General features: G+C 46.9%; 2 protein-coding genes, 1 long non-coding RNA gene and 2 pseudogenes across 3 annotated transcripts; 3 read left to right on the top strand and 2 right to left on the bottom strand.

Annotated features, from left to right (window-relative positions):
- Positions 1-9999: 9999 nt before the first annotated feature.
- Positions 10000-17188, bottom strand: ATP6V1B1 (ATPase H+ transporting V1 subunit B1). Its single transcript, XM_030827063.1, has 12 exons — positions 17066-17188; positions 16783-16876; positions 16102-16179; positions 15120-15259; positions 14196-14297; positions 13525-13622; positions 12297-12420; positions 11885-12035; positions 11544-11626; positions 10661-10765; positions 10338-10467; positions 10000-10245 (listed from the first exon to the last, which is right to left on the bottom strand). The coding sequence occupies exons 1-12, from the start codon at positions 17186-17188 to the stop codon at positions 10082-10084; spliced, it is 1392 nt and encodes a 463-aa protein (XP_030682923.1). The 3' UTR covers positions 10000-10081.
- Positions 17189-18901: 1713 nt separating this feature from the next.
- LOC100581469 lies at positions 18902-19240 on the top strand (annotated as a pseudogene).
- Positions 19241-32641: 13401 nt separating this feature from the next.
- LOC105738587 lies at positions 32642-39315 on the top strand. The gene is made up of 3 exons (XR_001114416.2): positions 32642-33038; positions 33589-33726; positions 38897-39315. It is a non-coding gene; the product is annotated as an uncharacterized LOC105738587 (long non-coding RNA).
- Positions 39316-47821: 8506 nt separating this feature from the next.
- On the bottom strand, positions 47822-80537 carry VAX2 (ventral anterior homeobox 2). Its single transcript, XM_003262527.2, has 3 exons — positions 80240-80537; positions 59950-60137; positions 47822-48500 (listed from the first exon to the last, which is right to left on the bottom strand). The coding sequence occupies exons 1-3, from the start codon at positions 80484-80486 to the stop codon at positions 48063-48065; spliced, it is 873 nt and encodes a 290-aa protein (XP_003262575.2). The 5' UTR covers positions 80487-80537; the 3' UTR covers positions 47822-48062.
- On the top strand, positions 50833-50945 carry LOC115838496 (annotated as a pseudogene).
- Positions 80538-131090: the final 50553 nt, after the last annotated feature.

Genomic DNA, 131090 nt, shown 5'->3' with positions numbered 1-131090 from the left:
GCCAGATGCTTCTCATCTGTTCTCTAAACCACCCCAGGATCCTCTTGAAGCTTAAGCTAGTTTAGATTGAGCTTCTGTCACTTTCAACTGAAGCCTGACTAGTAAAAACTCCTAAGGTTAAAGCCTCTATTGGGTAAAAGAATTAAGACCAGTGGGATAGTCCCAGAAAAGAGCTGTGTGGGCTAGGGGCACTGTGAAGACCCAGGGGACATTGGAACCTGGCCCTGTGCTGTCTTCCAGGAGGAGGAGTGGTACACCCCAGAGAAATGGCCAGGTACGTGAAACTAAAGAATTATGCTTGGAGTACTGAGATCCATTTGTTTGAGAAGGGACACACCCTAAGATGGGCCTAGGCTGTGGAAGCTGACACTTTCACTGTGACCAGGCAGCATGCTTGCCCATGGATGGCAGCAGGGTGGGGGAACTTGGCTGTGAGAATTGGGAGTCCTCCAGTGGTGAGTCTGGGTTCTGGCTATGGTGGTAATGGGGTAGGAAACAGGACTTTCAGAACAGCACCCTGGAGTATCCATTTGGAAGGAAGTGGATCATGCTTTTGGGGGAGAAAGAAAAATTTGAAAGACAGGTTCTAACGGGTGGGAGAGGGAATGTCTGCTTCTTGGGACCAGATCTGGAGGAAGGCAGGTATCTGGGTGCCCACTATATTGTAGGGGTGGGGAGGTCTGCTCAGGACAGGAACCCTAAAGAACAAGTCATACCCCTTAAATCAGATTTACATTGAGGGAAAACAGGACTTCACTATGAGAGCCTATCCAAGTCCCTAAACAAACAAGCAAATAACAAAAACAAGCCCGAGAAGGGGGAAGGGAAATCAGAATTCAGAGTTACTACAATATATTTCCTAAAAAGTTTAATTTTCAACAAAAAACCATGAGATATACAAATAAACAGGAAAGTATGACCCATACGTAGGGAAAAAAAGCAGACAACAGAAACTGCCTATGAAAGAAGCCAGATATCAGCTTTAACAGACCAAGACTTCAAAGCAGCCATTTATAACTATGTTTAAAGAACTAAAGGAAACTATGATTTAAAAAAGTAGAAGAAGATATGGTGACAATTTCTCAACAAATAGAGACTATCGATAAGATAAACCATTAAAAAATAATCCAATGAATTCTGGAATTGCAGAGTATAATAATTGAAATGAAAAATTCACTAGAGAGGAACAATGGTGGATTTGAACTTGCAGAAGAAAGGATCAGCAAACTTGAAGATAGGCAGTAGAGATTATGCAATCCAAAGAGCAAAGAGAAAAAAGAATGAAGGAAAACAGAGCCTCAAAAAAAGTCGGGGGGCACCATTAGGCACACCAACATATTCATAATGGGAATTCCAGAAGGAGAGATGAGAGAAAAGAGCAGAGAAAGTAATTGAAGAAGCGATGGCCGAAAATTAGCCAAGTTTGATGAAAAAGATTAATCTACACATTTAAGAAAGCTCAGCAAACTCCAAGTAAGTTAAACATAAATATATCCACACCTAAGCTCATCATACTAAAAATGCTGAGAGACAAAGTTTTCAAAGCAGCAAGAGAAAAAGAACTAATCACATTCAAGGGAACCTCAATAAGATTAATAGCTGAATTCTCATCAGAAACAATGGAGGCCAAAAGACAATGGGTAACATATTCAAAATGCTGAACAAAAAACAACTCTCAAGAATTTTATATCCAGAAAAGCTATCTTTGAACATAAAGGCAAAATAAAGACATTGCCTGACAAACAAAAACTCAGAAAATTTGTTGCTAGCATCCCTGCCTTACGAGAATTACTAACGGAAATTCTTCAGACTAGAAGTAAGTGACCCCACACCATAATCTGAATCTTCACAAAATGAAAACAAAACAAATCCAAAGAGCACTGGTAAAGATGACTATGTAATTATAAAAACAATATAAATGTATATTTCTTCTCCTTCTCTTAACTGACTTAAAAATAAATTGTATAAAACAACGTATATGATTGTATTGTTGGGCCTATAATGTATAGAAGTGTAATCTATTTGACAATAACAACACAAATGAGGTGGGTGGGAGCAAAGCTGTATTGGAGTGAAGACATAACAGCAGATGGTAACTCGTACCCGTGAGAACAAATAACAAGAACCAGAAATAGTATAGAAGATTAATATAATATACTCTATAAATATATATTTACTATCCTTCTCAGCTTCTTTAAATGACATAAAACTATACAAGGCAATATTATAACAATGTATTATTTGCATATTATATATGCGCTATGTATAACCGTAGCACAAAAAGTTAGAAAAGGGAATTGGGTAATAGAAGAATAATGTTTCAGTATCTCACTGGAATTAAGTTAGTCTAAATCTGAAATAGATTCTGATAAGCTAAAATGAATATAGTAAGCTCTAGAGTAACCACTAAGAAAACAACTGAAAAAAATAGAATGGAAAATGATTGAAGGAATTGAAATGTTATATTATAAAATATTCACTTAATGCAAAAGAAAGATTAAAGGAGAAACAGAGGAATGAAAAAGACATGACATATACAGAAAATAAAAAGTAATGAAGTCAGAAATAAATAAATAAAACAAAAAGAAAAGTAAAATGACAGATGTATATACTACCATTTCAGTAATAACACTCAGTCAGACTGGATAAAAATCAATATTCAACTATATGCTGTCTATGGGAGACATTTTATGTTTTATTTATTTATATTTTTTGTAGTGATAAGGTCTTACTATGTTGCCCAGGCTGATCTCAAACTACTAGCTTCAAGTGATTCTCCCACCTTGGCCTCCAAAAGTGTTGAGATTACAGGCATGAGCCACTGCACCCAGCCCAGAAGACACTTTAGATTCAAAGATACAGGTAGGTTGAAAAGGAAATAGATATATTATGCAAAAGTAAACATAAGAAAGATGGAGTGGCTACACTAATGTCAGACAAAATAGACTTGAACATTGAAACAAAATAAAACAAAACCCACAACAAAGCATGTTACTAGAGACAAAGGAGGACATTTTATAATGAAAACAGGGTCAATCCATCGGAAAGATATAACAATTATGAACATATATGCACCTAACACCAGAGTCCAAAAATATAGGAAGTAAAAACTGACATAACTGAAAGAAAAAATAGATAATTCAACAATAATAGTTGAAGACGTCAATATCCCACTTTCAGTAATGGATAGAATAAGTACGCAGAAGTACAACAAGGAAGTAGAAGTCTTGAACAATACTATCAACCAACTAAACCTGAAAGACATCTGTTGTACTCTTCATCCAACAACAGCAGAGTACACATTCCTCTCAAGTGCACATGAAACATTCTTTAGAATAGACAATATGCTGGACCATAAAACAAGACTCAATAAATTTAAAATAATTGAAATGTTCTCTGACCACATGGGAATGAAATTAGAAATGAATAAGAAATTAACTTGAGAAATTCACAAATCCATGGAAATTAAACAATTCACTCCTAGATAACAAATGGTCAAAGAAGAAGCCACAAGGAAAATTAGAGACTGCTTTGAGATTGATGAAAATAATAGGGAAAATTAACTAAACTCAAAGTTGGTTTTTTTTTTTAATTTATTAATTTTTTTGAGACAGGATCTCACTCTGTCGCCCAGGCTGGAGTATAATGGCACAATCTTGGCTCACTGCAGCCTCAACCTCCCAGGCTCAAGTGATCCTCCCACCTCAGCCTCCTGAGTAGCCAGGACTACAGGAATGTACCACCATGCCCAGCTAATTTTGTTTAATTTTTTGTAGAAATAAGGTCTCACTATGTTGCCCAGGCTGGTCTCGAACTCCTGGGCTCAAGTGATCCTTCCACTTTGTCCTCCCAAAGTGATGGGATTACAGACATGAGCCACCATGCCTGGCCTCAAATTTGGTGTTTAAAAAAGGTCAACAAATTTGGCAAACTTGAAGAAATAAGACCTAGTGTTTGATAGATCTGTAGAGTGACTATGGTTTACAACAATCTATTGTACATTTCAAAATATCCAGGAGAGGATAATTTGAGTGTTTCTAGCATAAAGACAAGACAAATATTTAAGGTGATGAATGTCCCAAGTACACTGATTTGATCTTTAAAAAATTATATGAATCTATTAAATTATCACATGTACTCTGAAATTATGTACATCTATTATGCATCAGTAAAATAATTATTTTTTAAAAATTCGCAAACCTTTAGCTAGACTGACCAAAAAAAAAAGACAAGACTAAATTTATTAAAATAAGAGATGAAGGGGGACATTACTCTGTACTTTACAGAAATAAAACGGAGTATAAGGGAATATTATGAACAATTACTTGCCAACAATTTAGATAACTTAGATAACAAGGGAAAAAATCCCATAATAACACAGCCTACCAAAATGGACTCAGGAAGAAATGGAAAATCTGAATAGACATATAATAATTAAAGATAATCAATTATTATTAGTAGTAGTTAGTAGTAAAAACTGCCGACAAAGAAAAGCCCAAGTCCAGATGTTTGGTGAATTTTACCAAACATTTAAAGAAGAATTAATACGGATTATTCACAAAGTCTTCCCAAAATATAAACGAAAAATGAACAATTGCAACTCATTCTATTAGGCTACTATTACCCTGCTACTAAAATCAGACAAAGACATCACAAGAAAAAAAAATTACAGACCAATATCTCTTGTGAATATAGATGCAAAAATCCTCCACAAAACACTAGCAAATCATATCCAATAACCTATTAAAAAAGATTGTGCACCATGACAAAGGGAATTCATCCCAAGAATATAGGTTTGGTTTGATGTCTGAAAATCAATATAATGCACTATATCAATGGAATAAAGGATAAAAAACCATGATCATCTCAGTAGCCAAAAAAAGATCATTTGACAAAATTCTACACCTCTTATTATAAAACACTGAACAAACTTGGAATAGATTGAACTTCCTCAACTTGGTAAAGGAAATCCATGAAAAACCCACAGGTAACATCATGCTTAATGGTGAACAGCTGAATGACTTCCCTTTAAGATCAGGAACAAGACAATGGTGTCCACTCTTGCCACCTCTAGTCAACCTGTGCTAGAGGTTCTAGCCAGGGAAATTAGGTAAGAAAATGAAATGAAAGGCGTCCAGATTCAAAAGGAATAAGTAATACTATCTCTATAGATTACATGATCTTGTATACTGAAAACCCTAAGGAATTCATTTAAAAACGATTCAAAGTAATAAATTAGTTCAGCAAGATTACCGAATACAAGATCAATATAAAAAATCATTTGTATTTCTATACAATGAGCAATCTGAAAATGGAATTATGAAAACAATCCCATTTACAATGGCATCAAAAAGCATAAAATGCTTAGAAATAAATTTAAGAGAAGAACAAAACTTATTCCCTGAAAATTATAAAACTTAGTTGAAAGAAATTAAAGACCGGAATAAATAGAAAGATACTCCCTGTCCATGGATCAGAAGATTTAATATTGCTAAGATGGCAATACTCCCCCAATCAATCTACAGATTTAATGCAGTCCTCCTCGTAATTCAGGCTGGCTTCCTTTTAGAAACTGACAGGTTGATCCTAAAATTCATGTGGAAATTGAAGGGATCCAGAATAGCCAAAACCATCTTGGAAAAGTGGGAGCACATCTGCTTCCCAATCAAAACTTATTACAAATCTACAGTAACTAAGAAAGTGTAGTAATAGCATAATAATAGACATATAGATCAATGGAATAAATTTGGAGTCCAGAAATAACCAGTCACATTAATGGTCAACTGATTTTTGCTAAGACAATTCAATGGGAGAAAGAATAGATTCTCCAAAACATGGGACACTGGAACATCCATATGCAAAAGAATGAAATTGGAACCCTGGCTCACATAATATAAAAGATTACAATGGATGAAAGACTTAAATATAACAGTTAAAATTGTAACACTCAGCCGGGCGCGGTGGCTCAGCATTTTGGGAGGCCGAGGCGGGCGGATCACGAGGTCAGGTGATCCAGACCATCCTGGCTAACACGGTGAAACCCCAACTCTACTAAAAATACAAAAAATTAGTCGGGTGTGGTGGCAGGCACCTGTAGTCCCAGCTACTCGGGAGGCTGAGGCAGGAGAATGGTGTGAACCTGGGAGGCGGAGCTTGCAGTGAGCCGAGATGGCACCACCGCACTCCAGCCTGGGCGACAGAGCAAGACTCCGTCTCGAAACAAAACAAAACAAAACAAAACAAAACTGTAAAACTCGGCTGGGCGTGGTGGCTCACACCTGTAATCCAGCACTTTGGGAGGCCGAGGAGGGCGGATCACTTGAGGGCAGAAGTTTGAGACCAGCCTGGCCAATATGGCAAAACCCCGTGTCTACTGAAAGTGCAAAAATTAGCCCGGTGTGGTGGTGGGTGCCTGTAGTCCCAGCTACTCAGGTAGCTGAGACAGGAGAATCACTTGAACCCGGGAGGTAGAGGTTGCAGTAGCCGAGATCATGCCACTGCATTCCAGCCTGCGTGACAGAGTGAGACTCCGTATCAAAGCAAAAACAAAAACAAAAAACTATAAAACTCTTAGGAGAAAACATAAGCATAAATCATTGTGACCTTGGATTAGGCAATAGGTTCTTAGATACGACACCAAAAGAAAAAATAAACAAGACATCATCAAAATTAAAATTTTTTTGCTTTAAAGGGCATCATCAAGAAAGTGAACAGACAACACACACACAGAATGAGAGAAAATATTTGCAAATCATTGGTAAAGGACTAGAATTGGTATGTCAAATATGTGAACAAGTCTTACAACTCAATAATAGAATGATAACCCAACTTTAAAATGGGCAAAGGACGTGAATAGATATTTCTCCAAAGAAGATATACAAATGATCAATAAACATGGGAAAAGATGGCCAACATCATTCATTGTTAGGAAAATGAAAATCAAACCCACAATGAGATACCACTTTGTACCCACTAATATGGCTATAATAAAAAGGACAGATAATAAGGGTTGCTGAGGATGTGGAGAAATTGGAACCCTCATCCACTGCTGGGGGAAATGGAAAATGGTGCACCCACTTTGGAAAGCAGCTGGCAGTTCTTCAAAACATTAAACTGAGTTACCATCCAACCCAGCAATTCCACTGCCAGTTATCTACCTAAGAGAAATGAAAACATGTCCTCATAACAACTTTCACAGGAATGTTCATAGTAGCATTATGCATAATAGCAAAAAAGTGGAAACAACTCATATGTCCATAAACTGCTGGATAAACGAAAGGTGGTATATCCATTCTGTGAAATATATTATTTGGCAATAAAAAGAAATGAAGTACTGATGCATGCATGGATGAACCTTGAAAATATTTTGCTAAGAAGCCAGTCACAAAAGACCACATATTGTATGTTTCCATTTATATGAAATAAAACAGACAAATCCATACACAGAAAGTAGGTTAGTAGTTGCCTAGGGCTGAGGAGTGAATGGATTGTGGGGAGGTGTTGCGAGGTGAAAGCTAAGAGTGTAGGGTTTCTTTTTGTGGTAATGACGATGTTCTAAAATTGATTGTGGCCATGGATGCACAACTCTGTGACTATACCAAAAACTTCACTCTTACAATTATAAATAAATTGTATAGTATGGGAATTATATTTCAATAAAGCTGTTATTAAATAAAAACAACTCTTTGCCCGGCAGACACCCAAACCTTTCCCCAAGATGGCTATAAATTATCTTGGGATGGGAATGGGGAGGGCCTCCTTTGGTCCTAGCTCTTGATCCAATAATTCTGACGTCATCTACAATGCGTTTACCTAGAAATGAAACTCAGCTCTTTGCTGAAATTCTATCCTCCCAAACCACCCTTATTTCCCTTCCTAGGAAGCATTCATGATTTCACTGTAGATGGGGCAGGGGAGACAGAGGAGGGACTGGTATTACAAAAAAGTTGGCAGCTTTCAAAGGAACATCAGGCAGCCTAATTTATAGAATACTCTTCATCCATTTCTTAACGGGATCTTCAGTCTTCTGCACTCATACCCCCTATGTCCTTCAGGCCCTCTCCCTAGCAGCTCTCCTCCCTTCCTGTCTGGAGCAAACCAAATTCTACCTAGCATCTCTCAGGCAGAGCTGTTTAGAGTCACACACATCTTTTGTGGCCTTGGTTGTCCCTTCCAAGGCTCCTGAGCTCATGTTCCACATGAAATTTATCAAGATATTTGTGTATTTATTTGTTTGTTATTGAGACAGGGGGCGACCCTGTCTCATTCTGCTGCCCAGGCTGGAGTGCAGTGGTGCCATCATGGCTCACTGCAGCCTTGACCTCCCAGGCTCAAGTAATCCTCCCACTTCAGCCTGCTGGGTAGCTGGGACTACAGGTGTGTGCCACCTAGGTGATTTTTAAAAATTATTTTAGTAGATACAGGGGTCTCAGTATGTTGCCCAGGCTGGTCTTGAACTCCTGGGCTCAAGCAATCCTGTCTCAGCCTCCCAAAGTGCTGGGATTACAGGCTTGAACTATCACACCCAGCCTATCAAGCTATTTCTTTCTTTCTTTTTTTTTTGTTTTTTTTAAGACAGAGTCTCACTCTTATTGCCCAGGCTGGAGTGCAATGGTGCGATCTTGGCACGCTGCAACCTCTGCCTCCCAGGTTCAAGCGATCCTCCTGCCTCAGCCTCCCATGTAGCTGGGATTACAGGCATGTGCCACCACACCCGGCTAATTTTTTTTTCTTTTTTTTGTATTTTTAGTGGAGACGCGGTTTCTCCATGTTGGTCAGGCTGGTCTCAAACTCTTGACCTCAAGTGATCCGCCTGCCTCGGCCTCCCAAAGTGCAGGGATTACAGGTGTGAGCCACCGCTCCAGCCCAAGCTATTTCTTAAGGAAGATAATTATCTCCCTAAGAAAAATTCTATTGTCAACTGTTAAGACATTAATGCAGCTTTTTAAAAAATTTATTTATTTATTTATATGACACGGAGTCTCACTCTGTCGCCCAGGCTGGAGTGCAGTGGCACGATCTCAGCTCACTGCAACCTCTGCCCCCCGCGTTCAAGTGATTCTTCTGCCTCAGCCTCCCTAGTAGTTGGGATTACAGGCGTGCAATATTACACCCAGCTAATTTTTTTTGTATTAGTGGAGACGGGGGTTTCGCCACGTTGACCAGGCTGGTCTCGAACTCCTGACCTCAAGTGACCCCCGCCTCGGCCTCCCAAAGTTCTTGGATTACAGGCGTGAGCCACCGCACCAGGCTTAAATTTAATTTTTTTTTTATTTTTTTAAGAGACAGAGTCTCGCTATGTTGCCCAGGCTGGAGTGCAGTGGCTATTCCCAGGCACGATTCCACTATTGATCAGCACTGGAGTTAGGACCTGTTTGGTTTCAGACCTGGACTTGTTCACCCCTCCTTAGGGAACCTGCTGGCCCCCGTCTCCGGGAGGTCAGCATATTGATGCCCAACTTAGTGTGGACACCACATCAGCATAGCGCACGACAGACCAGAACTCCTGAGCTCAAGCGATCCTCCCGTCTCAGCCTCCAGAGTAGCTGGGACAACAGGCTCAGCCTCCGCGCCGGGCTTTTTTTTTTTTTTTAAATAGGGAGAAGAGTTTAATGAACTCCGTGTACTCATAACCCCAGCCCCCAGCTTCAACAATTATCTTTTCCTTTCATTTTTATCTTTCTTTTGCCAATCTTGTTTTTAACGAAGATAAATTCATCTCAGTTACCTTTTATTTTTATTTTGTGGGCTTTTAACATAAAAATACAGATGCTCCCGTCAGAGCAAGGCACCGCAACTTTCGGTTCTTCCGCAGCACCGGGAGTCGAGGGAGAGGCATGGAGAGCGGGAAAAGGAACCGAGCGAGGTAAAGGGATGGAGCGTGCGGCCCCCCCCACCACCTCGGAGCCAGCAGAGGGCGGAGGGCGGAGGGCGGAGGGCGGGGCGGAGGGCGGAGGGCGGAGGGCGGAGGGCGGAGGGCGGAGGGCGGCGCAGAAGCTTCTGGTTGGGGTGGCGAGGGAGGGGAGACCCGGGAGCCGAGGGCAGGTTCCCTGCCGGTGTTGGGGTGCCACGGCGCGCGGGGCTAGAGCGCAGTGTCAGGCGCGAGGTCCTGCAGCGCCCCCTCGCGGGAGTAGAACTCGTCGATCACGGCCTGCGGAATGCGCTTCAGCATCTCCTTGGGGAAGATGCGCAGCAGCTTCCAGCCCAGGTCCAACGACTCGAACACCGAGCGGTTCTCGTAGGGGCCTAGGGACAGAGCGGGAGGGAGTGTTAGGAAAGTGTGTGGGGCGGAAGGAGGGTGAAGAGGTTACTGGCTCCACACCAGCGACGCGCCTTACCCTGGTTGATGAAGTTCTTCTCAAACTTCTGCAGGAATTCCAGGTAGAGCAGGTCCTCAGAGGTGAGCGCCTCCTCCCCAACTACTGCCTTCATGGCCTGCACGTCCTTCCCGATGGCATAGCAGGCGTACTGGGGGAGGGGCAAGGCGTCGGTGGCCGCTGCGGGCTTACCACGGGAGTCCAGTAGCCCCCAACCTGGCCACACTCGGACCCCGTTCGGAAAGGAATTTTGCCAGGACAAAAGCTTGTCCTTCAGGTGGGGCTCAGGCCTTCAGCTTCGGAAACTAGAGGACCTACCAGCCCCCGGACCCTCTCCTTCTTACCAGCTGGCTGGAGACATCTCCATGGTCCTTTCTTGTCATGCCTTCCCCAATGGCTGACTTCATCAGCCGCGACAGGGAAGGGAGCACGTTGATGGGGGGGTAGATCTGAGGGAGAAGAAAAAGGGAGTGGTGGACAGCAGGACTCAAGGTTTGCTCTGCCTGTCCCCAAACTGTTCTCAGGAGAAGCTCCTCACTTATCCTACATTCCGAGGGGTCAACAGCCACACCCACCCTCTCTTATCTCCCACAAATTCTAGGGCTTGGGCATGCAGCTCTCTTATATGTGGCCCTAGACAGAACAGTGGAGGGGGAAGGTGACATGGCATTAGTTAATAAAAGGCTCAGTATTTCAAAACTTTTGATAATGTGGACGAAAACCACTTTGAAGCTTAATGGTTAATAGCTGCAAAAAAAAAAAAAAAAAGCCTGCCAAGCAAAGAGAAAAACCGTCATAGGGGTCACTGTTAACCTACACACAGGACGGATGTGTGTCAGTTAGCCATTGTTTTCTGCCCACCAAAGCAAATAACTGGAAAGGGAAGGCAAATAGTATTTACTATCTGCCAGATGCTTTCTATATGCCAACTTATTTTTATGCTCCACAATGCGTCTGGGTGATATATTTGATTATTCCCATTTTATAGATGAGGAAACCTAGGATCCAAGAGACGAAATTATCTTCTCAAGATCCCAGAGCCAGGTAAGCCAGATTCTGCTCAGGCCTGTCTTCTGTCTGTGAACCATGCAGTTTTCCCTGTGGCTGTCTCCTGTTTGGGGTTCGCTTTGGCTGGCCCTCCTAATTCATGCCTGGGGGCAGTGAATCATCTGTTCCTCAGTGTTTCTCTGGGCTGAGAGAAGGAAGTGGGCAGGGACAGGGCAGTACCTGTCTGTTGTGAAGCTGTCTGTCCACGTAGATCTGTCCCTCTGTGATGAAGCCCGTCAAGTCTGGGATGGGGTGGGTGATATCTACAAGAAAACACACTGGCCTCAGTGTGGGTGGGGCCCAGGTCTCCAACCACTCAGGGCCACCTGGGTTCTGTTTCCCTCATGGGAGTGATAGGGATGTGTGGGGGGCATGGATGGTGGAGGAAAGCGCGGTGTCTATCTCGATGGAGGAAAAGCGCTGCTGCACATCTGTGCAAAGCAACGTGGGCCCTTTAAGTGTCTGGTTGGAAAATGGAGGGCAGGGGAGCTCTGGAGGGTAGTGGGCTGTGAGGAGGCTACCGTCGTTGGGCATGGTGAGGATGGGGATCTGCGTGATGGATCCTCCCCGACCCTCCACGCGGCCCGCCCGCTCGTAGATGGTGGCCAGGTCTGTGTACATATATCCAGGAAACCCTCGGCGCCCAGGCACCTCCTCTCTAGCAGCAGAGACCTGCAATATCCATGGGCACCGGGGTAAGAAAGGGGGTGAGAGGCTGAAGCTAGGAAGGGTGGGTGGGAGGTTCGGTGACCCTGTGAGAAATGGAGTGGGGGGCAGGGGAGGAATGGCCAGGCTGAGACCAAGCCCTGGAACTCATGGGAGTGGGGCAGGCTTGGGTGGACCAGCTCCCCTCTATTTGCTGGGTGACCCTCTGGGGTGTCAGGCTTAGGGAGGGGTAGGGAGGAATCTGACACCCCTTGCTAGCCAGCTCACCTCCCGCAAGGCCTCTGCATAGGAACTCATGTCCGTCAGTAAAACCAGCACATGCTTCTCACACTGGTAGGCAAGGAATTCAGCAGTGGTCAGCGCCAGGCGCGGGGTGATGATCCGCTCGATCCTGGAGGTGTGGCCAGGTGTTTAGAGAGCCTGGAGGCCTGGGCTAATGCACTACATAGCCTGGGGGCTGAGCACAAGGTGAACTGGGAAGCTGGTGTTGTGCATAGTGGCACAGGAATGGATAAGATGAGCCCTTGCCCCCATCCCCTAGACCAGGGCCATGGTTCCTGGGAGTAGGCAGACTCCAACACACACCTCACCTACTGTCCAAGGTAGGAAAGGGGACAGAGGCTGAGGCCAGGAGGCAAGTTGGGTGGGAAAAGCCAGGCAGGGCCAGGAGTGCCTGATGAAGATGAGAGTGGCTTTTGTCCCCTGTGGACTGAAGGGGAAGGACTCTGGCATATCACCCTGTAGATGAGTTGGGGGCACCTGCTTTAGCTCTGTCTTATCCTAGGGCACCCACACTTGGGTCAGCTGGAGCACCCTCACTCTGTGTCCTCTGGATGGTTTCGTCCCTCTCACTGCTCCTCTCACTGTCCCTTTCACTGCTCCAAGCACACCTAACATGCTCGTCCCTACACTTGCCAGCCCTACAAACCCTTCCCACATGGAGTGCTCCTGAATACCGTAGCTCAGCTTCAGACACTGTCAGTTCCCAGCTCTGGTGCTGTGGCTCTTCCCCTTGGGGATGTCACCAAAACCTCCAGAATTCTATTATCTGCTTTCTGGAGTACCCTTCAGAAATACCCAGGATAGTTTATTAGAATTGTTTTCATCTACCTGACCCCCAGATCTAAACTCCCATTTTCTACACTTTTAAAATAGCAGTTTTTCTAAATAAATGTTTAGGGAAATGATCTTCTTGGGGTGACTTTGTGGATGTGACACAGAGATGAGGAGCCCTGAGTTGGAATGGTGGCTGGACATGGGTTGTGGGAAGAGCAGAGGGCACAGGCAGCAGACAGAGTCATGGTCTGGCTCCCTCTGTGAGTTTTCCCTAGCCCTTCCCAGGCCTCAGTTTCCCTAGCTACACAAAGAGGGTTGTTCTGCCAGCTCTGGCCTATGGCTGTAGTTCTGGGATGCCCTGGAGCCCTGGTACTGTAGGTCTTGGAAGGGGACGGGGTCTGCCCACCTGAGGGCAGTTTGGGCATCAGGGAAAGCTCACGTGGGGTCATTGGCCAAGTTCAGAAAGAGGCAGACATTCCCCATGGTTCCATTCTGCTCAAAGTCAGACTTGAAGAATCTAGCTGTCTCCATGTTCACCTGGATACACAGCAGGGTGGGCTGGAGTTAGGGCCCTGTGGCCTGAGGGCAAGGCCTGGCCCCTCCCAGCTGTCCTCAGGAAAGCCTGTGGACTGACCAGCTACCAGTCACTGGGGGTGAAGGCACCATGGCCATGGGGTGACCCCGCGGCTGGAAAGGGCAGGCACTGGGTTTGCTGCCCCAGTCCTCACAGGGCCTTGTCAGATCCCCCCGGAAAGGCTGAGACTTCTCTAAGTCCAGCTCTGCTCAATGCCATCCCTGCCCCTCCTGTAGCCAGCTGCTGCTCTGCCCACCTCCCTGGCCTCCCAGGCCTCCCCTTCCTGAAGCTATCTTTTTTCCCCCAATTCCCTGGCTTCTCCTCCTTCAGGCCACCCAGGGCCCATCCTACCACTGTGATTGCCTTTGGAACACCCTGAGGGACACATGGCCCTGGTCACTGCTCCCATCCTCACCCCTCCTGGCTGGCCGGGACACTGATGGCTTCCCCATCAGATCAGGTCATGCCAGGGGCTGAGGGAGACAGGCTGCCTGCTCACAGCCTCCAGAACTTGCCAGTCTGCTAAGTCTTCTCACCCCCATGGCTGCAAAGACGATGGCAAAGTTGTCGTCATGATAATCCAGCACAGCCTTGGACTTCTTCACCAGCCCCGCCTGGCGGCAGATCTGAGCGGCAATCTAGGGTAGAGTGGATTGGGCAGGAGGACGGCAGAGTCGGAGCTGACCCCCGCCCCACTGAGCACCACTGGCTCATGGCCTTTGGTGGGAGGGATCCAAGCCCAGAGAGGTCAAGGGGCTGCCCCAGGTGCTACAATCTTTCCTGGGGTGGGGTTGGGAGTTATTGTGGGCTGCTAGTGGGCTGGGGGTGCCTGACACGAGAGGCAGGACAGAGTAACAGTCCCAAAGAGCAACTACCTCTTTGGTCTGGGCACCTTGGCATAGGGCAGCCCCATACCCCTCCACAGCCTGCTGGGGGCTATTTGGGCACAGAGTTGCCCTGGGCCTGCAGTCTGTGGGCCTCCAAGACACCATGCCCAGAGCCAGGAAGGAAGGGTCACAGTAGGGTGGGGGCACTTATGCCTTCTGATCACTCAGGCCATTTTGAGTGGTCAGGGTGCTGGGTGGCTGGAGGAGCATCTAGAGACCTTTTCACAGCAGCTGCTCTGAGAGGAAGCGGCTGTTCACTGTTGGTGGTTGAGAGAAGCAGGAGCGGGTGAGTAAAGATGAGTGCAGGGACAGTGGTGGGGGCTGTGAGCTCCCCAAGCAGGACTTTCTACTCTGGGAGCTCCCCATGGGTTCCCTCGTTTGGGGCAGCCTGAAGATTGGACCTGGAGGAAATCTGGTGCAGTCCTGAGTCCCTGAGCTGCCAGTCTCGATGCTGGGACCCTAGCCCTGCCAGCCCCTGCCCGCTTGGCACAGGAGCTGTCCTCACTGGCCCAGCAGCCCCAGCCTCTGCTCTGTCCCTCCCCCAGCCTTGCCTGCTGGCCCTGAAGGCCTCACCTCATTGTGGGGGAGACCGGCTGCTGAGAAGATGGGGATCTTCTGGCCACGGGCAATGCTGTTCATGACGTCAATAGGAGAAATGCCCGTCTGAATCATCTCCTCGGGGTAGATGCGGGAGTGTGGGTTGATGGGCTGGCCTGGGAGAGGGCGATCACAGAGCCATGCTCAGGGGTTCAAACCCTTCCCTGCCCTCCTCAACACTGACCCCAGACTCCAGAGCAGCACTGTTTGACGGAACTTTCTGCGATGATAGAAACATGCTCTGGCCGTGCTGCCTGTGGTAGCCCTAGATACAAATGGCTATTGAGCACATGACATGTGGCTCTGAAATGGGACTTTCCTTCTGTTTGAATTAGTTTAAATTTAAATAGCCACAGGCCCCGTGCTACCTTGGACAGTGCTGCCCTTCTGCTTTGGAAGTGGCAGGCAGGCAGAAACTCAGGCTGAGGCTTTAGGACACAAGAGGGCAGAGCCCTCGTCACCACCTCCAGGTACTAGTGCAGGGTTCAGAGGGCCTGAGGGTGACTCAGCCTCCTGTCTGAGCAGATAAGTCTTCTGTGCTCTGCCACTGACTTTCTGTGTGGTCTAGGGCAAGCCACGGGCTCCCACAGGCCTCCAGCATGTCCTCAGTAAACAGGTGGGATAGGGTTTGAGGCCTGGGGAAGGTGCCCACTTGAATGGACGAGAGCTGGCAGAGCACCACAGCCCATTCTCAGGATTGTGGACAGGAAGCCAAAGGCAGGGGCATGATGGCCTTGGGGCAGGCATGGAACGCTGCCCAACGATGATGGCATTTTACAGGGGATGGACATGGAGTGCTGACGGCAGTGTTGGGGTTCAGTGGAAGATTTGGGGATAGAGAGGCCTTTGCTGCTCTCCCATCACATCTGATCTGCTTGTGAGTCTGGGCAGAACTTCCAAGAGTGGGGAAGGTGTTAGGGCTGGGTCCTGAAGCCATCCAGAGCCTCCAGTCACTCACCATTGATATCCAGAAAGTCCTCTGCCATGACCACGGGCCCCTTGTCAATGGGTTTGCCGGAGCCATTGAAAACCCGACCTGAGGGTGGCGAGGAGTGTTGCAGGGTCCTCAGGCAAGCCCTGTGTCCCTCACTACTGCCCACCCTCCACACCGCCACCAGCTCTCACCCACTCCCCACTGGAGTGCCCTGTGTCCCCCTCCCCTGCAGCCCACAGGTAGCCCAGAGAGCCAGCTACAGTGACTGTCCTGTGAGAGTCTTCCTTCCTCTCCTGGAAACCTTTACAGGCAAGGCCTTGGCCCAGGACAATGACTCTAATGGGGGATTCCAGGACTAGAGAGAGGAGAGGGCCAGGCCAGGTCTTGGGAGAGAATTAGGGAATATTCAAGGCTTAGCAGTCCCTTTAAGCCTGGATCCAAATAGGTGGCTACCTACTGTGTCTCTAGTTTATTGAACCCACCTTCCTCATTTATTGAACACCCGTATGTCAGACCCTGAGCTGGGGTCAGGAATCAGAGAGAAGAAGACACACCTCAGACCTCAAAGAGTCCACCAGGGAGACAGGCAGGAAGTAAACAGGAAGTGACAGTGTAGTGTGCTGAGGGCTTGGTCAGAGAAGCTGGGCTGGGAGGGCAGAGGAGCGCCCCCACCCCTGCCCACCGCTGCCCACCCCTGTTCCTTACCCAGCATGTCCTCCGACACCGGAGTTCGTAGGATGTCCCCTGTAAATTCGCAAGTGGTCTTCCTGGCATCGATCCCTGATGTCCCTTCAAACACCTGTGGGAACAAGAGGGTGTTTCTCCACTAAGGGGCCTGCTGGAGGGAATGGGGCTACCCATTCTGGACCCGCTTTGTGTTCTCAGGGAAATAGACCATTTCCTGCCTTCAGAGTTTGTAAGATAGTGTGGGAACTTTATGGGTTAATTCATTGATTTAACTAGCCAATGTCCCGTTGACCCCACTCACCTGAACAATCGCCTTGGTGCCAGCCACCTCAAGCACCTGCCCGCTCCTCTGAGTCCCATCTGGGAGGGTGAAGTGGACGATCTCCGCATACTGGGCAAACTGACAGGAGGGTAGAGCAGCCATGTGACAGTGAGACCAGAGGCAAAATCCCTTTTACTCCTCTGGCCCTCCCTGACCCAGTCCCAAACTGTTCTCTCCCCTCTAGTGTCCAGACACTTGTGGAAATGAACTCAAGGGGCTGGGAAGTGAAAGTCTGAATTCTGTTTGGGAGGCAGTTGCACCCACTTCAGAGTTGCAAGACCAGGTTAGAATTGAAACTCTGAAGCTTAGTAGCTGCCTGACCTTGTGAAAGTTACTTTACAATTTCAGTAACTCATTAAATACGTAAGTCATAAGTAATGAGCTTGAGTTTCCTCATCTTTAAAATGGGGATAATAATAACACCTACTTCCCATGGCTGCTGCAGGGAGGAAATGAGATAACATATGCAGATCCATTCACATGGTGCCTGGCACTTTGTAAAAGCTCAATAAAGATGTAGTAATGATGGGGCTGCCTTGGGCTCCTGGACAGCGTATCTGTTTCTGCCTCTGTGGACCAGGGGTAAACACATTGGTAAAGTGCTTCCCTCTGCTGAGGCACCAGGAGAAAGACTCTCTGCTCCCAGGCATCCTTCAGTACCAGTGGCATGGGACTAGAATTGACTCACGTAGTCCTTCCAGGGATCAGGAATTTTAAAAATCAGGCTAATATATATATATTGTATTTTCAGTAGAAACGGGGTGGTACATATATATATATATGTATGTATGTATGTTGCCAGGCATGGTGGTGCACACCTGTAGTCCCAGCTACTCGGAAGGATGAGGCAGGAGAATTGCTTGAACCCAGGAGGCAGAGGTTGCAGTGAGCCGACATCGCGCCACTGCACTCTAGCCTGGGTGATAGAGTGAGACTCCATCCAAAAAAAAAAAAAAGAACTTTTAAAACGCAATAATCAAAAGGATTTGATCAAAGGATTTGAAAAAGCATTTCTCCAAAGATGATATACAAATGGCCAATAGCCACAAGATAAGATACTCATCAGTAGTTATTAGGGAAATGAAAATCAAAACCACAATGAGATAGATGTCACTTCACACACCCTAGGATGGCTATAATAAAAAAAGATAGGCCAGGCGAGGTGGTTCATGCCTGTAATCCCAGCACTTTGGGAGGCTGAGGCGCGTGGATCACATGAGGAGTTTGAGATCAGCCTGGGGAACATGGTGAAACCCCGTCTCTACAAAAATATAAAAATTAGCCAGGCATGGTGGCGGGCACCTCTAGTCCCAGCTGCTTGGGAGGCTGAGGCAGGAGAATCCCTTGAGCTGGGGAGGCAGAGGCTGTAGTGAGCCAAGATCACACAACTGTACTCCAGCCTGGGCAACAGAGCGAGACTCTGTCTCAAAAAAATAAAATAATAAAATAATAACAACTGTTGTTGAGGATGTGAAGAAATTTGAATGCTCATACAGTGCTGGGAGGAAAAGAAAATAGTGCAGCCACTTTGGAAAGCAGTCTGGCAATATTCATAATAGTCAAAAGTGAAAATAACTCAATATCCATCAACTGATGAATGGATGAACAAAATATGATGTATTCATACAATAGAATATTATTCAGGATTAAAAAGGAAGGGACTGCCCTGGAACCCATGGGGGCAGGCAGCTGGGTTGGGGGCGGCCCTGGAATGGGGCTATGGTGGTACATGGGGTCCCGGCTATGGTGGCTGCGGGGCTAATGAAGAACTTCTCAAGTTCCTTGGGAAGCAAAGGAGGATTTCATAAGAACAAAATGGATGGAGAGGAGAAAACCTATGGTGGCTGTGAAGGCCCTGATGCCATGTATGTCAAATTGATATCATCCAGTGGTCATGAATGTATTGTAAAAAGAGAACATGCATCAACACCAGGCACAATAAAAGCTATGTTGAATGGCCCAGATCAGTTTGCTGAGAACAAAACCAATGAGGTCAATTTTAGAGAGATTCCTTCACATGTGCTATTAAAAGTATGCTTGTATTTTGCGAACAAGTTTCGCTACGCTAACAGCTCCATCAAGATTCCCGAATTCCCAATAGCACCCGAAATTGTGTTAGAACTGCTGCTGGCTGCCAGCTTCCTAGATTGTTAAAAAAAAAAAAATATATATATATATATATATATATATATTAGACTGTTAACTCTTTTCAGTAGTTAATACCCATAATTCAGTTAGTAACTTTTTTCATATATAGTGTGTTGCCTGTATGCAGTTGAATTATATAAAGTTCATTGCAAAGCAGATTTGTTTTTTTGCCTAGCAATCAGAGTTGAAATTTGTTTGCTACATCAACAAATTAAGGACATTTTTACGAATTGAGAAATAAACAAACATGTCAATTCATAAAAAAAAGAAGCACTGATAGATGCTGCAACATGAATGAAACTTGAAAATATTATGCTAAGTGAAAAAAGTCAGGCACAGCAGGCCACATATTACACAGTTCTATTAATAGAAAATGTCCAGAATAGGCAATTCCATAAAGACAGAAAGTAGATTAGTTGGTGCTCAGGGGCTGGGAGAGGGAGGACTGGAGTGAGGACTAACGGGCATGGGGTTTCTTTTTGAGGTGATGACAATGTTTTGGAATTTGATCATGATGATGCTTGCATAACTCTGTGACTATACTAAAAGCCACTGAATTAACAGTATGCGAGTTATATTTCAATTTTTATAACACATCAGGGTCCCAGATACTCAGGTGGCTGAGAAAGGAAGATCACTTGAGCCCAGGAGGTCGAACTTGCAGTGAGCCATGATCATGCCACTGCGTGCCACTGCGTGATCATGTCCCACTTCAGCCTGGGTGACAGGGTGAAACCCTGTCTCAGAAAACCAAACCAAACCAAACCAAAAACCAAACCAACAAACCATCAGGCTGTTCCTCCAGGACCACAGGCAGCACATGGGCAGGTAGAGCTTTGCCCTGGGGAATCCCTGAGCTCTGCTGTCTGTGCATGCTCTGGGAGCCACCCAGTCCCAGTCTTTACCCACAGCTAGAGGAGGTCACAGACTTGGCCTGGGAAGCTGGGCTAGCAGAGCACACCATCCCCATTGACACTCATCGTCAGCTGTCATCAGCACCAAGAGATCTAAGCCCCGTACCTGCACCTTCTTCCCGGAAAAAGTCCTGGAGCAAACGCACTGCATCCCCTAGGCTCCCTCACCTCACTTCCCAGGTGGCTGATTTACTCCAGGGAGTAAGCCATAATCATAATCCAACTAAAATTAATGGGGCCAGGCACAGTGGCTCACGCCTGTAATCCCAGCACTTTGGGAGGCTGAGGCAAGAGGATCACTTGAACCTAGGAGGTTGAGATCAGCCTGGGCAACACAGAAAGACCCATCTCTAAGAAAAACCGAACCAAACCAAACAAAAACCCAAAACAACAAACAAACAAAATAGTGATGGTAAAAAGACAACACTTTCCTCCCAAATTCCTAATATTCTGGGAAATTAAAGCACTCTTCTGAATTACTCCTTGTCATTAAAGGCAATCAAAACTGATATAACAGATTATCTGGAAAAGAATGAGGAAGTCATCATTTTGTGCCATTACCTATGAAAGATATAAAGCTGTGCCATATTATCCGACCATAAAAGTAAGTTAGAAATCAGTAACAACAGCAAAAAAATAGTTAGATAAACCTCTTACATTTGGAAAGAAAAGCATTCTAGGTATAGAAGCATTTATAATCAGAACTAGAAAACATTTAGCTCCGTAATAGTGAAAAGCTGTATGTCAATATATGTGCGATGCATTTAAAGCTTTAAATGATTATATTAGATGAGAAAAATAGTTGAAGAAGCTAAAAGTATGCAATGCGAGAAGTCAGAAAAAAGAAAAGCATTAAAACCCCAAAGAAAGTAGAGGAAATAAGAGGAGAAATTATTAAAACAGAAAACAAATATATAATAGAGAAGACCAACAAAGCCAATTGGTTTTTTGAAAAGCTGAATAAAGTAGACAAATTGCTGGCAACACAGATTAAGAAATAAGAAAGGCATGAATAAATAATTGTTGGAATAAAGTCACAACTAGATAAACTGATAATATTAAAAAGATAATGAAAGGAACTATGAACAATTTTATGCAACACATTTGAGAAATTAGATGAAATGAATATAACTCAAACCAGAACCAACTGAAAATGATATTGAAAACCAGAATAATCCTGAAATCTTTAAGATATTAAATAAGCAGTCCCAGATAGTTTTACCAGCGTGAGTTCTAATAGTCAAGGAATAAATAATTTGAAACTTAAGCTCTTCAAAGCCAGGAAAAGAAGGTACTGTATATTTTTTTTCTTTTTTATTTTTTATTATACTTTAGGGTTTTAGGGTACATGTGCACAATGTGCAGGTTTGTTACATATGTATCCATGTGCCATGTTGATTTCCTGCACCCATTAACTCATCATTTAGCATTAGGTATATCTCCTAATGCTGTCCCTCCCCCCTCCCCCCACCCCACAACAGTCCCCGGAGTGTGATGTTCCCCTTCCTGTGTCCATGAGTTCTCATTGTTCAATTCCCACCTATGAGTGAGAACATGCGGTGTTTGGTTTTTTGTCCTTGCGATAGTTTACTGAGAATGATGTTTTCCAGTTTCATCCATGTCCCTACAAAGGACACGAACTCATCATTTTTTATGGCTGCATAGTATTCCATGGTGTATATGTGCCACATTTTCTTAATCCAGTCTATCGTTGTTGGACATTTGGGTTGGTTCCAACTCTTTGCTATTGTGAATAGTGCCGCAATAAACATACGTGTGCATGTGTCTTTATAGCAGCATGATTTATAGTCCTTTGGGTATATACCCAGTAATGGGATGGCTGGGTCAAATGGTATTTCTAGTTCGAGATCCCTGAGGAATCGCCACACTGACTTCCACAATGGTTGAACTAGTTTACAGTCCCACCAACAGTGTAAAAGTGTTCCTATTTCTCCACATCCTCTCCAGCACCTGTTGTTTCCTGATTTTTTAATGATGGCCATTCTAACTGGTGTGAGATGGTATCTCACTGTGGTTTTGATTTGCATTTCTCTGATGGCCAGTGATGATGAGCATTTCTTCATGTGTTTTTGGCTGCATAAATGTCTTCTTTTGAGAAGTGTCTGTTCATGTCCTTCACCCACTTTTTGATGGGGTTGTTTGTTTTTTTCTTGTAAATTTGTTTGAGTTCATTGTAGATTCTGGATATTAGCCCTTTGTCAGATGAGTAGGTTGCAAAAATTTTCTCCCATTCTGTAGGTTGCCTGTTCACTCTGATGATAGTTTCTTTTGCTGTGCAGAAGCTCTTTAGTTTAATGAGATCCCATTTGTCGATTTTGGCTTTTGTTGCCATTGCTTTTGGTGTTTTAGACATGAAGTCCTTTCCCATGCCTATGTCCTGAATGGTATTGCCTAGGTTTTCTTGTAGGATTTTAATGGTTTTAGGTCTAACATATAAGTCTTTAATCCATCTTGAATTAATTTTTGTATAAGGTGTAAGGAAGGGATCCAGTTTCAGCTTTCTACATATGGCTAGCCAGTTTTCCCAGCACCATTTATTAAATAGGGAATCCTTTCCCCATTTCTTGTTTTTGTCAGGTTTGTCAAAGATCAGATAGTTGTGGCTATGCAGCATCATTTCTGAGGGCTCTGTTCTGTTCCATTGATCTATGTCTCTGTTGTGGTACCAGTACCATGCTGTTTTGGTTACTGTAGCCTTGTAGTATAGTTTAAAGTCAGGTAGCGTGATGCCTCCAGCTTTGTTCTTTTGGCTTAGGATTGACTTGGCGATGCGGGCTCTTTTTTGGTTCCATATGAACTTTAAAGTAGTTTTTTCCAATTCTGTGAAGAAAGTCATTGGTAGCTTGATGGGGATGGCATTGAATCTATAAATTACCTTGGGCAGTATGGCCATTTTCACGATATTGATTCTTCCAACCCATGAGCATGGAATGTTCTTCCATTTGTTTGTATCCTCTTTTATTTCATTGAGCAGTGGTTTGTAGTTCTCCTTGAAGAGGTCCTTCACATCCCTTGTAAGTTGGATTCCTAGGTATTTTATTCTCTTTGAAGCAATTGTGAATGGGAGTTCACTCATGATTTGGCTCTCTGTTTGTCTGTGATTGGTGTACAAGAATGCTTGTGATTTTTGTACATTAATTTTGTATCCTGAGACTTTGCTGAAGTTGCTAATCAGCTTAAGGAGATTTTGGGCTGAGACAATGGGGTTTTCTAGATATACAATCATGTCATCTGCAAACAGGGACAATTTGACTTCCTCTTTTCCTAATTGAATACCCTTTATTTCCTTCTCCTGCCTGATTGCTCTGGCCAGAACTTCCAGCACTATGTTGAATAGGAGTGGTGAGAGAGGGCATCCCTGTCTTGTGCCAGTTTTCAGAGGGAATGCTTCCAGTTTTTGCCCATTCAGTATGATATTGGCTGTGGGTTTGTCATAGATAGCTCTTCTTATTTTGAGATACGTCCCATCAATACCTAATTTATTGAGAGTTTTTAGCATGAAGGGTTGTTGAATTTTGTCAAAGGCCTTTTCTGCATCTATTGAGATAATCATGTGGTTTTTGTCTTTGGTTCTGTTTATATGCTGGATTACATTTATTGATTTGCGTATGTTGAACCAGCCTTGCATCCCAGGGATGAAGCCCACTTGATCATGGTGGATAAGCTTTTTGATGTGCTGCTGGATTCGGTTTGCCAGTATTTTACTGAGGATTTTTGCATCAATGTTCATCAAGGATATTGGTCTGAAATTCTCTTTTTTGGTTAAGTCTCTGCCAGGTTTTGGTATCAGGACGATGCTGGCTTCGTAAAATGTGTTAGGGAGGATTCCCTCTTTTTCTATCGATTGGAATAGTTTCAGAAGCAATGGTACCAGTTCCTCCTTGTACCTCTGGTAGAATTCAGCTGTGAATCCTTCAGGTCCTGGACTCTTTTTGGTTGGTAAGCTATTGATTATTGCCACAATTTCAGAACCTGTTATTGGTCTATTCAGAGATTCAACTTCTTCCTGGTTTAGTCTTGGGAGGGTGTATTTGTCGAGGAATTTATCCATTTCTTCTAGATTTTCTAGTTTATTTGCATAGAGGTGCTTGTAGTATTCTCTGATGGTAGATTGTATTTCTGTGGGATCGGTGGTGATATCCCCTTTTTCGTTTTTTATTGCATCTATTTGATTCTTCTCTCTTTTCTTCTTTATTAGTCTTGCTAGCGGTCCATCAATTTTGTTGATCCTTTCAAAAAACCAGCTCCTGGATTCATTAATTTTTTGAAGGGTTTTTTGTGTCTCTATTTCCTTCAGTTCTGCTCTGATTTTAGTTATTTCTAGCCTTCTGCTAGCTTTTGAATGTGTTTGCTCTTGCTTTTCTAGTTCTTTTAATTGTGATGTTAGGGTGTCAATTTTGGATCTTTCCTGCTTTCTCTTGTGGGCATTTAGTGCTATAAATTTCCCTCTACACACTGCTTTGAACGTGTCCCAGAGATTCTGGTATGTTGTGTCTTTGTTCTCGTTGGTTTCAAAGAACATCTTTATTTCTGCCTTCATTTCATTATGTACCCAATAGTCATTCAGGAGCAGGTTGTTCAGTTTCCATGTAGTAGAGCGGTTTTGAGTGAGTTTCTTAATCCTGAGTTCTAGTTTGATTGCACTGTGGTCTGAGAGACAGTTTGTTATAATTTCTGTTCTTTTACATTTGCTGAGGAGAGCTTTACTTCCAACTATGTGGTCAATTTTGGAACAGGTGTGGTGTGGTGCTGAAAAAAATGTATATTCTGTTGATTTGGGGTGGAGAGTTCTGTAGATGTCTATTAGGTCCACTTTATGTAGAGCTGAGTTCAATTCCTGAATATCCTTGTTAACTTTCTGTCTCGTTGATCTGTCTAATGCTGACAGTGGGGTGTTAAAATCTCCCATTATTATTGTGTGGGAGTTTAAGTCCCTTTGTAGGTCACTGAGGACTTGCTTTATGAATCTGGGTGCTCCTGTGTTGGGTGCATATATATTTAGGATAGTTAGCTCTTCTTGTTGAATTGATCCCTTTACCATTATGTAATTGCCTTCTTTGTCTCTTTTGATCTTTGTTGGTTTAAAGTCTATTTTATCAGAGACTAGGATTGCAACCCCTGCCTTTTTTTGATTTCCAGTTGCTTGATAGATCTTCCTCCATCCCTTTATTTTGAGTCTATGTGTGTCTCTGCACGTGAGATGGGTTTCCTGAATACAGCACACTGATGGGTCCTGACTCCTTATCCAGTTTGCCAGTCTGTGTCTTTTGGTTGGAGCATTTAGCCCATTTACATTTAACGTTAATATTGTTATGTGTGAATCTGATCCTGTCATTATGATGTTAGTTGGTTATTTTGCTCGTTAGTTGCTATAGTTTCTTCTTAGCCTCGATGGTCTTTACAGTTTGGCATGTTTTTGCAGTGGCTGGTGCCGGTTGTTCCTTTCCATGTTTAGTGCTTCCTTCAGGACCTCTTTTAGGGCAGGCCTGGTGGTGACAAAATCACTCAGCATTTGCTTATCTGTAAAGTATTTTATTTCTCCTTCACTTATGAAGCTTAGTTTGGCGGGATAGGAAATTCTAGGTTGAAAATTCTTTTCTTTAAGAATGGTGAATATCGGCCCCCACTCTCTTCTGGCTTGTAGAGTTTCTGCTGAGAGATCAGCTGTTAGTCTGATGGGCTTCCCTTTGTGGGTAACCCGACCTTTCTCTCTGGCTGCCCTTAACATTTTTTCCTTCATTTCAACTTTGGTGAATCTGACAATTATGTGTCTTGGAGTTGCCCTTCTGAGGAGTATCTTTGTTGCGTTCTCTGTATTTCCTGAATCTGAATGCTGGCCTGCCTTGCTAGATTGGGGAAGTTCTCCTGGATAATATCTTGCAGAGTGTTTTCCAACTTGGTTCCATTCTCCCCATCACTTTCAGGTACACCAATCAGACGTAGGTTTGGTCTTTTCACATAGTCCCAAATTTCTTGGAGGCTTTGTTCATTTCTTTTTATTCTTTTTTCTCTAAACTTCCCTTCTCTCTTCATTTCATTCATTTCATCTTCCATCAGCGATACCCTTTCTTCCAGTTGATCGCATCTGCTACTGAGGCTTCTGCAATCTTCGCGTATTTCTCGAAACTTGGCTTTCAGCTCCATCGCTCCTTTAAGCCCTTCTCTCCATTGGTTATTCTAGTTATCCATTCTTCTAATTTTTTTTCAAAGTTTTTAACTTCTTTGCTATTGTTTTGAATTTCCTCTCGTAGCTCAGAGTAGTTTGATCGTCTGAAGCCTTCTTCTCTCAACTCATCAAAGTCATCCTCCATCCAGCTTTGTTCCGTTGCTGGTGAGGAACTGCGTTCCTTTGGAGGAGGAGAGGTGCTCTGTTTTTTAGAGTTTCCAGTTTTTGTGCTCTGTTTTTTCCCCATCTTTGTGGTTTTATCTACTTTTTATCTTTGATGATGGTGATGTACAGGTGGGTTTTTGGTGTGGATATCCTTTCTGTTTGTTAGTTTTCCTTCTACCAGACAGGCCCCTCAGCTGCAGGTCTGTTGGAGTTTACTAGAGGTCCACTCCAGACCCTGTTTGGCTGGGTGTCAGCAGCGGTGGCTACAGAACAGCGGATTTTCGTGAGACCACAAATTCAGCTGTCTGATAGTTCCTCTGAAAGTTTTGTCTCAGAGGAGTACCCGGTTGAATGAGGTGTCAGTCTGTCCCTACTGGGGGGGTGCCTCCCAGTTAGGCTGCTCAGGGGTGAGGGACCCACTTTAGGAGGCAGTCTGTCCGTTCTCAGATCTCCAGCTGCATGCTGGGAGAACCACTACTCTCTTCAAAGCTGTCAGTCAGACAGGGACAATTAAGTCTGTGGAGGTTCTTGCTGAGTTTTTGTTTGTCTGTGCCCTGCCCCCAGAGGTGGAGCCTACAGAGGCAGGCAGGCCTCCTAGAGCTGTGGTGGGCTCCACCCAGTTCGAGCTTCCTGGCTGCTTTGTTTACCTAAGCAAGCCTGGGCAATGGCGGGCGCCCCTCCCCCAGCCTCGCTGCCACCTTGCAGCTTGATCTCAGACTGCTGTGCTAGCAATTAGCGAGACTCCGTGGGCATAGGACCCTCCGAGCCAGTGCGGGACACAATCTCCTAGTGTGCCGTTTTCCAGGCCCGTTGGAAAAGTGCAGTATTAGGATGGGACTGACCCAATATTCCAGGTGCCGTCTGTTTCCCCTTTCTTTGACTAGGAAAGGGAATTCCCTGACCCCTTGCGCTTCCCGAGTGAGGCAATGCCTCGCCCTGCTTCGGCTCGCGCACAGTGCGCTTCACCGACTGTCCTGCACCCACTGTTAGGCACTCCCTAGTGAGATGAAACCGGTACCTCAAGCAGAAATGCAGAAATCACCCGTCTTCTGTGTCGCTGGGGCTGGGAGCTGGAGACCGGAGCTGTTCCTATTTGGCCATCTTGGCTCCACCCCCGAAGGTACTGTATTTAACTCATTTTATGAGGCAGTTATAGCCTTGATACCAAAATAAAATAATTATGGGAAACTTGTAGGCAATCTCACTCATGAACATGGATGCACAAATCCTAACAAAATATTAACCCAATCTAGCAATGTATAAAAAAGACCAAGTTATAAGCCAAAATAGTAAAGAAAAGAAATGAAGATAAACATATACACATAAACAGAAATTTTAAAAGATCAAGTTGGGATTATTTTAGGGATGTAAGGCTAGTCTAATATGAGAAAATCTATTCATGTAATTCACCTTATTAACAAATTAAAAGATTAAAAACTATGAACATCTAAAAACATTTTGAAAAAAGTTAAAAAAAAAAAAAACCCATCCATGATTAAAACCAAAACAAAAGAGAACAAAAGTACTCTTTGAAAACAGGAAATGAAAGGGAAATTTCTTAACGCCAAAAAGAATATCCTCAAAAAACCCTACATAGGCCGGGTGCAGTGGCTCACGCCTTTAATCCCAGCATTTTAGGAGGCTGAGGTGGGCGGATCGCTCGAGGTCAGGAGTTTGAGACCAGCCTGGCCAACGTGACGAAACCCCATCTCTACTAAAAATACAAAATTAGCCAGGTGTGGTAGCGGGTGCCTGTAATCCCAGCTACTGGGGAAGCTGAGGCAGAAGAATCACTTGAACCTGGGAGGCAGAGGTTGCAGTGAGCTGAGATCGCGCCACTGCACTCGGTGACAGAGCGAGACCCTGTCTCGACAAAAAACAAACAAACCAACCAACCCTACAGAAAATATGGTATTCAATGATATGATGCATAAAGCATTCCCTTTAAAATTAGGAGCAAAGCAAGAATCCCTGCTATTCTTATTCTATTCAGCCTTGTACTGGAGGAACTAGCTAAACTAATAAAATAAAATGTGTAACAATTAGAAGGAAACAACTATCAAATAGAAAGCCCCCAATTCCCAAATACATTAAAGATAGAGCCAAGAGGAAAACTATAGATCAATTTCTCTTATTAATATAGATGCAGAAATAAATTATTAGTCTAATCAAGCAGTGCATTAAATAAACATGTATGACCAAGTAGGTTTTAATCCAAGAATGCAAGACTAGAGCAATCAACATTAGGGAATTTGTCAACATTTGATAACAAATTTCTTAATAATAGAGAGTTCGTCAACATAGATTTAAAAAGAATCCTATAAGATTACGTAAATAGAAGCCAAAAGGGTTCTGATGAAATTCAGCATCTGTTTTTTTTTTTTTTTTTTTTTTTTTGAGACAGAGTCTTGCTCTGTCCCCCAGGCTGGAGTGCAATGGTGAGATCTCGGCTCACTGCAACCTCCGCCTCCCGGGTTCAAGCGATTCTCTTTCCTCAGCTTCTCAAGTAGCTGGGATTACAGGTGTGCACCATCACGCCCAGCTGATTTTTTGTATTTTTAATAGAGATGGGGTTTCACCATGTTGGCCAGGCTGGTCTCGAACTCCTGACCTCGGGTGATCTGCCCACCTTGGTCTCCCAAAGTGCTGGGATTACAGGCGTGAGCTACTGTGCCTGGCCAAGCATGTTTCTAATACAATTCCATAGAAAACAGGAATGGAAGGCAACTACTTGAACACTAAACTATTAACCAAAACCAACATCAACATCCTTGTACATGGTAAAATGCTAACGTTACTTTCATTTCCAATGAAAATCAGTAACAGAGATGCCTATATTTCAATTGTTGCCTAATATTGTTTTGGAAGTTTTTGTTTATACAGTAAGACCAGAAGAAGAAAAAAGAAAATGAAACATAAACAGAGACTGTTCTATTTATTTTCATTTATCTTTTTTTTTTAGACAGAGTTTCGCTCGTTGCCCAGGCTGGATACAATGACGCGATCTTGGCTCACTGCAACCTCTGCCTCCTGGGTTCAAGCGATTCTCCTACCTCAGCCTCCCGAGTAGCTGGGATTACAGGCATGCGCCACCACACCCGGCTAATATTTTGTGTTTTTAGTAGAGACGGGGTTTCTCCATGTTGGTCAGGCTGGTCTCAAACTCCTGACCTCAGGTGATCTGCCTGCCTCGGCGTCCTAAAGTGCTGGGATTATAGGCGTGAGCCACCGCGCCCGGTCGAATGTTCTATTTTTTTAAAGGTGGTGGTGGAAGGTGACTGTATTCTTCAAAAATGTCAAAGAAAGCTTGTGGGAAAATGCTCCAGATATCAGGTAAGCTGATAAATTGGGATGCGGATGGTAGATTAAAGTATTTTATCAGTATAAATTTAAGAAGTTGATAGCTCTACTGTAGTTATATAAAAGAATATCTTAATTCTTAGGAAATATACACTGAATTACTTGAGCTTAGTGTACCCTCAAAAGATTCAGGAAGGCTGGGTGCAGTGGCTCATGCCTGTAATCCCTGCACTTTGGGAGGCCGAGGCGGGCAGATCACCTGAGGTCAGAAGTTCGAGACCAGCCTGGTCAAAATGGTGAAACCCTGTCTCTACTAAAAATACAAAAATTAGCCAGGCATGGTAGAGGGCACCTGTAATTTCAGCTTCTCGGGAGGCTGAGGCAGAAGAATCGCTTGAACCGGGGAGGTGGAGGTTGCAGTGAGCCGAGATTGTGCCACTGCACTCCAGCCTGGGCAAGAAGAGTGAAACTCCGTCTCAAAAAAAAAAAAAAAAAAAAAAAAAAAAAAAAAAAATCAGGAAAAAGTTATGCACACACAGTCACACATGGAAAGCAAATGATAGAGCAAATGAGATAATATATTAACCGCTGGTGACATGGATGTTCCTACTACTATTTTTATCTTTGCAAATTTTTATAAAATTGAAATTGTTTCAAAATAAAAAGTAAAGTAAAACTATAGTGATGGAAAAAGAGACATAATTCCCTTTATTTGCAGATTATATTATACATCTAGAAAAACTCAAGAGGCTGTGGTTTAGAAGAAAGACTTTAGAATGAATAAGATAATTTGGCTGTTTATAAGATAAATATTTAAAAATCATTCCCCCCCCCCTTTTTTTTTCTATTTTAGTAGTAACCAGTTAGAAGAGGCAATGGAGAAAACCATCCCATCTGCAATAGGGCCAAAACTCATAAAATAGCTAGAAATAAATATAACAAGAAAGGTACAAGAAAAAAATATTATGGAATAACATAAAACAAGTCCTAAACAATGAAGAACATTATTGTCTTAATGTTCTCAGTTACTAGCATAAAAACATGAATCCTTTTAAAAAGTATATAAATTTAATCCAACCCTAATGGATTATTGTTTATTTTAAAATTTAATAAAATTATTTTAAAGTTCACATAAATGTCTGAGAATAGCCAAAGTAGTTATGAAAAAGATCAGAGATAGAGGACTTGCCTTTTCAGATGTTAAAACTTGCTATAAAGCTACTGAAGTCAAGCAGTAAATTGATATGAGGTCGACAAATGGATCAGTAGGAAAGAAAAAAAGTCCAGAAAAAGATCTCAGATTTTATAGGACTATTATAGAACAAATGATGTATATTAATTAATTCTCAGAGGGGAAATAATATATAGAACATAAGAGGATATCTAGTTAGAAGACAACCACATCATAAACCCAAATACATTCCAGGCCTGTAAAAAAAATTTAAATATAAAGTAAAAACAATTTTTAAAAAATACCGGAAGAGCTTTTCTTCTTTCCTATCTTTCTGAATAATACAGTTAAAAGACAGATGAGCAATGTTTTTAAGCAAGAAAAGAAATTCAGAAGCTATAAACAAAAAATATTTGATCATATGGGTATTTCAAACTTCTGTATGGCAGAGACACAATAGATGAAATCTTTGTTTCATTTATTGTTGCAAAAGATAGCCTGTGAGCAATAAACAAGGAGTTCCCGTATGCACAACTTGCTTCATAGGAAGATTTCACGGAGAAGGAAGCAAAATCAAAATGGTAAACATATGGACAGACACTCAACTTTCCTAGTTATCAGGGAAATGTAAATAAAAGCAAGACAGTACTAGTTTTCATTTACTAGATAGGCAAAACTACAGAGATAACATATTCAGGGCCAGCAAGGATGTGGGGAAGTGGGTCCTCTCATACCCGGTTGGTGGAAATGTGAATTACCACAACTCTTCTGGGCAAGCCATCTTGCCCCAAATTGTCAATATCTAATTTGAAATAAAAAAGTACTTGAACCAGCAATTCCACTTCTGGGAATCTATCCTATAACCACAAAAGCGTCCATTTAAAAGGGATACAATATTGTACTATTTGTAATGGCAAAACCTGAGAACATACGAATGTCTATCAATAATGGGACTATTGAGTAAGTTACAGTACATCCATACTATCGCCTGCTATGCCAGTATCCAAAAGAATGCGTAAAATGTGTATCCGCTGACACTGTCAGTGGATCCACTGTCAGTCCCTTGGCTCTCAAGGGACTGACCCCAAGGTCAACCTCTAACATATTTGCCTGTGTTTGAGCTTATACAGCAGGGTCTTTCGGGGCTGAGAATAAAGCGGTTAGGGGCAGATAGTTAACTTTACATGTCTTTTCTCTTTTTCACTAAGTTACAAGGTGCATGTATTATTTTTGCAATTAAAATATAATACATTTTTAGTACATGTTACAGCACAGTGCTGGTGATTATCATCATTACTATCGTTATATCACCTACTGGCCACAAACTAGTGACCTTAAGGGCTTGGGGGTTGGGGCGGAGGGTCCAATTCCCCAGCAAGGTGTGAACAAGGTAGGGGCCACGCCGCCGGGGAACCCGTGCTGGTCGAACTTGAGACTAGAAGGTTTGCAGCCCTGACCATCACACGGAAGGAAGCGCTACCTTAAGTCCTTCCTTGTCCTGTGAAGAGGATGCCAGGAAGGTGACCTGTGGTTCCCCAAACCACCCCTCAGCCTTGCGGAGTGGGATCTCAGCACTAGGCCGGCCCGGGGGAGGGCTCCGAGGTGAGAGGAGCTGCGAATACCCAGGCGTCTTGCGTTCTCAACCACCACAAGAGCGAGCCCAGGAGCACGGACAGCGAGCGCCTGGGAAACGCGTGCAACACACGTCCCGGCTCGTTTTCCTCTCCCACTCTGATAACCTGTGTTTTGATATGAAACAGGCCCTGCCTTATTGTTTGTCACCTCCCTGGAGGTGACGGAGGGCTGTTTCAACCTCAGGGGAAAAGTTGCTGTACAGAACACAGGCCAGAGTGTGCCCCGAAGAAATTAGGCGGTGGAGTGATTTAAAAGTGATCATTTTCTGTAGTCCTAGCTACTCGGGAGGCTGAGGCAGGAAAATCGCTCGAACACGGGAGGCGAAGGATGCAGTGAGCAGAGATCGTGCCACTGCACTCCAGCCTGGCGACAGAGCAAGACTGCGTCTCAAAAAAAAAAAAAAAAAAAAAAAAAAAAAGTGATCATTTTCATGTGGGTTTATGTGGGTGAGGGAGGGAGGGTGGCAGGAGAGGAGAGTGGAGAGGAGAGTGGTGCGTTCTGTGTCCCTGAAGGACAAAATCAGAGAAAATGAACTTTAAATGGCAGAAATTATGGTCAGATCTGGGGAAGGGCCATCAGGTTTTCACACCCAGGCATGGAGGGTGTAGTGTCTGGAACCTTTAGGAAGAGCCCCAGGCTCTAAGTGTGTGCTGGATGTTCGTTGTTATTGTTGGTGGTGGGATCTCATGACCAGTTATGGCAGTGGGTGCCTAGGAGAATTCCGGTGGGGGATAGTGAGTCCAGGAGCTTGTATCTTAAGGGGCCCTATTTCCCAACCGCATACTGAGCAGGCCTGATCCCATCAACTCTCACTGTCGGTTACTAAGAGGGCTGCAGGAAGAGGGCATGACTCAGTGCAATGTAACCCCATGCTGGAGATTCAACTGAGCTCTCAACCAGCAGGTGGCCAGGCAGAGGGGAGCTGCTGCGTACACACGGAGGACTGGAAGTTCTTAGCAAGCCTGTCGGGATTCGTGCACAGGAATGCTTCCTCTAAGGTCCCTCCTGCTGACAATGGTCAGGGCAGTGCGGGAGCTCCTCTTTGGAAATTGTCTTCAGAGCTGATGCAGACTCATTTGAAAGCAGCCACAGACATTGGGGATCGAGTCTGGTGGTTAAGGTGAGTGCTTACTCCAATTCTCAAACAGGGACCAATTTTGAATCACAGAATACAGGAGTCAGAAGATTCTCTAGAACAGAGGTTCTCCGTGTGGTCCCCATACCACCAGCATCACCTAGGAACTTGATAGAAATGTACATTCTTGGGCCTCCTACCCCAGACCCGCTGAATCAGAGCTCTGGGGTGGGGCCCAGCAATCTGCCTGTTAACAAGCCCCCTGCACCCCTGATATTCTGATGCTTGTTCAACTTCTACAAATCAGAGTTAGCCTTTTCTGGGTCACAAACCCTGGAAAATCAGACGAAACTGTAGAAACTCCTACCAGAAAAATGCACAGGCACGTTCATGGATACCTCCAAAGGTCTGCACACAATTTCAAGGGCCTAATTCCCTAGGCTAAGAACCTCTGATCTACACAAAATTCTTCCCTCAAATGTTCTTACATTTGAGGACGGAAGCAGGAAGAGTAATTGCCTGTGTGATTCAATGTGGGCAGAAGGTGGCGCTGTAGAAACAGAATTGTAGCATTTGCCAAATCCTGGAAGAGGGAAAGGGGTAGGGGCAACGGAGAGGGAAGCGGAGAGGTGCCTCTACCACCCTATTATTTTTCTCTGCCAAAGCTACAGATGCATCCGATACGCGCAAAACCACAGGTCTGGGTACCTAGTTCTGGTTTCCTAGATAGGCCTCATTTTACAGTGGAGGAAGTGGACACCTGTATAGGTTCCGACTCCATGCCACACTGGGTCCCATGGAGAATGGCAGGTCTGGTGGAGAGTGTGGTGGAGGTGGAGAGGGGGCAGGAGGTGGCACCAACTGTTTAATCAGGTTTATTAGCATTTCTGCATTCCAGGCAGAAATATTGCCGGCTATTCTCGAGGGAGAATAATACTACATTTGTCTGATGTGACCCTCACAATAATCTTATTATTATTTAACAGATGAGGAAACTGGGATTAACAATCCTAGATCGATGGTTCTCTAACTTGAGCATCAGTTCACCTGGAAGGCTTGTGAGGACAGACTTCTGGGCCCTACCCCCAGAGCTTCTGATTCAGTCAGTCTGAGGTGGAGCCCAAGAGTTTGTATTTCTAACAAGTTCCTGGGCAGTGCTAATGATGTTGATCTAGGGTTGGCAGGTAGCTAGTAGAAAAGAGTGGGATGGATCTGGGATTAAAATCCAAACCCAGTGTGCTATACTTAACTACTCAGCCACACTTCCTCCTGGGGCGTCCCTTACACTGGGGGGTCAAGCGGTAATGTCCATATGAACTCAGAATCTGTTTGCTAGCAAAGAATGGGTCTGATTTATTTAATATTGTTGGCTCAGGTTTTGATAGGTCCATAGCTAGTCGTACTAACATTTATTCATTCATTTATCTCATTAATGTACTCACCTTTCCTTTGAGCAAACATACTGAGCACCTACTATAGCTTATGTGTTCAGTAAAAATGCTGTGTTGGGCTTCTGGAGCTGAAGATGAACAAAACACAGTTCATGGCCAATAGCAGGGCATGGTGTGTGTGGGGAAGGGCAGGGAGGAGATACGTGGCCAGATCTTGACCAAATACCTCAGTGGATGCCACTAATAAAACCACAAAAAGTAGAGAAGAGGGAGAGGCATCCAGGAGAAGGTGACCTCTCAGCCCTGAGGATGAGTCAGAGGGAGGGAATGGGGGAAGTGTAGTCTAGGAGGCAGAGGGAAAAATCTGTGCACAAAATTACAGCTAACCAGGAGCAGTAAGTTCTAGTGTTCTATACCACAATAGGATGACTGTAGTTAACAACTATATATATATAGTTGTTATTTATATATATATATACATATACAAAACAGACTCGATCCCCAATGTCTGTGGCTGCTTTCATATATATATATATATATATATATATATATACATCTTCAAATAGCCAGAAAGAGGATACTAATATTCCCAACGCAAAGAAAGGATGCTGGAGATGATGGATATGCTAATTGCCCTGACCTGATCACTATGCATTATATGTATCAAAACATCACTGTGTACCCCAGGAATATGTACAATTATTGTGTGTCTATTATAAAATCCACAGACACAAGCCCCCAATCCTTGTCATTCCTTTCCACATACTCTATCCTCTTGTCCAACTAATTGTGAGAAGGGTTCTTTGCCTGGAACCCATCTCAGAGTCTACAGAGAGAACTCAGGGGTTCTGTGATCTTGAATGGGAAAGTTACATTTTTACATTCATTAACATTTACACAAATTTAGTGTTTCCTCTAGTTCTGAATGTAAGGAACAAGCCACAGTAGAATTAGCAGTTCCACGGCATCTGTGACTTTGTTACCATCAGAAATCACAGATATTTTCATACCACATTACAGTCGTTGCAGGTATCTCAAAATAGTATTTGTGCTCATCACTACTTTAAAATTATAGCAGTGAAACTGGCAGTGAGATCTCGTTATTTAATTTGTTAATAAACATACATTACTGATCACATTTTTAAAAAATGATAGCAAGTGCCCAGAGATCTCAAATGGCAGCCCCATGCAGACACTATTTCAGGTGTTGGTTTCTACACAGGGAAGGGAGAGTGATGAGAGTGAGTGGAAAGGCTTGCAGCCACCCTCATAGAAAAGACCTGTAAGCAGCCGGGCACGGTGGCTCACACCTGTAATCCCAGCACTTTGGGAGGCCGAGGCGGGCGGATCACGAGGTCAAGAGATCGAGACCATCCTGGCTAACACGGTGAAACCCCGTCTCTACTAAAAATACAATCAATCAGCCGGGCCTGGTGGCGGGCGCTTGTAGTCCCAGCTACTCAGGAGGCTGAGGCAGGAGAATGGCGTGAACCCGGAGGGCGGAGCTTGCAGTGAGCCGAGATTGTGCCACTGCACTCCAGCCTGGGGGACAGAGTGAGACTCCGTCTCAAAAAAAAAAGAAAAGAAAAGAAAAGAAAAGCCCTGTAAGCTGAGGGCACTGGGGCCCTGGGCAAATTTGATGCAAGGGTCAGGTCTGAAGGGCTGGAGGATGGAGACAGGATAGGAGGGTGCCAGGCTGGGAGCCCAAGGCCACTGCCACAACAAGGTAGCAGTGGGGTGGGAGGGAGCTACAGATGTGGGCGCTGGCAGGTGTGGGGTCTGGGAGAAGAGGGGTCAAAGGGGCACCGAGACTTCCAGTTTGCTCAGCTAGGAGGTGGGGTGGGAGGCTGAGGGAGTGGGGCTGGTTGGTGGAGGGAGGATAAGAGAGTGATCTTGTACCTTTGCAGGGCTCTTTATGGCTCAAGAATTCCCAACCCCAGGACTCAAGATACTGTCAGTGTCTGCCAGTTTCCCAGGGGCTACAAAATAGCCCACAGCCCGCTTACCTTTGGTGGGGCCCACTTCACTTCCCACCCATGTTGGTGAGACTGAGATATTCCAAAGGCCTTTGGAGGCCATCAAGATCCCTAGAAATTTTAGTTGACATTGACTTGCTACCTCCTCCTCTTTCCCCTTAAAAGAAGATCCTGTGAGAGTCGCAGGTGGGGAGAGTCTAGCCCTCGAGGAGGTTAGGTACAGCTGTGCTGTGGTCCGGCCTTCCTCTGAGGAGGTTAGGTACATCCATGCCATTGATGGGGAAACAGAGGCAGGACAGCTTGTTAGGGATAGTAGGAGGTTTCCCAAGGCCCAGGGCTGGGCCTCTGTGGGGTTTTTATGGTTTTTACTGAAAAGGCAGGGAGGAGAAAGCTTGGACGGCTGGGGATACAGCTAGGGAAGGAGAGTGGGAGTGGGTGCCTGGATGGAGAGAACACAGCAGGCCCTGGGGGCCATGGAGGGAAAGGGTAATTTAGAAGAAATCCTGCAGGGCAGGGGAGAGGCACCCTGGGATTTGGCCTTAGTGCAGGGAGGCAGCGAAAGAGTCTTACCTTGACCCGGTCCAGCACCACCAGGGGCCCGTTCACGCTGCACACAGTCCTGTAGGCTGGGGGAGGGGCGGGGGTGAGTAGGGGTCTCACCCCAAACACCCTGCTCACACACACAGAGGCATCCTCTGCCTTCCCTTCCTCTCCACACCCCACCTCCTTCCCAGCCTGGGCCGTCAGGGTCATTAGCTGTGACAGGGCCAGCCACCATTGCTGTAAGGGTCATGCCCCTGCCCGCAGGGCCCCTGCTGCTCAGACACCTGCAGGAGGCTAGGGGAGGGCCAGGCAGAGGGCAGAGGCCTCCTCAGAGTCCACCCCCACCACATAGAGGCCTCTCATCCCTGAGGCTGCTTCCCCTCTGGCTTCAACCCCCACCTCACCCACTCCCTCCTCTCTCACTCCAAGCATTTTCCAAAAGCTCCTGGCCCCTGGCTGTGGCCCAAAAGTGCCCTCCTTTGCCCTCACCAGGACTGCATTTCCCTCCATTCACCCCACACTGATTGAGCAGTGTGTGTGTATGTGTGTGTGGTGTGTAGGGGGTGCAGGCGTCAGTGAGAAAAACCAAACGGGGCCTCTGCTCTCATCACAAGGTTCCTGGACTCCCCAGGCTCACTGGGTGCTCAGCATGGGAGGGGAGAGGGTGAAAAGGCAAGGGAAAGAGGGAAATGCCTGCAGATGTGGCAGCTGCAGAGACCCACACATGGGAAATGAGCTCAACTTGCAGAGGGAATTGGGTTAGATGTCAATAAATACTTCCTAACTCCCATAGAAGAAGCTGTGGACTTGCAGGAGGCAAGCCTAGTTTTGGTTCTGCTAGAGGCTGGCTGAGAGACCTGGGACAGTCCCTTGCCCATAGTCCTGGGATACCAGTGCCCTTTTCTAAGGTTCTTGTGATGCACCAATGAGATGAGACACCTGAGATGAAGGCATTTGGCAAGGTGGGCAGGGGGTCTGTGAGGCCCCTGGGTCAGCCACAGGCTGGCAGGATGCAGAGGGGAGCGGCCCAACCCCTCTTTCACAGGCAAGGAAAATGGGGCCCAGAAGTGTGAGAAGCCTTGCCCAGGGCCACACAGCACATCTGTAGCAGAGCTGGGGCTGGGAACCCACCTTGTGCTTCTCGCTGGACCACACTGGTTCTCGGCTCACTTACCCTCTTGCTTTGGGCAAGCCTGGCCCCGAGCCACCCCATGCCAAAGAAAAACCAAAAGTCCCTCCCCTTCCCAGTCTGGATATGTGTGGTCAAGCTTCTTATTTTTGTTTGATCTAAGCTCTTTTCACCAGGACTTGGACTAGGAAGATCAACTGGGCACAGTGATTCTTGCACAGATTTTTATAAGGATCCTCCAAATGTAATAACCATTTGGAAAACTCCGGGCCTCGAGGACAGCCCGAGAAGATAAGTTCAACTTGCACTTTTCCAGAGCAGGGGAACTCCCTCAGCTCCCTGCCTTCAAACCTACCTTACAGACCTGCCTGGCCTGCACCTGAGCCACCCTCTTCTTCCTTCCTATTCCCACTAAGGAGGTGTCCCTGCTTCCTTCATAACAGGTCCTTCCCCTGCACCAGGAAACAGGCCCTAGAGATGACTCCATGGGGTGAAGGACCAGAGCCTCCTTGCCTCTCTCTCTCTCTCTCTCCCTCTCCTGTCTTCCCGTGAAGCTCTGATGTTTCCAGTACAAAAGAAACCTCGCTCAGTCCCAGTCCTTCTCCAGCTCCTTCCCTCACAAGCAGGGCCCCCCACTGCTGGCTTTCTTTCCCCACCTTCCACCCTCTCCTTGGCCTTCTCCACTCTGGCTTCAGTGGCCTCCGATGGCTACACTCAGAGCCTGGGCGCACTGCCCTTTGGAAGCTCCCCTCTGGGGCTGCCTGTCAGCCTCCTCTGAAGACTCACACTCCTCGCTCTCAGACCTTTGGGTGCTGGAGGACTTCGAGGTTTGGCCTGGCTCTCCACTTCTCCCTCTCCTTTCCTCTGAGATCTGCTTTCTTCCTTCCCTCCCTGCTTCCTTTCTTCAAGCATATCTACTGCATGGATGCCTTCTATGTACTAAGCTAGGCAAATGAAAGTGACAAATGAAAATGTGAAGCGCCTACAGGCTAAAAGAAGGATACAGAGCAAATAACATAATTACAAACTGCAGTGGGTGCTCCTAAGGGAAAGATCAGGATGGGTGAACAAGAGTGGGAGGGAAGACCAGACTGGGTGTGCTTGGAGGAAGCATCTTATGGGAAGGGCCGTTTGAGCTGAGCCTTCAGGGTCAAGGGGTGCCAGCCCCCAGGGAGCTGGGGAAAGGGCACTTCTGGCAGAGGAGAGGAAGAACTCATCCAGGGCCTTCGGGGAACAGAAAGAGGGGCAGTGGGCTGGCATGCACAGGCTTGCTTCAGGTGCAGTAAGACCTGTCACCTCCAGGAGGGCAAGACATCATCTGTGGTGTTCATCGTTGTGTCCCACTTTGTGGAATAGTGCCGGGAATATGGTACCCACTCAAGAAATATTTGGACGGGTACAGTGGCTCACGCCTGTAATCCCAGCGCTTTGGGAGGCTGAGGTGGGTGGATCAGTTGAGCCCAGGACTTCGAGACCAGCCTGGGCAATATGGTGAAGCCTGGTCTCTACAGAAAAATTTAAAAATTAGCTGGACATGGTGGAATGTGCCCGTGGTTCCCAGCTCTCAGGAGGCTGAGGTGGGAGGATCACCTGAGCCCAGGGAGGTTGAGGCTGCAGTGAGCTCCGATCACGCTGTTATTGCACTCCAGCCTGGGTGACAGAGTAAGATCCTGTCTCAAAAAAAAAAAAAAAAGAAAAAAAAAAAAAAGAAAGAAAGAAAGAAAAAGAAATCTTTGTGGTTGGATTATGAAAGGTGTTAACTGACCCCATCTGCTCCTTCCCATACTTCCCACATCAGAACCGTTGTGTGCCCCTCCCGAACTTCCCAAGCCTCCAGACCAAATGAGAGTGTCCCATTGACCAGCCTAAAGGGTTGCACCCGTAGCACCAGCCATACTTCCTGAGAAGGCAGAGAGTAGAAGAGAAAGGGGATGTACTGGGCTAACGGGCTGTTGGGCATAGGAAGACTCCTCAATGAGAAAAGGTAGGAGACAGAGGCTTGGGCATTACCCTTCCCACCAATTAAAAAAAACTCCAAACAGCCACAGCACTCCCACACCCACATGTTGTTTGGATCAGATTGTCTGGATTGCTAGTGGATTGTGCAAGCAGAGGGATGTGGGGCAGGCAGGAGAGACCCTCATTTTTATAAGCCCCCGGGAGAGCTGGCATCTTGCATGCCACACCTGCCAAAGGGCTGCGCTGGGGGAAGAAAGCAGTGATGAAAAGATGCAGGGTGGGTGGGCTGGATAGGGAGGTGGGGGTGTGGGAGGGGATGGGGCCCAAGAACCAGAAAAGTCCAGGGAATCATTTCTAATTCCACCGCCTCCGGAGACAAGTCTTTCAACTTCCACCCTTCCTTCACAGCTGCTCCCCCACTTCACAGCCCCTGTCACGTAGAATCCCCATTAACCCTGACATCCAGCAACTCCACCTGGGAGTAGGGGCAGCAGCAGAGTGGGGGACAGAGGATTAGGGGATCCACACAGCCCTTCCCTCAGGAGGAGGGGCTGGGCTGGAAGGGGCCTAGAGGCAGCTGCAAAGTGCTTGCTGCAGGTCTTCTGGGAGTCAGATGCCTTCCCCGGCCAGGCCGCTCGGGTGACCGGGGTGAGATATCGAAGCTCAACATCTTAGCACATCAGCCTCAGCTGTGAGTTGCCTTTCTGGGCTTCTCGCAGCCTCCAGGCCTGGCTCTGGGTGAACACATCGCTTCATGGCCTGGACCCTTCATTGCAGATAATCCACTTACGCGGCTGTTTCTGTTCAGCATTGGACTATGCACATCCTTCATGGCCTTGCCCTTGACTGACTACTGCAGCCCACTGGGTCCTCTCCCCACTGCTGTCCCACAGTACTATAGACTGGGACCCTAGAGGGATGATTTCTCTCCCCTCAGACGTCTTAGAGCTCTGCCTCTCCCCTGTTAAGCCAGCCTGATCTTTTCTTCTAGGCTGTTTGGTTTGGACACAGCCAAAATGGGGGCTGAGCAACAGAGGTGTCCTTGACTGCAAGCCGGTCCTTTTGTTTGTACACTGCCGCCCCCACCTCCGTGTGTCCCTTGCATGGAGTGGCAAAACGAGGCCCAGAAAGTGGGCTAGTTTCTGGTAGGATGCACCACAGTTCAAGACGGTATCCTGCAGCGCTCAGCGATTATGGGCCACTCTGCAACCCTGGGATGTTCGCCTTGACCCTGGAGAGGGAAGCGGGTGCATTGCCACAGGCAGAGGGCTGGATCAGAAGACCCGAGGGGCGCTCTTTCCATGGGCCTTCCAGAGACTTTGCAGACACTCCCTCCAGCTGCCCGGCCCACCCCCTCTCCATTGTCCTAGCTGACACTTCGGGTTGCGCTCCGGACTTCTGGCTGGTGGAGCGCCTCCCTGCCCCCACCTCCCTACCGCCTTTTCTGTCAAAGGCTCAGCGGGGCTCCCGCGCGGCCCACTAATTAGCGCTGGCCCAGCCACACCTGCAGCGTCCTGGGAGAGGGCTGAGACAGGCGCCCATGCGTGAGGCCGGGGTGGGGGCAAGCCCGGGGCAGCAGGTCCCGCACCTCCTCCCTGATCCCGCTGGAGGGATTAGGGGAGGGAGGGCAGGCGCTGGAAGCTGAGGGCTCTTCAGCCCAAGACCCTGCTTGTTGGGACTCTCTCCTTGTAACTCCTTCCCCTTCCAGTTGAGGAAACCGAGGTGGGGAGGCAAAGCCAGTGGTTTGGCACTCAAGCTCCTGGGGGATCTGCGGGGATTTGACCTGGCTTCATCCCTCCAACCAGGCTGCCAGCTTGTCCTTCCTGACCTCTGCTCCTGCTGGGCACCTCCACCCTCCAAGCCCAACATCTTCTGCCCAAACAGATGAAGCTCCAGGATACCTCCTCCCCGGCCGGGAGCCAAGGCCCTTGGGGAACAATTCTAGCTCCACGGGAGGCATAGGGGACCGTTCTTTCCCAAGGTGGACGTTGGCAGGGTCAGCTCCCCAGGCTGCCTCCACTCTTTCTGGTGTCTCCTCCTTTCTGGCCAATCCTCTCTCAGCCACTGCAGTGAAATCACCCTTAAAGTCTCAGGCCTCTTTAGCCCACCTCCCCGGGGGAAGGGAATGCCTCTTAAGTCACCTGGACTCACCTGCACCCGTGGCCGTGGCCCAGCGAGCCCTCCCTGCCCTTAGGCACCCCCAGCTTTTCTCCCAGAGTTCTCCTGTCTGGGAGTGCTTACAGACCCAGGGTAGGAGGCCAGGCTGGGGGGGAGACAGGTGGAGAGGGGCAGAGCAGCTCTGCCTCCAGTGTACTGAGGGTGCAGCCCTAAATTTCCAAACCCTTGCCAGCCCTGCGCCTGTCCACAGGCCCCAGGGAGAACCACCCCCCCACCCCTCCCACTCCCAGAGCCTGAGGAGGAAGCGAGTGAGGCGGGGAGGGGAGGAGATTGGGAGTGCATGAAGGCACACACCAAGGAATCCCAGCCTTCCCCTGGGGGTGGGAGGGCATCTGGGCTGGGCTGAGGCTGGTCCAATGCATCCTGTGAGGACACTTGATAGGCAGCAAAAGTAAAGGCACTGGCAGGGAGCAGAGCCTAGAGGGGCTCCCCTGCACTGACCTTTGCTCTGGGTCCACTGTTGGGTTGTTGGGTATAAACACATTCTCCTGGGTGGAGGCCATATAGAGCCAGCATGAGGGAAGCATGCAAACATGGGGGCGGGGGCAGGCAGTGCCACCCCTGGGTTCCAGCCTGGATCAGAACCTCCAGGGCATGTTGACTATACATAAGGGGCTGGGTGGGAAAGAGCTGGCTGGAGGTGGCTCCAGGCTTGGGCCAACCTGCCCAGAGGAGTGTGGGGTTAGATGGTACCTATAGGGTCCCTGGGCATCAGGAGGTGGGGGCACTTTCCAGGAAGAAGGAAAGCAGAGCATGAAGGTGCAGATCACACACCACACTCAGCACCCAGCAGCTCCCCGGTGCCTGCAGAGAGGAGGGACGGCCTGCAGGGAGTGGGGCTCATCACAACAGACTGGCAAGAGTCACACATGCCAACTCAGGGCTCCAGGCCTGGGCTCTGGACCCAAGGGGGCCCAGTCACTGTATATTTCTGGGCCTTGGTGACCCTAGCTTTGGCTTAGGGAGAATCCGGACCTCCTATCCTCCCCCCAGCTCCATGGGGCAGGGCCTACAGGCCTTCCTTGAGAAATCTGACCCACCCCATTCTCACCATTTCTTCTTAGCTGGAATGTGCTCCACCCTCAGCACCTGCCTCAGGCCTCAGGAGGTGCCCCATACCCCAGGGCTCTCCTCCCATGCGCCCCTGGGCCCCTTTACTCTGATCTCACCCCTCAGCTACCCTCTGAGTTCACTCTACCTCCTCTCCTGGCCTGGATAGCAACAGAGGAACAGAGGGAGGTGGGGTGGCTGTGTCAGGCTCACTTCCCCTCACACCACACTCCCTGTTAGGAGCCTCTGGCTCTGCATAGCTGTGGCGGGCCACGCTGGTTTACTCCAGTGAGCCTCTGGCTTTGCATAGCTGTGGCGGGCCACGCTGGTTTACTCCAGTGAGCAGGGCGGCCTGAGAATTCACCAGGCCAGGGAGAGAGTGATCTTGGACAAGGAGATGCAGGGGTTCCCTTTGGTCCTCTGGACCTTGCCCCAGACATCTGGGCCACCCTTGCAGGACAGGCACAGGAGCCACAAGTAGGGCCTCCCCTCTGAAATGGACAAGGGTACATCCCAGAGCCTGTAGACACTTCCATGCCCCACACCTGGATACTCATTCTTATCCCAGCTGTACACACACTCACCATACTCAGATATGTGACACTGCGGAACACATACACAAGTGTTCTCTCCATGAGCGCACATGCACACACGTACATCACACCTGAGTGCACACACACACCTTTGCCCTGAGTGCATAAGCATCATGCAGTCACACATTTCCTTACCCCAAGTGAAGCTGGGAGCACCCCCTAGACACATGCTCCTACCTGCTTATGCACACAGGCACCCTCCCCAGAACACACGCACGACATGCACCCATTGATGTGACGCACACGGGGCACCTATTTCCTCAGGCTGAGAGCGCTGACACTCTACACTGCCACACACGCCACTCCAAGTACACTTAATCACACCCCGCCTGACTCTGAGTACTTGGGTGCACACTCCTCACACAGGCATGTTTACACAAGAGCAGGCGCACAGCACACCACTCTCAGGGGCAACTGGAAGCTGTCTCTGGACTCGGGGTGTTACGGTAGGATTGGGCTGATGACAGCTACTCCCCAGCCCTCTCTTCTGGGGTAGGCTGGGCTGGGGACCTGCAACCCTTCACCTGCAGAGGTGGTCCCTGGTCTAGGTGGCCCCACTGCGTCACTCTGCTGGACAGAGAGCCGTCCAGGTCTCCCCAGGTCTTGGGTCCTCCTCCTTTTCTGAGGCAAGAAGCGGGGCCTGGGAACCTGGCAGCCCACCCCAGTTCCCCACCCTGACCTCACCCACCACGGTGGAGGGGCTACTCACTGACACGGGGGTGGGTGATGTAGTTTCGGGTGACCGCCTGCATGTGTTCTAGAGCTGCACCTAGGTTGCAGCCACTGCTGGGGAGCCCCCCAGGCCTGCTGTCTATCTCCATGGCCATGGAGCAGTGCCCAGCTGGGAGCCCAGTGCCTGAGCCTGCTGTTAGTGGCAGCTCTGAGACTTCAGGTCCAGCTGGAGCTGGAGAGAGCCGCTCAGCCTTCCCCTGCAGCCACCACTCCCCTCTCCCCTCCCCTCCCTCTCCTCCTCCTCTAGGTTGACAGTAAACAAGGAAGCCTGGGGCTCTAGCTCCCAAGCTTTCCCCACACCAAGCTGTGCAGGTCTGGGAGGGGCCCCAGTCACCTGAGAGCTGGAGGATATGGAGGGAGAAGGGCAGAGGGGAGGGCTGGCTTTTTCCTTCTTCTGTGCTAGGCAGTTCCTCCCTGCCAACCCCAAACTGTATGAATTCAATTCCTCCCCCTGGACCATCAGGTGCTGTCAACATTCCCACGCCCGTCCCTCACCACAGCGCTTTCTGGTCTCTCCACACCCAACTTCTGGCAGGCTGCCCTCTCTTCACTGTTCTCACAACCTGACCTTTCCCTGCACTCCTTGCCCTGACTATACCTGGATACTTCTGCCCCCCGACAATTCCATTGTCATCTTTTTGAACATCTGTAGAGAATTATTTCCTGGTCAGCCTCAGTGCCACCTTCTACATGAAGCCTTCTCTGGATTCTCTAGCAGCCAAGATTTACTACACGTCTAGCCTCTTTCCTAAGTCATACCCTTCAGGAGAGGCCTCTCTTTTCCCTGCCACTGGGCTGTGAGCCCCCAAAAGCTGAGCCTGTGTCTCGACCCACAGACCTGGGTCTCCTGAAGCCTGTCTGTCTCATACTATTGAGAGTTCTTGAGAACGAGGGCTGGTCTCTCTCCATCTGCTTGTAGAACCGTGTCTCATCTTCTCACATTCACCTCCAGATTTCTATACAGCAGGCCTGCCCTGACCTTTGCAGCCCAGATCAAAAGTAAAATGGAGGTCCCTGTATTGTATAACTAAATACCTGGAGTTATAAATCAAGCTATGTGCACAGCCTGGCCTGGGTTCCACCCAAGACCTCACCACCAAGAACTCTCTCTTCGTGTCATGAAACTAAGAGTTGTGGTTTCTCCTGGTGAGTGGAGTGTGGTACAGGTCCGCTGGGCAAGGCAGGGTGGACCCTGGGTGGTAGCTGGACCTGCCCAAACCAAGGTCTTCTAGTCACCCCCATGCCTCATTCTAGGCTCAGGATTTTTGCATTTCTAAGCTCCTCCCCAAGCCATACCACTGAGCAGAGGGCAGGGCAGAAGTATGTTTGCCTAGGGATCACTGTCCCCAAGCACCCACTCCAGGTGACTCAGGACAGCCAATTTGAAACCAAAGCAGCAGCTATTATGTTTCTCAGAGCAGACTGGAGGAGGCTGTGCTTGTTATTTCTGTTCACAGAGTCAAAATCTTACCCCGCATCCTCCCGCCTGAGGACCCATTTCAGGTCTCTGGTTCCTGTCTCGTAATGCCCATCCTTTCAAAGAACTCTCCTGTGGAGGGCGGGGGTGGGTGTGACCATCAAGGAGCAGCATGAGGAAAGTCTCTGTGGTGATGGAACAGGTCTGCACCTGGATTGCAGTGGTGAGTCCACGAATCTATAAAATGACATGGCACTATGCACACACACGGTACCAATGCCAATTTCCTAGTTTTGATATTGTACTATCGTTAGGGAAGATGAAGCCTATCTGTCTCATACTATTGAGTTCCTGCCAATGGAAAGAACTTCCCTGTCCTACCTCTGCAGCTTCCTGTAAATCTATAATTACTGCAAACTAAAAAGTTAAATAAAAGAGTCTTGAGCGAGACTCTTATTTAACTTTAAAAAATTTTATATTGTTTGAGCAATATAAAATATATATAATATGTATATGTGTATATATATATATATATATTTCTTTTTTTTTTTTTTTTGAGACAGAGTCTCCCTCTGTTGTCAGGCTGGAGTGCAGAGGCATGATCTTGGCTCACTGCAGCCTCCACCTCCTGGGTTCAAGCGATTCTCCTGCTTCAGCCTCCTGAGTGGCTGAGATTACAGGCACCCGCCACCACGCCCAGCTAATTTTTGTATTTTTAGTAGAGATGGGGTTTCCCCATGTCAGCCAGGCTGTGTATAGATATTTTAAAGGGTTTCATGTTGCAGTTTGTGATGGGTAGGCCCTCTCTAAACATCTGGACTCTTGCTTGGGTTTACCTTTGATGCTCTCTCTCCCTCTTTCTTGACCTGGTCTCCCCTTTCATCATTCACCCTCTTCAAGGTGACAATGTTTCCCTCTCTCAAGTATTTTTATGTTTGAAAGACAGCTTGTAAAGGGCAACATTTAACCAAAGAATTCGTGTTGGTGCCATGGGCCTTTATTGAGTGGGAGTCAGATGCCTGCTGACTCACACATGTGAGCCCCCTGACCCCCAGAATCCCAGTTTCTGCCCTCTCCCATCTGAGGTCCCTCTGACTCTAAGCCCATTTTCCCTTCCAGTGACAAGAGGGGTAGAAGGGGTTGAGGGGTAAGTAGTTGTGCTGTGGGCACCATTTCCCTTCTTGTCATTGTTTTCCTTTTATTTCAGTGAGAGACACACACACACACTGCACTCACGCACACAAGCTGCGGGACCAAGGCCATTTGGTCGAGAGTCTCTGAGCTGGGGGGGCAGGTGGGGAGGAGAGTGTGGCTGCTGCCCCTCCTCTCTGGGGCCTGCTCAGCGCAGTCCGCTGGGGCACAGGAGACTGGGAAGGTGCTGTGCTCGGGACTCAGTGTCACAGGGTGGGAGTCTTAAGTGTTAGCTTTCTTGCAGCTGCTGGCGCTGCCCACTTTCCGTTCTAGCCAGTTGTATGGCTCGAAGGCCGAGGAACCCAGTTCGTAGCCGGCAGGCAGGTCCAGGAGCGGGGCGGAGGAAAAGCAGACAGCTGGCAGAGGGGGCGGCAGCGGGGGGGACGCCGAGGCCGAGGGCAGCGGGTTGAGGCATGGGGAGGAGTTCCTGGGGTCACCTAAGGAGGTGCCCCTGTGGCTGGCAGGTAGGCCTGGCAGGCTGGGGGTCAGCGCCAGGAGGCTGGGGGCCCTGGGCACAGAGAGCAGCCGGCCCTGCTCCAGCAGCCGCAGAATGTTGGAGGTGGCAAAGGCCTCGGAGGCTGAGGAGGACGCCCGCTTCTCCAGGTCTCTGCTCTGGTCTTTCTTCTGCTTGGTGCGGCGGTTCTGGAACCAGACCTTCACCTTGGGGTGGGGGAGGGGGTGTCAAGGAGAGAGATGGGACAGGCAAAGCAAAGTGGGGGCACGTGGGAGGAGGAAAGGAGAGGAAGGACATGGGGGTTGGGGCAGGTGGTGGATGGGGTGGGGGTGGGGTGTGAGGGTGGAGCAAGAGGGAAAGAAGAGCAGATTGTTGTTAAGGTCTCCCCACAACCAGCCTGCTCTAGGCGAACTGATTAAGGAGTCTGGTCCCCCAAATTATGGAGGCCCCTCTACTGCTAAACTGACTCTGGCCTAGGATGGAGGAGTGGATTGACAGACAGAGAATGGAGTTTGGGAGTACAACTGATGTTCTCCTCTTGGCCCACATGCCCTTGGCTCGAAGTCAAGTTCACAGCCTCAGCCACCATTTATGTGCTGGTAATTCCAACTCTACCTCAGGCCCAGAGCTCTGAACTGAGATCCAGGCCATGTATCCACCTGCCTGCTAGACATCTCCCCATGGATATCTCAAAAAACACCCCAAACCCCACATGTGCAGCTCTGTCCTCCAAACAGAGGCTTCCCATGCTCCCTCTTCCATCATGGCTGCCTCCACTCACTCATGCAGGAGCTCCTCTTCCAGCTCCCTAGAGCAGACCCTCCTCTCTCCCTTTGTTCTCTCTGACCTGGACCATGGCATTGTCTCTACAGCAGCACCTCCCGACTCTGGCTGCCCATGAGAACCTGGGGAGTTTTAAGCCCCTAACTCACTTCTCATCTTGGACCAGTAAACTCAGAACAGGGGAACCTGGGACCCAGACTCTAGTAGTTTTTAAAGCTCACCAGGTGATTCCAAGGTGAAGAAACCAGTGTTTTAAAGGTATCTCTGCCCCAGGTCTAAACTGTAACATGTAGAGGGCTGGGGGCAAGAGAAAAAATGGAAGCCTCTGGCTCATGGCCCCACCCTGGCTCTGACTCATATGTGTGTGGCTGCCCCAGCCTGTTCTCACTCTGCAAATAGCCCCCCATTGGCCACTTCTTGGGCCTGGAGTGCTGAATAATGTCTGTGGTCTGCCCTTGGGAGGACTGACCCTGGAGAGGCCTAGGCAGGTGCCGGATGTGGCTCAGGGCCATTTGGCAGGGAATTCTGAAACTGGACACTTCATTGGCAGGGATGAGTGGTCTCGAAGGTGGGCACAGGCTTCTGGCAGGTGAGACCCCTTGGCTTTGCAGAGTCCTCATCCCGTAGGGAGGGGCATGGCCAGATGCCCGTCTGAGGATGGTGAGGTCTCTGCCTCCATGCTGGCTGCCACGCTGCTTTTGGAGGGAGCTCTAAACCCAATCTGGCCATTGCCCGGTTTGAAGTTTTTAGCAGCACCCTCCTACCCCATCACCTATAAAGGCCAAGTTTCTCAGCGTGACACCAAGTGTGACTGGATGTGGCAGGTTGTTGAGGGGGACTTCTGATGGCCACACATTCAAAGCTGAGGACAAAGAGGTGCCACAGTCTGAAGAAAGTCACTGGCATCATGGAAGAGGTCTTTTTCAGGGCCTCTGAGCAGAACTGGCCCTGCCTCTACCACCAAACACCCAGTGCTCCAACCTTCTTCCTAGTCTACATGAGAAAATGGAACTGGGCAGGAAGCTCAGGCTCAGTCCGCTGGGGGCCACAAAACCTCATGGAAGGAAGGGTGTGCTGCCCTGCAGATGCAAGTTGGGGGAGGGCCCAAAAGAATCACTTGTAGGCACTAGAAGGAGAGACTGGCATTCATGCCCCAGTCCAGAAACTTATCAGGTCACAGCATCTACAGGCCCATGTCATGGGGGCCACCATGGGAGCACCCAGACTTGTTTCCCTGGGAACATAGAGGCCGACCCTGCTCCTCGCCTGGAGCTGGGGCAGGCGTACTGGCAGGGAGGGTGAGAACCGTGAAGGGGAGGGCCCAATAAGAAAAGGTCAGGAAGACCTTGCTGGTTCCTTCCAGCTTTTGGAAGATTTAATAGTCCAGCAACTGCTATGGTTTTGAGAAGTTGCCAAGAGATGGGTGGAGGAGAAGGCTGGAGCCAGAGGGCTGCCCAGGTTAAGAAGACAGGCAGAGCCAAGACAGACTGGGCCACCTGGGCCATGCCAGACATCACCACCTCCTAGGAGTGACTGGCCCTTCAGCAAAGGCCTTCAGAAAGTGAGGCCGGGGTGCCTCCCCTCCTCACACCAGAAGATGTCCAGTCTTTTAAAAAGATCTCTGCCTCCTTGAAGCCACCCTCTGCCCTCTGATCCTGGAGGAGGTGGCTGTTGGGGGGAGAGGGAGCAAGTGACTGAGACAGATCACAATCCCCTCCAGAGGCTGCACTGGGAGGAGGTAAAGAGTGGGCAGGGGTCCTTTTGTAGTTCTTCAGCAGGATGACTGGGTGTGCATGCTTCTATGTGAGACGTGCTTTCCTCCAACCTCCAACCTTGCTGGCAAGCAGTGAGTCAAGGCTGTTCTGAGTGGGGAAGCAGGCATGGGGCTTCAGGAGAAGATGAGATTTAAACTAGATGTGAGTTTGTTGTTTTGAAGGACATTGGATTGAGTTTATTTCTTTATTTTTGTTTTTAGAGACAAAGTGTTGGTTTTCTGCCCGGGCTGGAATGCACTGGTGTGAATGAGAGCTCACTGAAGCCTCAAAATCCTGGCCTCAAGCGATCCTCTCGCCTCAGCCTCCTGAGTTCTGGGACTACAGGTGCACACCACCGTACCTGGCAGATGCAGATTCAATAACCAAAAGTGACCAGTAAGTTATGGGATCTACTTGAAGTTGATTGCTTCATTTATCCATTCATTCACTCATCAGATATACATTGAGGCCCAAGGAATCAGCAGTGAACAAAGCCCAGTGAATCCTTGCCATGTGGAGTGGGCGGTGGAGTTGGGGAGGCAGAGAATGAACAACAAACACAAATAAGCCTGTCTGTCGATTGGCAGCAAGGGCTTTGAGCTGTGTTTCTCAAATGATTTGAGGTGAGGACCACTTTATAATGTGTCCAATTTTGTTGAGGACCAATACTTTAAAAAATACAATTAAAATGAATTACTAGAAAGATTGCTATATACATTTGTTTTTTTTTGAGATGGAGTCTCACTCTGTAGCCCAGGCTGGAGTGCAGTGGCATGATCTTGGCTCACTGCAACTTCCACCTCCAGGGTTCAAGTGATTCTCCTGCCTCGGCCTCCTGAGTAGCTGGGATTATAGGCATGTGCCATCACACCCAACTAATTTTTGTATTTTTGCTAGAGACAGGGTTTCACCATGTTGGCCAGGCTGGTCTCGAACTCCTGACCTCGTGATTTGCCCACTTCGGCCTCCTAAAGTGCTGGGATTATAGGCATGAGCCACCGCTTCAGGCCTTTTCTAAATACCTATTCTTTATTTCTGTACTTACCATGTCATAGACAGGTAACAGTTTATGGGCTGGCAGTGGCCCAAGGGCCATACTCTGGGGGGCACTGCTTTAGAGAAAGGTGGCAGGATAGCGGAAAGGAAGGAGGGGGGTGACTGTTTTGTTAATGGAATGGCACATACAGCCTCCCTGAAGAGGGGACATTTGAAGAAGATATCAGTAATGATGGTCAAGGAAGATTCAGCCAAGTCTAGCTGAAGGCAATGACTGGAAAGAAGAAAACCCTTTCCCACTGGTCACCTCTGGAATCTGACTGCTGAGGGAAGCAGTCCCACCAGATCCTCAAGGACCATAGCGCTGGACACTGCTGCATTCCCCCTCCCTGCTGGGAAGCTTCCTGACCTCTTAGCCAAGCCAGCACCTCCCCGTCCTAGTACCTGAGGCCAGACACCACCTCCAGGAACCCCTGAGCCTCAGTATCTTATCTTTAAAATGGGGACAATAATACTTGGCTATTGCAGAGATGAAAGAAGAAAACCCATTTAGGCAGCTTAGCATCTCGCCTGGCCCACAGGAAATGTGAGTAGTTATTTATCGCTCGCTTTCTCTGTTTCTAGCTCTGTTTCTGAACCAGAGGGAGAGGAGACACAGATGTCATGATTCCAGTCCTTGGGAAGCTGAGGGTCTAGTGGGGGAGTGGCACTAACTCATTCCCAAGAAACAGAGGGCAGTTCATACTCAGGGAGTGGCAGTAATGGGTGTGACAGATGAGGAATGACCAGGCATTTACAAGGTGCTCTCCCACATATCCCAGCTTCCTGCAGCTCTGGGTGTAGCAAGGAGAGGCGGGTGTGGGCTGGCGCTGGGTTTGGGTGTCTCCTGAGAAGGTAAGCCTGGACCCTAACAGGAGAAGTCAGCGGCAGATGGAGCAGGGGCTGGGACCAGGGGTGTTTGTTTCTTGGCCACATACGGGCTAGGCCAGGAATTCTCAACCTTGGCCGCACATTGGAATTTTCTGGGATGATGCCCCGGCCTCATCCCTCACCCATATTAAATCAGAGTCTCTAGGGAATGGGGCTGAGGCCTGGGTATTCTTCTAAAGCTCTGTGGGTGATTCTAATGTGCTTCCCAGCATTGCAAACTTCAAGGGTGAGAGTAAGAAGGGTCAACTCTCTACTTCCCACCATCAAGCCCATCAGGCCCATCAAGCCTATCAGGCCCTTCAGGCCCTAGCGGGTAGGTTCACAGGGCCCTGCAAATGTTGTCTCTCTGTCTCTCTGAAGAACAGACAGGCTCAGAGCCCTCTGAATGTGTCCCTCCTCCCGCAGGAAGCCTTCATTTCCGCTTCAGGTTCATCCTCTTCTCAAGGTTAAATCCAAAGTGATCAGTCCTTTTCCGCTTCTGGGAAACCATTCCTAGCCGACTTCACGGGGTGGTGGGGCCAGCGCACCTCCTGAGCTGTGCCTCTCCCCTCACCTGCCCAGTGCACCTTCTGGGCTGTCTCCCTCCTCTGTCTTCTCAGGGTCCCGTGTGGCCTCCTGGAGGCTGCCATCTTGACTCCCTGGGACTCAGTGAGTGCTTGGTGGCTGCCCTGCCCCCCTCCGCGATCTCGTGCTGGGCCACATTGTGACCCATGGCACTGCCCCCCTCCCTGATCTCCTTCTGGGCCACGCTGTGACCCATGGCTGTGCACCAGGGGATGGGTACAGTTTCCACTTGGCTGCCAGGACTACAGAGGAATTTTCCAGGAGATTATCCATCAGCTTCTTTGGGCTCATGGTCAATATCAAATTCCAAGATTCATTGTTGATCTGGAAATGGCATTCATCTTTTAAAGACTGTTTTCTGTGACCATGGGCCCATACTTAATCTGAGGTGAGTGGTATCTATGTATCTAGGATGGCCTGGTTTTTGTAATCTGCACTAGGAAGGTACCATCTATTGTGATGTTCTGGAAGAAGCCATCTGAGGCAGAGGCATCAAGCATGAGGCTGAGGACAATGCTGAAGGGCTGGAGCAGCTCTTATCCAAGCTAGGTGGGCATCCCGGGGGGGTATTGGGACTTGGCAGTTTGTTCTCCACCTGGCTCCTCGGCTCCTGGCCCTGAGAACGTCCTCCAGTCCAGCTGCAGGAGGGGAGTCCTGAGCCAGCTTCTCACCTTCCTTTCCTCTGCAGCCACATCCTCTTATGTCCTACTTGGACCCTGGTACTCTGGTCATTCATTCAGGCAACACAGAAATATCAAGCATTTGATGCAAGCCAGGCATTGCCAGTTGCTGAAAAAACAAAAATAAAGAAAACTCCATTTTGACCCTCTTGGCTGTCAGACACTAGCAGGGTGGGTCATGGGCAAGCAGTAAGTGTTACAACACGGTAAGTGTTTTGGTTGAAGTAGCAAACAATGTAGTGGAGAAGACAATATATAGGAGCAAACTATCGTGGCGAATCAGAGGTCAGACACCCGCTGATTCAATTCTGGTTCCCTTAACTAGCTAGATGACTTAGGTCAAGTTACTTAACTTCTTGGAGCCTCAGTTTCCCCATCAGTAAAATGGGGTTCATAACTCTTCCTCATAGTTTTGTTGTGATGACTCAGTGGGCTAATAATCACGGACTTAGTAAAGTGCCTGGCAGTTGATGAAGTCTTTTAGGCAACATGGTGATCACATCATCTGGTCAGATTTGCTCACTTTTCCATAAGCCAGTGATTCTCAGACATCACTGTGCATTAGATCACCTGGAACGAAAAATATATAGGTTGTGGGGTCTTCCCTAGAAATCTGACTGGGAACCTCTGGGCTGAGGGTGGCACAGGCATCTGTATTTTACCCCAGGGGAGCTGTACATACAGCTGGTCTCCAGAGAGTACCTTGAGAAATGCTGCTTTAATCAAACACCAAACTTTCTTTTTCAAACAAAGCATGGTGACAAGGTGTATCAGGTTTCTAAAACCAAGGAGAACTGGACTAAGTGGGGCTGTCCCTGTTCTCCGACATGAGAAGAACTTTGAGTGCATGCTACCCTTGGGCTGATAAAGGTGGGCAGAGGGTTCTTTTGATAGTCTTGAGAGAGAGATTCCTCTGAGGTTGCCCCTGCTCTCCAGGGCAGCCATGCTTAGCCTCCGTTGCACAGCCATGGAGTCTGGGCAAGGCCGGGACAGAGGTCAGCTGCACTGTCTCTTGTTCACTGTTCCTACTCTGGTGGACCCTTTGTCCTGTAGAGCCCTGTGGGTGGTGGAGAGCCAAGGAAAGGGCTTCACCATTCTGCCTGCCCAATCCTGTAAGTGGGTTTCAGATTTAAATCTGCAGACAACTCAACTGAATTGGGCATGCTAGATTAAAGAAGAGACTAGCCATGGAAATGGGCCCTGAGCAAGCTCTGTGTTTTCTCTGCCTGAATTGGGACCATGCCTGGGTCCTCTGAGTATCCAGGGAAGAAGGTAGAGATGCTATTTGGCAGAAGGAAGAGAAGAGAAAAAAGAGAGGAGAGGAGAGGAAGAAACAGAGAGGGAAGCAGATATTTTGGAGAGCAGTTGGAGCACATACTCAGCAGAGCACTGGGAGGAAGGTCTGTGAGTAGCTGGTGCTGAATCCCTTGGGCCCAAAAGAACCTTTGGCTTCCAGTCTCTTCCAATTCCTGGCTACACCATGGTTCCTGTTATTGAATTTCAATAAGACTATGGCTTCTGTTTTTATCCCTGGGGAGTCCATCCATTATCTGAGGGCACCTGAAGGAATTTCTTATCTTTTTCCCCAAAAGAGCTCTGACAGAGACTCTCAGATAACTTAAACCACAGAAAAACCAGAGAGAAACCAGCCCTCCCCCCAAAATCTGACGTGCTTTCCTGACATCTCCACTGGGATCTCAAACTTCACTGATCCAAAACAAAATTCTTGATTATGCTCCCACCATCTTGCTTCTCCCCCACTTTCTCAACTCATTCATTATATGGTGTCACCATTCTCCCAGTTGTTCAGCCCAAACCACTTCCTTTCCCTCGCCCTGTGCATGTAATCCATGAGCAAGTCCTAACAGGTTCCAGCACTAGAGTGCCTCTCACATCAGTACTCTTCTCTCCTCCACCACTGCTCTGCTCAGGGCCCATTCAATAGTTCCTACCTGTCCACTCCTGTCCCCTGTGGTCCCTTCCCCAAGGGGACCGCTGCTCCAGCCCTTCAGCCAGAGAACCCCTGTAAAATGCCAATAATCTCCTGTCACTTTCTCTTCAATGTATTACCATAGTCTCTAAGCATCGCATGATCCTGCTCTACCTACTTACCCAATTACCCTGTAGCTCCAGCCACTCTGGCCTTCTGATACTCCTAGAACATTATATGCTAGTTCCTGCCCCTCCGGTCTTCATAGTTACCCTCTGCCTTGTCGTGTCCTTCTGGCTCCTCATCTGGCTGTTTCTCCCTTATCACTCAGGCCTAAGCTCAATGTCATCTTCTCAAAGAGGCCTTCCCTGAACACCCCAGTAAAACACTTCCTTCTAGTCTCTCTCCTATGACCCCATTTGAGCTCCCTCACAACACTCATCACTCTTGGAAATGCAGTTTGTCTTTGTCTCTGTGGATCTTAGCTGCATGAGGGCAGGTGCCTGGTCTGTTTTGTCCTAAGCTATAGCCCCAGTGCCTCGAAGAGTACCTGCTATATAGTAGGTATTCAATAATATTTTTGAACAAAAGTATGGGTGAGCATACTGAGAATGCCACAGAATTCTAGCTACAGGTTAGTTAACCTCTCTGAGGCTCAGTTTGCTTAAATGCGGATAATAGTACCCACAAAGCCATCTTCATGGGTACTATTACCCATGAATGCGCCTGCTGCAAGTCTTGAGCAAGTTACCTATTTAACTTGTCTATGCCTCAGTTTCCTTCTTTTTAAAGTGGAAACAATATACTCTTATTGGCTGGGCATGGTGGCTCACACCTATAATCCCAGCACTTTGGAAGGCCGAGGAGGGAGGATTACTTGAGACCAGGAGTTCCAGGCCAGCCTAGGAAACAAAGCGAGACCCCGTCTATACAGTAAATAAATAAGTAAATAAATAAATAAATAAATAAGACTTACTGTTGTATGCTAATGAGGTGATTCAGGGTGGATCTCTAGGTAGTTTCAGGACTGGGGCTGGTTCTAGAAAGACCATACTTGTGATTAGAGGGTGGAAACTTTCAGCCGCCCCCATTCTTTCCTCCTAGGGAGGGGAGGGGAATGGAGATTGGATTATAGTCTTTTTTTGTTTGTTTTTGAGATAGAGTCTTGCTCTGTCATCCAGGCTGGAGTGCAGTGGAGCTAACATGGCTCACTGTAGCCTTGACCTCCTGAGCTCAAACAATCCTCCCACCTTAGCCTCCCAAGTAGCTGGGACTACAGGTGTGTGCCACCACACCCTGCAGTTTACAGTGTAAACTGTAAAAAATGTTTTAAAAAACTTTTTTTAGAGATAAGGTCTCCCTGTGCTGCCCAGGCTGGTCTTGAACTCCTGGGCTCCTGAGCGATCCTCCCTCCTTGGCCTCCCAAAGTGCTGGGATTACAGGCGTGAGCCACTGTGCCAGGCCAGCCTGGATTTAGTCTTGAACAAGGAGACCAGGAGAACTTCTGGTTGGTGAACACGTGGAAGTGCTGGGAATGGGGTCACTGGAAAGGGCATGGGAGCTCCACGCACCTCCCCCTTACCTTGTCCTTTGTGTCTCTTCCATCTGGCTGTTCCTCACTTGTGTCAATTATAATAAACCAGCAAGTGTAGGGGAGGTGTTTCCTGAGTTCTGTGCGTCATTCTAGTGAATTGTCAAACCTGCAGAGGGCGATGTGGGAGCCCCCAGTTTTACACCAGTCCGTTCAGAAGCACAGGTGGCTCCTGGAGCTTGCGTCTGCTGTGGCACTGTCTTGCGGGACTGAGCCCTTAACTTGTAGGGTCTGTGCTAGCTCTGGGAATTAGTGTCAGTATTGAACTGTTGAATATACTCAGTGATGCTGGAGAATTGGAGCACTGCCTGCTGGTGATTGGAACATACCATACACTTGGTGTTGGAAGAAAAATCTCACACGTATCCCATAAGGTTGTAGTGAGGACTAAACTAGTTAGACTATGTCACGCCCTTGGAACAGGACCTGGTGCATGGGAAGTGCTCAATAAGCATTAGCTGTCCATTACTTTTATTATCTGTCAACCCTAGGACTGGGGACAGAGAAAGGAGGGTCGTGAGTGAGAACAGTGTGGAGGACTCGCTGAGGGCCTACTACGTGTCCAGCTGTGTTCTGGGCTCCTTGTGGAGCACGACGAGGAGCCATGGCCTATAAATACATTCTTGTCCTAGGGAAGCAAATGCTGGTGGACATCCAACACCACACACGTACACATGCACACACACACACACACACACTCTCTCTCTCTCTCTCTCCAGGTCAAGCCATGTGGAAAGGTCTCTTGGGAAGAGGGCAAGGTGCCTGCAGAAGGCTTCCTGGAAGAGGGGGGGCTTGGGCTTGACCTCCAAGGGCAGCTCAGTGTAGGGAATACGGGCCTCGGTGACTTCCCCAGGAGTTCTGGCCTGGCCCTGCCACTGCAGCCTCCTCTCTGAGCACAGGCCTGGCTTCCCAGCCCCCTGTTGAGCCCAGCTGGAGGGAGGCCCCGCAGGGTTGTTTGGGAGCTCTGCAGTGGCAGCTGGGGAAAAACAAGTGCAGGTGGAGATGACCCGGCCCTGCAGGACAGCAGCTGCTGTCCTTCCCCGGCCTTCCCCTCCTCCCAGCCTGCCCCTTCTCCCGGCCTGCCCCCCCCCTGCCTCTCGCCCCTTCTCGCCTCTTCCTCTGCCTTACTGTCAGTGTACCCCAGGAGGAACCTGCTCACCTCTCAAGGGGACCAGGACTTCCAGGCGCATCTGACTACCCCGTCCCCAGGGGTGGGCTGCACAGCACTCTGTTGGTGGGATTTGAGGGGCTGGAGGAATTATGCTGAGGGTAACAGGGAGAGCTGACCTCACTGAGGCAGGGACACAGGGGAGGACAGCAGCCACACAGCACAGACGGGAAGCCCTCACTCCAGCACAGCCTCCCACCTCGCTCCCAGGAAGGAAACCAGCACACTGCTCCAGACCAGCGCTTCCTCACTCCCCTCCTCCCTTCCTCTCCCCTTTATCAATCCTGTTTTGGCCGTTGTTTACAATGCATGTATTGATTGATCTCCCTCATGTATGAGAGCAAACTACTAGAGTTCTGGCTGAAAGAAGGGTCTCTGAGTTATTCTTTGACAATCTCAAGGAAGGTTGCCCAGTTTATAGGCAGCAAAAAGATGAGAGACTGCTTGTCCAAAGCCCAGCTCTGGAACTAATTAGTTGTCTGGCCTTGGGCATAACTTCCTCTCACCTGTAACATGGGAATGACATCATCTGCTTCTTGGCAGGGATTAGTTACTTAACACAGGCAAAGCACTTAGTGCCTGACACGTGTAAGTACTAAGTATTAGTAGTAGTAGTAGTGGCAGTATTTTGTAGCTCTAGTACCAGCTTGAAGGGTCTCCATTCATACAGGGTAGGTGCTTAATTTACAAAAGTTTTTATCTTTTGAGTTAAGCATACTACTGTTAAAATGCCAGTCCTACCCAGGTGAAGGGGGTGTGCAGACCCTCCTTTCCAACAAGAGACTGAGGCACCCTGAGATGGAGGGAGGGTGACGGAGGGTGGGAAAGGGCCAGGAATGGAGAAGTGAGAGGTCCCCAGCCCAATTTTATAATGTTTCATCTTCCCTAGAATCTTTATTTCCAACCAGCCAAGCCCTCACCCTCCCTTCTTGTCGTTCCTCTTACATGCCAACGCCCCCCCAAGCCACTCCTGTGCCCCCAGGGCTGCTCTCCCCCAGTTTCTCTGAACTTTTTCCATATTCCATCCAAAAGTGCCTGATGTATCCAGAAGACCCCCATTGGCATTTCCTGACTGTCTGTGGTCGACGCATATTTATTTGCTCTTTCACTCTGGTTTACCTGTGGCTTAAAGTCTCCCTCATGCTTGTCTGAACTCCTCCGAAGTTGGGTCTCCCTGTAGCAGCTCACAGGGCCTCATATCCCCAGGAGTTCCCAGGCTGCCAGGACAAGAGTGGAGTGGCCTGGCCCTGGTCTCTTACCTGGGTCTCGGAGAGGTTCAGCTGGCGGGCCAGCTCAGTGCGCTCTCGGCCCACCACATACTGGCAGCGCTGGAACTCCATCTCCAGGCGGTACAGCTGCTCGGCAGTGAAGGATGTACGTGTCCGCTTGGGCCGGTCCAGGTCCAGGCCCTTAGGCAGGACAATTTCCCGAATTGTCCCTTTGGCATCTGCAGAGGCCATGAAAGGAGCCAGGTTAGTTCATTAGCTAGGTAGTTAGATCACCAGAAAGCATCTTAATAAAAGGTGGTGTGATCTATTGTGGAGCTCCTCTGGCCTGGATCTGGTTGCATGACCTGTAACAAGTTGCTCACCCTCTCTGGGCCCAGATTCCTTAACCACCCAGTGCAGGATATTGTATCTAATGGGTGGCTAAATGTATGTAATAGGCCTCAGTACAACTGCCAGGTCTACCATCGTGGTCTGGGAAGAAAGGACTCACTCTCTCCCAGCCAGGATTCTGGGCCTTTGCAGAGTAAGGAACAGATGGGAAAAATATGCTGGGTCCTCAAGTACATCGGGGATGATGGGTTAGAATTGAGTGTGATCAATCAGGTAAGGCTTATTGGAGAGGTCAGAGCCAGGTCCTAAGTGCTGTGTGTGTGTGTGTGTGTGTGTGTGTGTGTGTGTGCATGCATACATGAAGGAGTGTCATGCATCCACAGACCTGGGACCTGGGGTCCATGAGGAGGAGGTAGCTGATGAGTGGTAGAGGACAGTCTGGGGAGCTGAGGTCTCTAGGAGGAGCCCAAGGACAACTGGTACCATATCAGGCTGCTGGATGCCTTCCAGAGGGGGGCTGCTGCCACTCCCCATGTGCCTAGTCCTGAACAGCAGGGCCACTCCTGGGCTCTGACCAATGCCCTCCACACACAGGGCCTCCAATATTTTGGAGCCCACTGAAGAGTGATTGAAAACCCAGCAGCCCATGTTCCCCACACATTCCTCATAAAGAACTTAGTAACATTTAACTACAGGGGTGGAGATGATCCATGTTTGACCCACACATACTGATGGCTTGAAATCTAGTTATTAGAACATTTTATATTACAAATTAGATTGTGGAAATATGCAGCATCACATCCTGTAGGATTTACAAAATCACTCCCTACAAATGATGTCCATGATAACGAAGCTAAACTGACAGGAATTTCCATTACTTAGCATTGGCAATGGGAAGCTTACCAACTTAAAGGCCGCCTTGAGGAAGCCCAAGGAAGAAAGCCACCCTCCACAGGTGCAGGAATTCCAATACCCTCCAGGGGGCGCACGCAGTCGGAGTTTGCAACGCGGCCAGAATGGGCAGTGGCTGTTGACATTCCAGCCATAACAAAGGCTGACAAACGTCTGCAGTACTTGCTCTGGGCCAGTCACTGTTCTAAGCACTTAATTAAATTTAATTTTGTTTTGTTTATTTATTTTTTGAGACAGGGTCTCACTCTCACACCCAGGCTGTAATGCAGTGGCGCATCTCAGCTTACTGCAGTCTCGACCTCTTGGGTTCAATCAATCCTCCTACTTCAGCCTCCCGAGTCGCTGGGACTACATGAGCGCACCACCACGCCCAGCTAATTTTTGTATTTTTTGTAGAGACAGGGGGCATAGGGGATTTCACCGTGTTGCCCAGGCTGGTCTGTAACTTCTGGGTTCAAGTGATCTGCCCGCCTCAGCCTCCCAAAGTGCTGGGATTACAGGTGTGAGCCATTGTGCCTGGCCTTATTTTATTTTTTAATTATGTTTTTCTTTGTTTTTAAAAAATGAGATGGGATCTCACTCAGGCTGGTTTTGAACTCCTGGGCTCAAGTGATCCTCTTGTCTCAGCCTCCCAAAGTGCTGGGATTATAGGTGTGAGCCACCACACCCCGCTGTTTTAAGCACTTTAACCTTCTCAATGTCTCCACGAATTTGGAACTATTATGATCCCCATTTTACAGATGAGGAAATGGAGTAACAAAATTTAAGTAATTTACTCAAGGTCATACTGGCAGTGTCCAAGAAACTCTTGAAACACCATCTTTTTTTTTTTTTTTTGTGCAGACACACTCTGTTGCTTAGGCTGAAGTGCAGTGGCACCATCTCGGCTCACCACAACCTCTGCCTCCCAGGTTCAAGTGATTCTCCTACCTCAGCTTCCCGAGTAACTGGAACTACAGGCATGCCCCACCATGCCTGGCTAATTTTTGTATTTTTAGTAGAGACAGTGTTTCACTATGTTGGCCAGGCTGGCCTTGAACTCCTGACCTCATGATCTGCCCACCTCGACCTCCCAAAGTGCTGAGATTACAGGCATGAACCACTGTGCCCAGCTCCATCATTTTACTTTATGTCTACCCTCGGTTGGTAATTCTTTTTTTTGTGTGTGTGTGTGTGAGACGAGTCTTGCTCTGTTGCCCAGGCTGGAGTGCAGTGGTGCAATTTCAGCTCACTGCAAGCTCCGCCTCCTGGGTTCACACCATTCTCCTGCCTCAGCCTCCCAAGGACTACAGGCGCCCACCACCATGCCTGGCTAATTTTTTGTGTTTTTAGTAGAGACAGGGTTTCACCATGTTAGCCAGGATAGTCTCAATCTCCTGACCTCGTGATCTGCCTACCTTGGCCACCCAAAGTGCTGGGATTACAAGCGTGAGCCACCACGCCCGGCCCTCAGTTGATCATTCTTAATAATTCAATTAGTAGGTTGAAATGAAGAGGACTTGGTCATGAGTAAAAGATGGAATCTTCTGGATGGGTTCATCGCTCTCCTGGAGAACATAATGGAAAGAGCTGTTTTTGGGATGTGCTGTCTGCCAGGAGGCTCCTTGTGATCCACAGGGACTGTGGGACCTACCTTGAGAATCCCTGCTCTAGAGGGTTACCCTGAGCCACTCCCTCCAGTGTCCCACCCCAGGAGACTGACTCTTTCTGGGTCCTGCCAGTGCAAATTGACGCTCCCCTTCCAGGGTATGCTCTGGCTCCCGGCTCAAGAGTCCTGGCTCAGATCTCACAGGTTCTCAAGCACCGTCCTGTTCACAATCAGCCTCAGGGAAAAGGTGAGCCAGGGTGGAGGATGCGTCACTGCTCAGAGGTGGCCTCCCTCCCCATCCCAGGCCAGGTCCTGCCAAGCCGCTGGGCAAAGCCTATCAAAAGGATGTGTTCTAGAAACTGCAGGCCTCTTAGGACAACTCAAGCTCCCCAGCTCCAATTCTGTTCACATTCCAAAAAGATAGGGTAATATGTGTGACCCCACTGTGACTGGATCAGTCTCCTTTGCTCAGGTTCCATAATTTCCAATTGTGAGAGCAGACTCAGAACTTTGTCGCAACACTCCCAAGTGAATCCATCTCAAATGGCACTGATTTTATCAAACATGTTTTGTGGGGTATGAATAGGAGGAAGGGTGCTGTTACAGCTGGTGTCTTACCCTCCCCTTAATCAGCCTCCTCAAGCCCACCCTGTAGCATCTGAGCCTGAGTCCCTAAACATGAGATCAAACCATCCCTCCCTCTTTACACAAGACCTAAAAGGGGGATTGCCACCTCAGGGAGCAGCCAAGTGCAGCTGTCTCCCGCAGGGACAGGGAGGCATGAACCAGACGAGAAAGGCAACCTCAGACTTGCCACCAAATATTAAAACATGCCATACAAATAAGCACATGAAAAATGTTCAACATTGGTGGCCATCAGGGAAAGGCAAATTAAAGCCACAATAAGAAACACCTATCACAACAGTGAAAAGAAAAAATACTGAGAATGGAAAAGCTGGTGAGGATGCAGGGAAGCTGGATCTCTCTTACATTGCTGGTGGGAATGGAAAATGGTACTACTAGCCAGGCAGTTTCTTAAAGAGTTAAAAATATACTTACCCTACAACCCAGAATAAATGCCCAGAATAAATGGGCATTTATTCTAGGGAAATGAAATATTTGTTTTTGTTTTATTTATTTATTTATTTATTTGGAGATAGAGTCTCACTCTATCCCCCAGGCTGGAGTGCAGTGGTGCAATCTCGGGTCACTGCAACCTCCACTTCCCAGGTTCAATCGATTCTCATGTCTCAGCCTCCTGAGTAGCTGGGGTTACAGGCACCTGCCACCATGTGTGGCTGATTTTTTTTTTTTTTTTTGAGACAGAGTTTCACTCTTGTTGCCCAGGCTGGAGTGCAGTGGCGCGATCTCAGCTTACTGCAACCTCTACCTTCTGGTTTCAAGTGATTTTCCTGCCTCAGCCTCCTGAGTAGCTGGGATTACAGGCGCCTGCCACCACACCCAGCTAATTGTTGTATTTTTAGTAGAGATGGGGATTCACCATGTTGGCCAGGCTGGTCTCGAACTCTTGACCTCAGGTGATCCGCCTGCCTGGGCGTCCCAAAGTGTTGGGATTACAGGTATGAGCTGTAATCCCATTTCAGCCCAGCTGAAATCTTATGTTCACACAAAAACCTGTATACAAATGATCATAGCAGCTTTATTTGTAATAGCCCCCTAATGGAAACAAATCAGACATCCTTCAATGCGTGAATGGTTAAACAAACTCTGGTATAACTGTACTCCCGGATACTACTCAGGAAAAAAAGGAATAATGATTGATAGACACAACAATTTACACAGGAAATTATACTGAGGGGAAAAAACAGTTCCCAAAAGTTATACACTATATGATTCCATTTATTTAATATAAAAGTAACAAAATTATAAAGGTGGAGACCAGATCAGTGGTTGCCAGGATTTGGGGATGGAGGAAGGACCTGGCCATCAATGGGTAGTAAGAGGAAGTTCCTTTGTGGTGACACCACAGTACTGTATCATGGCTGTGGTGGTGGTGACATGGATCTATAAATGTAATAAAATGTCATAGAACTATATACAAAAACCAAAAAAACAGTGCAAGGAAAAACAGGTGAAATCTGAGGAAGGTCTGTAGTCTAGTTAATTATATTGTATTAGTGTCAATTTTCTGGTTTTGATAATGTACTATAGGTTTGTAAAATGCCATCTACAGAGAAGCTAGGTGATGGATACACGGGACCTCTCTGTACTATTTTTATAAATCCTTGTGAGTCTATAATTATTTCAAAATAAAAAATTGACAACAAAAGCATGCCACAAAGCTAGAGTAATGTGTTGTCACAGAAATTGACAAATCCATTAGTAAAAAAAACACAACAGTGTCTCTGCATTCCACTTATGGTTTGTAAGATGATTTAAAATTGTACATAAATAAGCATATGTCATTTCAAAAGTTAGGCATTTATTTTAATGTTTACTAGAAAAAAAATTATACCTATAATTTTATAAGCTTAGGGTGAGGCTAAAGTGGAAATTTAATCTTAAAATGCATTATGCTAAAATATTAAGAAAATAAATGGAATATGAATATAACAAATGAAGATGGGACTCAAATGACTGCATATGGGGAAACAATAGCATGGAAAGTACAAGATAAGGGGATATTAGACACATGTATCCATAGTCATAGAATTTATCATAAAAGGGCATTCGAGATGGGAAAAGAGTGATTTAGTCAATAAGTCACGTTAAGCAGACTGGTGACCATAAATTGTATGTTTGGAATAAAATTGAGTTAAATTCCTATCTCACTCCATAAATAACAACACATTTCAAGTGGATTAAAGAGCAAATCATAGATGATAAAATTATAAGGGCATTACAAAAAAATATAGGAGGATGTTTTTAGAATGCTAGGCTTGGGATGAAATTTCTAAGCAAGCTACAAAACTGGAGGCTGTAGGCTAGGCGTGGTGGCTCATGCCTGTAATCCCAGCACTTTGGGAGGCTGAGGCAGGTGGATCACCTGAGGTCAGGAGTTTGGGACCAGCCTGGCCAACGTGGCGAAATCCATCTCTACTAAAAAATACAAAAATTTGCTGGATGTGGTGGCAGGCACCTGTAATCCCAGCTACTTGGGAGGCTGAGGCAGGGAAGGGGAGGTTGCAGTGAGCTGAGATTGCGCCATTGCACTCCAGCCTGGGAGACAGAGCAAGACTCAGTCTCAAAAAAACAAAAAACAAACAACAAAAAAACTGGAGGCTGTAAAGGAAACACAAAGGATGTATTTGACTATATTAAAGCTGAAAACTTGGATGACAAAAGCACCAAAATCAAGGTAAAGTACAAGAAACAGATTTGAAAAAAAAAAATACATTTAAGAGTCAAAGAGGCTGGTTGTGGTAACTCACACCTGTAATCCCAGCACTTTGGGAAGCCGAGGTGGGCAGATCACTTGAGGCCAGGCATTGGAGACCAGCGTGGGCAACATGGTGAAACATTTTCTCTACTAAAAATACAAAAATTAGCTGGGCGTGGTGGTGTGCGCCTCTAATCCCAGCTACTCAGGAGGCCAAGGCATGAGAATCGCTTGAACCTGGGAGGTAGAGGTTGCAGTGAGCCAAGATCGCACCACTACACTCCAGCCTGGCGATACTGCAAGACGCTGTCTCAAAAAAAAAAAAAAAAAAAAAAAAAAAAATTAAAGTAAATAGCCTGATAAAATAAATGGTCAAGTGATTTATCTGGGTCATTCACAGAAAAAGACAGCTAAATGGCCAATAAACATATGAAAGGATAAGCATAGCTTTATAGTAATCAATATAATACAAGTTCCAGCAACAATGGAAAGCCCTTTATATCCCATAAAGTTGAAAGGACATTAACAGGTGATTAAAAACAATGATGACAATTAATAACAATGGTGCACTGTAGGGAAATCTACACTCCTATATGCTATTAGTAGAACCATAATTGAGTCCATATTTTAAGGCTGCATTTATCAAGATTAAAGATGCACATAAATTTTGCTCCAATTATTTTATTTTATTTATTTTTTTGAGATAGAGTCTCACTCTGTTGCCCAGGCTGGAGTGCAGTGGTGCGATATCAGCTCACTGCAGCCTCCGCCTCCTGGGTTCAAGTGATTCTCCTGCCTCAGCCTCCCAAGTAGCTGGGATTACAGGTGCCCATCACCATGCCCCCTAATTTTTGTAATTTTTTAGTAGAGACAGGGTTTCACCATGTTGGCCAGGCTGGTCTCAAACTCTTGACCTCAAGTGATCCACCCACCTCGGCCTCCCGAAATGCTGGGATTACAGGCATGAGCCACCGCGCCTGGCCTGATTTTATTTTCATTGGTATTTGTCCTAGTGAAACACAGGCTCAGGTGCTCCAAAGTATATACAACAATGATGTGTGTTGCTGCACTGCTCAAAACACCAAAAATTTGAAAGCATCCTCAGTATTTTCCACAAGAGAAATGGCTGAACAAATAGTGGTACATTCGTATTATAAAATACCATGTAATAATTGAAAAGAATGAGGCAATAAGCTATGTGAACAGACATTAGTGTATGAAAGTAAGTTACAGAATAACATGTGTAGTTTAATCTCGTTTATGTAGATTAAAACAACTGAATATATTCAACCATTCAACATGTATTTAATAAGCTCTTATGTGTCAAATATTATTCTAGGGCCTGAGGATACAGAAATTAGCAAAACAGAAAAGTACTTGTTCCCATAAACTGTGTACTGGGGAGGGAGACAGATAATAAATGTAAAGTAAGATTTATTTATTTATTTATTTATTTATTTATTTTGAGTCGGAGTCTCGCTCTGTCACCCAGGCTGGAGTGCGGTGGCATGATCTCGGCTCACGGCAATCTTTGCCTCCTGGGTTCGAATGATTCTCCTGCCTCCACCTCCTGAGTAGCTGAGATTACGGGCACCCACCACCATGCCCGCTAATTTTTGTATTTTTAGTAGAGGCAGGGTTTCACCATGTTGGCCAGACTGGTCTCAAAAGGCTCAAGTGATCCCTCCGCCTCAGCCTCCCCAAGTGCTGGGATTACAGGCATAAGCCACTGCACCTGGCCTTCGAGCAATTTATTTCTAATAAAAAATAAATTTTAAAAATATGTAAGGCAATGATGAGTGCTGGGAAGGCAATAAAATAAGATAAGGGGATATTACCATCCCTGCCCTAAATAACAAAACCCAATAACTAGAGAGTGTGTGTGTGTTGCCACACCCTTTCTACTGTGATGGTCTTAGGAGCAGGAGTGAAGAAGCTTTACCAGCCTGGGTTTCTGAGTATCAAGATGAGCCCCTGTCCACTTGTGATGGATTTATGTGAGTGATAAATGCATTTGTGTTTTGTTAAGCCTCTAAAATTTGGGGTTGTCTCTGCAGCAAAATATAGCCTATCTTACTAAAGTAGTCCTCTTTTTCTGAATTGCTCCTTTTCTGGGAGGAGTTTGGGAGGAGCATCAGGAAAGAGGAAGAGCTTTCATTCCAGGGCTTCCTTGCAGGTAGGCACTTAGGGTGAAATGGAATGAGTCCTGCATTTTGCTACCCCTCAAGTCTCCTCAAAGAGCAGTGAGCTCTGGGGGGTATGAGGGAGGGTAAATTCTGCCCAAGAGCCTTTGCTTGGGAGAGGTGGTGACCCCTGGCCTGATAGTAGTTAGCTTATGCTTCTGACCTCCGGTGCCCCTCTGGCACCTCTCCCAGTAGACACCCCCGCCACCTCCAAAGCCCTATCTCACTTCCTTTCCTACCTAGCACCAGACAGTCTCTTTGCATAATAAGCTGATAATGTGCTGACTTTTTTTTTTTGAAACGGAGTCTCGCTCTGTCACCCAGGCTGGAGTGCAACGGCGTGATCTCGGCTCACTGCAACCTCCGCCTCCCGGATTCAAGCGATTCTCCTCCCTCAGCCTCCTGAGTGGCTGGGATTACAGGTGCCCACCACCGCGCCTGGCTACTTTTTGTATTTTTAGTAGAGACGGGGTTTCGCCATGTTGGCCAGGCTGGTTTCGAGCTCCTGACCTCAAGTGATCTGCGCGCCGCGGCCTCCCAAAGTGCTGGGATTACAGGCATGAGCCACCATGCCCGGCCGATAATATGCTGACTTTTAAGTGTGCAAGGCCCTTCCTGCCCCACCTACAAATATAATGTGATTGCTATAAAAATTCCTTATGGAAAATTCATTCTCAAGTTTATTGGGAATATTGAAAATGCAAGAATAGTTAACAAGAAAAGTTAAACAATAGTAGTGAATACTTGCATTACCACACAGCAAATATGTTACAAATCTCCCGCAACTGAAATGGTACAATGCTACACAAGAGTTATGAAGCAAATTCATGTGTCTATGTGGATCTGGTATGTTAGGAAAACAGTATTTAGAATTAGTTGGAGGAAAGACAGGGTTATTAGAGACATAGCTTTTGAACAATTAGTTCATTATTTGGAATAAAGCTATTTATCTCACACTGTGTGCAAAAGTAAACACAAATTTAAATGTAAATAAAGCTCTAAAAATTGAAGAACAAATATAAAATAACTTTCTAAAAAGGAAAATAAATGACATATTTGAGTACCTAAAAATAAACACTTCTGCAGGGTAAGAGACAGTTAAAACACAAATGAAGATGGGGAGAAAATATTCATAATGAATTCTTAACAGAGTCCTAATGTCTGGTATACACACAGCCTCTGTAAACCAGTGAGTAAGGTCAAGCAGTCCAGTGGGAAACCGAACAAATTATTCAGAGAAGAAGAAATGCATGTGGTTAATAAATATGAAAAAATACTCAGGCTAGAGGAATCAGAAAAATGAAAGTTATAACAGCAATGAGATAGCCCTTTTTTTGAGATGCCATATTTTATCTATCAGACTTGAAAAATTGTACTGGCAAGGCTGAGCAGAATTAGGTTCTCTCAGGCTCTGTCAATAAGAACATAAATTGATATAATATATGGTTTTTGAAGGAAATAATGCCTAGCTAAACTTAAAATGCACAGCTCCTTTGTCCCAGAATTTTTATAGAGCTTTCTATCACACAGAAACGTTGGCGTAGTTGATAAATACAGACCCACTGTTTGTAGCATAGTTTGCAAGAGGGAAAAAAGGGGAAAAAGCTGAATGTTTATCAAAAGGAAAATTGTCAATAAAATCACAGTCTAGGAATAACTTTGGCTATATGTAGACGTTAACAAGAATGAGACACATAACCTGGATGGATGTTTATTGTATACTACTAAGTGAAATGGCAAGTGTGCATAAACCCATTTTTATATTAAAAAAACAGTAAAAGTAAACTCTTTCTGTGTGTGTGTCTGTGTTTTTGTAACCACATAGGAATAAGTCTGGCAAAAGAAGCACCTCACTCTTCTCTTGCCTCTGAGGAGTGGAAACTGATCAGGGAGGAAAGATTTGACTCATTTTTTGTCTTTATTACTTCTTTTGGTGAAAAGACTAGGTAATAAAATTTTTTTGGTAACAAACATTTTAATATGTTTGTGTATGCATATATAATGTTTTAAATGCTGGATGAAGATTTTTCTAACTAGGAGCTAGAATCTAGAAGCCCAAAAAGGAACAACCATTAAATGTGGTTAGAGTTTAAATTTCAGTTTAGAAAAAAAAAGAAATCCCACAAAGAAAGTTTTTTGTTGCTGCTTTTTTTTTTTTTTTTTAAGAAAGTGACCTGGGAGTTGTTTGCAATACATGTCACAGAAAAAGGGCTCATTTCCTTACTATATAAGTAGCACTTACAAAGATGAGAAAACAATTAGTGATCCAATAGAGAAATGGCTAAATATACAAATAATTCACAGAAGAGAATATTAAAATGAAGAATAACTACATAAAAACATGCTTAACCTCACTAGCAATTTAAACTACTAATAAAATGAGATTATTCTGTCACTTGAAAAGATTTCACTCTAAAAAATAAAGTATATCCTGAGTTGGGAGGACGTAGAGAAATGGCACTTTTATACAGATGGCTAAGAATATAAATCAATATAAGATTTTTGGTATAAAATTTGGAAATACTATCATAACTTTAAATGTGTATCCTTGGATTTTAAAAGTTTGCTTCTAGGAATTTATCCTGTAATTATATTCATACCATGTATATGTAAAATGATTCTTGTTACTTTAAACAGTTTACTATGACAAATTTCAAACATTTTCAAAATTAGGGAGAGCAGTACAATGAGCTCCGATATACCTATCCCCCAATTTCAACTATTAGAAACTCAGGAATAATCTTATTTCTTCTATTCTGCTGTAATTATTAGCAAATTCTAGAAGTCATAACATTTCACTTATGAGTATTTCAACATGTATCTCTAAAAAAGGGGGACTCTTTAAAAAGTCACCTACAACACTATTATCACAATAAAAATTGACAATTATTCCTTAATATAATAAAATATCCCACCTGGTTTTACATGTTCCAAATTGTCTCATAAATAAGATTTAAAAAAAACCATCTGTTCAAGGGAGCACTCATTCTATGGTATAAATGAGGTGTTGCCTGGGATAAAAAGATAAGAATAATTAAAAATAAAACAAACCATTTGTTCAAATTAGGATAGAAAGATGTTCACTACAGCATTGTTTGTAATAATGAAAAAGTACAACCAACCTAAATATCCATTAATAGAGGACCAGTTAAATAAGTTATATGATATCTACATAATGGAATCCTATGCAGTGGTTAAAAAGAATGAGGGAGTTCTAGAAAGAAAGACTTCCACAAGTATTCTTTTACTCTACTTGCAAGCTAAGACAATTTGTTTAATTTTTAAAAAAGCCATTACAAAAAAATCTGATTTTTGTAATATATAACTTACATATTTATATTTTTCAATTACTAGGTAAAGTTTGGAAGGTAATCTTAAGACTGGAAGTATATCATGTAAGGGAAATTATAAGCTTTTAAATGTTACTTGACATAGCAAAATAGTATGGATTGCTTTTGTAATTAAAAAGATATTTCATGAGAGGCCCAGGTGGGAGGATTGCTTGAGGCCAAGAGTTTGAGACTGGCCTCCTCAATATGGTGAAACCCTGTCTCTACTAAAAAAAAATTAAAAATAAAAAATTAAAGAAAATAAATAAAAAATTAAAGCTAGGCCAGCATTGTGGGGAGTGCCTGTAGTCTCAGCTACTCCAGAGGCTGAGGTGGGGGGACTGCTTGAGGCCAGCAGTTCAAGGTTATAGTGCGCTATTGTTGGGCCACTGCACTCCAGCCTGGGTGACAGAGTGAGCCCTTGTCTCTAAAAAATAAAATATAATGACATAATAAAAATAAAAAGATATTTTATACTTCTGAAAACAAAAGACCATCCTAAACAAAATCAAAGGATAAATTGCAAACTAAAATATTGCAACACATATTGAAAACAATACCTAGAGATTCTACAAATCAATAAGGAAACGGTATGTTTGCAAATTAAACTGGTCAAAGGAAATGAATCAATAGATAGAAGAAATACAACCGGCTAATGAATATGAAGATTGACAAAGATGAAATGATACAAAATGTCCAATGTGGGGACAGGGCAAAGGGGTGGGCATAAGTAACTAAACTTCTCCTGCAGAATAACTTGACTATATTTATCAAGATGTAAAATGTGAACGGTGCTGGCAAATTCTGGAGAAACAACCACTTTCAGACATCGCTGGTGGCAGTGTAAAGTGCTACCATCTTACGGAGGACAGACAATTTGGCATTATCTTGCAAATTTCAAACACAGATACCATTTGACCCAGTAATTCACTTTTAGGAACTTCTCTGACAGACATACTCACACATGTGGAAATGACAAAGAAACAAGTTTACTTATTTCAGGATTACATATAATAGGAACAGATAAGAAAATAACCAAATGTCCACAAATAGGGTACTGGTTATATGATATACATTATGATCCACCTAGTCGACTTAAATGGAATATTATGCATCTATAAAAAAAAAGTTATTTACACCGCAAGATATATTGGAAGAAAAAAATTATATAACTGCACTGATTTCCATAGGCGTAAACATTATCTGGAAGGACATATTAGAAAGTCCTTGAACCAGGTGGGAAGTGGGTGATGGGGACAGGGATGGGAGAGGTTTTTCACCGGATACTTTTTAAAAAGTGCAGTGGCTCCCACCTGTAATCCCAGCTATGTGGGCGTTTGAGTCCAGCTTAAACCCAAAATAGTGAGACCCCCAACTCCTGATGTCTGAAAAAAAGATGTTTTGATGAATTAATTATCTATTTTACAATTACCTATTACAGTAAATGAAATATATTTAAATTGTGTGTGTAAATCTTTTGAAGCAGTAATTACACTGCTAGAAACTTATCCCACAGAAACAGTCAAAGGTCGAGAAGACCCCTGCCTTCGGAGCTTACTTCACAGTGTTTATATTAAGGAAAAACAACCCCAAGGTCCCTCCAGTCTTTAAGGAATACTTAATTCTACAGTCAAGGGACAGCAAGAACTAGTTCAGCAGAAAAGATGATCACTGCAGATTAATTTTTTTGATATGGTAAATTGCAAAACAGCCTATGAAATATAGTTCTGCTTTCATTTATTTGTTCTTCTATAAGAGCGTGGAAAAATCGCCTGGAAGGACTCGCCCAGAATTGAAAACAGTGGCTGTTCCTGGGATCCTTCTTTGCTTCCGGTTTTTAAAAAAATCGAGCTCGTATTACTTTTTGAATTTAAATCCTCTATTTACCTGTCTACATTGTAAGTGTGGCCCTGCCGGAGGCTGTGCCTCGTAGAGTGTCCTTTGCCCGGCCCTGGCTCCCGCAGCTCCGCAGGTGGACGCGGTGGGCTGCCAAGTAGTGGGGAATGGAAGGCGGGACAGGGGCTCTGAAAGTCAGTGTCTCCAGCAAGACGCTAAAGAAATCCTGGAGTCAACTGCGCGGTTATTTTTGGCTCCAGCCGTGGGCTGCAGCCGTGTGAGCTGGCAGGGGCAGGGGCACAGATTTATCCAGTTATTTCTGTCAACCCTCTGGCTGGCTGTGCCGTGGAACCTCACACGCGGCAGCCGCCGAAAGCCGGGAGACTCAGCATTGACTGTATGAGCGGCCCAGCGCTTCCCAAGACCTCCGCTCCAGCCTGGGCCGGCCTCTAAGCCGCCACATAGATGAGAATTTTCAGGTTTTGTAATTCAGTGCTTCCCAAAGCTGCGGATTGCAGAAACAAAATTCTAAAACTATGGGGTTGTCAACTTCGTGTTTTAACAATTATTCTATGTTCTGCCATGATCACTGTTTCATATAAGAAGGACATTGCAACGTCAAAAAATAAGATAATATTAGAACACACGTTCTTCCGGGAGAAGGCGTTGGCCTCCTAAGACCGACAGAGTTATGCCATGTTGATGAATTTTGTTTCGTGTAAGTTATTCGAGAAGTATTTATTGAGTGCCTACTGTGCACTAAAAGCATCCAGGAAGATCGCCTGGATTTGGTGGGCACAGTGACCACCTCCTACGTGGTCTTTGCCTGGCTTCGAGGGAACCGGGCTCGGGGAGTCCGCCCCCTCGACTTCAGCGGGGAAGTCTCTACCCAGCAGTTCCTGGCCTGGCTGTGGGAGCTGGGCAAAAACAGCTTACATTTATGGGAAGCTGCGTGCCGGCAGCTTCAGCCAGGATCAGTCTGGCACACAGTGGGTACACATTAATGTTTGTGGAATAAGTTAAAGAACAAGAAACGCGCGGTAGCTCAGTCCTGTAATCCAGCACTTTGGGAGGTCGAGGAGGGAGGATCGCTTGAGCCCAGAGGTTCAAGGTTACAGTGAACTATGATTGCACCCTTGCACTCTAGTCTGGGCAACAGAGCAACCACTCTATCTTAAAAAAAAAAAAAAAAAAAAAGAACAAAAGATGTTAAGGCCACAGGGGAGACCGTTCAAGGAGGGCCCTGAGCCTTTACAAGCCCAAGCCGCCACCAGGACCTTACAGTGCACTCCGCCAGTCTGGCACTCACCCTGACTTTCCAGGTGCATTCACCCTGGCCCTGTAGGCCACATCCAAGCCTGGGGCTGCTACCTCTTTCTGCAGTGCTGGATGTCCCCAGTCAGCATCCACCAGCAGTGGGAGAAGCCAGGACACTGAAACCCCCAACCGCCTTCCCAGATGAGCTGGGTTGGGGATATGAGGAATGAACTAGGCTCCTAGACCTGTCTCGCCCCAGGGATTGGTGGGCAGACCCATGCAGCCTTGGTGTCCTCTATCAGAGCATCTTGAACTGGGGTACAGAATCTGCAGATGCACAGCCAGGTAACCGGCTACTGGCTCTCCAAGGGTAGTCAGGTCTAGCATTATTTGTGAATTTATATTAAGCAAACAGCAAATAGGCAAAATTCATATGCTCCACCTCCCACCATTAAAATAGAAATCAAAGAAATGTAGCCAACAACAGGGAGCCTGCAGCCAAGGGGTAATTGGGGAAATGGCACCCAGGCCAACATGATGCATAGACACCCTCTCTCCTTACGGGTGGTGCGCAAAAGAGGAAGACTTGAGCCCGGTGGCTTTGACTGACTGCGGGTGCGTGCCGCTGCCATCTCCTCCCTTTCCTGTAGCCCCAGGTACCCACTCCTTGTCCGGGCTTCCAAAGGATTTGGCCTCCTTGCCCCTCGGAGTCCCCAGAAGCTACCTGGGGGACCGTCCCTGAAGATGCGGGTGTGTTGGGCGGGGGATGCGGTAGAGGTTCCATGGGTTCCTGGGTCTACAAGACCAGGTGGGGAACAGAAATCGCCTGAGGAGGGAAGGAGCTGTCTAATCTTCCTGAACGGCTCCCTGAAAATGAAAACTGGCACACAAGACACACCTACAAGATGATTTTTCGGGTTGCTGGTCTGCTTCAGTGTGTTTGTGGGGGTGAGGGTTATGGAAGAAAGGGGAAACAAAAGAAGACCCAAATGAGAGGGCCTGGCATAGACCCACTATGGGAATGTGGGCCTCCTGCCGAAAACAAGTAAAAGGAAAAAATAACGTAAAGCAACTCCAGGAAAACAAAACAAAAAAAGAAACCCTCTACAAATGCTAAAACCAAAAAATAAAAACAAATACAAAAATCTCAAAGTGCAGTTCCTTGCGTGAACCATTTACACCTTTCCACGTCTGCCTGGGGGGCTGGTCCTGGGTTATCAGGTCTATTAACAGACTCAGATATTGAGACTAAAGTCCCGTGGTCCTTACTAAACGCCTGCTCAGCAGGGCTAGGCCTGCGGCCGGGCCGATCTCCCCAAGCCCAGTGGCTGTTAGTAATCCAAGCAGAAAGTGAGCAGAGGCCGGCCGGCCCTGAGCCTGGACCCGGCTGCTGGAGGGAGGCGTCTGCCCCTGCAGTAACCTCCCAGCCAGAGCCCCGAAGCTGCGCCCCCTTGCATGGCTTCTCAGACGCGTCTCCGGGAGTTAGGGCTCCTGGCGGCTGCACGCCATTGTGCTGTGTGTACGAGTTCGGACTTGCGCGTTTCCGGAGCGTGGGTCCCGGCTGCCCGCGGATTCTCCGAAGGGATGGACTCCACTAAGGTCAATCCCACCCGTCCCACGGCGGGAATCGCCCAGCCCAAGCAAGAGGACTGGGCTTCACGCGTCCCCTCACGGCCCCCAGCCATCCGCGCATCCATCCAGCTCCCGGCTGAAAGCGTTTTTGCTGCTGCTGGTGGGGTTGCAGCGAGTCACTTCTTCAAGGGATCCTGCAGTCATCCCACCCTACTGCTCCCAGACACAGGGGTTCGGAGGGTTTCGAGTGGGGTTTGAGGACCCGCAGGGGTGGCAGTCAGCCCGAAGAGGCCTCTTTGGGTGAGCAGGAAAGGACGCCACGCATTGTCCGTAAAAGTTGCTGTGTTGGGTGACGCTGGTGGACAGAATTTCCCGGATCTATCAAAATCGGTCGTTAAATTTGCGTCCGGATTAATTTGGGAAACAGGTGCGTTTGAGTGTGCAGGTGGAGCGTCGATCGCGGGGTTGTAGGGAGTCTAGGGTCAGAGTTGTCCACCTCTTCTGCCTGCTGGAATCCCAGCTCCACCGAAAAAGCTGGTGCTTGGCCACTGCCCTGTGCTGTTTGAGCCACGGCTCAGGCGGCCTCTTCCTTCGGTTGCTTCCTGCCTGCCTTTGGCGTGCGGTTTCCAATATAAAACAAAAGGATTTCCCCGTCCCCGCCCTCACTGGTCTAGGGACTGTGCACGCGGAGGTGTGGAGCGGCTTTTTCAGGCCTTAGGGTCCAAATGGGGGGCTCGCTGTGTCCGCGGTGCGATGTGCGAGGTGCCTGTTATGCGCCCGGCCTATCATCTCAGCAGCTCTGGTCCGTGCCCATGTGTGACATGAAGGAGCCTTCATTTTGAGGCAGGAGACGCACCACGTTTGGCCTCCTTGGCTGTCTACCCTGTATTCGTAGAGGCTTGAGTCACTGGCCCAAAAAGGATCCCACCAAGGAGATTGGGGCAGGCAGCACTGTGTGGTCTGCAAGATGGTGCTAATTTTCCTTTACCATTAGTAGGTTCTTAACCCCTAGGTGCTCACCTCCCAGTACAGCCCAGGCCCTGGGCCCAGAGCCAGAAGGAGGGGGAAAGGGGTGACTTGGGAGAGGCCTCGGACAACGAAGGTCCACTGCCCCACCCATCAAAAGTGGTTCATAGGTCACCTCAGAGCTACACCCTTCCTTCTGTCAACAAATATTTATGGAGATCCTACTGGGTGTTTGCAATTTTACAGACATCACCTCTGATTCTTGGCAAGTCCTTTAAGGTAAGGACTATGGGTCCCTTTGTAAGATAAGGAAACAAGCAAAGAAAAACAAAGAAACTGGTTCAGGTTTAAAGGGCTGTAAGGTCAGTAACCTAAACCAACTTTGCTTAAGTCTGGTGCCCAAGCTCTCCTCCTACTCCCTGTGCCAAAGGACTCCCTCAACAAACCTGCCCCACTGTGGTATGCCCTTAGGTGGAGGAGTGCAGAATGAAAGAGAGGCAGAAATGACCCAGAAGGGGTGAGGCCTCCCCAAGAGAGGAGAGGTCCTGGGCAGGCGCCAACCCAACATTGACACAGGACAGCAAGGGCAAATGCCTCCCTTTTACCTTTTAGTGGTTTCCTTCCAAAGGTTCTTTGGGAGGATGTGTTCTCAGAGGTCAAGGGCAAAGTGTATTGAAGGCCTGTGGAAGGGATGTTCATTCAGGGGCCAAGGCAGTTCAGACTTTCCTTCACCAGTGCCAGGTCTGTTTCACTGATCAGAGCCCTGAGCCATGGCGGGACTGCCAGTAACACAGGTGACCCTGGCTAGGAGAGATTAGTGGCAAATCACATCCTGAGCGTTTCAGGCCCATAATAACCTCCGTATCATTAAATGGGGAAAGACAGAGGGATTTATAAAAGCCCCATTTGCCTTTCATTTCTGTTAGGTGTGTAAATATATCCTCTATGCTTTATATCTAATATTTCGATTATATTTTACAAATGCAATGGCACCTCTGTGTGTGCACATACATTTATAAAAGTACACTCCCTGAAGACACACACAGGCTGTCTCTCATCCAGTGCAAACACATCTCTGCCTGCCTGTGGATTGCTCCCAGCTTGGGTGGCCCCACCTCATAGGGTGGAGGGTCACTTTTGAATTCCACTTCCTATGAGTTTACCCCTGAAAGCTATTTAATTGCTATCTGTACACAAAACTTATTTGCTCTACATACAGGGTTAGTAGAGTGGAGAGGATGTTAGGTGGGCACAGAACTCACAATTGTCCTGGGGGGAAGAAAATGTCCACCCATAGGTGGGGTTCAAGGTGATGATTGTCACAGGCAGGGACTTTAGATCCTCCCCTGGGAATGTGTGGGATTGGGCGACTGATTTCTCTGGCAGTCCTACAGATATTTTTAACGGAACCAAAAGGGCTGCTTATGCCTTCACTCAGGACATCCCACAGTCTAAAGAATAAAATCGGATTTAATCCCTGGTGCCCAACAGGTCCACACATCTGCTGGAATTCCTGATGGCATAACTGCCTTGACTCAAGTAGTCAACTATGAGTGGCAGTGAGCACCCACTGTCCCAGTGACATCTGGCACCAGGAATGTTTCCCAGAGCTAAGGCCCCTGCCTCTGTATTCAAGGCAGTCATCAGTCACCCTCACACTGGGCTGCATGCATGCTCTACCCTCCAGTCCCCAGAGCCACCCACACCCAGCAGCCGCAGAGAGGTCGTGCCCAACTGGCCCAGGGTGTCCCAGTCAGCTTGACGGTAGCCGAGCTCAGATCAAACCTAATCCCCTCGCTGGAACCACCCAGGGCCAGCTTCCAGCCTGTTCCCTCTCCCCAGGCGGAGGCCAAAGAAATCCGCTCGGGCCGGTAGCCTCCAGAGGCCCAGTGGCTCTCCGGAGCGGCGCGTGTGAAGAGGTTGGAAGGAGGCAGCAGGAGGACGCCGGGAGGAGGGAGCCCAGGAAGGAGCCTGAGGGGAGCCATTACCGCTAGTGGCCTCTTCTGGCGCTGGGTCTCCCGCTCCCGGGGCTTCGGGATGGAGGAGGCAACGGACTTCAGGCTCTGGCCGCGGCCTGGGGTCGGGCTGAGGGCAAGACCCCGGAGTCCCCTTTCTCCTCCCATCTCGCTGGGCGAGGCCCAGATCGAGGGAAAGTGGAGCCCTTGGCATTGCGAAAGGCTGGAGCTGGGGACCTGGGGAGCCTCGGCCTCGCGGAGAGGAGGCCGGGAAGAGCTGGGTAATCGGTCGCAGTCCAGATGGAGGAGCTTGCAGGAAGAAGGTGCTGGGAAGGCGCGTTCGGCTGAGAGGAATGGCTGGGAAAGACGAGAGGAGGACGAGGGCCGAGGGAGAAAGGGAAGGACGTGAAAGGCCAGGCCGCGGGAAGGCGGCGCCGAGAGCCGGCTGGGCCCAGGCGCCGCGAGGAAGTGGGAACCAAGAGAGTAAAGCACAGCGGGCTAGCTCCGCGCACGCCACCCTCAGCGTCCCGCGCCGTCTCCCCTGGGCAATCCGTGCGGGTCCCAATTGCCGGGGATGGGAAACGCGGCTGGGCAGGAGGCGAGGAAGCACCTCGGCCGCCCTGCAGAGCCGGGGCCTTTTCCTCCCACGGTTGCCTACGCTGCTCCCTCCACGTCCTGTCCCCACGGAGCGCGCGTGACGCTTTTCTCCGCACTTGCCTTGAGGGTCACGGGACGGAGACCAGGCTCTCAGCATCCCGCACTCCATTTCTGCCCCCGCCACAGTAGCCGTTCCGAGTGGGCCTAGAACTAGGGGACTGGCCCGAGAGGCGGAGAAACGGGGACCGCTTCGGTCCCATTCGCTGCTTTGTCCCTTGCACTCAGCTCAACGTCCAGCACACAATAGACGCTCAAAATAATATTTGCTGAATGAATGACTGGATGACGAATGAATGAATATATGAATTGGGCGGTGTCAGCTGCAGCTAGGTTGGGGGCCCCAGTATGGGTAGGGTGAGGGTCCAGTGGAGCAGGGCCGCGGGCTGTCCCCTTACCTCGCACCAGGATGCGGCGGCAGTGGTCTGCCTCGCCGGGCCCGGGCTGCCCGTCGCTGTCGGCTCCGCTCTCCCTGGAGCCTGCGGGACTGGAGGCTGAGGTCCCGGCCACCTCCGTTGGGCTGTGGCCACCGCCATCAGCTCGCAAGTCCTCCGCTCCGCCGCGGTCTCCGCCGCACCTACCGCCGCCACCAGACTCCGCCCGGCGCGCGGGGCCCCGGTCGCGCTCGGCGCCCCCATCGCCCATGCCGACCGCCACTGCCAACCCCTCTACGGCGGAGCCAGCCTAGGCTGGCCCGGAGCGCCGCTCCCCGCCCTTCGCGCCGCTCCCCGCCCCTCGCGACCCCGCTCGACTCCTCCTCCTCCGGCCCCGCCCCCGGCCGCTGCTCCTCCCCTCCCCGCTGATTGGGCGGGATTCACGGTTCCAAGACTCCCAGCCGCGCCAGGGCTCGGCGCCAGGGGGAGAGGGGGAGGGGAGGGGAGCGGTGGTCCCACTCCACCCCTAGTCTAGCCCTGCTCCAGGCCCGGCAGAGGGAGACTGGGGCGGCCCTGAGGAACGCCCTACACCCCCTCCTAAAGTTGATCAACTTCTCCTCCCCTCCACCGTTCCCCTAGCCTACTCACCTCCCCACTTCCTTCTTTCCCAGAGAAGCGCAGCCGCTGCGCTCCGGGCGGTTCAGCAGGATCAATAACCAAAGTGCGCAAAGAAGGCGACCTCGGAGAGACCTAGCAGAGAACAGGAGGTTGGCCTTGCTCGGGCGCTTGGCGGGGCGGGGTCGGTGGGGGTGCTGGAGGCGGGGGGGGCAGGCCTGGGCTCGGTGCGCCAACCCCTAGATTTATACCCACACCCACACTCGTGAACGCAGACCGGAGGGCCCCCTCCCCCGGCCCTTCAGGAAGAGCAAGGGCGAGAGTGGGCGAATGAGGCTAGTAAAGTGAGGCAAGGAGACCGTCTCACCCGCATCCCGGGGGAGTGAACAGGCAAACAGACAGACAGCCGGTTGCAGGCGCCCAGAGTAAGGCTGAGACCATGATAGGCGGCAAAGTCCTGGGTTCCTCGCAGGTCTGAGGCCGTCACAGGGGACCGCACCACGAGACAGGGATAGAAGGTGGGGATTTCCTTGTTTCCCTCCGCGGAGCTTTCCCCGTGCTCTGTCGCTGTCCCGGGTCCCGCCTTCTCCGAGGCTGCGGAGAGGTAAAGGGCGGAGGTGAGCACGGCTGGAAGTGAAGCAGGGTCAGGCTGTGAGGAGCTGAGCAGCTGGGATTCCGGGGCGCAGCCCTCCGAGGCGTGCGGATCCCCAGCATTTACTGGAGAGGCCAGTGCTCTCCCGATCCTAGTGTCTCTCTCAACGCACCAGAAGGGGACTTCTTTGACTCAGAAGGGGGCCTGGACGAAAGATTGAGGACGAAGGTGTGTGTGCAAATGTGTGCACGCGCAACAAGGCCTGTGACCCTTCCCCTAAAGCACTACTATCTCAGACTTTCCTTCGTTTTTCTGACCTGCTGGCGTGAGCAGGGTGCTTCGGTCTGTCCAATAATCTGGTTAAGGGTGTCTGTGAGAGCGGGCGTGGATATGCCCGTGAAAGTGGCTGTAGCATGGCTGAGTGTGTCCCTGGTGCAGCCTCCATTATCCCTGTGAGTGGGAAAGCAGGTGTATGAGTGTGTGCTTGTGTCAGTGCCATAGTGTGTGTCCAATGTGCACGTGAATTGTTGCATGTTTCCGATGCCAGATGTTCCCGGCAGAAGGTGAGGTTGAGGGGGACACACACCAATTATTTAATTGAATGATTAACAACTATTCCACTTAGGGTATGGAACCTAGGAAAAAGGGAGGGTAAAAAGGGCAGGTCGGGAGGTCTTGCTGGTAATACTAACGGAAAGAAGGGAAGGGAGGAAAGAAGGGAGGGAGAAAGGAAGAAAGGAAGAAAAGAAGGAAGGAAGGAAGGAAAGAAGGAAAGAAGGGAGGAAGGAACGAAAGAAAGGAAGGAAGGGAAATGCAACCACAAAGTGATTTGGGTTGGGGGCGGGAAGGTGGGATTGAGCCCAAGGCTTAAGTCAGGGTTCAGAGGGAGAGCAGCGTGGACTACCTGTAGGTGCTGAGAGTTTGTGGGCCTGGGGCACGGGGCTGTAGGAATGTATATGTATGTAGGAGGGAGGAGTGAGAAAGAGGTTTCAGGAGGGTCCTGGGGAAAGTGTGACCCAGTGGAACCTAGCTCGGCTGAAGGAATCCATGTTGCATGATGTGCGGTGAGCTCTGCACTCTGTTCCTCCCGGCCAGGCCCTGGGAGTGGCAGTGAACTCCTTAATGACCGCTATACAGGTCAGACCCTCTCCCTCTCCATCTGCCAAGCTCCCCAAAAGTCTTGTCTCTCACCCAACCACCACCTGTACTCTGCACTTCAGTTTTTTGCCTCTCTGGCTCTCTCAAGTTTATTTTTATTATTTGAGTAAGATGCATCTAGTATACAAAAATTATAAACAGAAATATAAGCAAACACTCGGCTTGCCTGGACACTGCACCCCTACCCCCAGCTCTAGCGGTTCTGCTTGCTGCAGATGAGCCCCCAGTTTCTGTGCAGACAAAAACGGAAAAACAGCACTTGCTGGACCGTGCCAGGCTTTGTTTGTTGTCATCGTTTTAATTTTTCATTTCACAAATGGCATCTTTCCACACCAGTAACTCGGGTCTCAGTCCCGGAGTCCTTTTCCAGGGCCCATGGATGAGGTCCTAGGTGTCAGCACACTCCTGGGAGAGGTCGGAGGCCTCCCATAAAGTCCTTCGGAGCCAGGACCCCAGAGGTTCTGGCAGCTTTCTCTTTCCTGTCTGCCCCGGGGAGCCCTGCAGGGAGCACTGCCCGGCTCCAAGCCAGCTAGGTGTCGACTCTTGGGTGTTCCAGTCTTCTCCTTTCTCCTGCACCCTTTATTCTTCCTTTCTCACGTTCTCTCTTGGAGGTATAAGATTCGGCCTCCCTCAGAAATCCTGGCTTTCTCTTCTGAGCAGGCCTGGGCAGTGGGGCGCCAGCCCCAGTGCATGTGCATGCGGGGATGGAGTAAGGAAATCAGGGCTTCTGTGTACGGAGGCGCCGGGGTGTGTATGGAGGAGGAGTGGAGAGGAGGACTGGCTCTCCTCACCGAGCCCTTCCCTGACCAGTCAGACCCCTTTCAGGCCGAGCTGGGAGCCTGGCCTGTGTTCCAGCCACTGGAACACAGGTTCTTGAACCCCAGGCCGCCTCGGCCCCCGTGCCTCCTTAAGCTCGTTGCCTGGGCCGTCTAATTCCCCACCAAGGAGGCGCTTTGTTCAGGAGCCACTAGGCTCCCACCCGCGTCCTCCCCTTCCTAGAGACAGACGACATCTTGCCTCGCTAAGTCCCCCGGGTCCTTGGTGAGGAAGGCTGGGCCACATGTGCCCGGGTACAGACACATGGTGAGGGTGTACTGGGGGATGTAGGGGTGCGGTACCGCCCCTTCAGAGTATGTGCGTGGGTTGGGGAACAAAGCGTGCGTTCGTTGGGTCCCTGCCTGGCTCTAGAGGAAACTTCCTGCCCAGTGCAAGACGGACGCAGAGCTGGAGGAGTGGTGAGTCCGCCTGGCACGAATTCACTGGGATCAGGGATTCCTCATTCGAAGCTGGGGCCTGTCCCGGGCCTGCTGCTCTCCTCTTCACCTTCGGTCTCCACCTGCGGCCTCACTGTGATCTCAACCCGCCAAGACCCCAGGAGCCCAGATAATTTCTTTCGACTCTTTACTTCCTCTCTTTTTTGGTAAGGCGATTGAGAAACTGAACCTAAGGGAGTTCGAAGGCGGATGCCAGACGGTGGGGGGAGGGCAATGGTGGTTCAGGTCCTTCATTCTCAGTGGGAGGAATGGGAAGACCTTCGGCAGGGAGGGGCACTCCTGCTCCCAGCTCCCCTTAGAACTGGAATCCCCTGGGGTTTCTCCAAAGCCCGGCTGGAGTCGGGTAAAGAGGCCATCCTCTCTGGATTCAGCATTGCTCAGCATCCTCCGCCACCCTCCAATTCCTGCCGCCTTTTCGGGGCGTGGGCCCGTTCCGGTCATTCCTCGGGGACCCTCCAGTCCTGCACCACCCGCCTTCTCGCCTTTTGGCCGCTCAGTAGGAGGGACGGACCTCCCTAGCCTTCCGTGGTGCTAAGAACTGGATCCCCGGTGCCTGTGGATAAATACACTCCCCTGCCCCCTACCCCCAACATCACGACCCACAGCAGCCCTCTCTAGGGTCGGCAATGTGAGGCCTGTGCTGGGTGCTAGGGGAGCGAAGGGATGTATGTGAGCGGGTGGAATTCATAGGCCAGGCTCCCCCAGACACTACCCAGTACCTCTCTGCAGAGCCGTTCTGTCCTTCACTGCCAGCGCTCTGGAGCGCTGGCACAGCCTTTAGTATCCGGCTCAGGTGCTCAGAACCTGTGTCCAGCATTCTTTCTTCTTTCGTATCCCTCGTGATGCTCTGGCCGGTGCACCAGGCCGGCTCTCCAGGCCTGGACTCTGTCCTGCTCAGCTTGGCTCCTTCGGGTGCGCTTCCCTCTAGCTGAGCCTGGGGCCTGGCCTCTCTCCCGCGGTGCGCAGGCGTCGGGTGCCTTCCCGGGCTCCTCCTGCTTCTTTCCTGTCCTCCCCTTTGACCTCTCTGCCTCTACGACCCCGTTGCCTCTCTCAGCTGGCGCATCCCCCCAGCCATTTCAGACCCAGAGCCCCAGAGGCTCAGGCAACCTGGGTTCCTCAGCTCTGCTCCACCAACTTTCTTTTTGGGTCTTCTGCCCTCCTCTCTCCTCGCTGGTTTTGGGGCCCACCTTAAGGCCCCTGGGAAATCCTCGGCGGCACTTGCCCTCCTCCCAAAAAATCCAGTCTTCGCCTGCCATTCTGCTCAGTCATCATGCAGGAATGGGAGTTCTTCTGCAGCTAAAGAGAGCTGGGAGCTTGGGATGAACAGAGAGGAACAATCCTCAAAGAAACCACTCAGGGAGCATAAGTGAGTTGGCAGAAAGCCTCTGAACCCGGCTTCCTTCTCCAGCCCCCTGCCTGTGCCCCACCTCTAGTGCCTGGGATCCTGACCTCTGCACCAGCCTGTTTGGGAGTGACCCGCTATCCCACCCGCTGCTAGGGAAGGATTGACATTTTAAGATGTGATGGTATTGGATTTTGGTATTTTTACAATGAGTATTGTTATTTTTATAAAACAATAAAAATATATTTATTTCTGAGAAAAGTAGCAGCACTGAAAGTGAAGGAGGTAGCTCCAACAGTGAGACCACAGGCAGTTCCTTGGGGTATCCAGAGAAGTGGGGGAGCTCCTCAAATTCCACTGTGTAGGCCCCTCCTGGATCACTGGCCCCTGCAGGCTCAGTCACTGCTCATTTCAGGCAACACAAAATGACCGTGGCATGTCTGTGCTGGATGCCAGTGTTGCACTCTGGGGTTTATGCAGGAGAAGGACCCTTGGGCTGTAGGGGCACTCTCTATGAGCATGGGTGAGAGGTTACCCCTTAGTGGGGAACAGGGAACCCAAGTTTGCTGTGCTGACCTGCCTGGTTCAGGGTGAGAAGCCAAAGACTGCAGCCACTGCACCACCTCTGGACCCACCACCTATCCAACCTGGTGTTTACCTTCTCTGGCCTAGGCCCACAGGGTCTTCAGTTGGCCTTGTGTGCTCTGGGCTGCAGGATAGTAGCTTCAACTGCTGCTGAATCCTTCCCTCTGCCACCTCAGTGTGGGTTTCTGGCCCTAGTTTCCCCTAAGACACCTCTAGGGCACAGCAAGGAGCCCCCTAAAGCAGCACTTACCTGCTTTGCCCCCCTTTGCTCCATCTTCTCTGCCCCAGCAGGGATTCCAGCCAAGTGGTGGGAGCTCTAGAGCCCGTCAAGATTTGCTGCCTGTGTGCCAGGCCCGATGCAAGGTGCTGGCAACTTTCCTGATCTGCTGAGCCCCAGGGCCTGCCCAGGAAGGCTTCCCCCAGGGAGGCTGTGGGTCTAGGCTGGGCTGTAAAGAAGACCACACCGGAGTGACCACTGCTAACATGCCAGACCTGAGGAGGTCTTCTAGGTACCTAACCAGGCAAATATATATATCAGGCAGTACTGCCTTGGCTGCGGCCTTGGCCCAGGGTCAGGAAGCTTAAGGAAGGAGGCAAACTGGAGTTCTCAACACTTGCCACATATTAAATCACCCAGACAACTTGAAATGACTGGTGCTGAGCTGAAGACCAAATGGCTCCTTAGTGGTTCCTAGTGGCCATCTATATATTTAAAAGCCTTCCAGGTGAAGCCTGGTTAGGAACCACCTGAGGGCTGGGGAAGCTGGCACTTTGCTGGAGCAAAGGCCAGTGGTGATCAGCATGCTCTAGTTCGGGAAATGAGAAATGGTCAGGACTTTAAGTGGGGTCAGGGAGGAGGCAAGCCAGGGGTGGTGGAGTCTGGGAGGTGGGGGAAGTTTTGGGGGAGGAGGTTTTGGGGGAAGAGGTTCAACATTCGGGGATGGTTGAACAGACCCGGGCAGGACATGACTGGACCCAACTTCCAGGTGTCCAGCTTAATCTGAAAAGCCCTCTCCATCCACAGGACTCAGGATTCTCCAGGGCTGCCCAAGGGCAGGGAGAGGATGGCTGGGCCAGAATAGGGAGAGAGGTCCCAGTCGGCAGCCAATGGAGACCAGTGTCCCCAGGTTCTGGAAGGGGGGCTTTTGGACTCCTGACTTGGTAATCTTCTCGTCTCCATATTGATCCCAGACTAGTTGGCTTCTTCCTTCTTTTCCCCAGTAGTTCTCTGTGACTCTTCCTCCTCCTCCCCTCTCACCTGATGATTTGGCCACCTCCCCCTCCCTTTGCCTCCGTTTCTCCTTCTTTTCTTTAGCCTTCCTCCCTTCCCTCAGCCACCCCTTCCCTGGGCAATTCTGTCCTTCCTGTCCCTTGAGTCTTCGAGGCAGTTTCCTTGGTAACCTCCCCACCAACACTCTCTCCTTCCTCCATCTCCCTTTTCTTGCTTCTTTATTTCCCCTCTTCTCTTCTGCCCTCTCCAGGAGTGCCCTCTTTCACTTGTCCATTTCGGGCAATTACAATCCCGCTAGGTGCAGAGTTGAAATGAACAAAAGAGATGCAAGAGACTTGAGACAATCTTCTAAAACTTTTTCTTCTTTCTTAACAAATTAAGTCCCTTTACTCCTACCACTCTGGTTTTATCTATGTCATCCCCCAAATTCGCTCAATCCTTCATCTGTTTTCTAACATGGAATACACTGGCTAGTGCCAGAAGCTGTGCTAGACTCATAATTTAATGAAATACTCACAAGACTATTTAGGATGGGAGCTCAGTTGTCTCAACTTGCAGAAGAGGATGCTGAGACCAAGGTCACATAGCTGGTTTGTGTGGGACCCCAGGGGCCCTCCCAAGGCACAAATCTCTTCCCCTCCCTCCAATTTCACTCTGTGAAGGGGGCTCTCTCCCAGTCTAAGAGGTTCTTGGTAGGCTGGATTCAGGCTCCTGGCACAGCCCAGGAGAGGCCTTTTGAATTGAGGGGCAGTATCATTCACTGCAGGGGAGCTGCGGCCTCTACAGAGACTGAAGGAAACTTGGACTGCAAGGACGTGGACACTTGCAGGGTAGAGCCTGGATCTACCGTGGCTGGGTGGTGGCCTTCAGTTCTAGAACTATGTGTGTATGTTGTGTTGATTTTGTGTTTTGGTAATACCTTTATTGAGATGTAATTCACATGTCATAAAATTCACCCATTTAAAGTGTATAATTCAATGGTTTTTCGTGTATTTACAGATATGTGCAACCATCACCACTGTCAATTTTAGAACATTTTCATCACCTCAAAAAGAAATCTCGATCTCCCAGCCTTCTATCTCCTCAAACCCCCAGCCCTAAGCAACCACTAATCTACTCTCTGTCTCTATGGATTTCCCTGTCCTGGATACTTCATATAAATGGAATCATATCATCTGTGGCTTTCATGCCTGGCTTCTTTTATTAGCATAATGTTTCAAATTTCATCCATGTCGTAGCGTGTATCAGTACTTCATTTCTTTTTCTGACTGAAGAATATTTCATTGTATGATTAGCTCACTTTTTGTCTATCCATTCATTATTGATGGAAATTTGGATAATTTCTACCTTTTGTGTGAGCATGTCTGTGACTCCCAAACTGGTTTTCAGCCTGCAGGTCAGCAGCTTGACCAGAAGAGCAGGGGAGGTTTCTGGGAACAGCTAGATGAGCCCGGCAAGGCTTGGGAAATGCCACTGGATGCCTATGGGTCCCCAGCTAATCAGTCACCTTCTGGAAGCATTCTTTCTGGTTTTGTCCAATGGGGAGGAGCCACCTGGACTGCAGCCTTGGAGGAATACAGTCTCTGGAGCAATGATTCAGAGTCGTGGCTCTTGGCTAGGTTGGGTTCAGATCCTGGTTCTACCACTTAACTAGTTGCTAACAGGCTGCTGAACCTCTCTATGCTTCAGTGTTTTCATCCATTAAGTGGGAGTAATATTAGTATCAACCTCTGGAAATGTTAAGAGGAGTAAATTAATATATTCAGAGCACCTTACCCAGTGCACTTTAACTGGCACTCTGTGGGGGCTGAAGGAAAGACTTAAGCTTGTATCATTTAAGGCTTAAAGCCAAGAACACACTGTAGCCCTACTTGCTCCCTCTCCTCCTCCTGCCAGGGTGAATGAAGAAATGAGGAGGTTAGCCATGCCCAAGGGGAGCAGCGGGAGACTGTGCAGCATGTGGGTTGTGAACCCAGATTCCAGGGCCCTCCACATTGACTACCTTAGTGCCCGTCCCACGTGGTGGGTGCAGGAGAAATGCAACTGGCTGCCAAGGCTGAGGACAGCAATTCTCCTCTCAGTTTGGTTCAACCTTCTTTTTCCCAAAAGTGGCCATTGGGCTCAGAGGACAGTGTGCTGTGAGGCCCAGGCTGGAACCCTGTCTTTCTACATCCAACTCGGCCCTGGCACAGACCCTGGGGAGCATTCTGAGTTTATCATTCCAGTCTCATACCCAAAGCCAGATCCTGCATTTTTCCCAATCTGAGAACCCCAGCCTATCCATCAGCCTTTCCTGAGGCCCAGGGAAGAATAATTCAGGGAAGGAAGAGCAACTGGAGCCCAAGAAAGATCTGAGTCCTCTGGCAAAGAGGCAAAGGGAGATTGCAAAGGCTGTGTGTGTGTGTGTGTGTGTGTGTGTGTGTGTGGCGGGGGAGACACGGGAGGGGGCAGGCATCATTCCCAGGCATTTCTCATGTGGTGCTCCTGGAAAGCTCAGGGTGCAGCTGGGATCACTGGGACTGCTCTCTGGACTGTCTTTGGGGAGGGGCCTGGAGGCCAGCACGGGTGGCCTTTATATCCTTTGATACCTTTTGAATTTGTGGTGTGTTAAAAGTCAAACAAATCCAGTAAAACACAAATTTAAATGTCATTGTTAGAATGGGTTTGAAGCATTTTGTTTCCATGTTTCCATCAAGGGCAGTGGCTCACCTTTCCTTCCTGACTGTGCCTCAGAGAGCTTGCCTACAGTGACTTACCACTTAGGCAGTTCTCCTTTTTTTCTTTGCCACTAGTCACTACAAAGTAGGCAGTTCTCCTTTTCATCTTTTTGTCCTTTTTGTCTTTGCCATGCTTTCTGTGCAAGCCAAAACACTGTACATTCAAGGTCACTAACCACCTGTCTCCCATATCCCCAGTGCTAGGAAACCCTCAGGTTTAGGGCCCTGTTGCCTCAAGCAATAATTATTTGCAATCAGTGATCTGTGTCACCTGCAAGCGGGTTCCAGACTGAGCTTGGCAATCAGGAGCCAGGCATCTCTGGCATCTCTTCCTAGGTCACCCTCTCTCTGGTTTCCGCTTCACCATGTGAGCCAGAAGCTCTGCTCTCGGGCTCAGGCAGGTCCCAACACAAGCAGCCAAGGCCTGTCTGCTGAGTGGCCCATTGTCCATGGTGAATAGGAGGGGTTACCTAGGGACTGGGTCTCTAGGAGCCACTGGCCTGGGTGGGACCAGGCTAGAGGAATTCTCTATCTCTTGACCCTGGGAGAGGACTTGCAAAATGCAAGGGTGAGGAGCTGAATGACAGCCTGTGTTGGGTGACTGTTGGGCCTCTGCGGGAAGGCACTGGCCACTATCCAAGGCCCTCTAGAAGTGGCAGCCTAGAGGGCCCGTCCTCATACCCCAAGATGCTGCTAGGAATTTATATCTACTGGAAACAGTTCTCCAGGAGCTGTTGCACATTCTTGGAAATATTTGTCATCTAACAAGTGTTTATTGAGTTCCTAAAATATGCCAGGCACTAGGGGACAGCTGTGAGCCAAACAGATTCGAATAGTCGGTCATGTAGCCTGCATCACTGGAGATGGCCAGCCTTCCCGGGACAGTCAGACTGATACAGGGCCAAGGCTGGAACCCTGGAGTTTGATCTTTGGGGGCGGGAGGAGCATTCTACCTGGTTGTTTACATGTTGCGCACACCAGGGGATAAGTCTAAGTATCCGATTTTTTTTTTCCTGGCTAGAAAACAGCCTCTGAAAATAACTCCCCTTAAATAAATGCTTTTTACGAAGCCTCCATGGTCCTGTAATAATGAAACACCAAAAATGGGAGTACAGTGCCTTGTGTTGGGTTCAGTTCGCTTACAAAACAAAACAGAACAACCCCAAACAAACATGCAGACCCTTGCCTTGGAGGTGTTTGTGTGTGTGTGTGACCTGTGTTTGTAAATGCGTATGGTGTGAACTAATTTCATCAACTTTTAAAATAATGACTTTTACCTTTTTTTTTTTAAGAGACAAGGTCTCACTCTATTGCCCATGCTGGTTGTAGTGACACGATCACGGCTCACTACAACCTTCTACTCCTAAGCACAAGCTATCCTCCTGCCTCAACCTCCTGAGTAGCTAGGACAACAGGCAGACGCCACCACACTTGCCTAATTGTTTATTTTTATTTTTTTTGCAGAGACGAGGGTTTCCTTATGTTGCCCAGGCTGGTCTGGAACTCCTGGTCCCTAGGGCTTCTCCCCCCTTGGCCTCCTAAACTGTTGGGATTACAGGTGTGAGCCACCCCGCTCTGCCTTTTCTTTTTTTTCTTTTTCTTTTAAAAGGAAAACATGCATCTGAGAAAAAAATTCTAAGCAGCACAAAAGATTAAGAAATGACTACTAGGTGTCTCTCCAGAATCTCAGCTCCATCCCTAGAAGCTCAAGCTCTCGTCCCATCTCACTCTCCGGTTTTAAAAATGAGATCAAGTCGCCCTGTCCGCGGTTCTTCCTGCCTGCCAGCCTAGCCAGGGCCTGGCGCTGGCTCCTAGCGGCGGGTCTCCTGCTTACCTTTCCTGCGCCCTCACTGCGCGCCAGCCACGTGGGAGAGTGCTTGCTTTCCCACAGCGTCGCCAGCTTAGTGTGTGATCGAAGATTTTCATCTTTGTGGGTCCGATGGGTTTCTTAAAGAAATACATGAATTATGCTAGGGAAACAAGAGGAAGCAAGAGAAGGACAGAATGTTTGCCGCAAGAGACGCTTTGCTTGGGTCCTAGGGGGTGCGAGCGCGGGCTGGGGACAATGCGGGGGCAGTCGTGGCCTGAGCTCCAAATCACACCTGCACGCAGAGGCGGGAAGCCCCTCATCCTGGTCACAGCCGCGCGAGCCGAGAGAGGCGGCGGGGCGGCGGGGTCAGCGGGAATTAGCGCGCCGGGGCCGGGGCGAGGGATTGCCGCGGGGCGAGAGTTCGGGACGGGATTAGCGGGTTCAAAAGCAGGTCAGGGAGAGCTAAGCAAGGCGACGAGGTCCGCGCGAGGTCAAGGTCCCCGAGAGAGGCGGGTTCTGGACCCGGCTCGGGAAAGGCAGAGGACATTGCGATCGCGGGGAGGCTGCACCGGGAAGCCGGAGTTCCGAGCGCGTGGAGGGCTCGGCCAGCTTTCCAGCGTAGGCCGCGCCCTCTGACGGCCACGGGGCGAGGACACCTCTGACCATGGGCGTTGGTCGGGAGGAAAGAGCGAGGGGCGAGGTGAACCCAGGAACCAGTGCGCGGCAACTTCAATGAATGTATCCGAGATCGCCAGGCGCGCGCGCCGCAGATCTGCAGAACTGGGTTTATCTATTCGTCTTTTACATCATAATCCCGTTTCCTTTTATTTTTATAACACTTTTTTTTTTTCTGGCAAGGGAGATCATCTCTTAGGCAAACAAACAGTCAAAAATAAACAAAAAAAAACTGCACTGAACAATGCAAAGAAATGTTCTTGCCAGGAGCCAGTCTCTCCCCCGTCTCCTGGCACCTGTGGCCTCCCTGCCGAACAGATAGATCCCAGTGTGACACCTTCTGTGTAAAAATAATCCCAACCCACACTCCACCCTTCTGTGCGTCCTGCATATGCACCAAGGGAGCGCTGGAAGGACAGCCGAGAGACACACGCTCTTCCACGAAATAAATAGGTTTTAGGGGTGTGTGTGTGTGTGTGTGTGTGTGTGTGTGTGTCTGAGCCCCTGACCTGAAAGTTATTGGAGAAGGTATTCATATATTATTTGGGTTCTCTCTTAAAGAGCTCTTGGGTTCTCTCTTAAAGAGCTCATGGGAAACACACGTGGCGGTACGGTGAAATGCGAAGTGGGCGCCTCACTCGGAAACCCCTGCCTTGGTGGATGATCTAAGAAAAAAAACCCAGATGGACGGATACATGGGCACTTTCGGGATCGCTGGGTGCAGGACGCCTGGCCGCCATCGCCATTTCCACCGTCCACTACGCCAGGCACCTGCCTGTCTTCCCCAGCCTTGGCCTTTAGGTCTCCCTTCCCGCAGATGTCGCCTGGAGAAATGGAGCCCGGATGCTCAGGCGCGCGGCCTGGTATCCCCAAACCCGGGACCTCTGTTTTGGGTCTGGTTGATTTTCCACGGAGAACCGAAGAGTCCGCTCCGCAGGGGCGAAGTTTGCAAGTCCTTGGGGGAGATGGTGACGGGGGCTGGGGCGCGAGCGTGAAAGGGCAGGAAGGGAAGGAGAGGGGAGACGGAAGCCAGCTGAGAAGTGGGGGAAGCCGCGGAAGCCGGCCGCGCGGGAGCGGAGGCGCGGGAGCCTAGTAGGGGGAGGGGCTGGCTGGGACCAGGGCGAGGGGCGGGGCCGGAAACGTGCGGACTCGCGCCCCAGACAAAGCGCAGCCGGGTCGGCGAGGGCCAGCTGCTCTCCCCGCAAGGTCTCCCGAATCCGGGCGTTCGCTCGGCCAGCCGGCTGGTTCTGGTGGGGACGCGCAGGTTGCTGGTGGGGAAGCCAGTCCAAAGGGATCGATCGCTGGAGAAACCCCACGCATTCTCCCAAACGGCCTTCGGCTCCGGCCTTCCGCTCCGGGTGGCCGGAGCAGAGCCCAAGGATCAAGGGCGAGGGGCCCCTTCCCTGCCCTTTCATCCAGGTGGACTCTGTGGCCTTCGTTTTGTTCTGAGACCCCCCTGGGAATGCCACTGCCGGGCCCCAACCCCGACTGGCAGGTCAAGGTGCAGGAAGTCCCTCCATTAGAAATGCATTCCCCTGGCTCATAATACCTTCTTTTTCTCAGTTTTACAGTCAGATACACAATGGTAAGACTCCTCTTGACGCCACTTCCAACCTCTGTGCACTATTCGCATGGCTAGAACAGCAATCATAGAATTGAAAGCAAGAAAAATATCCCCGCGCTACCCCTAAAAGACTCAGTCTTTTTTTTTTTTTTTTTTTTTAATGTGCATCCTTATTTTGCATAATGTTAGTCCTGGTGAACATGTAGCTTTGTATTCAGTCTTTTCTACTTGAGGCCACACTTCAGTATTTGCTATGTGCTATTATCCTCATAAGTATACTTTTCAATGGCCGAGTAATGCTCTATTATGTTACTGTGTAATTTAATTAACCGTTCAATTACCTGATATTGTTCCGTGTCCATTTTTTCTGTATGAAAATAATACACAACCTAAAATCTTCATGTATATAGTTTTCTCCTTTGGGGAGGATTATTTCTTCAAGATTCTTACTGTTTCAGCAGGAAGGGGACATTTTCACTACTCTTAATAAATTGCCCAACCGCTTCCCAAAGCAATTTACGCAGGCATTTATTTTGGGGTCATTATGGGCGTGGTGCTACCGGTCAGGAATGTCCAGACTAAATCAGTCCCACCCTTAGAGCACTTTCCCTGCACCCCAAGCCTCTGGGAGGCAGCGCCTTGGAGCAAAAACTACCGCTCAAAGTGGGGAGCACCGTGGGGAGAGGAAAGAAGAGGCACTGGGAGCCGGGAGTGGGTGAGGAATGTGGGGGTTCTTTCCCCAGCCTGGAGAAAGCCAGGTAAGGCTTCACCTGACTTAGCAAGGAAGTGAAGGTGACCCCCGCGTACAGCCCCAGGCAGGGGTTTGTCAAGTAGAACTAGAGAAAGAAACATAGAAACCTTCGTCTGCGCAGGCTGCAAAGTTTGTTGGGTTTGGAGAGTACGTAGTGGTTATACGCTGCGCGGGATCATAAATGTGGGTGGAAAAGTCCAGGAAAGTGGGATTCTCGCCATCCAGTCCAAGGAAATTGGAAACAGACAGCCTGGTTATTGTGCATTTGCATTATTTTAAACGGTTGCTGTATTAATAGAGGCATGATTACATAATCATTGTTGTAAATTATGTTTTACTGAAAAGTGGTTTACATTTCCTTATTTAAAAATACTAATTGTCTTGCCTTCTGACTCTTGAGGCTGAAGAAAGAAATACGAATTGTCCTTTAAGAAACAATTCCTTCTGTAAACCACAGTAATATGTATTTTAAATCATAAAAGCAATACATATATTATTTGATTTTTTTATAAGAATATATTCACATAAGATTAATTTAAAAATTATAAGTGAACACAAACTCATAAAATACTCAGACAAGTGTACACAAGTCCTTCCTTAATCCTCTCTCCAGAAGTAGCATGGCTTATAGTTACTATGTTGCATATGTGAACTATTTAGATGTTTTTTGCAGCAATGATTTATATTCCCTGCCACTTTGCGAATTGCCTTAAAAAAATAGGTCATAGTTTTCTTACACGTTAATGGACGTAGCTCTATCTCATTCCTAACAGCTGTCTTGGTAACATTATATAGATGTTCCACCATTTTTTTGTCTGTATTAAAAAATTACATATTTAATTATGTGGTTGTAATTTATATAATAAAAGTTCAAACAATGCCAAAAGATAAAGATAAAACATGAAACCTCCCTTCATGCTTGTCCTTACTTCTACTCCATCTCATTCCTCAGAAGTGTGAGGTGAGAAATTTGGGGATTGTTTCGGCAGCTCCCCTCCCTAGTCTGTTTTAAAAATTGTGTATTTAGGCCGGGCATGGTGGCTCACACCTGTAATCCCAGCACTTTGGGAGGCCAAGGTGGAACGAGGTGGGCTGATCACCTGAGGTCAGGAGATCACCAGCCTGGGCAACATGGTGAAACCCCGTCTCTACTAAAAATACAAAAATTAGCTGGGCGTGATGGCGAGCGCCTGTAATCCCAGCTACTCCGGAGGCTGAGGCTGGAGAATCGCTTGAACCCGGGAGGCGGACGTTGCAGTGAGCCGAGATCGCACCATTGCGCTCCAGCTTGGGCGAAAAGAGCAGCGAAGCTCCGTCTCAAAAAAAAAAAAAAAAAAAAATTGTTTAATCTTTTTAAACTGAGCACTCAAACACTCACATTCTCCTCCTCCCTGAATTTCACAACCCCCTCCTCCAAACCGCTGGGTTGTATTCACTGCGTTAGTCTTTGTTGTCATATATTCTCACAAAATAAGCTTTTTTTTTGGTGTGTGTTTTTATTTTATGTACATGGTATTGAGTTTTATATTTCATTTTAAATATTATTTAAAAATTTTAAAAACAATTTCAAATTTATGGGAAAGTTGCAAGAATATTGCAAAACTCTAGTATAGCTGTCTTTTAGCTGCAATTGCATTATCATTCTCTTATAAAATTATTTTTATGGAAGCATTTGAGGATAAGTTGCAGACACCATGGCGTTTTACTATTAAATACTTTAGCATGCATTTCCTGAAGGCCATCACCTACATGCCACATTGCAATGATTAAAATTAGGAATCTTAACATTGATATATAATCTTCAGATCTTATTCAAATTTCGTCAGTTGTCCCAATAATGTCCTTTATAATATTATTTTTTTTTCTGGTCCAACATTTAATATTACCCATTGCATTTAGTTTTTAAGTTCTTGTTAGTCTCCTTTACCTGGAAACAGTTTATCAACTTTTTTTGTGTATGTTTGTAACAGGTATTTTTGAAGAATATGGACCAGTTAGTTAGATTGTATATATTAGAGTTCCTTGTTTTATTTTGAACAGTCTGAAACTTACAGAGAAATTGTCAAGAGCATTACAAAGAAACCCCCTCCTCCACTTACCTGTTTGAACACAAGTTGCTGACATAATGCTTTATTTTGTATTTCTAACAAACAAGGACATTCTCCCTTGAAATTGCAATACAATCATCAAAATTAGAAAATTAATGCTATCACAATTGACTCCTCAGACCCCATGAAACCTTGTCAATGATTCTGGAAATGTCCTTTATTATCAAAAGGTTGCAGTAAAGGTGTATTGCAATCAGTTGTCATGTCTCTTTAGTCTCCTTCCATCTGTAACAGTTAGTTCCAGTCTTTGTTTGACTTTCACGGCCAGTTATTATGTAGAATGCCCCCCAGTGTGGATTTATCTCATGTTTCCTCACAATTCAATTCAGACTATGCATCTGTGGCAGGAATATCACAGAAGTGATATTGAATTCTTCTCATTGCATCTTATCAGATGGTACATGATTCTGATATATCCTGTACTGGCGATGTTAACTTTGATCACTTGAGTAAGAATTAAGTTTCTCCCTGTAAGGTTATTTTTCCTTTTGCATTTAATAAGTATTTTGCAGGGAGGAACTTTTAGACTATCTATATATCCTGCCCCTCATCAAACTCTTTGTGCATTGTTTAGATCGATATCAACAAATGGATTCCTATTGTATTCAATGGGCTATATTTTGTTACCATATTATTTATTTAATTTGCAAATTGTCCCAAATGTCCTTTTCTGGGGGGTAATAGCTTTATTGAGATATCATTCATGTATCATACACTTCACCTATTTAAAATACACTGTGTAATGTTTTTTAATATGTATATTCACAGAGTTGTACAACCACTCCTATAGTCAATTTTAGAACATTTTCATCATCCCCAAAAGAAATCCCACTCCTGTTAGCTTTCACCTCCCAATTCTCCCACCCCTGCCAGCCCTAGGTAACTATCTACATTGCGTCTCTATAGATTTGCCTATTCTGAACATTTCATATAAATGGAATTGTTCAATATATGGTCTTTTGTGACTGACTTCTTTCCCTTACCGTAATGTTTTCAAGTTTCATCCGTATTATAGCATAAATTAGTACTTCATTTTTAATGGATGAATAATTCCATCGTATGGGCATACCACAATTTGTTTATCTATTCATCAGTTGATGGACATTTGGGTTGTTTGCACTGTTTAGCTATTATGAATATATCCTTCTGTGAATGTTCTTGGAGAAGTTTATGGTGGCCATATATTTTCATATCTCTTGAGTATATACCTAGGAGTGAAACTGCTAGGTCAAACAACTAATTCTATCTTTAAATTTTTGAGGACCTACCACACTGTCTTCCAAAGTGGCTGTCCCATTTTACATTTCCCCCTAGCAACGAATAAGAATTACAATTGTTCCACATCCTTGGCAACACTTGTTATTGTCTGTTTTTTCAATTGTAGCCATCCTAGTGGATGTGACTTTGTATTTCAATGTGGTTCTTATTTGCATTTCCCTGATGACTAATGATGTTGTCTATCTTTTCATGTGTTTCTTGGCCATTTGTATATCTTCTGTAAAGAAATATCTATTCAGATCCTTTGCTCATTTTCACATTGGGTTATTTGTTTTTATATTATTGAGTTTTATTATTTATTATTTATATTTTTAAGGTAGAGTCCTCTAGTTGCGCAGGTTGGAGTGCAGTGGTGCAATCATAGCTCTCTGCAGCCTCGAAATCCTGGGCTCAAGTCATCCTCTCACCTCAGCCTCCTGAGGAGCCAGGACTACTGGTGTGCACCACCATGCCCAGTTAATTTTTCATTTTTTGTAGAGACAGAGTCCTCCTATATTGCCCAGGCTGGAATGGCTCTTTCTAATTTTCTTCTTTTCTGTATTTACAGCTACCTTCTCGAACAGTGAGAAATCTGTCTCCTATTTTCCTTAGTATGTATATTTGATCAGTTCCCTGATGTGTAACCAGTTTCCTGTGGCTGCATTGCCTCTCTGTGCCCCACCCCCACTGAGGAGGCTCTGCTCACCCCACTGTGGCTGAGGTATCTGATGCTGACACTGTGTGGATGTCTCCCGGCTTGGATCCCAACACACCCACGCGGATTCACCATGGCAGACACTCTCCCTTATGGAGATGCTTACCTTGCTTGGCCCTACCTAATGGCTTTTGGATGAAATTTTCAGGAGAGGAAGAGCAACTATATATATATGTATTTTTTTTGCCACATCAATTGACTCTTTATTTTATGAGCGATTTCTCTGTAGCATGAGATGCTGTTTGACAGCATTTTACCCACAGTAGAACTTCTTTCGAAATTGGAATCAGTTTTCTCAAACTCTGCTGCTGCTTTATCAACTAAGTGTATGTAATATTCTAAACCCTTTGTTGCCATTACAAATAATGTTCACAACATCTTCACTGGAAGTAGATTTCATCTCAAGAAACCACTTTCTTTGCTCAACCATAAGAAGCAACTCATCATTCATTCAAGTTTTATCATGAGATTGCAGCAATTCAGTCTCATCTTCAGGCTTCACTTCTTTTTCCTTTTTTATTATACTTTAAGTTCTAGGTACATGTGCACAACATGCAGGTTTGATACATAGGTATACATGTGCCATGTTGGTTTGCTGCACCCATCAACTCATCATTTACATTAGGTATTTCTTCCAATGCTATCCCTTCCCCAGCTCCCCACCCCCTGACAGGCCCCGGTGTGTGATGTTCCCTGCCCTATGTCCAAGTGATCTCATTGTTCAATTCCCACCTATGAGTGAGAGCAGGCAGTGTTTTGTTTTCTGTCCTTGTGATAGTTTGCTGAGAATGATGGTTTCCAGCTTCATCCATGTCCCTGCAAAGGACATGAACTCATCCTTTTTTATGGCTGCATAGTATTCCATGGTGTATATGTGCCACATTTTCTTAATCCAGTCTATCATCAATGGACATTTGGGTTGGTTCCAAGTCTTTGCTATTGAATAGTGTCACAATAAACATATGTGTGCATGTGTCTTTATAGCAGCATGATTTATAATCCTTTGGGTATATACTCAGCAATGGGATGGCTGGGTCAAATGGTAACTCTAGTTCTAGATCCTTTAGGAATCGCCACACTGTCTTCCACAATGGTTGAACTAATTTACACTCCCACCAAGAGTATAAAAGTGTTCCTATTGCTCCACATCCTCTCCAGCATCTGTTGTTTCCTGACTTTTTAATGATTGCCATTCTAACTGGCATGAGATGGTATCTCATTGTGGTTTTGATTTGCATTTCTCTGATGACCAGTGATGATGAGCATTCTTTCATGTGTCTGTTGGTTGCATAGATGTCTTCTTTTGAGAAGTGTCTGTTCATGTCCTTTGCCCACTTTTTGATGGGGTTGTTTGTTTTTTTCTTGTAAATTTGTTTGAGCTCTTTGTAGATTCTGGATATTAGCCCTTTGTCAGATGGGTAGATTACAAAAATTTTCTCCCATTCTGTAGTTTGCCTGTTCACTCTGATGGTAGTTTCTTTTGCTGTGCAGAAGCTCTTTAGTTTAATCAGATCCGATTTGTCTATTTTGGCTTTTGTTGCCATTGCTTTCGGTGTTTTAGTCATGAAGTCTTTGCCCATGCCTATGTCCTGAAATGGATTGCCTAGGTTTTCTTCTAGGGTTTTTATAGTTTTTTATAGTTTTAGGTCTTACATTTAAGTCTTTAATCCATCTTGAATTAATTTTTGTATAAGGTGTAAGGAAGGGATCCAGTTTCAGCTTTCTTCATATGGCTAGCCAGTTTTCCCAGCACCATTTATTAAATAGGGAATCCTTTCCCCATTGCTTGTTTTGTTAGGTTTGTCAAAGATCAGATGGTTGTAGATGCATGGTGTTATTTCTGAGGCCTCTGTTCTGTTCCATTGGTCTATATATCTGTTTTGGTACCAGTACCATGCTGTTTTGGTTACTGTAGCCTTGTAGTGCAGTTTGAAGTCAGGTAGCATGATGCCTCCAGCTTTGTTCTTTTTGCTTAGGATTGTCTCAATGCAGGCTCTTTTTTGGTTCCTTAAGAACTTTAAAGTAGTTTTTTCCAATTCTGTGAAGAAAGTCATTGGTAACTTTACGGGGATGGCATTGAATCTATGAATTACTTTGGGTAGTATGGCCATTTTCATGATATTGATTCTTCCTATCCATGAGCATGGAATATTCTTCCATTTGTTTGTGTCCTCTTTTATTTCATTGAGCAGTGGTTTGTAGTTCTCCTTGAAGAGGTCCTTCACATCCCCTGTAAGTTGGATTCCTAGGTATTTTATTCTCTTTGTAGCAATTGTGAACGGGAGTTCACTCATGATTTGGCTCTCTGTTTGTCTGTTAATGGTGTATAGGAATGCTTGTGATTTTTGCACATTGATTTTGTATCCTGAGACTTTGCTGAAGTTGTTTATCAGCTTAAGGAGATTTTGGGCTGAGATGATGGGGTTTTCTAAATATACAATCATGTCATCTGCAAACAGGGACAATTTGACTTCCTCTTCTCCTTATTGAATACCTTTTCTTTCTTTCTCTTGCCTAATTGCCCTGGCCAGAACTTCCAACACTATTTTGAACAGGAGTGGTGAGAGAGGGCATCCTTGTCTTGTGCCTGTTTTCAAAGGGAATGCTTCCAGTTTTTGCCCATTCAGTATGATATTGGCTGTGAGTTTGTCATAAATAGCTCTTATTATTTTGAGATACATTCCATCGACACCTAGTTTATTGAGAGTTTTTAGCATGAAGGGCTGTTGAATTTTGTTGAAGGCCTTTTCTGCATCTATTGAGATAATCAAGTGGTTTTTGTCGTTGGTTCTGTTGATGTGATGGATTACGTTTATTGATTTGCATATGTTGAACCAGCCTTGCATCCCAGAGATGAAGCTGAGTTGATTGTGGTGGATAAGCTTTTTGATGTGTTTCTGGATTCGGTTTGCCAGTGTTTTCTTGAGGATTTTCACATCAATGTTCATCAGGGATATTGGTCTAAAATTCTCTTTTTTTGTTGTGTCTCTGCCAGGCTTTGGTATCAGGATGATGTTGGCCTCATAAAATGAGTTAGGGAGGATTCCCTCTTTTCTATTCATTGGAATAATTTCAGAAGGAATGGCACCATCTCCTCTTTGTACCTCTGGTAGAATTCGCCTGTGAATCCACCTGGTCCTGGACTATTTTTGGGTGGTAGGCTATTAATTATTGCCGCAATTTCAGAGCCTGTTATTGGTCTATTCAGAGATTCAACTTCTTCCTGGTTTAGTCTTGGGAGGGTGTATGTATCCAGGAATTTATCCATTTCTTCTAGATTTCCTAGTTTATTTGCATAGAGGTGTTTATAGTATTCTCTGATGGTAGTTTGCATTTCTGTGGGATTGGTGGTGATATCCCCTTTATCATTTTTTACTGCCTCTATTTGATTCTTCTCTCTTTTCTTGTTAGTCTTGCTAGTGGTGTATCAATTTTGTTGATCTTTTCAAGAAACCAGCTCCTGGATTTATTAACTTTCTTAAGGGTTTTTTGTGTCTCTATCTCTTTCAGTTCTGCTCTGATCTTAGTTATTTCTTGCCTTCTGCTAGCTTTTGAATTTGTTTGCTCTTGCTTCTCCAGTTCTTTTAATTGTGATGTTAGGGTGTCAATTTTCAATCTTTCCTGCTTTCTCTTGTGGGCATTTAGTGCTATAAATTTCCCTCTACACACTGCTTTAAATGTGTCCCAGAGATTCTGGTACATTGTGTCGTTGTTCTCATTGGTTTCAAAGAACATCTTTATTTCTGCTTTCATTTCGTTATTTACCCAGTAGTCATTCAGGAACAAGTAGTTCAGTTTCCAAGTAGTTGTGCAGTTTTGAGTGAGTTTCTGAATCCTGAGTTCTAATTTGATTGCACTGTGGTCTGAGAGACAGTTTGTTGTGATTTCTGTTCTTTTACGTATGCTGAGGAGTGTTTTACTTCCAATTACGTGGTCCATTTTAGAATAAGTGTGATGTGGTGCTGAGAAGAATGTATACTCTGTTGATTTGGGGTGGAGAGCTCTGTAGATGTCTATTAGGTCTGCTTGTTGCAGAGCTGAGTTCAGGTCCTGCATACACTTGTTAACCTTCTGTGTCGTTGATCTGTCTCATATCAACAGTTGGGTGTTAAAGCCTCCTATTATGATTGTGTGGGAGTCTAAGTCTCTTTGTAGGTCACTCAGGACTTGCTTTATGAATCTGGGTGCTCCTGTATTGGCTGCATATATATTTAGGATAGTTAACTCTTCCGGTTGAATTGATCCCTTTACAATTATGTAATGACCTTCTTTGTCTCTTTTGATCTTTGTTGGTTTAAAATCTGTTTTATCAGAGACTAGGATTGCAACCCCTCCTTTTTTTTTTTTTTCTTTACATTTGCTTGGTAGATCTTCCTCCATCTCTTTATTTTGAGCCCATGTGTGTCTCTGCATGTGAGATGGGTCTCTTGAATACAGCACACTGATGGGTCTTGACTCTTTATCCAATTTGCCAGTCTGTGTCTTTTAATTGGGGCATTTAGCACATTTACATTTACATTTAAGGTTAACATTGTTATGTGTGAATTTGATCCTGTCATTATGATGTTAGCTGGCTATTTTGCCCGTTAATTGATGCAGTTTCTTCCTAGCATTGATGGTCTTTACAATTTGGCATGTTTTTGCAGTGGCTGGTACCGGTTGTTCTTTCCGTGTTTAGTGCTTCCTTCAGGAGCTCTTGTAAGGCAGGTCTGGTGGTGACAAAATCTCTCAGTACTTGCTTGTCTGTAAAGGATTTTATTTCTCCTTCACTTATGAAGTTTAGTTTGGCTGGATATGAAATTCTGTGTTGAAAATTCTTTTCTTTAAGAATGTTGAATATTGGCCCCCACTCTCTTCTGGCTTGTAGGGTTTTTGCTGAGAGATCCGCTGTTAGTGTGATAGGCTTCCCTTTGTGGGTAACCCGACCTTTCTCTCTGGCTGCCCTTAACACTTTTTCCTTCATTTCAACCTTGATGAATCTGACAATTATGTTTCTTGGGGTTGCTCTTGAGGAGTATCTTTGTGGTGTTCTCGTATTTCCTGAATTTGAATGTTGGTTTGTCTTGCTAGGTTGGGGAAGTTCTCCTGGATAATATCCTGAAGAGTGTTTTCCAACTTGGTTCCATTCTCCTCATCACTTTCAGGTACACCAATCAAACGTAGATTTGGTCTTTTCACATAGTCCCATATTTCTTGGAGGTTTTGTTTGTTTCTTTTTACCCTTTTTTCTCTAAACTTCTCTTCTTGCTTTATTTTATTAATTTGATCTTCAATCACTGGTATCCTTTCTTCCACTTGATCGAATTGGCTATTGAAGCTTGTGCATATACCACAAATTTCTTGTGCCATGGTTTTCAGCTCCATCAGGCTATTAAGGTCTTCTCTACACTGTTTATTCTAGTTAGCCATTCGTCTGGTCTTTTTTCAAGGTTTTTAGCTTCCTTGCAATGGGTTCGAACATCCTCCTTTATCTCAGAGAAGTTTGTTATTACAGACCTTCTGAAGCCTACTTCTGTCAACTTGTCAAAGTCATTCTCTGTCCAGCTTTGTTCTGTTGCTGGCAAGGAACTGCAATTCTTTAGAGGAGAAGAGGCACTCTGATTTTTAGAATTTTCAGCTTTTCCGCTCTGGTTTCTCCCCATCTTTGTGGTTTTATCTACCTTTGGCCTTTGATGTTGGTGACCTACCGATGGGGTTTTGGTGTAGATGACCTTTTTGTTGATGTTGATGCTATTCCTTTCTGTTTGTTAGTTTTCCTTCTAGCAGTCAGGTCCCTCAGCTGCAGGCCTGTTGGAGTTTGCTAGAGTTCCACTACAGACCCTGTTTGCCTGGGTATCACCAGCGGAGGCTCCAGAACAGTGAATATTGCAGAACAGCAAATATTGCTGCCTGATCCTTTCTCTGGAAGCTTTGTCCTAGAGAGGCAGCTGCCTATATGAGGTGCGTGTTGGTCCCTACTGGGAGGTGTCTCCCAGTTAGGTTACACGGGTGTCAGGGACCAACTTGAGGAGGCAGCCTGTCCGTTCTCAGAGCTCAAATCCCGGGCTGGGAGAACCACTCCTCTCTTCAGAGCTGTCAGACAGGGACGTTTAAGTCTGCAGAAGTTGTCTGCTGCCTTTTGTTCAGCTATGCCCTGTCCACGGAGGTGGGGTCTAGAAGCCGTAGGCCTTGTCGAGCTGCGGTGGGCTCCGCCCAGTTTGAGCTTCCTGACCACTTTGTTTACCTACTCAAGCCTCAGCAATGATGCATGCCCCTCCTCCAGCCAGGCTGCCACCTCACAGATGGATCTCAGACTGTGTGCTAGCAGTGAGCAAGACTCTGTGGGCATGGGACCTGCCAAGCCAGGCACGGGAGAGAATCACCTCATCTGGCAGTTGCTAAGACCTTGGGAAAAGCACAGTATTTGGGTTGGAGTGTCCCGTTTTTCCAGGTAGTTTGTCATGGCTTCCCTTGGCTAAGAAAGGGAAATCTCCTGACCCCTTGCACTTCCTGGGTGAGCCGCCCTGCTTCAGCTCGCCCTCCAAGTGCTGTACCCACTGTCCAATCAGTCCCAATGAGATGTACCAGGTACCTCACTTGGAAATGCAGAAATCACCCATCTTCTGTGTCAATCACACTGGGAGCTGCAGACTGGAGCTGTTCCTATTTGGCCATCTTTTTTTTTTTTTTTTTTTTTGACGGAGTCTTGCTCTGTCGCCCGGACTGGAGTGCAGTGGCTCAATCTCAGCTCACTGCAACCTCTGCCACTTGGGTTCAAGCAGTTCTCCCACCTCAGCCTCCCAAGTAGCTGGGACTACAGTTGTGCACCACTACACCTGGCTAATTTATGTATTTCAGTAGCGACGGGGTTTCACCATGTTGGCCAGGCTGATCTTGAACTCCTGACCTCAAGTGATCTGCCTGCCTTGGCCTCCCAAAGTGCTGGGATTACAGGCATGAGCCACCGCGCCTGGCCCCATGTTATATTTTTAAAGATCCATCTCCGTTGCTTCAGATGGCTCTATAACTCTCCATGGTGTGGGACCACTTCATTTTACTTCTCTGCTCTCCCAAGATTAGATATCTAGGTGGTTCCAACAACTCGCCTGCCTCCTCAAATAATGCCATAACAGGCTAGGCATGGTGGCCCATGCCTGTAAGCCCAGCAATTTGGGAGGCCGAAGCAGGTGAATCACCTGAGTTCAGGAGTTCGAGACCAGCCTGGGCAACATGGTGAAACCCTGTCTCTACAAAAAATACGAAAATTATCCAGGTGTGGTGGTATGTGCCTGTACTCCTGGCTACTCAGGAGGCAGAGGCAGGAGAATCACTTGAGCCCAGGAGGTGGAGCTTGCAGTGAGCCAAGATGGTGCCATTGCACTCCAGCCTGGGTGACAGAGCAAAACCCTGTTCAAAAAAAAAAAAAAAAATGCCACAACAAACATCCTTGTACAGGTTTCCCTAAGCATCTGTGGAAAATATCTTTGGGATCCATACCAGGAGTAGAGTTCCTGGGTCACTAGAAACATCTAACTTGCCTAAACATTGTCAGCTTGCTGACCAGAATGGCTGCTCCAGTGCACACTCACCAATGTGCACATAGTTTTGTGTATCCACACATCCCCTCCACTGTCATCTTGGTATTTTCCCACTCTCAAGTTTTTGCCAGTCAGCTAGGCATCAAGGGATATTTTGTTGCTCTAATTTCCATGTCTCTGGAAATTACCAATGATCTTGAGCATCCACCCAAGTGCTTATTGGCCTTTGGCTTTTCCAGGTCTATGCATTTAGCTGCATGTAGTCCTCTATTTTCTTAAAACCTATATGGGCTCTGACTGTTCGTATTGTTTTCCCACCCTCCCAACCTCCACCTCTTTAAATGTCTTGGAAAGCTTTTTATCAGCTGCATGGAAGTGCATAGCTTGAGTGACCCATAAAGAATTAAGCCATTTCCCTATTAATGGGCATCTGGAGTCTTCAGAGGTTTTTCACTACCACAAACGAATGCTCCCATAACCCTCCTTAAACATACATCTTTGCACTTGTGCCAGAATTTCTTCAGATAAATTTTTAGAAGTGGTGTTTTTAGTTTAGCATGCATGTTTGAGGACGCCATATTTAGCCATATATAACAGTGTCATCAAGTCTGTGGCGGGGACCAGGGACTTAGTCAGAGACCACAGTTTAGGAGGAAAATAGGTATCACTGAGAAGTGTTCCTGATTTGAGAAATAGGAAGAGGCATTGAAGCTGGAGTTAGGTAATAAGGACAGTTGCCAGGAGACAGTGCTAAGCACAGGTAGGTAGTCCCATGTTGGCTGGGATGTGCCAGGCAGTGGAAAGGGAGGACACAGGTTTCCTGAAACTGCTCCGTAAATACCATCAGGCCCAGAGGCAGCTGCTCTGGAAGGAGCAACAAGGGAATTGTGGGTCCACTGACAGGAGTAAGCAGTATTTTTTCACAGGAACATTGACCACCACCTTCCCCTGATGGCCCCAGAGAGCAAAGGTGGACAAGTGGACACCTGCCTGGTCACAGTCTTCTTCACAGTCTGAGATCTTACTTCCTATGAAAGCACAAGGATGTAGGTTTCTGCCATATACAGTTGGGAATGTTGTGCATTGCATAAGGTTACCTGGTCCAGAAGGTAAATGGGGACTGAAAAAATTGCCCTGAGCTAATTCTTAGAGATTTTTTTCCCCTGTCTCTGGGCCATGAGGGAGAAGACAGTGCTAGGGCTCCCTGGCCTCAGGTCAGCTGCACAAAACGGTCCCTAGGATCGCTCTCTCACCAGCTATCTCCTACCGAAGAGGACATGTCTCTCTTTCCAGCACTCCCTCAGGGAGGCAGCCCGCACTCCCTGGGGAGACTCCATCCTGTTCCCCTTTGGGCCGAGGCTATGTGGGGCTGTGTGGTGAGCAGAAAAGTAACATTTACATGGGGTGCAGGCTGGGGCAACTGGGCTGAGCTTCAAACTTATTTTCTTTGAGGAAGAATTGAGGACTAATTATATGCACCAACTCCTGGCTGTTAAAGAAAGAGACAGAAGGCCATATAAGGTGGCTCATGCCTATAATCCCAGTGCTTTGACAGACCAAGGCAGGAGGATGGCTTGAGGCCAGGAGTTTGAGAACAGCCTGGGCAACACAGTGAAACCCCATCTGTACAAAAAATTTAAAATAATTAGCAGGTGTGGTGGTGTGCATCTGTAGTCCCAGCTACTTGGGAGGCTGAGGTGGGAGGATCACTTGAGCCTAGGAGTTTGAGGCTCCAGTGAGCTATGATTGTGCCACTGCACTCCACCCTAAGTGGCAGAGAGAGAGAGAGACCTTGTCTCTAAGAAATAAAAAAGAAGCCAGAAAGAGATGGGGCCGTCTTATTTCTTTTTTAGGAATCCCCAACCTCAGCCACAGAAACAAGCACCTACAGAGACAGAGACACAGAAATTCTGGAGACCCAGGCCCTGGGCAGGCACTCTCAGGTGGCCCAGACCCCCAAGGTGGGTGAGGACCACTGTGGGCTTGGGGAGGGAACAGCCCTTCCTTTCACACAGCAAGAAGTTTGGGCTACCCGGGTGCCGAGACCAGCTCGGTTGAGGAGACCCTAACCCAGAAGTGCTAGAGGAATTAAAGACACACACACAGAAATATAGAGGTGTGAAGTGGGAAACCGGGGGTCTCACAGCCTTCAGAGCTGACAGCCCCAAACAGAGATTTACCCACATATTTATTAACAGCAAGCCAGTCATTAGCATTGTTTCTATAGATACTAAATTAACTAAAAGTATCTCTTATGGGAAACGAAGGGATGGGCCGAATTAAAGGATATGTTGGGCTAGTTAACTGCAGCAGTTATCGCTCATGCTATTGTTTGTGGCTTAAGAATGACTTTAAGTGGTTTTCCGCCTTGGGTGGATCAGGTGTTCCTTGCCCTCATTCCAGCAAACCCACAACCTTCCAGCGGGGGCATTATGGTCATGATGAACATGTCACAGTGCTGCAGAGATTTTGTTTGTGGCCAGTTTTGGGGCCAGTTTATGGCCAGATTTTGAGGGGCTTGTTCCCAACACCAGGGGGCTCCAAGGGGCTGGAGTTTGAGGAGATCTGGACAGGGTCTGAGGTCAGCCAGGGGCTGTGTAGGGCCCAGTGTAGAGCTGTGGCAACCTCATCCGCACTCAGCTTGGCTTCACAACAGCTCACGGAGCAGTTACTTTGATGAGGGACGGGGCTGGGCGCTGTAATCCCAAATTGCCTGACAGGTATTTTGAGATTGGAGACATCCCCCGCCACCCTCCTTTTCCTGAGAACCAGGCAGCTCAGGCATCTGGGAACTTTTGCATGCCGTGTGACCCAGAAATTCCACTCCTGGATATAGATCCCAAACAGAATCTCCCACAAGTGCTAAGGAAACCTGTACAAGGAGAGACGCACAGTTGGGCAATTATGATGCAATAAGAAAAGTGCTGACGAAGGTGAATATTAAGCACCTACCTGTGTGCCTATGAGCTCCCTAACGACCCAATGAGGTGGGCCGTATTACCCCATTTAATAGATGGGGAAGCTGAGGCTATGACAGGTCAGGTAGCTTTCCCAACGTCACACAGTAAACGGTGGAGTGGAAACATCCTTTCAGCCTCATGGCAGAGCCTGTGCCCCCATCACTGCACCACATGGCCCTTGGTACCACACTGATGGAGGAGGGCAGCGGTAACAACAGTGTCCTGGGTGTCAGGGACCAGGACGTGCCCCTGGCCTACGCACTAACACCACGCCGCAGTCTTCAGGCTAATTTCACACTGACAGGGCTCTCCTACCCTGGCCGCCCCCAGTCGGTGCCCGCCCGCGCTCCAGCAGTGCTGCAGCGGTCCTGCCGGCCACCTCCAGGGAAGCGGCCTTGTTCTGCCCTCTGCTGGTCGCAAACTTACAGCACTGAGGGGTTTCACTCGGCGCCGACTTCCTTGAGCAGGCGCTCTGGGTCGTGGGCTCTGGCTCCCTAGGGTCCAGAAAGGGGTGGAAGCGGGTGGGAAAAGGAGGGACAGTGGGGGATGTCTCCAACAAGGCCAGGCCCGGGAAGCTGGCCGCGTGTCTTATTTCTCTGGTTACACCTGTTCGTGCCCAGTGCAGCAGTCCACGCTCCCTAATCCTGGTCCATAAGGGAAGGGGCAGGACGGACGGCCCCCTTAGGATGGGGAGCCCAAGAGGAGTCCTTTATGCTCCCGGAATACTCCCTGAGTACTGGGGATACAATGATAATGAAAACATCCACCTTGCTGTGGTGAACAACGGCAGCTCCCACACCAGGGTACCCCTGTGGCCAGACGTCAGTCACTGTCCTCTTCCTCTTAGTGACTAGAGGCCATTTTGAGTGTCTGTAGGGGAGATAGACATAGGAAGATTATACAGGTGATGCATTCGAAAATAACTGTGGCTGTAAAGGGCGAGCCTGGCACCAGGAGGATCAGGAGCCAGGGAGAGCTTGCACTTGAGCAAGGCTTGGTATAATCTATAGGAGTTGGGCTTTCTCTAGGCAGGAGGCCCGGGGAACAGAAGAGTTGGAGAACAGCTCAACTCGATGTATCTGCATCTGCTCTGTCCGAGATGCACGCCCCCTTTTCCCCAGCTTCCAATCCTACATGTTGGCAGGCTGCCAGAGATTAGGCCCTTGGAGATATAGGGTGATATTTCTTCTTTGCTGTTTGCCATTGTAAGAGGACAATCATTAGCTGTACCTGCACAGATAAAACATGACAACAGGAATATCAAGTATGTTGGGGAAGGGGGTCCCTAATGCTCAGGAGGATGACAGGTCTTTCCCAATCCACTCTCTGTCCCATGTGAAGGGCATCCCCGGCCAACTGTTCTCCAGAAGCACAGTCCCAGAGTGAGAGGTGAGAGGGAGCTGCTGTCATCCTGCTATGATCTGAATGTTTATGTCCCCCCACGGTAATGTGTTGAATCCTGATCACCAATGTGATGGTATTAGGAGTTGGGGACTTTGGGAGGTGATTAGGTCATAAGCATACAGCTGTCATGAATGGGATTAGTGTTCTTATCAAAAGGACTCCAAGGGCCAGGAACAGTGGCTCACACCTGTAATCCCAGCACTTTGGGAGGCCAAGGCTGGAGGACTGGCTGAGCTCTGGAGTTAGTGACCAGCCTGGGCAACATGGCAAAACCTTGTCTCTACAAAAAATACAAAGATAGCTGGGTATGGTGGTGCATGCCTGTAGTCCCAGCTGCTTGGGAGGTTGAAGTGGGAGGATTGCTTGAGCCTGGGAGGTTGAGGCAGCTGCAGTGAGCCATGTTCATACCACTGCACTCCAACCTGTATGACAAAGTGAGACCCTGTCTCAAAAATAAATAATAAATAAATAAAATAAAAAATCAAGAGCTATAAAACAATAGAACAGCCTCATTCCCTATTCCAGTCCCTAGTCACCCAGGTACCCTCCTCAAAGGCACTCAATAGTGTTAGTTTCTTGTGTAACCTTCCAGGGGCATCCTGTGTATGCACAAACAAATGCACACACAGCCACATATGCCACCCTCTTTACGCACACAGCAGTTCACTTAAATTGCTTAAGAGAGGGTTCCAAGTAAGTGGAGAACTTCCCGGAGCCTACTGGAGAAATACCAGCATCGTTCCCACTGAAGCCAAGAACAAAATCCTGTGATTTCTGAAACGTAGCTGGAACTACTCCCTGCAGCAACACTGTCATTTAAAAGCTGCAAAGTGGAGGTGGCAGTTTAACTTTGGGCAGGCTATTATTTTAATTGTGGCTTGCCCTGCCCTAAACTTTTTGCTTTGGGATACCCATTGGATGCTCCCTCAGCCTGTGAAAATGGCCCAGAAGATTTGGGCAGGTATCCATGGGGTACTGCCTTAAGTCCATTCAGACTGTTGTAACAAAAATACCATGAACAATAGGGCCAGGCACAGTGGCTCACGCCTGTAATCCCAGCACTTTGGGAGGCCGAGGTGGGCAGATCACTTGAGGTCAGGAGTTTGAGACCAGCCTGGCCAACATGGTGAAACCTCATCTCTACTAAAAATACAAAAAACAAACAAAAATTAGCTGGGCGTGGTGGCACATTGTTTGTAATCCCAGCTACTAGGGAGGCTGAGGCAGGGGGATTGCTTGAACCTGGGAGGCAGAGGTTGCAGTGAGCCGAGATCATGTCATTTGCATTCCAGCCTGGGAGACAGACAGAGACTCCATCTCAAAAAACAAAACAAAAAAACAAAAAAACAAACCCATGAACTGGGTAATTTATAAACAATAGAAATTCATTGCTCACAGTTTTGGAGGTTGGGCAGTCTGAGATCAAGGTGCTGGCAGATTCTGTCTGGTGAGGGTTCGCTCTGCTTCAAATATGGCCCCTTTTGCTGAGTCATCACATGGTGGAGGGCCAGGGAGCTCCCTTCAGCTTCTTTTCTAAGGGCTCTAGTCCCATCCATGAGGATGCAGCACGTATGACTTAACCATGTCCCCAAAGGCCCTGCCTCTTCATACCACCACAGTGTCTGTATAGGTTAACACAAATGAATTTTGGAGGGACACATTCAGATTACAGCAGGTATGATCAGGGCAGAACATAGACCCTGCTGGGGTATGTGAGGGTGACTCTTTTGAAAATTATAATTTTATATCCAGGCAGATTGTCACTCAAATATGAGGGCATACGAAACGTTTTTCTCAATATGTACTGTAGGATGACCTACGCTGAAAATGCTTTTGGAGAAAGAACTAAAAAAAGATGAGAAAGAAAACCTAGCTATATGTCGTTTTAAACAGACACATTTAAGATGTAAAGATACAGACAAACTGAAGAAAGGGAAAAAGATACATTGGACAAACAAAAAAGCAAGCATGGCCATATTAACATCATTCTCATGACAAAATATTCACTAAGCAGATAAAACAGGTTTTTTTGTTTTTGTTTTTCTTGAGATAGGGTCTCTCTCTGTCCCTCAGGCTGGAGTGCAATGGCACAAAGATGGCTCACTGCAGCCTCGAACTCTCGGGCTCAAGTGATCCTCCCACCACAGCCTCCTGAGTAGCTGGGACTGCGTGCACCACCACGCCCGCCAATTTTTTTAATTTTTTGTAGGGATGGGTTCTCTTCTGTTGCCCAGGCTGGTGTCAAACTCCTGGGCTGAAGTGATTCTCCCACCTCAGCCTCCCAAAGTGCTAGGATTGCAGGCATGAGCCACCACACCCGGCAACAGTCCTAAACATGTATGCAATTAATGCAATTAACATGGTTTTTTTTTTTTTTTTTTTTTTGAGACGGAGTCTTACTCTGTCACCCAGGCTGGAGTGCAGTGGCACGATCTCAGCTTACTGCAAGCTCCGCCTCCTGGGTTCAAGCCATTCTCCTGCCTCAGCCTCCCTAGGAGCTGGGACTACAGGCGCCCGCCACCACGCCTGGCTAATTTTTTGTATTTTTAGTAGAGACGGGGTTTCACCGTCTTAGCCAGGATGGTCCAAATCTCCTGACCTCGTGATCCGCCCGCCTCGGCCTCCAAAAGTGCTGGGAGCAATTAACATGGTTTCTAATGATAACATAACAACTAACGAATTATAGGGAGAAATGCACACATTTACTATCCTAGTGAGGGATTTCAAAACACTTCTAGATTATAGATAGGCCAAACAGACAAAAAAAAAAATCCCTGTGGCAGATCTAAAATCACGATCAGATCCCAAACTTTTTGTAAGTCTGGAAGAATAGTTTCTAGCCTTCCACCTGCTGTGATTTAGGGAAGAACATAACAGTAATGGAAACGGATGTGGCAAACCAATAAATAATAGTTGGTGTATCAGTATTCAGTAATCATATTACTGTGAATATGTAAACATTATTCACAGCTGAATCACAATTGTATTTTCCTTTCCTATACTACTTTAAAAAATTAATAATTATTTTTTCTTTTCATTTGGTTAGTTTTCTATATGCTTTGAAATAATTCAACCTCAAACTCTGCCAACTCTCTACAACTCCTCTCAATTTCTTCAGAAAAATCTATCAATTTTCATTGCCTTGAATATCTTTCTACTGGGCTGGTTAGATTTCCCAGAGAAGACTCTTCCAGTCTCCTGCTTACAGAGGAAGACCAGGTGTCTTAGGGGCTGGGGATGGGATTGAGGGTCTCAACATTTGGTAAACAAACTCAACTTTCCTTGCTTCCTTTAACCACATGTGAAAAAAGTTGGAATTTTCATTAAAGATTTTTACCAAAGACTGAAGGAGAACAATATCTAATAGCAACAAAAGACAAAAAAAAAAAAAAAAAAGAGCGAAGAAGAAGAAATATTCTATATTCTATAAAGGTAGCCAAGCTATAAGGGTCAGGCTTTCATTTTAAATTTTTATTCTTAGACAGGGTCTCACTCTATTGCCAGGCTAGAATGTAGTGGCACTATCATAGCTCACTGCACTCTTGAACTCCTGGGCTCAAACAATCCTCCTGCCTCAGCCTTCTGAGTAGCTTGGACTATTGGATCATGTCATCATGCCTGGCAAATTAACATTTGTTTTTGTTGTTGTAGAGACAGGGTCTTGTTATGTTGCCCAGACTGGTTTTGAACTCTAGACCTCAAGCGATCCTCCTGCCTCTGCCTCCCAAAGTGTTGGTATGACAGGTGTGAGCCACTTCACCCAGCCAGGGTCAGGCTTCTGAGCCTACCAGAGCTGACTCCTCTTTAAGATCCAGGGGCTCTTTCCTGTTTCAAAACCTCCTTCTGGGATCACCATACTCCAGAAAGAATTGACTGGATAAAGTGGATTCATAATCCATAATTTCTGACTGGTTGGCTGCAGCTGCCTGGTTCACTGTGTGAGGGTGACTCTTTTATTTTAGTCTTTTATTATGCATTTTAGAGGCAAGTACAAAAGTAGAGGGAATAATATAACTCCCCCTACCATATACCTATTACCCAGATTCCACAATTGACCTTATTTTATCTATATCCCTATTCTTCTCCCTCAAGTTATTTTATCATCTGTAAATACTTCAGTATGTATTTCTAAGAAGTAAGAACTCTTTTTTAAAAAGCCTAATAATTTGTCAGGCATGGTGGCTCATGCCTATAATCCCAGCACTTTGAGAGGCAGAAGTGGGAGGATTACTTGAGCCCAGGAGTTCAAGATCAGCCTCGGCAACACAGCGAAACCCCATCTCGACAAAAAAAAATAAAGAAATTAACTGAGCGTGATAGTGCACACCTGTAGTCCCAGCTACTTGGGAAGCTGAGGTGGGAGGATCACTTAGCCTGGGAGGTCAAGGCTGCAGTGAGTGAGCCATGATTGAGCCACTGCACTCCAGCCTGGGTGACAGAGTGAGACTCTGTCTCAAAAACAAACAAACAAAAAACACAATAATTATACCTACGGATTAGTACTAATAGCCAGTTATTGTTCACATTTGCTCTTTTGTCTCATATGTGTTTTTTTAACAGGTACCTTGTTTCAATCAGCATCCAAACAAATGCCATACATTGTGTTTGTTTGATACATCTTTAAGGCTTTTAAAATCTGTGACCATTCATCTTACTCTTTATGTATGAGTGTGTGTGTGTGTGTGTGTGTGTGTGTGTAACTACAGCAGTTGTCCTTAGCATTTCTCATTCTTTGAACTTACTCACCATGTTGCACTATCCTCCGTACTTCCTTTAATCTGGCAATTAGATTTAGAGGCCTGATCAAATTGAGGTTTGGATCTGAACTCAGGTGTGTTTTTTTTTTTGAGACAGACGCCTAGGCTGGCGTGCAATGGCGCGATCTCGGCTCACTGCAACCTCCGCCTCCCAGGTTTCAAACGGTCCTCCCGCCTCAGCCTCCCGAGTAGCTAGGATTACAGGCACCGCTGTCATGCCCTGGGCAGATCACCTGAGGTCAGGAGTTCAAGACCAGCCTGGCCAACATGGTGAAACCCTGTCTCTACAAAAATACAAAGGGTTTGTTTGTTTGTTTTAATAGAACTTCATGAATACTGCTGGGCACCAGGAGACTTGCTGCTGGGGTGTCCTTTTGTGCTGGAGGGCTTCTGTCCTGACTGTAATGAGCACTTCTGGACAAAGCAGCAAAGGAAGAAGGCCCCTTTTTCTCAAGTGCCTTTCTGAGAATCCTGCGCCTGCAGCAGCCCAGTGACTCCTGGCCCCCTGGTCTGTTTTTGGTGGGTTCATAAGCAACACCAGTCTAGAAGTCTGAGGGCTTGAGTCAAAGTTCTGACCTCACTAGACAACCTCAGGAAAAGTCAGCTAACTTCTTGGGGTCAGGCTGGCTCCATTTTACATTAGCTAACTGAACCAATAAAGAGTTATTTCAATAAATAGTTGAGTATAGCATTGTAGCTAGGACTGGACTCTGCACCTAGGCTGCCTGTGTTGGAACACCAGATTTGCTACTTAATAGCTTTGTGACTCCGAATAAGTTACCTAATGTATCTGTACCCCAGTTTCCACATCTAAAAAAATGGGCCTCCTGTGAAGTCACCACCTCACAGGGCTGTTGTGAAGAGGAAATGAGTTGGTGCAGGGAAGATGCTGAGGACTGTCCCTGACTCATGCTGGGTGCTCACAATGTGTTGTTTGTTGCTGCGAAGTGACAGGTGCTGAGCTAGGTGCAGCGACTGTGTGGTGAGCATGCCCGGTGCCTGCTCTCAAGGAACACACAATAGTACAGTGTGACAGGGCTGTGCTGGGGGTGGCCTGGGAAGCTGGGAGAGCCCGAACAGGAATCTCACTTGATTTGAGGGCCAGGGCTATCTGACCAGAGGTATCGGCGTCTAACCTGAGATTTGAAGGCGTCAGTGAGGTGGGCCGGGCAGGGAGAGGGCATTTCCAGCAGAGGCAGCAGCATCTGCAGAGACCTGGGTGCTGTGGCACCTGCAGCCCACAGGAACGCTTTTGGCCCAGGCAGGCTTGGGACATGAGGAAGGTGGCTGGAAAGTGGGTGGGCAGGTGTTAGGTATTAAGCCAGAAAGGAGGGCAGGGACCACTTACAGAGGGACTGGTGTGTTGCAGAGCACTGGCTGGGGAGCTGGAGCTTTCTCCCAATGATGCTGGGAGTGTGTGTGTGTGTGTGTGTGTGTGTGTGTGTGTGTGTGTTGCAGGTTGTGAGGTGAGCAGCACGGTTGGATCTATTTTGAAACAATTCCTCTGGCTGCTGTGTGAGGAGTGGATGGAAGGCAAGGCTGGGGCCTGGACACCTGACCAGGTGCCAGGGAGCAGGAATTGGTGGCTTGACCATGTGGATGGAGAGAAGTAGGTGGATCGAAAGATGTTAAACAGGTAGCATGCGGCTGGGCACGGTGGCTCACGCCTGTAATCCCAGCACTTTGGGAGGCCAAGATGGGCAGATCACCTGAGGTCAGGAGTTTGAGACCAGCCTGGCCAACATGGTGAAACTGAGTCTCTACTAAAAATACAAAAACTAGCCAGGCGTGGTGGTGGGTGCCTGTAATCCCAGCTACGCAGGAGGCTGATGCACAAGAATCTCTTGAACCCGGGAGGCGGAGGTTGCAGTGAGCTGAGATCCCACCATTGCACTCCAGCCTGGGCAACAGAGGGAGACTCTGTCTCAAAAAAAAAAAAAAAAAAAAAAAAAAAAAAAAAAAAAAAAAAAAAAAAAAAAAAAAAAAAAAAAAAGAAAGAAAGAAAGAGAAAAGAAAAGAAAAACAAAAACCCAGGTAGCAGCTGGGTGCAGTGGCTCATGGCTGTAATCCCAGCACTTTGGGAGGCTGAGGTGGGTGGATCACCTGAGGTCAGGAGTTCAAGACCAGCCTGACCAACATGGTGAAACCCTGTTTCTACTAAAAATACAAAAAATTAGCCGGGCGTGGTGGCAGGTGCCTGTAATCCCAGTTACTCGGGAAGCTGAGGCAGGAGAATTGCTTGAACCAAGGAGGCAGAGGTTGCAGTGAGCCGAGATCGTGCCATTGCACTTCAGCTTGGGTGGCAAGAGCAAAAAAACTCTGTCTCGAAAAAACAAAAAACAAACAAACAGACAAAAAACCCAAACAAACAAACAAACAAAAAACCCAGGTAGCATGCATTAAATTAGATTGTGGTGGGGAAGTGGAGGAATTACAGTGGGTTGAATGGCATCCCCTCCAAATTCATGTCCACCCAGAACCTCAGAATGAGACTTTATCTGGAAATAGGATCTTAGCTGATATGATTGAGGTAAAGATAGAGATGAGATCATACTGGCTTAGGGTGGGCTCTAAATCCAAGGAGAGCTTTCTGAGAAGAGGATGCACAGAGACAGAAGAGATGGCCATGTGAAGATGGGGGCAGAGGCTGGAATCAGACATGGAGGAGCCAGGGAATACCTGAAGCTGGAAGAGGTGAGGAAGGATTCTCCCCTGGAGTTTTTGGAGGAAGCACAGCGCAGCTGACAGTTTTTCAGACTTCTGGCCTTCCGAACGATGAGAGGGTCACTCTCTGTTGTTTTAAGCCACCTGGTTTGTGATAATTTGTTACAGCAACCCTAGAAAACTAACACAGGAGTCAAGGGTGATACTTGACTGTCTGGCTCGGGAGACTGGAGCACAGAACCAGGGTCAGACTTGTTGGCTGGTGTGGGGATAGGAACGTGGTGGTCAGGTGCTGGGGCCGGGTTCAGGTTTGGGTTTCTTGTTTTTGAAGAGTTCGTGTGGCAAGCAAGCAAAGAGGGCCGGTGGTAGCTGGATTCATGAGTCTGGGGGACTGGTTTAGACTGAAGGAGAATTGGGGAGTGAGGTGGGGAGGAAGAGATTGTCCAGGGAGAATCTGTGTGGAGAGCAGGGAAGAGGAATAAGAACGGACCTATCAGGAAGTCCAGCACCTAGGGGAGAGGTGAGAGAGAAGGAACTCCTGGAGGTTCCAAGCAGAAGACCAGGAGTGTGTGAGGCCACAAATATCCAAGAAATGGGGCCTTCTGAGGGAGTGTGAGTGGAAAAGAATGTCACCAAGAGGTAAAAAAAAAAATCAACAGATAGGAAAATGCCAGCTGAATTTGTAAACAGAAGGGTCAGTTTACTGTGACTGTGGCAAGAACAGCTTTGGTGGAGCAGGGGAAGCATGGAGTGTCACTGCCACCTGACTCCTGTTTCTCGGCTCTCTTTGTAACAAGAACCCCTGGCATTCCTAGAGGTTCCGGACTCTCAGGACTGTCAGGGCTTCGTGTATTTAATAGCCACCGGCTGGGGGGATCGAGGCCATCGCTACCTTGGCTACATCTGGAAGATCAAGACTGGTTACTCACGTGTGCTCACTGGGGACAAGGCATGCAATTTTCTGCCTTCCATGAAGCCAGCACCTGGCGCTTGGTTCAAAGAATTCAGCAAATTTATACCTTTACTGAAATCTCAGGGGTCCTGGCCTAGGGAGTGAAACGTAGGAATGAGATGACTAATATTACTACTACATTCATTGAGGGGGTCGGGGATTCCTGGAAGGCGGGGATTCCTGGAAGGTCAGGATTCCATTATAACTATCATTCAGTCCGACAAATACCTAAGGAGGACCAGATTCACACGCATAGTGAAAACAGCACCCCAAGCGGCAGGCGTCCTTCTGTGCCCAGGCAGAGGCAATGGCGCCATCTACAGGTCACTGAGAAAGAGAGGGCCGGCGGAATTGTAATGCCAGGGGGCCGCTTTGGCAGGGATCTCAGGAATCCCGCACTCTTGTGGACTCTGGCGTTCTCGACATGAACTTTTCTTAATGACCATATGTTTAAAAGCAACACGAGGGAAGGACAGATCCATATCTGAGGCTGGGTGTGAATTAGGCAGAGAGAAAGATCAAGCTTGTGGATGTCCATGTCCTATAAAAGCTGTGCTAAAGGGAACTTAATTTAAGTATTCTTTCCCAAAATGTGACCAAAGGAGTGGTGGGGGAGGGGTATATGCTCGTGAGGGAAGAGGCAGTGGATCGCAGCTTAGGGGTATGTTTAGGGCCAGAGACAAGCAAAATGCAGTGTGGGAAGTCAAGTCTGTGTGCCTCCGTTGCTGAAAACATTTTTTTTGATTTATTAAAAAATATTTTTGAGGTAGGGTCTCACTATGTTGCCCAGACTGGACTCAAACTCCTGGGTTCAAGCGATCCTCTCTCTTCAGCCTCCTGAGTAGCTGGGACTACAGGCATGCGCCACCATGTCCGGCTATGTTATTTAATAATACCCAACATTCGCTTATCCAGTGCTGGGCATTCTCACAAGCATTCTAAAACAGGTATTAACTTGTTGACCCTCACAACAATCCCGTAAGTTAGATGATATCTCATCCCCTATTTTATATATAAGGGAACGAGGCAAAGGGTCCGGCCACTTGCCCGAGGCCACGCAGTGCTGGGAAATGAAGACTCCAACTCAGTCAGTCTGGTTTCAGAGCCCAGGTCTTCAACCCTGCACTTTTCCTGCTTCTCTAGCATCTGCTACTAACATCTGCTCCACATCTTCTAAAATATATTCTATGTTATCTGCCTTCTAAAATGGAGCATGAGGAACATAAGCATTTATAGATGGGTTTGATTAACATGTTGATCGCCTGTGACTGCGCTAATACAGGACTGAGTTCAGGAGCCACTGATGGCCTCAGCTCCCAGGCTTTCTTGGGGTTCTTGGTTCTACTTTTCCCCATGGAGGAAGGAAAGCTACGGAAACCTCTTAAGTGGGGAAGAGACGTGGTTTGATTTCAATTTTAGAAACTGATTTAGATTTTCTTCAAAGGCAATGGACATAAAGACCTGGCAATGACCACGAAGCCAGAACCCTTATAGGTGTGATCTCCTGGCTTGGCCGCTGGGACTGGTTTAGGGGGAGGATTTGCAAGTAAGGAGGAGGGGGCATGGAGGATCAAGGTGAGCTGAGATCAGGTATCTTCTCTCCTGGTCTCTGTCCCAGTCTCCAGAGGTGACTGTGTCCTGCCGTAGTGCTCCACAAAGCGGTGTCACCTGGACACTGAGCTTTGTCCCTGCTGCATGCTGCTCCACTGGAAGAAGCACTGGGCAAGAAGTCAGTGGGGCTGGAAGACCCCAGTAACATCCTGCCCAATGGAGATGCCACACTCCCCCCTGTGGCATCTGCCTGTTCTGCTCCTGGGAGGATGTGCTGTGCCTTGCTCATAGGCAGGGTTGGCTGAGATGAGCCATGGGTCCTTTCTGGAGTGGACAGCTTCCTTCTTGTAGTGGTCCATTTTTCATTGCTATAAAGGAATACCTGAGACTGGGTAATTTATAAGGAAAAGAGGCATATAGTTCTGCAGGTTATACGAGCATCTGCTCAGCTTCTGATGAGGCCTCAGGAGGCTTTTACTCATGGTGGAAGGTGGAGGGGGAGCAGGCATGTCATGTGGCAAGAGAGGGAGCAGGAGAGATGCCAGTCTCTTTTCTTAGAAAAGTATTTTTAAATTTCAATAGCTTTGGGAGTACAACTGGTTTTTGGTTACAAGGATGAATTGTATAGTGGTGAAGCCTGAGATTTTAGTGCACCTGTCACTCTTCACTCTCTCTCTTTCCTGCCACCTTGTGAAGAAGGCACTTGCTTCTCCTTTGCTTTCCACCAAGATTGTAAGTTTCCTGAGGCCTCCCCAGCCATGTAGAACTGTGAGTCAATTAAACCTCTTTCCTTTATAAATTACCCAGTAACCACAAAGCAAAAACCTGTAATAGATACACTAAAAATAAAAAGCAAGGAATTAAAAACATACTACCAGAGATATCACTTAACCACAAAGGAAGAGAGTAAGGAAGGAAGAAAGGAAAAGAAGACTTACAAAATAACCAGAAAGCAACTAACAAAAATGCCAGTAGTAAGTCCTTACCTATCAAAATAACATTGAATATAAATGGACTAAATCCCCAATTAAAAGACATAAATGGCTGCATGAATTAAAAAAATAAGACCCAACTATGTGTTGCCTACAAGAAACTCACTTCACCTGTAAAGGAACATACAGACTGGAAATGAAGAGTTAGAAAAAGATATTTTATACAAATGGAAACAAAAAAAGGGGCAAGAGTAATGACACTCATATCAGATAAAATAGGCTTCAAGTCAAAAAGTGTAAAGAAAAACAAAGAAAGTAATTATATAATAATAAATGAGTCAATTCAGCAAGAGGGTATAATAATCAAAATTATGCATTCCAATATCAGAGCACTCAAATGTATAAAGCAAATATTAATTGATTAAAAGGGAAATATAAACTGCAATATAATACTAGGCAACCTCAACACCCACTTTCAGTAATAGACAGATTATCCAGACAGAAAAAAACAAACAAACATCAGAGTTAAACTGCACTCCATACCAAATGGACCTATCTGACTTAATCCCTTTTGTGTTACTATAACAGAGGACCTGAGACTGAGTAATTTACACAGAAAAGAAGCTTACTTATCTCATAGTTGTGTAGGCTGGGAAGTATGAGAAGTATGGCATCAGCATCTGCCTAGCTTCTGGTGAGGGCCACGTGCTAGGTCAAAAGATGGTAGAGAAGGTCAAAGGAGAAATGGACATATGTGAAGAGACAAAGTCCGAGGGGCATCCTGGTGTTATAATAGCCCACTCTCAGGGAAACTAATTCATTTCCCCAAGAACTAATCTAGTCTCACTTATCAAGACATTTATGAGAGATCCACCTCTATGACCCACTAAGCCCACCTCCCAACATTGCCATGTTGGGGATCAAATTTCAACATGAGTTTTGTTGGTGACAAACCATATCCAAACATGGCACTGACATTTATACAATAACCTACCTGCTGCAGAATACACATTCTACTCCTCCACACACAGAACATTCTTCAGGATAGGCCACATGTTATGCCACAAAATAAATCACAAGAAATTCAGAAAATTCAAAATCATATCAAATATATTTTCTGATCACAATGAATAAAACAAGAAATCAATAACAGGAATTTTGGAAACTGTACTAATACATGGAAATTAAACAATATGCTCCTGAATGACCAGTGAGTCAATGAAGAAATCAAGAAGGAATTTAAAAAATCTCTTGAAACAAATTAAAATGGTAACACAACACACCAAAACCTATGAAATAAAAGCAGCACTAAGTGGGAAATTTATAGCAATAAATGCCTACATCAAAAAAGTAGAAAGTGAGGCATCAATTAGAGCCATAAATTGGAGCCACTTTTTAAAAGAAAAGTAGAAAGACTGTAAATAAACACCTAACAGTGCACCTTAAAGAACTAGAAAAGCCAGAACAAACCAAACTCAAAAATTGTAGAGGAAAACAAATAATAAAGATCAGAGCAGAAATGAGTGAAATTAAGACTAAAAACACAATACCCAATATAATACATCAAGGAAACAAAAAGTTGGTTTTTGGAAAATATGAACAAAATCAACAAAACTTTAGCTAGACTAACAAAGAGAAAACCCAAATAAATAAAATGAGAAATAAAAAATGAGATGTTACAACTAATACCTTTGATGTATAAAGGATCATTAGAAGCTATTATAAATATCTATACACCCACCTATTGGAAAACCAAGAAGAAATGAATAAATTCATGAACACATACAACCTACTAAAATTGAACTTGAAGAAATAGTAAATCTTAGCAGACAAGTAACAAGTAATGAGATCAAAGCACTAATTAAAAAGTCTCCCATCAGTAAAAATCCTAGGACCTGATTGCTTCATTGCTGAATTCTACCAAACATTTAAAGAAGAGCTATATTAATTCTACTCAAACTAGTCCAAAAGATTAAAGAGGGGAAACTTCCAAACTCATCCTATGAGGCCAGCATTACTCAATATCAAAACCAGACACAATAAAAAAGAAAACTACCAGCCAATATCCTGATGAACATAGGAGCAAAAATTCTCAACAAAATTCTAACAAACCCAACAACACATTAGAAAGATCATCTACCATAATGAAGTGAAATTTATTTCAGGGATAAAGCCTGGTTTAACATAAACAAATCAATAAACATGATACATCACATTAACAGAATTAAGGATAAAAACAATATGATCATTTCAATAGACACTGAAGAAGCATTCTATAAAATTCAATATCCTTTCATGATTAAAAAATTCTCAACAAACTGGGTACAGAAGGAATAAACTTCAAAACAATAAAGGCCATATATGACAAACGTACAGCTAATAGTCACACTGAATAGGGAAACACCGAAAGCCTTTTCTCTAACATCTGGAACAAGACGAATATTCCCACTTTCACCACTTTTATTCAACATAGTACTGGAAGTCCTAGTCAGAGCAATTAGTCAAGAAAAAGGAATAAAGGGCAACCAAATTGGAAAGGAAAAAGTCTAATTATCCTTGTTTGTAGACAAACACAACCTTATATTTATTATTATTTTAAATACACAGTTTATTTTATTTTATGAAGCTCCAGGATACATGTATAGGATGTGCAGGTTTGTTACATAGGTAAATGTGTGCCATGGTGGTTTGCTGCACCTATCAACCCATCACTTATGCATTAAGCCCAGCATGCATTAGCTATTTTTCCTGATGCTCTCCCTGCCCTGAGTCCTGCGTACTCTACCCAATGCCCTGTGAATTATAAATTTTCTAGTCTGGCTGATGGAAACAGGCACCATTCTAGGCTTTGCATGGGCAACAACATTTTTCCTTCTAATCCCTTTGAACGGTTCTTTCTCCAGCTTCAGGTGCTTTCCTCACACACGTGCTGACTGGTGCTGAATGCTCCAGATCTCTGGAGTTCTGTATCTGAGCAGCTCTCTCCTGTCTGCTCAGATGTAGAACTCCAGAGATCTGGACTACATGCTCTGTCCTATGTACTCTGGCTGCTGTGGTATCCCTGGACTCTCAGCTCTGTCTTCTCAACTCAGGGAGTCTGCCTGGTGCCTTCTGTTCTTCCTCTTGGTGCTGTGGCTGGAAACTCCGCAGGTAGTAAGTTAGGGCAATCATAGAGCTTATCTCATTTGTTTCCTTTGTTTCAGGGATCACTATTCTTCATTGCCTGATGTCCAGTGTCCTAAAAACCACTGTTTTCTGTATATTGTCTGTTTTATCTTAGGTGTGAGAGTAAACATAATATCTGTTACTCCATCTTAGCCAGAAACACAAATCTTCATTTGACCACGTTAGTTTTGAACTAGGTCAAGCGAAATTCCCAGATGATTTAGAAGATGCTGCTAGAGGAGTCCTAGGGCATCTCAATAGATTTGCATCCAGTTTCTGTTTTCAGGATTCACTCAATAAATGCATTGCTCCTCTCCACACCAGCTGGGTGTGGTTGGTATTATAGGTGAGGGTGACATGTCTGGTTCTGTGGTGCCACAATGGAATCCTCAGGGATATACACACCTTGGGTGTCACACTGTCAGTGAATAGTCTCTCTGCCTAGTGGGGCATCTTCTTGGTCTTAATTAAGGTCTCTGGCACAGAGGCTTCTGGATAGAGGTACGTCCTAGTTTCCACGTCCTTCGTCAAAACGTGTTTGTTCCAGTGTTTCAGGCATTGTTATCCAAAGGCAATAAACAGTTGGTCCTAGGAGCTCTGGAGCACTTTCTCTGGAGCACAGAAAATTCGTCAGTATTTTTCTAGTGGGGGAGGGTTCAAAACCTGAGCAGCATCAGGGCTATGGAGCCCAGGGCACACCAGGAGGCCAGGTTGGGCAACAGTTTGAACACATTTGCTGGGTTCCCAGCTAAGCCACTACTCAGCACCAACCTCACATGAGGGGTATAAAGCTGCACTAACAGTTTATTTTAAAAGAAAACCACAACCTGAGTCTAATCATAAGGAAGCAATCAGACAAATCCAGAATTGGGCATTCCACAAGCAATGGACATGAACTCTCTAATACGTTAATATGATGAAAGATAAAAAGAGGTGAGTGTGTGTGAGTGATGTTTGTGGTTATGAGGCTGGCCTAGATTAATGGAAACTAAACAGCCGTGACAACCAAATACCATGTGTGAACTTTAATTGGATCCTGGGATCAGAAAATAAACCTAGCTTCTTTTGGGTAAATATTTTCATTTAAGGGTTTTTGTAAATTTTTTTTTCCGATACAGGGCCTCTCTCTGTTGCCCAGGTTGAAGTGCAATGGTGTGATCATGGCTTACTGCAACCTCGACCTTCTAAGCTCAAGGGATCCTCCCACCTCAGCCTCCACAGTAGCTGGGACTATAGGCATGCACCACCACAAATTTTTTGAGTTTTTTGTAGAGTTGAGGTTTCACCATGTTGCACTGGTCTTAAACTCCTGGGTTCAGGTGATGCTCCTGCCTCGGACTCCCAAAGTGCTGGGATTACAGGCATGAGCCATTGTGCCTGGTCTGTAAATTTTTGTAACAGCTTTGATATTTTATCCACATTAAATTCCTTGGGTGTGGTAATTGTATTAGGATTATGAGGGGAGAATGTCCTTGTTTGTTTTTAGGAAATAAGGGCTGAAATATCAAATCACGCTGAAATGCTGTAAGTTACTTTCAAATGATTCACCAAGAAAAGATATATGTACATGTATGTAAATACATACATACCTACATATATACATTCACAAATGCAAAGCGCCTGTGAAGAAATGGGCTTGGCATATTTCCAAACGTAAAGAAAGCCAGTGAGGAGAGTGGTGAGAGATGGGAATGTGAAGATAGGCTCCAGATCCCAAAGGGTTTTGTTAGATGATCAGGATATTTTCTTTTCTTTTGAGGGTAATGAGACTCTTTTGAAGCAAGGGGCTAGTGGGATCAGATTTATGTTTTACTCTCCCGTTATTCATCTAATTTCTCCCCACATACCCAGGAAATGTCCTCGGGTCCCTGGAGTTGTTACACTCATGCAAAGGGTTTTTGTTCCTTGTAGACAGGTAGCTGGTGGCCAAACATGAGGCCTTTGTGGTCCTGGTGGTTCTTGCTCCAGGGAAAGCACCAGAACTTTCCCTATCAATCACCCACTCCTGAGAAAATGACCATAGGCCACAGTCACGTAAAGGAGCCATGCCCACATCAGAGAGTGGTGGCGTGGGGGCAGCCAGGCCTCTTGTGGCCAGGGAAGAGGAACAGTTCATTTTGGAGTCTACAGACAGAACTTAAAAGCCACAGCAGGTTGTTGGCGGAAGTTGGTGGAAATCGACAGATAAGTTCTCAGTACGGAGACTCCTCAAAGGGGCTGGGGCTCATTCCTTCCATTTTATACTGGGGCCTTTGCATCTTTTCCCTACTCTGGGTCTCCTGGGTAGCATTTAACAGTGTCATACTCCTAGTACTTCTGTCCTTCCATCCCAAACCTATAGGCAAACCCCTATCTTCTCCTTTCTGGAGAGCAAGGCTGGGGAAAAACCACACAACTGGATAGATCATGGCCATGGGAGGAAAACAGTGGCGCCCTGGCATTGTCCTTTACAGGCTTTCAGGAGCCTATTGTGGGCATCTCTTCACTACCGTGTTTGGTGACATCGTGCCAAGTTGAAATCAGCTATCGTGGGGATATTTGCACAATGATAACTGGCAAAACGTCAAATCAGAGTTTTCTGTCTAAACCTAAGAGGCCAGTTTTAAACACCAATGAACAATTGCATATTCCATTTGTTTAAAATTATCTTCTACTCTTTCACTTTTCATATTGAAGTTTCTGAGGACCTTTCTTCTGGATTAATGATCTTAACCTTGACAACAGGCTTAATGTTAAGAATGGTGCTCATAAAAACAGATCTTAGAGACATGAGGAGAAACAGTCCCTCCCACAAAACTATAGGAAAGCAGATCTATTTAAAGCAAGTTCTGAGAAGGAGGTATATTGAGAATAACCACAAAGAGCATCAGTTTTACTCTTTTGCCCAGTGGGGGGACTTGTTGAAGGTGTATAATCCTGTTCTGTTTCATAACAAAGGAGTCTTTTTTTTTTTTTTGAGACAGAATCTAACTCTGTCTCCCGGGCTGGAGTGCAGTGGCACAATCTCAGCTCACTGCAACCTCTGCCTCCCAGGTTCAAGTGATTCTCCTGCCTCAGCCTCCTGATTAGCTGAGATTACAGGTGCCCACCACCATGCCTGGCTAATTTTTGTATTTTTAGTAGAAATGGGGTTTCACAACGTTGGTCAGGCTGGTCTCGAACTCCTGACCAGGTGATCTGCTCGCCTCGACCTCCCAAAGTGAGGGCCACTGCACCTGGCCAGTTACAAAGGAGTCTTTTAAGATGTCTGAACTTCAGAGATTGTTGTTATGTACTGTAAACGGTAACCTTTAACCCTAAAAGTCTGTAATTCTGATTGGTGTGTTGCTCAATAATTTGATTCCTTTATAGCAATATTTACATTGATATATATCTCTATATATCTATATCTATCATATCTATATATCTATATAGATATAGATATATAGAGATATATATGTATATATTCTTTTCTGTGGTTATAACTTGCAAGGTTTTAAGTGAGCCCAGAAAGGGAGCTTTGCCTTTTCCCTTGCCTACCTCCATGTGTGTCTGAGAGCCTTTGACATTTACAGACCACCATGAATAAGCAGTCTCTGAGCTGCCCGCCCATTTCTTTGCCTTTGGTGAGTTTCCTCTTCTGTTATCCTTTACTATTGTTCTAAATCTTCACTCCTCTTTTCAGTTCCTCTTTGTAACTCCCACAGATGATCTTTCTTCCCACTTTATCAAAACAACCAGAGAAGAGTGACACAAAATAGCTGCAGAGAATCCTACAGGCAGATTTCTGGGAAAAATCATGGGGTAGGAGCTGACTAGCTAAACAAAATGAAAAGAACGAAGTAGCTAAGACCATACCAGCAGTCCTGAAACCAGGAATGTCAAAAACCTTGAAAAGTGTCATCAAGAAGCAGAAATTTGGGTTTTAGAATGGAAAGGAGAATGTGTAATCCAACATGGTCTTCCCTCGCAGGGTGACAGTGGGGCAAATTCTGAAACATTTCACTGACGCTTCCACCCCAGCATCCTCTACACCAAGCCCATTACCAAGTCTTGTTAATTCTGTTCCTAAATATATATGAAGCCCCCCAATTGCTCTGCATATCCACCATTTCTAATGAGCTGATTTTGGTATATAGGAAAGTTATTAATGTGGATTATTTTTGTCTATATGAAGGTTAACCCTCATCAATTTAAGTAACTCTTCCAGGTGCTTCTTTTAGATTTCATAGGTAAAAAAATCATATCATCTACAAATAATAACGTTGTCTTCTTCCCTTCAAACAAAAGGTTGGTGCTCACAAGAAGAAAACCAAAACAAGTTTGACTGACAGATATAAATGAAATAGAGAAACACCACATGCGTGTGGATATAAAAACTATCTTAAAGACATCAACTCTCCCTAAGTTATTTTACAGCTTTACTAAAATTCCACTTAAAATCCCAATAGGACTTGCCAAAGGGTAATTTGAAAGAGCAAGTTAAAAATGGCAAATAAAATTTTAATTAAGAAAAGGTTAAAAAGGAGACCTGCCATATTTTAAGATGTTTTATAAAGCAGCTATTAGTTTAGTGATATCAAGAGAATTTGAAGACCAGTGAAATAGAATAGAGAGGCCCTAAACAGACCCCAGAATAAAACACTTTATAAATGTCTGAGGAAGCATCTGAACATAATGGGGAAGGTAGAGAGTACTCAATAGAAGGGTGGTGATATTCTGTGGGGAGCATGGCTTCCTGTGAAGAGAGTGGTGATTCTTTGTGTGATTCATCTGGGGAAGTGGCAAGATCTCACAGAGCAAACTAGAACTTGGAAATCAGAGAGAACTTCAGTGTCTCTGAATCATCCTTTCTCGAATTCAGGCCAGTGTTTCTCAGAGTGAGAAGTGTCATCTGTGAAGAGAGTGTAAAAGCAAAATGATACTGAAACCCTGGTATAAAAATGTTAAACATATTTAACACAGGACTTCTCAGGAACTTTAATATGATTCTCAAAAAAAAGTAGACAGTATGAAATATTTCACCAACTTGTTTAGTCTTGGACCCTTTTCTGGGAAGAACATCCTGGACTACTGTTCGAGGCAACACACGTTGGGAAGGCTGGGTCACTCTTAGAAGGAGAGGGGATAACTTGGTGGGTATATTACACAGGGTTTATTTTAAAATTTTATTATTATTATTGTTTTTGAGACAGAGTCTCACTCTGTCACCCAGGCTGGAGTGCAGTGGTGTGGTCTCAGCTCACTGCAGCCTCCGTCTCCCAGGTTCAAGCGATTCTCCTGCCTCAGCCTCCTGAGTAGCTGGGATCACAGATGCCCACCACCACACCTGGCTAATTTTTGTATTTTTAGTAGAGATGGGGTTTCTCAGTGTTGGCCAGGGTAGTCCTGAACTCCTGACCTCAAGTGATCTGCCTGCCTCCACCTCCCAAAGTGCTGGGATTACATGCGTGAGCCACTGCGCCCAGTCACAGGGTTCTTGATTGGAAACAACAAGGCTATGTCTGCATAACTTAAGCATAAAGGGAATTTATTCAGAGGGTGGCCATTTGCTCTCAGATTCAATGGGAAGACTTGAAAAAGAGGCAGAACCAAAGAAACAGTGCATTATTGTCTCAATCACACAGGTGGTGGCGTCTGACTGCCTGAGCCTGGATAATATGCCTGAGATCCAGCTGCCAGGCAGTTAGAAAGAAGAAACAACTCTCTTTGTCTTCTCACTGGGAGTTGGGGGTCCTGCCTACCATAGATTTTTGAGATTCATCTTTATCAATAAGGGTATTCTGGACAGGCCAAAAAGACAACTATCTTTACAGCCCAATACCCATACACACACTTTTCCTTGTGCTGACATTTCCTCAAGCTGTTGTCACCTGATCTGGAGCAGTTGTATCTTACCTAACAGAAAACACATGCTTTTTCTAAGAGCAGGCACCCCCCACTGTCTTTTAAGTTGTTGCATCCAGCTTTAAGTCTAGGATTACTGAACGACTGATTTTCCTCCTCTTTCTTTGAGGTGGAGTCTCCCTCTGTCACCCAGGCTGGAGTGCAGTGGTGCAATCTCGGCTCACGGCAACCTCCGCCTCCCAGGTTTAAGAGATTCTCCTGCCTCAACCTCCGAGTAGCTGGGATTACAGGCGCCCACCACCACACCCAGCTAATTTTTGTATTTTTAGTAGAGACAGAGTTTCACCATGTTGGCCAGGCTGGTCTTGAACTCCTGACCTCAGGTGATCACCCGCCTTGGCCTCCCAAAGTGTTGGGATTATAGGCATGAGCCACTGTGCCCAGCCCCTCCTCTAGTTCTGTTACGATTCCACTTGGATATTCGAACAGTTATATCCAATGGTAAGTGAGAGAGAGAAGAAAGAAAAGTGAAATGAAATTAAAAATATAAAAATATATACAATACAGAAAGGAGGAAATGCAGGTAGTCCTTTTAGCCCTTGTTTCTGCTATGTTCATGAAGCCATATGACTTCCCTCCATGAGTATTCGTTTATTCTTTTTTCCTTTTCCCTTTAGTTAGCACATCAACTATCTGGGTTCTTTACTTGATAGGGTGAACCAAACCTTCACATCTGAGGGAGCTTAGCCTATT

Source organism: Nomascus leucogenys, chromosome 14 (assembly GCF_006542625.1).
Source record: "Nomascus leucogenys isolate Asia chromosome 14, Asia_NLE_v1, whole genome shotgun sequence".
Classification (NCBI taxonomy): domain Eukaryota; kingdom Metazoa; phylum Chordata; class Mammalia; order Primates; family Hylobatidae; genus Nomascus; species Nomascus leucogenys.
This window is presented reverse-complemented; position numbering and strand designations above follow the sequence as displayed.

Coding starts and splice junctions, on each gene's coding strand:
- VAX2 (XM_003262527.2), bottom strand. CDS start 80,486: ATGGGCGATGGGGGCGCCGAGCGCGACCGGGGCCCCGCGCGCCGGGCG. Junction 60,138..80,239: donor CCGCCGCATCCTGGTGCGAG/GTAAGGGGACAG, acceptor TGGCCTCTGCAG/ATGCCAAAGGGACAATTCGG. Junction 48,501..59,949: donor TGAACCTCTCCGAGACCCAG/GTAAGAGACCAG, acceptor CCCCACCCCAAG/GTGAAGGTCTGGTTCCAGAA.
- ATP6V1B1 (XM_030827063.1), bottom strand. CDS start 17,188: ATGGCTGCTCTACCCTCCTGTCAGTTTGCCCAGTATGCGGAGATCGTC. Junction 16,180..16,782: donor GGTGTCGGAGGACATGCTGG/GTAAGGAACAGG, acceptor CGCCACCCTCAG/GTCGGGTTTTCAATGGCTCC. Junction 14,298..15,119: donor CCGGTCTCCCCCACAATGAG/GTGAGGCCTTCA, acceptor ACTCTACCCTAG/ATTGCCGCTCAGATCTGCCG.